Genomic DNA, 140750 nt, shown 5'->3' with positions numbered 1-140750 from the left:
CGTGAGCTCGGGATGACAGCTTCTGGGTAGCTCCTGCCTCTTCCTTCTCAGTCCACATTCTGGGTAGGAAGCATTGCTGGCTACAGGTTCCATCCCCGGGGTTAGCTTTCCCTTTGCACGGCTCCTGCGTCCGTTCGTGTGGTTCGTGTTCTGGGCATCTGGCTGTGGGCTCTCTGCTGGGGGTGGGGTGGCTCTCCTGGGCCTGGTGTGTTTTTATAGCAGTCTGAGTAAACGGCACAATTACACCACGCTTCGGCTGCATGTGAGAAAAGCATTCCATTTCAATGTTTAAATCACGCTTTTTTTTTTTTCCTTCTAATGCTGTTTTGACATTTTTTTCTTTGGTAACATCTTAAGTCCCCTAAGATGTGGCTGTGGCCTCAATGACTCATGTCATCTGAAACACTGTGTTCCAGCATCTCCTGTTTGTGATTCAAAGGTCACCTTGTCCTGCAGCTCAAATCTTGTAAAGAGCCCATTCAAAGTCTCTAAGAGTCTAGGCTGCCTCTGTATGATAGGATTTTGTTGGTTTGTTTAAGACAGGGTCGGAGTATATAGTCTTACCTAACCCGAAACTCACTAACTAGACCAGGCTGATCTTAAAGTCACAGAGATCTGCCTGCCTCTGCCTCTAAAGCGCTGAAATTAATACCGTATACGGTATTAATACCGTGATACCATATCAGGCAAATGTTGATTATTTCACACTGACAGCCAGCAAAAGTAATACCTTCTAAACACACAAACTTGGCTTTTCTTCCAGACAGGAGTCAGATGGGCTAGCTCGTGATAAGAGCTAGCACAATGGAGTGGGGAGGAGGTGGGCCCTTGCCAGTGGTTCCCGCTACTCAGGAAGCAGAAGCAGGAGGACCAAAAGTTCAAGGTCACCTGGGCAACTTAGTGAGTGCCAGTCTCAAATTAATACAAAAGAAGTGTAAAGGACCGGGCACATAACTCAGCGAGACAGTCCTTGGCTCGCCTGTGGGAGGTCTTCGTTTAGTCTCCAGGGGAAGACAAAATAGGAATTGTGAAGAGGGTGGAGCCTGTCTGTGATGCTCCTGCCATCCTTGACCAACCAGCCACCCAGGCCACCCAACAGGTTCAAAAAGGAGCCTGGCTGATCTTACTGGGCAGGTCTGCTCAGCCTAGTGTCCCGAGAGCCACACCGTGCCACCTCTGAAGCACCTCTCTGTTCTCAAAAGTTAATGCTTCTGCTGGGAACATATGCATTCCTACGTCGTTGCTAAGGTGCAGGGTTCTACAGAGGTGGTCCAAGACTGCAGCCCCCTAACTGAAGGAGGAAGAGCCCTCCTCCTGGGGCGGGAAGGCGGAGAGGTATGTTCTTAGGAGCCCTGACAGTCACCATGATGCGCACCTGGCCTTGGAACTGTTACACCTTCCTAACAGCATTGCCCCTTTGCTTCTTCAGGTCCCAGTGGCCCAAAGTGGCTTCTGTTCCAACATGTTCCTTTAGAGTGACAGAGACGAAGCTTCAGCCAGAAGCCGGGTAAGTGTTCATAACAATTCCAGTCAGGAGTCCTGATGCTTTTAAAGTGCAGTTTTCTGACAGCCGCCTTGAGCATTCTTCCTGCTTGTAGAAGAGGGGATGGGGCTAAGCCTCCAGCTTCCTGCGCCCCGGAACTCTGTGGCTGCTGTCTGTTCACCGACAGGCAGGACAAAGGGACCTGAGAGTTGTGAGCGGCTTCCCTGAGGGTCTCATGTAGGAAGTATTTCCATCTTGGGAGCTAGTGCTGTTATTTCTGGCTCGTTCTTTGGGCCTCTGCTAGATTCACCTTGGGTGGGAAACCTTTAGCTGAGCTCTATTTCATGACTAGCCTATTTCCATCCTTAGCCCTCCTACATCTCTTTCCCTCCCTCTCCCCTCTCCAGAGCCTCAAAGCCAGGGTTTCCTCTCTGTCCCCCGGGCAAGGCCCCCTTCCACTTCCTGACTAACGAATGGAGTCCTATGGGTACGCATGAGAGATCAGGTGTCTGCACTGATGTTGTTTAAATTAGAAGAAAACTATGTCTTTTTGGCGAAATGTGTACTGGGTGGAGGCACGGGTGGGGGGCTTGGGATACAGCTCAGTTGACAGCGCTTACCCAGCCTTTGTGGCACCCGGGCTCCACCCCCTGCACAGAATAAATCAGCACAGTGGCCCCCAGGAAGCTGAGCCAGGAGGATTAAAAGTTTAACGTCAGCCTCTATTACACAGTGAACTCATGGCCAGGCACAAGCCTTTAATCCCAACACTTGGGAGGCAGAGGCAGAAGGATCTCAGTGAGTTCAGGCCAGCCTGGTCTACATTTCCAAGCTACAGGGTAGTCAGGACTGAAAAAAGAAATGCAGCCCCCAACGCCCCCCCCCAAAAAAAAAGAAAAAGAAAACGAAAAGGGAAAGGGAAAGGGAAGCCTGAGACCAGCAGGGTGATTCAGTCTGGAGATACTTGGCACCAAGCATGATGGCCTTCGAGCAGTTCCCAAAAGCCACCGTCAACCCAGTGACAGAGCGGCCTTCTGCAGGTTGACCTCTGACCCCACAGGTGGGCTTTATCAATAAGCACATATGTGGGCAGCCTCACCGCACTCTCTGCCCATCACTGCCTCTCCAATAAGGAGCGCCTGGGAGGTGAGCAAGAAGTCAGGCTTGCCCCTGTGTGGCCAGCGGGGCATGCCTCCCATCTGGAGAAAGCTAGATGCTGTAGAGCGAGAGGCTGAGAGATTCCGTTGCTCATATCACAAATGAGGAAGTTGAGGCTCAGGAGCGTTAAATAAATGTCTCAAAGGTCACCGTGAAGCAGCTGAGCGGGCAGAAGGGGATGACTAACTCCCAAAAGTTGTCCTTTGATTGACACACACTTCCAAGTTGTGCCCTGACCATACTCACTGCATAAGTGGATAGATCGATGGATATATGTAAAGAGAAAGGAAGAGAGAAAGAAAAACAGGTATAGGCGGTGCAAGTCTGAAATCCCAGCTCTTGGGTGGTGGAGGCAGGAAGATCAGGAGTTCAAGGCTGTCCTCAGCTACATAGAGCATTTGAGGCCATTTGACATTTGAGACTATGTGGGCAAAAACTTTCTTTTCTTTTCTTTTCTTTTCTTTTTTTAAAGAAACTAAGAAAGAAAGAAGGCTTAGAGTTAGTTAAGGGAAAGTTCATTTGGGCTTTGACTCTCGGTGAGACGAGGATGCACAGGAAGGTTTCTCACAGAGGAATGGTGTGTGTTTTTCTCCTTCCATATAAGTCTCTCCCAGACACTGTGTTGAGCATAGGCTCTGGTGAGCAAGGGTTGAGTGAAACCAGGTATAGGATACCATGATAGTCAGCACTGGAGTGATGGTGATGGAGATTAAAAACAATGTTTGTGTCGGAAGGGAGAGTCCTGAGGGTGGGCGATCTGGGTGGGAGCAGCACAATTGCTTAGTAAACTGATAGCCTGTGGTATGTGTGTGTCTGGGAAGGAGGGGGTTGCTGTCTTCCGAGCCGGATGACCCCAGAGGAGTGTGTGTGGGCGGGATGCAGGTGGGACCTTAGCTTTTCCTGTGATATTCCTCTGCACACCCTGGGACTTTGCACTGATAATTGTTAGATTGGGAGGAGAGGGTCTGATTTCAGGGCCGGTGGGTGAATGTCACTGAAAGTCCAGAGCGGACAGGATCATCAGGGAGGAGAATAATGGTATACAGGCCAAGCCCTGGCATCCTCCAGCTGGGAGAGGGAGAGACCAGAGGAGGAGCCCACAGAAGAGAGAGTGAGCCACAGGTGACACTTCCAGGAGCCAGGAGAGCGGTAGCTGCCATGCAAAGATCGGGAGGAAACAGCTCCAAAGAGCAGGAAACAGAAGCCACTCATGGGGTCAAACGTCCCATCAGCCCTCCAGACCAGGGACTTGAAATCAATGGTTGGGTTAATGGATTGGGGGATCCCTGGAGACCTTGACAAGATATAAATAGAATAGACAGGGATTTTGTTTGTTTTTTTCACACTCTCTCTCTGTGTCTCTGCCTCCCTTTTCATATGTGAGTGTATGCACATTTACATGAGTTTGGGGTATACTTGTGCATGTGGGGACCAGAGGTTGATGCTGGGAATCATTCTCAAAGGCTCTTCCACCTTATTCAACGAGGCAAGGCCTCTCAATCAAACCCAGAGCTCATCAGCATGGCCGGTCTAGCTCCTCAGATTACTCTGTAGATTTCTTGTCTCTGCCTTCCAAGGCTGGAAGTACTGGTAAGCCAACATGCCCACCCAGTATTTAGGTGAGTTCTGGGGATTTGAACTCTGGTCCTCATATTTGGGCCACAAGTACTTAATTGCCAAGCCATCTCCTCAGCCCATGAGTTGTGGGTTTTTTTGTTTGTTGGTTTGGTTTGGTTTGGTTTTGGTTTTTAAGACAGAGTTATTTTATATAATCCAGGCTGGCCTGACAATGACAGTCCTTCTGCCTCAGAGCCTCATGTTCTGGGATCATAGGAACATGCCACCATACCAGGATTTGATTCTTGCTTTTTTTTTTTAAAGATTTATTTATTCACATATTTTATGTATATGACAGCTCTGTCTTCATGCACAGTGGACATAGAAATCAGATCCTGTTACAGATGGTTGTGAGCCACCATGTGGTTGCTGAAATTGAACTCAGAAGCTTTGGAGGTGCTCATCAGTGCTCTTAACCATTAAGCCATCTCTCCAGCCCATTGTTTTTGTTTTTTGAGAGAGGGTTTCTCAGTCCTGGCTGTCCTGGAGCTTTCTCTGTAGACCAGGCTGGCCTTGAACTCACAGAGATCCTCTATGTCTCTGCCTCCCAAGTGCTGGGATTAAAGGCTTGTGCCACCACTGCCGGGCTCCACACCAGGATTTGAAGCAGGCTTTAATGTTACCTACCTCCCTAGACCCACCAGACATGAAAGTAAGGGTCTCTTAGACTCGGAGGCAGGGGCAGAATCAGGAGAGCAGAATGGGTCCTGGTCAGTGGGCTATGCAATCTGTAGACACTGCTTGCTGGTGTGGTGTGGCTGGGCTGGCCTCTGCCAGGAACTCCTTGCAGAAAGGACTTTCAGTCCCTGGTCTGTGCAGCCGCTGAATCCTCTGAATCCTGCTGGGATCAACAGACCCTGATGGCTGCCAGGCACAAAATCCATCAGGGCAGTAGAAATCACCTGCTAGGAGAATTAAGGATGGTTCAGTGGATAAGAGTGCTTGGCACATAAGTGTGAGGATCTGAGTTCAAACCTCAGAACCCATGGGAAAGCAAGACATGTGGCCAAGTATCTGTGATCTCTGAGTTGCCATTCAGAGATGGGAAACAGATACAGGAGAATCCCAAAAGCTCGGGGACCAGCTGGGCAGGCATACACAGGGGCAAACAACAAGAGACCTTACCTCAGACAGGGTGGAAGGCTGATACTTCAGTCAGGATCTCTGACTTGCCTCCTGAGATCCTCCAGATTCACACACAAGAATGTTTACACACACACACACACACACACACACACACACACACACACACACGAAGTTTTATAAAAATGATAATCTGCTAGGGCTGAGAATATGGCTTGGCTGGTAGAATGCTTTCCTAGTGTTTACGACGTCCTTCATTCAACCCCCAGCACTGCAGAAACTAGCATGGTGGACTGCAGAGGCAGCTCAGTGGTTAGAGCGCTGGCTGTGCTTACAGAGAACCTGGGTTTGGTTCCCAGCACCCACGGAATGGCTCACAACTATCTGTAACTCCAGTCCCAGGGGATCCGGTGCCCTCTTCCGACTTCTACAAGCACTGTCCAAATAAGGTACATGTCTAATATATAGGCCAAATACTCACACACATAAACCAAAATAAACCAGATATGGTGGCCCATGCCTACAGTCTGAAAACGCAGAGGGCAGAGAGAGGCTGGTGCGTCAGAGGTTCAAGGACATCCGTCTGATTCATAGGGCGTTCAGAGCCAGCCTGGGCTAAAGAATCCATGTCTTCATTCTAAGCATCCCCTTATGGTAGACTTCAGTGTCTGGGTTGTAGTCAAAGTACACGGGGTTGGGGTTTGTTTCTGGTTTTGTTTTTTGTTTTTTGTTTTTTGTTTTTTTTTTCTGACTGCTTCTTTGATGGATTCTTTATCCAAATAAGCTGTCCAAAATTACTTGAAGAAAATGGTTTTCTTGCTTGCTTGCTTGCTTCCTTCCTTCCTTCCTTCTTTTTTAAAAAATATTTTACTATGTACACAATGTTCTGTCTGCAAGTACATCTGCAGGGCAGAAGAGGGCACCAGATCTCATTATAGACGGTTGTGAGACACCATGTGGTTTCTGGGAATTGAACTCAGGACCTTTGGAAGGGCAGGCAGTGCTCTTAACCTCTGAGCCATCTCTCCAGCCCCTCTTTTTGTTGTTGTTGCTGTTTGTTTTTAGTTTTTAGAGACAAGACAAGGTCTTTCTATGGAGCACAGGTAGCCTCAAACTCACAGTGATCCTCCTGCCTCAGCCCCCTGCCATGCCTGCAAGTAGCACAGGACCTCATAGGAAACTGTGGCAAGACCAAAGGCAACTTAGACAAGATAATCCACTCCTGCGCTGGCAGGATCTGGGGATCAGCTCGGTTCATCAGGCTCTGCAGCCAGCATCTGCCCCTCTGAGACAGCATGTCAGCCCAAATCTAGCGGTCTCTTAGAGCTGCACGTGGAGCAGCCTCCACAGTCTGTCGGACACAGCACAGTCTTGAGAACGGTGTTTATGTATCTGCGTGCTTGCCGATGAAATAACTGCCCGTCTATCTGCTGCTCATAACCAATCCTGTCTCAGAACAGGGCGCTCCTTGCGTCTTGCTCAGAGAAAGGTTGATTTGGCTCCCACTGCAGCCTTGGGAGCTGGCAGGCTGGCAGGGCCTTCAGGCTGCTGGAGTTCAGCTGTTCTGTGGCCAGTGCTGGGAGCACAATGAAAGCCTGGAGCTGGCTCAGTGTTCCAGCTGGAGCACCCATCCCCGTGCCACACATACACATGCGTGCACACATATGCACACACAAGTATGTATACCGGCCTGTGTGTGGCCTCATCAGACAAGTCTTTGATGTCAGGCAGTGGTGAGGAAAGGCCCTCCCCCAAGTCACCTTTCTACCGAAGGGTCAGTTTGGAACAGTATCCCTGGGGCCCTTTCTGGGGGTTGTGGGGGAAGAGACAGGCTGTCTGGGCCTCTTAACCCAGGGCCCCAGCAGAGATCAGCTGCAGCCATTGGATGCCTGATTTCCTGTCACCTACCACAAAACGAGAACTTTTAGGTTTGAAGAACTTCCACCTTGTTTGAAGCAGGGGCTCTTGTTTTCGCTACTGGCTCAAGAACTTGCAAGGGTCCTCCTGTCTCTGCCCCCACCTCACCATTGGAACACGGGGATTACAAATGTATGCAACTATGCTGGTTTTATGTGGGCGCTGAGGAGTCAGGCTCAGGTCCTCACACCTGCACACAGGTGCCTTTCTCCACTGAGCCCTCTCCTGAGACCTCTTTCCCTTCCAACTGAGGTCAGCTTGCCATAACCTCAACAGTGACTCTGTGCAAGGATGGTCACGGAGTCTAATGTCTCAGTCTAGCTTTGCATTGCTGTGATAAAACACCAAGACAAAGGGCAACTTATAGAAGGAAGGGCTTGTTTGGGGTTAGGGTTCCAGCAGGAGGAGAATTATCCGTCACTGTCACAGCCGTCCAGGATAGGTGTGGCAACAGGAACAGCCAAGAGCTCACATCTCAAAGGCAAGCAGGAAGCAGAGGAAGGGAACTAAAAATGACATGAACGCTCAAAGCTCATCTCAAAGCTCACCAAGGCCACATCTCCTAATCCTTCCCAAACAGCGCTGCCAACTGGGGACCAAGCCTTCAAATGCCCTGGACTATGGGGAATATCACATTTCAACCATCACATTATACAAACATCACTGTTTTTTAAATTCTAGAACATTTTCAACCTCCTTTGAAAATCTTCCTGTTCATACAATACCTATTCACCGGACATCAGTACTCCCGGGGTCCCTGGCTGGGCATCCTGGATGACTTAGATCTAGAAACACCTGGAGCTCTTTATAGGTCATGTTAGAAAGGGAAGCCAGCAGGAGCATGGCCGCCTCTGGGAGTCAGAGGCCATATTGGAGATACCAAGGTTTCCTTGGGCACCATATAACAGCTGTGTCTGGGGACATGGGCTGGTGCTTCTGGGGGCTCTGCTGACATTGTTCTTGCTTCTCCAGTATTCCCTCTCTCCAGAGACCTCCTACATACCCTGGAGGCCAGGTGTGGGGCTCCAAGTGTGGCTTGATTGTTGTGAGGTTCTAAAACCAAAGCAGGGAGATGCAGGACTGAGCTTGTGGAACAGAGAGGCCTTTCGAAAATGGTCCCTCGCCAGGCATCATAGCACATCCCTGTTGTCCCAGCGTGCAGGGAGCTGAGGCAGGGGGACCATGAGTTCATGGCTAGCCTGTGCTATACAGCCTCAAAAATAAAACAAGACAGAGAGCTGGGGACATGCTTCTTAGCAGTGACAAGGCCCTGGGTTTGTTTCCAACCATAGGAGAAACAAGTCATTTATATAGTGATGTTATAAAGAAGAGGATGAGGAGGAGGAGGAGGAGGAGGAGGAGGAGGAAGCTTAGACTGACACAGCCTCTGAGGATGTAAAAGTAAGAATTAGGTAAGAACTGGGCTTTTTAGTGTTCTGGTGGGTGGAGTCCAGTGTCGACACAGTGTATCTCTCTGACTGCTAGTGCCCACATCCAGGCATTTTGGTGGTTCTCAGAGAAAAGTGGGGTGCAGGGGAGCCAGTGGGGAGGAGCACCCAGGTGTGATGTCCCCTGAGTCTGTCCCTATGGAACAGAGAATGAAGGTCCTTCATGCCTGTGGTGCTCCCCGGAGGCTCACTAGAGGAGCAGGAGACTGCTTGGGGATGTCTGCTGCACTACTGCAGTCCTTGTGACCCCCACACACACCATGCACGTGGAGCTCCTATATTCATTCATGTTCTCCCCTCTGTGGCAAGGCCCAACTTCTACTTTTCTGGTCCTCACCTGTGAATTAGAGACAACTTGGTGTCATCTCAGATGTGTACTCTGAAAAGCTGACTAAAATCTCCAGGGGAGAGTTAAGATGATGCCTAGTGCCACAAGAGCCTGCACGGGGGAAAGGTGTGAGTGAGTGTGTGTGAGTGAGTGAGTGTGTGTGAGTGAGTGTGTGTGAGTGAGTGTGTGTGTGAGTGTGTGTGTGTAAGTGAGTGTGTGTGTGTGTGCGAGTGTGTGTGAGTGAGTGTGTGTGTGTGAGTGTGTGTGTGTGAGTGAGTGTGTGTGAGTGTGTGTGTGTGAGTGAGTGTGTGTGAGTGAGTGTGTGTGTGTGAGTGAGTGAGTGTGTGTGTGTAAGTGAGTGTGTGTGTGAGTGAGTGTGTGTGTGTGTGTGTGTGAGTGAGTGTGTGTGAGTGAGTGAGTGTGTGTGAGTGAGTGAGTGTGTGTGAGTGAGTGTGTGTGAGTGAGTGAGTGTGTGTGAGTGAGTGAGTGTGTGTGAGTGAGTGAGTGTGTGTGAGTGAGTGTGTGTGAGTGAGTGTGTGTGTGTAAGTGAGTGTGTGTGTGTGAGTGTGTGTGAGTGTGTGTGTGTGAGTGAGTGTGTGTGTGTGAGTGAGTGTGTGTGTGTGAGTGAGTGAGTGTGTGTGTGTAAGTGAGTGTGTATGTGAGTGAGTGTGTGTGTGAGTGAGTGTGTGTGTGTGAGTGAGTGTGTGTGTGAGTGAGTGTGTGTGAGTGAGTGAGTGTGTGTGAGTGAGTGTGTGTGAGTGAGTGTGTGTGAGTGAGTGTGTGTGTGTGAGTGAGTGAGTGTGTGTGTGTAAGTGAGTGTGTGTGTGAGTGAGTGTGTGTGTGTGTGTGTGTGAGTGAGTGTGTGTGAGTGAGTGTGTGTGAGTGAGTGAGTGTGAGTGTGTGTGAGTGTGTGTGTGAATGAGTGAGTGTGTGAGTGTGTGTGTGTGAGTGTGTGTGAGTGAGTGTGTGTGTGAGTGTGTGTGTGTGAGTGTGTGTGAGTGAGTGTGTGTGTGTGAGTGTGTGTGTGAGTGAGTGTGTGTGTGTGTTTCAACTCCTTAGTGCCTAAGGTCACACAGTGAGTCAGAAAGGAAGCCCACTTTGGCTGTTCACAGAACCTCGCCCTGGCTGCCTGGGGTGACACACCCCTTTGGTCTCAGCACTCAGGAGGCAGAGGCAGGCAGATCTCTGTGTATCTGAAGGCAGCCTGGTCTACACAGTGAGTTCCAGGCCAGCCTGGGCTCCATAGTGAGACCCATGTTGAATAACAAATACCTTGCTGAGAGCAGCCTCCAGGGGACACTGAGGACCATCACAGGTCAGGTACCTGGGGTGAGAATGGGAGTATGGAACCTGCCTCCCTTGAAATGGTTGGGCCTGCCTGACAGCCACTCACCTGCGCCTAGCAATTGCAGAGAGTTCCTCAGCGCATTCTGGGCCTCTTGAGATCTCCCAGATACTAGACATTTGGGGAAATGGAATACATGGCCTCATCTCCATGAGCATCTTCTGCAAAATGGGGACAGTTCATATGGGCACCTCCACGTGTCCTGCATGCCTGGGCCTCACTTTTCCTCACTTTTCTCAGAAGAACCCCCTTTGCCTCCCATGTAGGAAGAATGGGGTCTCCCTCTCTCTTCAGACAGCCTTTCTCTACCAGGGGTAGCTGCTGTCTCAAGTGTTGTGCTTTCTGCTCACAGAGCCAGGAGGAAGTGTGAATTTCAAGCGTGTGAGAGGGTTAGAGGTAGTGTGTATGGGTGTGAGTCTACAAAAAGGATCTGCTGCTGCGGAAGGGATTTCTGTCATGTGACCGACAACTCAACTCTGAGATTTTTATAACAGGAGTTACTGTGAGCCTGTGGCTTAGTACCTGGACACAATGGACCCAAGGGCAATTTGCTCTGGAGCATCCTGGCTGAGTCTAGAATCCATAATTCCTGGGCCAGGATGGTAGGTTGAGTTCCCCTTCCCACAGGGCAGGGCAGTCTCGGGGCTGTCTTGCACTACGCCTCTCTATCTCTCTCAAGGGGGTCCAGAAGCAAGCGTGAGAAATGGGAGGCGTGTGCCTGGCCCGCTTCCCAGACTCCTCCCTGCGGCTCTGGGCTCCCTACTGAAGTACAAAAGCCCTGCCCCACTCGTGGTCTCCTGCCCTGCGCTCCCAGCTCGAGAGCGCCATGCGCCCGCATGTGTCCTTTACTCCTGGGACCGGCTCGCAGACTTTCAAGTCCTACGGAACTGGTCGCCACAGGGTCTGGCAGCGCCAGAACTTGGGGGCACGGTGAGTGGGGACAGGACACAGGGCCAATGGGCGGTGGCCACGGCAGGGTGCTTGTTCCTGGCGTTAGACTATGGGGCTGCATGGGACACCCGAACCCGCTGAGCTGGCAGTGTCGCAGTGGAGGGTCTTCCGGACTTCAGTGACCTGGTGGGACTCTTCTGATCGCTTCCCCGGGCGCTATCCCGCAGGCTGAGTGTTGTGGAGAGTGTCTCCGTGGTTTCTGTTTGCTTATCATAGGCCCGCTCGGGCTTCGGTCTCATCCTGGAGAGGCCCAGGGGTCCCCGGAAGGACCGTGATGGCCCGGAGTGCACGCGACCTCGGCCCTAGGGTGGTGCGCCCTGGAACTGGGCAGGCAGCGAGGCAGGGCGCGCCGCGCAAACTCTGAGCTCTCGGAAGAGCCAACCTGGGCAGAGCACCGGCGGAGGCGCGGGCCCGGTGCCTGCAGTCCGCGCTCTAGGACCCCAGCCTGGTTGCTTGGGCCCCTTGCGGCGACTCGGCTACCTCTCCCCCGGCCTGGCTAACGCTTAGACCAGCGTGACCCCGGCGCCCGCCGCGCTCTCTGGCACCGCCCTCGCGCGCCCTGCCTTTCGCCCAGCTCGGTCCCCCTTTCCTTCCAGGTGACGGAGACGCGTCTCCGACCATCTAGAGTGACCCCGTCCCTGGTGATGTTCGGCTGGGAAGACGCGGCTCCCGCCCGGAGCCTCGCGGTGCCTGGGGCTATGCCTGGGCTTGCCTGGACTTGTTCAGAGCACGGCTGCGCCCCTCGGTAACTGCACAGACTGGGGGCTTTTGGACACGTTGCCAGAGTCCGGAAGCCAAGGCCGGGGGCCACAAGGGCCCAGCGTCTGCGCACCGGCTCGCCGCCGTGGAGCTCAGGTAAAACATTGAGCCCGTGTTTCTGTCTGTGTGAAAGTGTGCGAAGGAGGCAGGAACTAGGCCGAATACTTTAGTGATAATTACAGAAAACTGCTGGGTTGTGCAGGCTTGGAAGGCGAGGAATTTCCAAGAAGTAACAAAATGTCCTTTGATATCATCATCTCTGGAGAGAAAAGATAGCATTGGGGGAGTTTTGCTTGGGCCGATCTTTTTTTTCTTCCTTGATCTGTCTTGGGCATGAGGAAGGCTCTGCCGCCCCCTGGGCTGCTCAGCCTGGGAGTTGAGCTAAATCTGATGACTCCTGATGACTCCCAGGTCCTCTTTCCCAGCTATAAGCGGGGCACTATCCCTGTCACACAGAGTTGTCCTGAGAATTTTAGTAGCCAGGAAAAAAAATGCTTGGGTCACTAGAGTTTTGCTCTGTTTGAAGGGGGTGTGTGTGACAAAATATTACAATGAAGCCCAGGTTAGTCTTGAGCTCAAGGCGTGTTCCTGCCTCAGCTCCCTGCATGGAGATTGTTATTCTAATGTTGGTGCAGAGCGGTTTCAGCCTCCACCCCTAGCCCCCATGGTGTGAGCGCCCCTGATGGCCAGAGCGCTGTCTAGCTCCCCCCCCTCCCGTGCCTCGTCTTCCTTCAGAGCTCTCTGCCCCTTCCCAAAGCAGCAGGGCAAAGTCCCAGGCGCCCCCTTCCCAGGCTAGTGTGAAAGGTTTCTCTTCTGGGTTCTTGGTGTCGTTAACCAGAGAATTGAATGAACTCAGAAGGCAGCTGAAGGACAATTTTATTAGAATGTGAGAGGAAAACGACATGGCGGGCACGCTCTTCAGTGTTGCCAGGAGGAGGGAGATGGAAGAGAAGAGAAAGCCAGGCCTTTTGCAATGGAGGCAGGCAAGCAGCTGCATGGCAGGAGTGGAGGGCTTCAGAGAGGGCGAGAAAGCCCCGGGTGCCAGAGAAAGCAGCCTTGGGCCTTAGCCAGCATCCAGAAGAAAAGGAAGAGAGGAAGAGGTCTGCCTCTCCAGGTTAGGACTCAGAACTCCGAGCAGGCCGGCTCTGAAGTGTGTGTGTGTGTGTGTGTGTGTGTGTGTGTGTCCCCGCTCAGAAGCTTCGTAAGATGGAGGGAAGCTAATGGCTGCTTGGAGGGACAAGTGCATCTTTTCATTAAGGGGATAATTATTTCTCCCATCTCCTTGGCCTGTCTTCTGGAGAATCCGGTTTCCTGGATGTGAGAGGGGGAGGGGCAGGCTTCTGGCCAGGTGATTGACAGGCCCCGCTGGATTAACTCTTAAGAGGAGACAATCATATGAAATGTTTGGGGGCAGTTTAGGGTGTCAATGTTAGGGTGTCAGATCTCCACCCCGGCCAGCCGAACGAACTTCTGTTCTAGTCTTTAGACCAGGAGGAATTTTAAATCTTAAGGAAGCAATTTGAATGTTTACATTTGTAGCATTACCAGGGAAATAGGGAGGGGTTCATCCTCTGCAGCCTCTAAACCCCCTCATATCAAGCTACCTAACCATCTAGGTGACGGTCGGTCTAGCAGCACCCATAGGCTGTATGGTGCCATAACACCCCCGGCTCCACAGCAGGCAAACTACAGGAGCAGGGCGCTATAGAGACCCAGGTCCTGTGGCCTCTTGACAGTCTGTGCTTGGGCTCAGGAATCTAGACGTGACTGGGCCTCTTGTATAAAATGTCACATCCAGGGACAAAGTGGCACAGTGTTAGGTTTTGTGTGACCAGTGCTACCTCTGCCTGACTGAGTTCTCTGAGAGAACTCCGGGACAAATGGCTGCTCCCTGAGCCACGGTGCTAGCCGTAGTGGCCAGCATGGCTTTGCTAGGAAAGAGAGGAAAGTGTATGCATTTGAATATTAACCTTGAAGGTTCATCTGAACTGTTTGGGACAGGATCAGCTGGTACCCCAGGACATATTAGCATAAGAGACTGTCTCTTAGTAACTGGCTACTCTCCTGAGCAATGCCAGCCTTCAAACCAGTGGGCGCTGCCTTGCTCTGTCAATCTAGCTTTCTTCCAAGTCTCCAGGATCCCTGACTGACAGGTTTTGAGGGTAGAGGACATTTTTGCTTCTCACCCTGAATGGGTGAAAAATATCACCAGCTAATAATGCTAACCTAGACAACCCCCTGGATTGTCTGCTCATAGCATCCAGGAAGTACCTCCCAGTAATATGCTACCTTGTTGTTATATTGGACTACCCTTGTGACTGGAAATTGGCCTAAAAGGCGTAACAAGATGCCAGGGTTAAAAAAAAGGCCACTGTGCTTATAGGACACGTGACCTCTGACTTCAGGAGATCGGGTAGATGAACAAGAAAATTGTCAGGCAGGACTCATGTACTCCTTCACCGGACAGTTGCTGTGTGCAGGGAAGCACTGAGGATGAAGCTGACGGGAAGGTAGGAGCTTGGTAGGCAGAAAGGCCAGCACATACCGATGCCTGCATTTGGTGCATTTGAGAAATGGGAAGGAAGCTGTGAGGCGGCAGATGCCTTTGCGTGATACCTGGAACAAACATCAGAAGGAAAAGACAGGAGAGATTAGACTCAAGACCTCCTCTTCCCAGAGAGCACAGCTCAGCCCCGCAGGTTCGAGGCTCCTCGGGAGACCGAGGCACAGTGGGAGGGGTCTCTGTGCAGGTAACTGTGCCTGCTGTAGCCTCATCTTTCTCCTCCCACAGGGAGCCCCAGGACCTCTTACGAGCTTTGGCATTCAAATCTAGACATGACCTAAGGCTCAAGGACCTGTCTTGTCTTCCCATCTCTGTCATTAGCTTGGTGAATCTAGAAGTAGAAATTGACCCTCTTGGCTTTGGTTCTGTGAAACTGGGCTCGTGAGCTAGCTGTCATAGTACACGCCCAAATCCCAGCACTCAGGAGGCAGAGACTGGTGGATCTCTGTGAGTTCAAGGCCAGCCTGGTCTGCTGGGTGTGGTCCAGGACAAGCCAAGACTACAGACAAGGGAAACCCTGTCTCGAAAAAACAAAACAAAAAGAACGAGTAGCCCAGCAGGATGTCCCTGCAATGTGGGCAGAGCTTCTGTGGTAAGCTCTTGGCTTGTGACCATGGTCAGTGTACCCATTAAGACAGAAGGAACATCCTCACCGATAGAATCTAGGGAGTTTGGGTGTTTTTTGTTTGATTTAAAAAAAAATTTTTTCTTTTTTTTCATTGCATATATTTCTCTCGTTCCCTATCTAAAAGTTATTGCTTTAATTTTTTTTTTTTTAGACCTAGTACTGCAAATACTTCAGTGAAGTAAAATGCCCTGAGTTGGCGTTAAAAAAAAAAAAAGACAAAGAAAGGTCTCTACAGAGATCTTGTGCGTGTGTGTGTGTGTGTGTGTGTGTGTGTATGTATGTGTGTGTTAGGAGCCCAGTGTTAGTTGACTTTCTGGAGCATGTTTGTCCCTAGTCCTGGCTTTGTTTTTTTTAAAGTTAGTTGGCTTTGGTTTTATTTCTTGTGGGTGTATGTGTCATGTTTTGAACATGTGTGCACACATGACTGTGTGAGCTCATAGTGGCCAGAGAAGGTCCTTGGGTGTCCTCTGTTGTCACTCTCTCTTGAACCTGGAGCTAGGCTGTCAGCCAGCAAAACCCAGAAACTCAGAGAACTTCCTGTCTCCATCCCTGACAAGGCTGGGATTGGGAGTGTGGCTCGCTTTTTTATTTTTATTTTTTTCCTGTCTGTGTGTGTGTGTGTGTGTGTGTGTGTGTGTGTGTGTTTCATGACAGGGTATCTCTGTGTAGCCCTGGCTGTCCTAGAAATAGACCAGCCTGGCCTCAAACTCACAGGAATCTGTCTGCTTCTGCCTCCCAAATGCTGGGATTAAAGACACATGCCACCCCTGGCTTGGTCCTTAATCCTAGTGTTAAGCTTCCTTAACACTCCTCTTTCAACATTATTAATTAAGATGGACTAGGGATGATATGGAGTAAGACAGCTTCACCCACTCTGCTGTGTAAGGGCAACTGTGCTCACCATCTCACCAACACAATCGTCCCATTTATTTTGAAATCTACCACCAGTAAGGGAATAAAGCAAGCTAAGGTCATGAATCATGAGGGCCCAGTGGTCCCCATAGTCCCAGTGAAGCTTCTGCTGCAGAAGCTTCTACTCCAACCTCCAGCAAACACATTCCTTATGTCCCATCCCAGGAGTCAAGGCCCCAAACATGCTGAGGAAGCACTCTATCACTGAGCTACACCCACACCCTCTTTGCCTTTTTATAATTAATTTTTATTTTCAGTTTTTATGTGCATGCATGAATGCATATGTGGATACATGTTTACATGTGCATGAGCACGTATGTGTGTGTGCACCTATGCATGTGGAAGCCATCCTCAATCTCTCTTCTATCTTATCAGTGGGCAGGGTCTCTCAATCACTCTCAGAGCTCACTGATATATATGGCTACTCTTGTGAGCCAGCTCTCTCTGGAATGAGATTCCCTATCTATGCTTTCCAAACTGGAACTGCAGGTGTCCACTGGGCCCACCTGGCATTCATATGGGTTCTGGGGGTCCAAACTCCAGCACCAGGCTTTCTCTGTATATGCTCTGACCACCAACATCCTCTAATTTTTATTCTGAGTCAGGGTCTCCCTAAGTCATCCATGCCGGCGTTGCGCTTTCCGTCCTCTGACTGGATTACAGACAGGTCCATACTATCTTCCTGGCCAGACGGTTGGTTCTTGAGAACTTGCTGGGGACAGCAGCAGGTTCCAGGATGTGCTGAAAGTACAGTTCCTGGTGCTCTCTCTGCTCCGGTACAAAAGGACCCTGCAGAGGTAGAAGACAGGTGCAGTGGCCTTTCAGGGCTCATGTGTTGTCTCGACTTGGTCCTGTCTCTTTTTTCAGGTGTAAGCCCCAGATATTCTTTGGGGCAGTGGCTGTACAGGAGCCCCCGCTTTGGCATCAGCTGAGGACTTTGCTAGGTCCTCAAGAACCATTTAGGGGCTGGGGACGTGATCCAGTGACAGGTAGACTCCTTGCCTGGCAGGCACAAAGCCTTGGGCTCGGTCGACCCCTACCACCGAATAAATTGGCACATACCTATAACCCCACAACTCAGAGGGTGGGGGCAGAAGGGTCAGGACTTCAAGGTCATTTTTTAACTTACTTTAATTACTATTATTATGATCATCATCATCATTATTCTGAGACAAGGTCTCACTCTGTAGCCCTGGCCAGCCTAGAACTCTCTATGTAGACAAGGCTGGTCTAAACTCACAGAGATACACCCACCTCAGCCTCTCCAGTGTCCACGAAAGCTGCCATGCCCATCATTCAAGGTCATTTTTTTAAAGATTTATTTATTTATTTATTTATTTATAAATAAATTCTATAGTATAAATAGTGTAGTATATAAATAAATAAATAAATAAATAAATAAATACCAGAAACGGGCACCAGATCTCACTATAGATGGTTGTGAGCCACCACGTTGCTCGGAATTGAATTCAGGACCTTTGGAAGAACAGCCAGTTCTTAACCTCTGAACAGCTCTTAACCTCTGAGCCATCTCTCCAGCCCTCAAGGTCATTCTTGAGTGTGTAACAAATTCCAGGCCATCCAGAGCTAGAGACTATATCCAAATGAGTTGTAGCTCAGGGATAGGGCGCTTACCTGGCATGTCCAAGACCCAGTTCAACCCCCTGGGACTATAGAGGACCCCAGCACAGCAACATTTTTATCCCTTTGAAGCTACTCATAAGCTACAACAACAGCGCACACTGAATTGGGGTGGGGATAGGGGCAAGGCTTCCCTAACACCATCATTCTCTCTCTCTCTCTCTCTCTCTCTGTCTTCTCAGACGCTTCCAGTAATTCACTTCCAGTAATTCACACTTGGACAGCATACTTGCACTGCTAATTATTTTCACTTAGTGAATTGTTTTCGCAGAAGTCTGATGATCATACTGGGGCTAACACTTCCGTTTCTCCCTAAATCTATGACACTATCTAAAAGCACCTAGTCTGGGTGAGAGAGTCCCCATCGTGCCCCTCATTTCCTGCATGATCCCGGGCCAGGGTTCAGTGTGTCTCAGCTTCGTGAGTCAGTGCTTTCTGGTCTCCTTCTCAGAGCTGCTGGTAGGTTCCAGTGAGAAGGTTCCTTATCCCTAAAGCCTCGTCAAGGCTGTGTGCAGGTTCACCAAAGGCATGGCATTGTTTGCGTGCCCGAGGGAGCTTTAGAGCATGGTCAGCTTGCCAGAAGGTGAAGTAACGCGTGAAGAGCAAGCACTTACTGAGCTGCCCAGCACAGGCACTGCCAAGCATGGCAGGTATTGCCTTAGTTAACGGGGGCATCGATGCCCTGGAGCCCCTGATGTGCCCCTTTCGTGAGTGTGGGAGGACACCGAGACGTCTGATCCGGAATGAGTGTCATCGTGGTAGAGCTGGCTTGGCTTCGTGTCATGTGACTCAGTGTGGCTCAGTGAAGGAACCTCAGGCCACAAGGTTGGTGGGGGCCATCATCACCGCCATTGTTGTCGTCATGATGGGCTTGTTTTGAGATAGGGACTTGCTACCACTGAATGAGACTCCTGAATGTTGAAAATCACAGACATCTTCCACCACGCCAAGTGAGAGGCTGTCATTGTTTTGTCTCGGCAGCGCTGGGGGGCCAAACCCAAGGCCTTGCACGTGCTAGGCAAGCACTCTATCACAGAGCTGTATTTCCAGCCCCAAAGAGAGAGTCATGTATGCTGTGGCAATGTGGGGTAGCACCTACCGAGTGTGCCATGTTCTGTGGGTTAGAAGGAAATCATCTAGTATATTATGATGTGTGTGTGTGTGTGTGTGTGTGTGTGTGTCAGTATTGTGCTGGGGCTCACAGAATGGCCATGTCCCTATGGCATCCAGGGCAGAATAATCAAGGACGAAGATGGAGTACCCCTGCCAGATGTCATGGTGGTTTTACTCCTGGTAGAGGATACGCTGGAGAATACTTCAGGAGCCGACAGGCAAAGAGAACAGTATTCGTGAATACAGACGTGGTGGCAACCCTGAGGTCCCTGTAATGCGTCTGGCAGGGAGAGCTTGGAGTGGCCACTGTTACTGAACCGTCCCTTTGTCTCAAAGCAGATGAAATGGTGTGGGTGTGAGGGCGCATGCCTATAAGCTGAGCAATTAATTGGGCAGGAGAATTGCTGCAAGTTCAAGGCCAGCCTAGACTACATAATGACTTCAGGCTGGCCTGGGCTGCAGACTATAAAGACTGTCTCCTAAACGGAGCCGAGAGGTGGAGCTGGGGCTGTGGCTAAGTTTGTAGAGTGCTCACCTAAGTGCACTCAGGTTTGAGCTCCAACCCCACGTAAGCCAGGTGTGGTGGCACACACGTGTAATCCCAGGACGAGGACAGGGAAATGGGAGGTCATCCTTGTCTAGATATTGAGTTTGAGGCCGGCCTGGGCTATTTGAGACTCTATTTCCAAAAGACAAACAAAAACAAAACAAAAAAATTCTAGCAGGCTAAACACAAAATTCCCTTTCCCCCTGAGCCAGACTGAGCATGAGTCAGTGGACTATGCTGTGGTAAACAGCCTGAAGGCCTGGCCTTGGGCCACAGAGCTTTTCGCACATGCCCACGTGTGTTCTGAAGTATCTTCATTGCTTCCGCTGATCTCACCTTCTCACTTGTCTCCTTTCTGGGTCTCAGAAGTGAAGGTGATTCCAGCAGCCCTCCTCCCCTCCTGTGTGGCCGGCGGAGCCACTGAGGGTCAGCACTTCTATCCCTGGTTGGGTTGGCACTGAGTGTGAGCACAGGCCACGCAGTGGAGTTCACCTACAGGATCAGGAGAAGAGGGGGCCAGCCGAAAACAAGGCTTGCTTTCACTCCCGGGGGTGTTGAGTGTGAATTGTGCTATTCACTTACTATTGCATTTCAGCTAACTGCAGAGTTGGGAAGAGCCATGTGTGTTTGTCTAAGAGTGCTGACTGACAGAACCCCACGTGGGGGGAGACAGTGTTCTGAGGAGCAGGAGTTTGGGCCGGCCAGAGACTCTTACCCTCCCTTACACAAATGATCTGCACCACTGCAGTTGTTGAATGAGCTTGTTCTTGGCTTCAGGGGTGTGCTCAGACAAATAACCTCAAACCCGACAGATTGGAGCGAAAGCGGTGTATTTTCCCGCAGTTCTGAAATGCGGCAGAGTCCACCCCTCTGTAGTTTCCGGGGAAGGAGCTTGCCTCAGCTTCTGAAGACAGCCTGGGTGTGTAGGTGCATCCCTCCAACTTGTGCTGTGTGTCCACCTTAGATCTGTCTCAGTCTGCCTGTCCACAAGGACGCTTGTGCCTGGATGGGCTCCCATTGGTCCACGACAGCCATCCCAAGAGCCTAGCTTTACGACCTTAAAGATTCACCTATGCAGGCTCCAGGGTCTTTGAGGATGGTTCTTTCTGTTGGCGGTGAGGGGTTTATTTATTTTTTTATGTGTATGGGTGTTTTACCTGTATGTGTGGCTGAGTACCATGTGCATGCAGTTCCTATGGGAGCTGGAAGAGGGTGTCAGATCTCCTGGGACTAGAGTAACCGATGGTTGGGGGCCGCCGTGTGGGTGGTGGGAATCAAACGCAGGTCCTCTGCTCTTTCAGCCAGTAGGCTTAACTGCACTCCATCTCTCTAGCCTCCTATACTGTATGATTTTAATGTGACACTTTTATGCCCACACCATTGTTCTTGATTTACCATTGATGTTGGGAGTCATAAAAGCCCTTCATAATCACAGAGCACACACAGAGCTGTCCCCTGGATCCCCTGTTTCTGACCCTGCCTCTGAGTGCCTGGACAGGTGGACAACTATGAGAATATGAATGTATTTACCCCACTGCTTATGGACAGCTGAGCAGAAGAGGGGTTCCTGAACTGGGGCCTCCCTGAAGCAGCAGAATCACTGGAAAGCATGAGGCCTGAAATCGGGGTGAGAGCATAGATAGAAAGACAGATGTTGGGTTTGGAACATGGCAGCAAGTGTGACAGTTATCAACAAGGGTGGGGCAGGGAGGCCATCTTCCTGTGTTGTCAGAGCAGAGTGGGTGGTAAGGAGGCCCCGAGTTCACAAGGGCCTTGTCAGCCAAGCATGACAACGGGGTGTCACTCTCCTTGTCATCAACCTGGGAGGGGAGCAGGGGTTCCAGGTGGATCTCTGAAGCCTTTCTGTGTGCTGGTAGCTCAGCATTTAAGCCATTAGGAAGTGGCTCATTTCATTCCTGAGCCCCAAATCCTGCCTGCCTGCCTGCCTGCCTGGGGGGACCACAGCCTCTCTAATTTGCCTGCACCCCAAAAGGGAACTTCAGGGCCTGATGCCAGGGCTTGGTGGAGAGCTGGGGTTTCCCCACTCAGACCTTCTCCTGCTGGAAGTTCTTGATTTGAGGGGACAGGCAGTGGTGGCAGGCCTCCTGCTTGCAGCAGCTGTGGGGATGCTGTGGCCAGCTCCCCATCTCCCAGGGGCCTCCGGGGAGAGCTTATACTCCTGCAGTAAGCACCTAAGCCTCGCTAGAGATGAGAGACTGCTCTGCTCTGGGTGCTCTCTCTCCCCCCTTCAGTCCTTTGGTCCTCTCAAAGTCCCATTTTGGGGCAGTTTTCTGCCATCCGATGACCAGGATCAACAATGTCTGTTTTCAGCTAAAGCAACCGTGGGGAGTTTCCTAGGCAAGTGAAGCCCTATTTCCCAGGATGGCGGGAGCAGCTACCCGACGGCCTACCCTTGTTATTTTATTTTATTTTTAATGTGTGGGTTGGCGGCGGGAGGTGTTTTGTCTGTATATCCATCTGCATGCAGTGTCCATGGAGGCCGGAAAAGGACATTGGATCCACTGGAACTAGTGTTATAGACAGTTGTGAGTCACCATGTGGGTACTGGGAATCAAACCCAAGTCGTCTGGAAGAGCATCCGGTGTGCCTAACCCCCGAGCCATCGCTCCAGCCTCCCCCATCCCACCTTCTGACGTCTTGTTAAGATGATAGAATAAATGGTATAATAAAATAATAGCTTTTATAATAAAATAACCATTGATAAAAATAATTATGAATAGAAAATCAGCCGAGGCTGGAGGTGTAGCTTAGTTGGTAGACTGCTTACCTAGCATGCACAGACCCCAAGTTTGATTCCCAGCACTGCGTAAAACGGGGCATGGTGGTGCACACTTGTAATCCCGACAGGTGGAGGCAGGAGGATGAGAGAAGTTCAGGGTCTTTTTTGCCAGCCTGAGCTTCATGAGGCATCAAAGCAAAACAAAAGCCAAGTAACTCAGTTGTAAACGAAGGTTGCGGATTGGGCCTGTTTCTGCCCCTCGGGCCCCAAGCATCCAAGAACACTGTCTATCCTGAGTGTCCGTCCTTCCTACCCATAGGCCTACTTTCTGTGTATCTTTGCTGGGCCTTTGGTAGCCCTCCAGGGAGCACGATAAAGGTCTCGGTCTAAGCCTCAGCCTCAGTAGGACTTTTGTATCACAGCTGAGAGATAGGTCCCCCCCATTACAGGGCCCTACCACAGACACTTGGGAGTTCTGTCTATCCCAGGTGCCCAAGACAGACGACTGCCACCGTCTCTGCCCAGTTCTGTGCTTTGAGATTTCTCTAGGCCGGTGTGACTCTCAGCACCAGCATCTCCCGCAGCCCCTGCAGGTCCTGAAAGTCCTCAACTCCGTTTTCTTCCATGCCTTGTCTGTAACTGCTGTGAAAGCAGGCACAGCTTCCTACCCTTGGCAGGGCAGCCACTGTGTGGTCAGAAGCGCAGAAAGATTGATGGCGTGAGATGAAAAGAGCAAGCCTCTTCCATAAGACAAAGAGTTTGAGTTCTCCTTGTCACCTGGGAAGCACCTGTCAGCTGTGAGGTCACTGGTGTGATAGTATGAGAACCAGCCGTGAGGTCACTAGTGTAACGGTGCTGAGAGCCATGGGATCCTCAGAGTTGGGTGGCAGGAGGTAACTTGGCATGGCAGATCACTCCAGCCTGGCGTCTGTTCCCTTCCAGAGACACTGAGCCCATAGGCCCAGCCTTGCTACAAGGAGGAGCTCTTAACACCCAGGATTTTCTGAGCTGAGGGTCACATGGGTGGCTGTAGGTGAATTCCGAGGTAGGAAAGGGGCTTCCAGGGGACCAGGGCAGTTTCTCTACCACAGGGGTGTTGGCATTTAGCTCTTAGGCCTTGTTTGGGGGGAACTATCCGTGGGCTTGGATGCTGAGCATCTCCAGCCCCACCCAGTGCAGCAAGCCCAGATGCCTTCAGACCTTGCCAGAGCCCCTGGGAGGCGAACTGTGCCCTGCTGCTCGGCTCTGGGTCGTGGCTTCAGCAATGGGCTTTCTGGAACCACTGCCCAGTGCCCCAAGTGGCCGCTCACTCGGTGCAGCTTCCTCTCTTCTTCCCAAGAAGCTGACCTCACTGGCTCGGTGGGCGCTTCATTGACTCAGCAGCTGTGACCAAGCAGCCTTCCTACTTGGGGGATCCCAGAAAACTTATAACGGACTCGGTATGTAAATGCAGAATTCTTTCTTCCTTTCTTTTTCTTTCTAAATTGAAGCTAGTAAATACACCCCCAACACACACACACACACACACACACACACACACACACACACACTTCTTTAGCTAAGCCTGGTAAACATTTCCTTAGCCCATTTAAGGGCATGCTACTCCACACCTTTGCCTTGAGCTGGTTTGGGCCCTAGGGGATGGTGGATGATGTAAGAGCCAAGGAAGTCTGAAGTTGGTCATGATTGTGGGTTTTTTCAGGGCTTTGATCCAGGGTCTGGTGTGGGAGGAAGGGCAGAGTTCTGACTATGAGAAGAGAGGGGTCAGGATCCTATGTGGATGACCGGAACCTGCCCAGGATACTGACAGTGCCAGCATGGAGCACTGGCTCCTTGAACGAGGCCTGGTGTGTCTGCCAGTTCCTCTTGAGGTGGAGAATGAAGGTGCTGGCTTTGAGTTGAGGCTTCCTTGGAGACAGGCACCCCCTGAGTGAGGTCTGAGACCTGCTGGACCACACCTAGCAGCAGGCAGCTACCTCCTGTGGCCGGGGCTGAGTGAATTTCACCATGCAGCTTGCCTCTGCCCCTTTGCCACCATGGGAAAAATGGGGTCTGCTTTTCTGGCTTGAGTCTTGCAGTTTGGAGCCGATCCTGCGTCTGGTGGAAAACTCTGCTTGTGTCTCCTGTTTCCCATTGGGCTCTCACTGTTTCTCTTCTGCTGTGACTCTTGAAGACTCCCCTTCTTTGGACAGCTCAGAAGCACATGGTCAGAACCCGAGTCAGATGTCCAGCTGGCTCTATTGCTGACATTGTGTCTGTGACCTTCCACCCAGACAGGGCTGTGTGCTCATGCTCCCGTTGACTTAGGCTAGCCAGGCACACAGGCCAGAGGGCAAAAGGGAAGAGAAGCGAAATCTGCCTGCTCAGGGAAGTTGATCCTGGGTAACAAGGAAATTGCCAATGATGCCACCAGGCCCAGTGCCCCTGACCCTAGCTATGCTCATTGGCTCCCTGGTGAATCCATGAAACCAAGCCAAACCCCCTAACAAACAGCAGCCCAGGGATCCATTTTGAAGTCTAGGAGCAAAAGGCATAGGTGGGCCCCGTGTGCTCAGGCAGAGTTTAGGGGAGGAACCTGGCACAGCTGTTGGTAGCCTCTGTGCTCTGAGCACCTGCCCCTCCCTTTCCATGACCATGGGCAGCTCCAAGTCCTGTGGCCTCTGCTGTCTGGGGCTGAAGAAGCCAGCCCACGGATGGACAGTGAAACTGCTTTCTCCAGATACCTGCCCACAGAGATAGAGCAACCCTGAGATTTGGCCCTGACCATGACCAAGCACAGCTCCAAGCCCCACCCAGCCTCGCCCCCGTGACCGACTGGATGGGCAGGCATGCTCCGGTGTGGAGACTGGGGATTTTCCTCCCTCTCCCTCCTTCTCCCTTTCCCTTTGTCCTGTTCTCCACTAGCTTCTGGGTTAGCATCCGAGGGAGGCAGCAGGCCGCATTTCCAGTGCCTGCTTCCCTGGGCACAGGAGCAGCGGGGGAAGGGGCAAGGGACAGGTGAGTGCACACCTCTGGAGGGGCCCAGGTAGCTGCTGGCAGCTAGCCCAGCTCCTAGCAGCTGTGCCACGCCTGAGGGGCCAGTGAGCTGAGCAGGTCAGACAGGTGGAGCCAGCCGGCCCGGCTGCCATCCCCAGCCACACGGGGCCTCTCCTGGCATACTGAACAGGGAGCCACCCTTTCCTTTCTCCCCAGCCTCTAGGGACCATTTCCAAGGTCTGAAAAGGACATGAGGCGTGGGGGATGGATCAAGAATTTGCTTGGAGAGACATCAGTTGAGTTCAAGTGTGGAAACACGGTCTTAGCCGTGGAGAAGCACTTCTGGTTTTCAGCCCTTGTTTCTGAGAGGCAGATCTCACGAGGAGCCCAAATGCCTAGTGGCAGATTAAGGAGACGGGTCCAGGAACCTTGGGGAGCCTGTCAATGGAGGAGCATTTGTAGAAGCTTTATTGGGTAATGTGGGCTTCTCCCTCCTCAGGGTGGGCGTGGGGAGGGCTCAGCGCCACCCCTGGATTTATCGACCTTTTTTGGTTCCTGTGGAGGGAAAGGCTAGACTTCCTCAAATGTAACCGTAACCTACAGACACCGTGGGGGGTGGGGGAGTGGACTCTCCAGGGTGTGGTGTCTCCTCTCCGCACTCATGGTGGACTCTCAGCCGGTCTCTGCTTCTCCAGACAGTCTCTGGCGACCTCAGGCCTGAGGAGGGAGGGTGGCAGCGGGGTGGGTAGTTCCAGCAGAGAACCAGCTCACAGTGTCTCCCCTGAAAGCACACGGCTCCTCCCAGTGGGTCACGCCCTCTTTGCCACTTTCGTAGAGGTCTCCCCGCACAGGCCAGGTTGTGAGGGAGAATAGCCTCTCGGTGGTGTGTTGGGTTTCTTGTTGCTGTTTGGTGAGTTTTGGTTGTTGTTTGTTTCGTTGAGGACAGGGTCCTCCTTTGTAGCTCAGATTGGTTCGGAGCGCACTTCACAGCCTAGGCTAGCCTTGAACCTGTGACAGCCTTCCTGCCTCAGTCTCCCAGGAGCTGGAATTACAGGTGTACACAGCTATGTCAGCTAGAGCAGACATGATCAAAAACATGCCTTTCAAAGTTCTGCTGCAGACAGGGACAGCAGCAAGAAAAGCTTTGCTGAGTAAATGATCTGTCTCATTTGGTTTTGGTTTCTTGAGATTGGTTTCACAGTTGATCCTCCTGCCTTTTAGCCTCCAAAGTAGATACACGGTAAGTAGGCAGGTAGACACCATTGTGCCTAACGAAAGCTAATCTCTCTCTTTCTCTCTCCCTCCCTCCTCTACCATCCCATCCCACCAAACCTAAGGCCTCAGGCTTGCTAGCTCAAATACTGAGCTACACTGTCAGGCCAACACATTGATTTCATAAAGCAGGAAGTCCAGAAGTAAGGCAGCTTTGGGACGACTCTTTGAGACATCTCCACATTCTGACCTTCATCTCCTGCCAGAGCCTCCTCACCCAGGGCTGGTTCTGTCCGCTCGCTCTCTGTAGGTTGGTGGGAACCTTTCCCAAGAGTCCAGAGGTTTTTCTGTACATCTCATTGGCTAGAATTATACTTCACGCCCAGCCCGTAGCCTGACGGTGTGGAGGGAAGGTGTCACCAACAGTTTTGTGACTAGTGTGAGCGCAGGCACCAAGGAGGCTCGGAGGGGCTGTCTGCATCTGCTGGAGGTTCAGTTACAGGTGGTGTCAGAACCATTTGGTGTCAGAGCTGGGAACAGAACTTGGGTCCTTAACCGCTGAGCCCTGGAGTTTCTGTTTTTCAGTTTTTTTTTTTAGGTTAGCATACAAGGTGATGCTTCCTCACTGAGTCCTCTCCATACCTGTGTGTCATTCTTTGTTCTCTCTTCCCTCCCCCGCTTCCAGCACCTCCTTTTTGTTTCCCTTCTGCCTTCTTACATCATGTACACCATGACTACCTTGTTTCTCCCTTAAGATCTCTTCCTCTCCTCTTATGATCCCCTTTCTAGTTTCGTGGACCCCACCTACCCACATACAGACATGTATTTTAAGCATTGGTTCTACATGTAAGAAACATGCATTGTTTGTCTGAGTCTGGCTGATATTGCTTAATGTAATACATCCATTTCTCTGACCTTGTCACAGTTGTATTTTTCTTGACAGATGCACAAAATTCCATCCTGTAAAGCCAAGTATGGTGGTACAAGCCTTTAATCCTGGCACTTGGAAGGCAGGCAGAAGAATCTCTGTGAGTTCGAGGCCTGTCTGGTCTACATAGAATGCTGGGACACTCAGGGTTATGTAGTCAGGCCCTGTGTCCAATATATGTATCCATCATGTAGGCATTCCACATTTTCTTTATCCATTTATTCCTCTATCCACGTACAATTATGCTGGTGTCACTGTCTGGCTCTAGTGACTAGGGCAGCAGTGACCACAGATGTGTAAGCATCTCCATGATAGGGTAGAAAGTCCTTTGGGTAATACCCTTAGGGTATGTATCTGGGTCATATGGTGCCTCTATTTTTAGTTTTTGAGGAACCTCCATACTGATTTCCATAGTGTCAGCTCTCTTTTCATATGATACCCTTAATGCAAACGCAGTTTCAAACAGCATCTTCTATTCTTAATCTTTCACTGCCCAGAGAGACAGCTTCCAGTAAGTAAGTAAGTACTTACTCCAAAAGTAAGTGCTTTTTCTCTCTTCCTTCCCTTCTCCTCCTCCCTTCTCCTTTTGCTTCTGCTTTTCCTTTGATTAACCATCCACTGTTGGCTGCTTAATAACCCATCTTTAAGACCCAGGGAGGACTGAGGCTAGAGAGCTGGCTCAGTGGTTAAGAGCACTTGCTGCTCTTGCAGAGGACCTGGTCTTGGTTCCCAGCACTCTGTGGCAGCTCACAGCCATCTGGAAGTCCAGTTCCAGAGGATCCAAGTCCTCTCCTGGCCTCCGGAGCACTGCACACACATGGTGCACATGTACTCACTCGGACAAAACACTCACTACACAAAATGCTTTGAAAAGACCCAATAAAGGAAAACATGAAATTCTAAATGGGAAATGTTGGAGGAGGTTCTTGTGCACTGATTTCAGGGCCCTGAGATCTGGTTACCGCCCTGCCTTGGGCATTGTTGCTAATGTTGAACCATCTCCTCTACCCAAGTGATAAGAAGAAATGTTCCGCAATTATCCCCGATTGGTTAATAAAGATGCTGAAGCCTGTGACTGGGCAGAAGAGAAGTAGCAGGGCTTAGGTTCCCTGGCTTAGGATCTTAGAGAGGAAGGAGGGGAGAAAGAAGTCACCGTGGGAGGATGGATGATGAGCACATGGCCATGAAGACAGACTGATGGAACAGAAGCAGACAGGATGACTTATTGGCAGGTGACCTGGTATGTATAGCTTGTTATGTGTAGCTTAGAGGGTTGGCATCTGCCCAGCTCCTATGTTTTAGGCTTATAAAATAAATCATAGTCTTTCTGTGTCAATTCTTTTGGGAGATAACCCAAAAGATAAGGACAAACCATTGCTTTTTTATGTGTTACACTAAGGAGGTTGTCAGTTGAGCGTCCAGCTCCACCAGAGCAGAGGCCACAGGTTGCTGGCCAGCAGCCCCAGAAGCCAGGTAGAAGTCATCTGCCATTTACCAGGACCTACTGTGGGGCGGAGGGGACCAGTAGATGACAGACATTGATTGCTTTACTTTGCTCTTTTCTCCCAGAAAGTAAAGGTAGCTCCTGGAGTGCCTGGGCTGGGCAGCAAGGATTGGTAGTGTCTCCTGAGAGTCTTCCATTGTTTCTGTATGGGTCTCCTGGCTCGCCTGGAGTTCCCTATGTACTCCAAGGTGGCCTTAAGCTTGCCTTGCTCTTCCTGCCTCTCCCTTCTGAGTGCTGGCATTAGAGACAGGCACTGTCACACTTTGATCTTACCCTGACTTTTTTTATATATATATTTTTTAATTTATTTATATTTTTATTATTTATATATATTTTTTATTTTCTGCCTGTGCCTGTGCACCATATGCAAACCTTGTCCCTGTGGAGGTCAGAAGAGGATATCAGATCCCCCTAGAACAGGAGTTAAAGATGGTTTTGAGCCACCATGTGGGTACTGGGAACTGCCTGGGTTCCTTCACCCTCAGCCACGATCACCTTTCCGATTACCAGCCTTTCCAATGACATCTGTGCAAGGACCGAGAAACCAATGTCTTTGAGCTCTGTGGTGGCAAAGCCCAGGAGGATTTGGGAAGTGCGGGCAGAGCCATGATGATCGTCCTCAGTGCTGTCCTCCCTCCAAGTTGGATGCTTCAAGCTCTTGTCCTTGTGCTTCCCAGAGCAAGGGAAAAGAACACTGCTTCCTAGAGACACTTAGAGAGGGCCGCAATTCAGCCTCAGCGGGTCTCTCTCACGAACGTGGCTTTTCTTCTTGGGAACACCTCTGTGAGGACATTGATGTGGTCTTTGGCTTCCCTCCACTCAGGGGAGTTGGGGAGGGCTCATAGATTTTTGGTTTCTCACAGAGATTGTGCCGAAGGGGCTGTCTTGGTGAGTCCACTGACTGCCTCAAGGCTCCTCCCACAAAGTTTTTGTTTTACTTTGTCTTTCTTTTTTAAGGCAGTCTGATGTAACCCAGGCTCTCCTCCTGCCTCTGCCTCCCAAGTACTAGGATGACAAGTATTCAGACAGTATGCTAAGCTCTTTTTAAAAAGTCTTTCTTTCTTTCTTTCTTTCTTTCTTTCTTTCTTTCTTCTTTTATGTGTGTGGAGGCATGCATGTATAGATCAGAGGACAACTTCTGGGATTTTTTTTCCTTCTATTCATCATGTTGATTCCAGGGAACAAATTTGGGTTTTCAGGCTTGGTGGCAGATGCCCTTACTTCAGCAGCTGTTGAGATGCTGCCCCCTGCCCCGTTTTCCCTGGGACAGAGTCCTGGTGTATAACCTAGGCTGGCCTCAGGCTCCAGCTTCTCTTGCCTCGTGGGATATAATCATGTACTGAGCTCTGCTCTATGTCTGGCATTAGGTTAAGAGCTGTTGTGGGGATGGAAATGATGCCACATCCTCCGAGCCTGATCCTTTCTGTTTGGGTGGTAGCACGGGGGTCAACACAAGTGACAGTCGGTGACAAGTCAGGGGACAATGAGAGGACAGAGCCACAGGCAGGGCAGCCAAGCGTGCTGAGCCCAAGCTGCAGAGGCTCTCTCTCATAGTCTCCTCCCACCATTTAATGCTGCCTACATGTGCATGGGTGCAGCTCTGTTCACTGAAGGCAACCCCCAAGGACTGCAGAACCTGACAGCCCCCTCCCCAGCAGCCACCGGTTGCCAGTGGCTCCTCAGCTAGGGCTGGACCCCAAGAACCCGCCCCAGTCCATGCTGGGCTTTCGGCCGCCTTGACCTTGTGCGGGTCTTGTGAATGCAGTGACAGCCCCCAAGTTCCTGTGTGCAGTGGCCCCCGTCATGTGTGGGGAGCTCTGTGTCTCTGCAGACAATCACTATATCCAACTCCTACAGTCTTCCTGCTCCGCCCCCTTCCGAGGTGATCCCTGAGACCAGAGGAGTGTGACTGATGCCACATCTCGGGCTGGACACCCCCATGGCCTGGTTCTCTGCCCATGGTCCAGCTGTAGGTCTCTGTTAACTACCATCCATCACAAAAAGCAACTTCTTTGATGGGCTTGAGGGATGTATTAATCTGAATCCTTGTTTGTTTGTTTGTTTGTTTACAGGGCTGGGGATGAAACCCAAGGCCTGGGACCTGCCAAGCAACGGCTCTATCAACTGAACTACTGGCCCGGCCCAGCCCAGCTGCTGCATATTAAGGCAGACTACAGGTAATGGGCAGATTTCTGTGTAACTGCAGGCTGGAGTCCACAGCCATCCAAACACTGGCCTCGGTGCTGGTGCGGAGGACTGCGGCTTCCTGAGTCAAGGGTATCCCCCACCCGCGAAGGGGTGGGCTTCATCTAATCATTTGAAGGACTATATGAGGTGTCCCGGAAGAGACGCTTCCCGTTGAGCCCAGTCTCAGATCTTCAGGCCTGACCAGCCCCACTGGTTACTTGGGTCTGATGGAGGGAAGGTTGTTGTTTGACATCACTTTGTTTGATTATTGGGGGTGCGGGGTGCATGTGCATGGCCTAGCATGTGTGTGGAGGTCAGAGGACAACTTGCAGGAGTCCGTTCCCCTCTCACCACGTGGTTCCTGGGATCTACCGCAGGCTGCCTTGCTTGACAGGAAGTGCCTTTACCCGCTGCCCCATCTCGCTGGCCATTTTTATTTTAATAGGTTTTTTTGTTTTGTTTTGTTGTTTTTGTTGTTTTGTTTTTTGAGACGGGGTTTCTCTGTGTAGCCTTGGCTATCCTGGACTTGCTTTGTAGACCAGGCTGGCCTCGAACTCACAGAGATCCGCTTGCCTCTGCCTTCCTGAGTGCCACTGTGACCAGCTCTTTTTAATGTATTTAAGTTTTTAATGTATTAAGTTTTGCCTGATGTGTGTACGCTGTGTGTGTGCCTGGTTCCCCCAGAGGTCAGAAGAGGGCATCACACTCCCATAACTGTTTTTTCAGGTGGTTGTGAGCTGCCATGTGGGTGCTCAGACCTGAACCTGGGTCCTCTACAAGAGCAGCAAGTGCGTTTAACCACTGAGCCATCGCTCCAGCCTCTTGGTTTGTTTGTTGTTTTTTGTTTGTTTGTTTGTTTGTTTGTTTGTTGTTGATGCTGTTGTTGTTTTTCAGTCTTGCTGTATTGCCCAGACTGGCCTTGAACTCCTGAACTCAAAGGAACCTCCTGACTCAGCCTCTGAGTGGAAGCGGTAGGTATTCCTGAAGCTCTCCTGGTGGGGCTAGCCCTCCAGCTGAAGTCTGACTCTCGTCCTCTGTGGGTGTTGGGTCAGGGAGGTGCCGATGCACCCTGCTTCCCCCCTGTGTCGGCATGCTGGCATCAGGGGGCTGGAGAAGTCTGTACTGCCTTGGTAGGTCTGTTACACACCTCAGCTTCCTCCGCGCTCTCCGTCCTCCAGCAGCTCCGCGCCTGTCCGCAGACCCTCAGCCTGGGCCGGCCGGCTGTGAGTGCTTCTTTGGCAGTGTCTTAGCTGGTTGTTGTGAGTAATAGCGAAGGAAGCAATCAGCAAGTATACTGCCCTAGAAGTGCTGCACGTTGTTGGGCCGAGAGGGAAGAAAATGCAGAGAGATGCACAGACCTTCGAGAGTGGCCAGGACTTTGGAAGCTTTTCCACCATGCTGGTCGGTAAGGGACGCTTGCGGAGGCGGCCGTCAGCATCCCAGGAGGAGCATGTTTGGCGGTGTTGGGGTGGGGAGGCGGTGCACAGGGACTGGCGTGTGAGCCACTTCCGGCTGAGAGAAGCTTGCATGTAGGGGCAATAATTACAGCATTTATGGAGAGTGTGTGTTGTATGTTGATCCTCCTAGCCAAGCAGCTGCCATCTTGGGGCATTCGGCTACGCCCCCTTGCAAAAGGATTATCCCAGCTGGGCTTGTTGACTGTTTATACTTCCTCTTGGAGGGCTGAGGAGGGTCACAAGACCCTCACCTAGGCCCAGCTGCTCCCTTCCACCTGCTCTATGCAGCTCTGCTTTAAAGGCAGGTGGCCTCTGGGAGGGACTGCAGAGGACCAGGGGAGACAGCTCACAGACAGCTGCCATTTGTGCAGCTACGGGAAGTCCTCATCCCTGCTGGGTACATGTCGCCTGTTAAGGAGGCACACCCACACCCCTGTAAATAACCCTCATCTATGTGCCCAATAAACTCATTGGTTCCCCAGAGTCAACGTTGGCACAGACATGCCTCAGTTTGTCTGTGTGGTCTTAGGAGGAGGGCTGGATGTTGCTTCCATCTTCTCCCGGGAAGGAACGGTACGCTAGCTGGGAAGTCCCACACTAAATGCCCCCAGCATGTGCCATCAAGAGTCTGCATTGTGCAGACAGACACACGGCCCCAAACACAAAGGTAGCCAAACATGCAAGTCACAGTGAGGGACTGAGTGCACAAGTCTTGGGCTGCTGTCCCTGGAGATGGGCCCAGGCTCAGATCTGTTGCTGAGCGAACCCTTGTTGTCTGCTCTCACGATGTATTTCAAAGGCATCTCAGAAAACCTGGATGAGGCCTGGTGGCTTAGGCCTGCAATCCCAGCATTCAAGAAGATAACTAATTCAGTGGTCTGAGCTACAGTGTGAAACCCTCAAGGGGGTCAAGGGAGAAGTACCTCATGCAAGCTTTCCTTTTTAGCCAAAGCCAGACCCAGGATGCCTTGAGGACCCTGGGGGAACCTCTGCCATTTGGGGTCTAACCTTAGAATGAAGATAGACACCTTTCTTCTTTCTCCGGTGTTTTTTCAGTAATTATTTCTTTGCATTGTGTGTGTGTATGTGTGTGTGTGTGTGTGTGTGTGTGTGTGTGTGTGTGTGTGTGTTGGCGGAGGGAGGTGTGTATGTGTGGAGGTCAGAGGACAGCTGTGTGAAGTTTTCTCCTTTCACCTTTATGTGGATTCCAGACCAGGTCGGCAGTCCGGTCACGCCTGTGTGGCAAGCTCTTTTACCCACTGAACCATCTTGGTGGCTCTCTGGTCTCCAGAGACAGAGTCTCAATGTGTAGCCCTGGGTAGCGTGCAGCTTATCACGAAGACAGACTTGAAGCAATCCTCCTGTCTCAGCCTCCCAAGTGCTGGGATTATGGGCATCTGTCATGAGACCCATCCCCCTCCCTTTCTCCTGGTGTCAAGGGGAGGTGTGCAGCCACCCTCTTCAGCAAGCTCCTTCCCGCAGGAATTGTTCTTCCCATGTGTAGACCTTTGCACTGAGCGCTGCCCTTAGAGAGGGCCCCTTTGTAATGAGGCCTGGTGGACGGACCGTGCCCTGCACCCACTCAACCACACACGCCCTCAGCTCTCCAGCCCTGGGGAAGCGGGCGTGGGCTGAGTGGGGCTGAAGAAATGTCAGGAATGCCGAGCAGAGAGGGGAGAAGTCAGTCTCCCAGAAGGTTTGCCCGCAGCGCATATGAGGGCCTGCTATCACAGTCTTCACATATTCTTTTCAGCTTTCCACCAGAAGTCAAGAATGTCTGACCCTCCTTCCCCCAGTAATTGACTACCCCTGGACTTTAAATTAAAGGGGCCACGCTCTGGCTTCTGCTGTGTATTAGCTTGAATTCAAGTGAAGTCATTTTTTTATTTCATATATATATATATATAATTTTTGTTTTGTGTTCATTAATGTTTTACGTACAGGGATGTCTGTATGAGGGTGTCAGAAGCCCTGGAACTGGAGTTACAGACAGGGGTGAGCTGCATGTGGGTGCTGGCACTGAGCCCAGGTCTTCTTGAAGAGCAGACAGTACTCTTAACCCTGAACCATCTCTCCAGCTCCAAATAAAGACATTTTTTAAAAAAACCTTATTTTCCAGACCAGCTTGGCTTTTATTTGTGCCAGTAGAAGCACAAGAAAAATGTTCTTTTTAGAGATAATACACCTGCAAAAATGCCTGGATTTCTGGGTGTGGTGGCATTAGCCTTCAATCATAGCCTCTGGAGGCAGAAGCAGGTGGATCTCTGCAAGTTCAATGCCCATCTGAACTGTGTTTAGGGAACTTCAGACCTGCCCAAGCTACATGGTGAGACCTTATCTAAATACATACACATACACACACACACACACACACACATAAATACATAAGAAAGAATGAAAAATCTAGATAATAAGGATTCAGAAATGGCAGCTGGGTGGGATGGCTCATACCTGTAATTCCGACACTTGAGGGGTTGAAGGCAGGAGGATCAGTTCAAAGCTGATCCTTATACAAGATCCTATCTCAAGAAACAGAAAAGTGGAGCTGGAGAGGTTGCTCAGTTACTGCTTTTCCAGAGGACCTGAGTTGAGTTCCCAGCACCCATCAGCTCAGCCATCTGAAACTTTCAGTTCCAGGGGATCCGATGCCCTCTTCTGACCTCCGTGGACATTGTGTGCATGCGGTGCACAGACACACATGCAGAGAAAACACGTAGGCATATAAGAACATAACGTGATCGTTAAAAAGTAACAGAAAAGTAATATGCTAGCGTTGGTTTGTCTAGTGCTGGGGGTCAGTGCACTGGGTCAGGGACTCCGTGTGCTGAGCAGCCCGGGACCCTGGGTTGGCCACTGCGACTGCATTGGTCCTGGTGTAGGAAGGTCCCACCGCAAGATGCTAGGTGTCCGGCAGGTGTGGAAGCTCTGTAATGTTCCATCTGACTACGATTTTTTCCAAAATAAAACGATTAAAAACAGCAATCAGAAGCTGTGTATGTGTATGCACACATGTTTACACTTGAATACAGCCAGGCCCCTGGGGCCTTTAAAGAATGCTCTGTCCTCGGATCTGAGTCTGAGTCTAGCCTGGTCTACATAGTGAGTTCCAGGACAGCCAGTGTTACAAGGTGAGACACTGTCTCAAAACAAGCAAGAAAAGAACTTCCTTTGGTGCTGGAGGGATGACTCAGGGGTTAAGAGCACTGGCTGCTCCCCCAGAGGACCAGGGTTCAATTCCCATCACCCACAGCTCACAGCTGTCTGTTAAGTCCAGTTCCCAGGGATCCAACAGACATATATGCAGGCAAAGCATAGAATAAAAACGTGTCATTTAAACAAACTTACTCCTTTAAAAAGGAGTTGTTTAGATAAATTAAAATTAAGGCAAAAAATCAAAACAGGACATCAGTTAAATGGGGGCCTGCCCAATGACCTCACTTTAATCCGATCATCTTTGAAAAGCTCTGTCTCCACTCACCGCATGAGGCAGGAGCCAGCATCAGTAATTAGAGAGCAGGCATGCGGAGGAGGCCCCATGTCCCCACGGCATCTTCTGGGTACTTCATAACCCAGTTGTAATATCTCAACAGTATGCTTCCGTCGAGGTATAGACAACAGCCCAGGACTCGTGTCCATCCCCAGGAAGAGGCCTTGGCAGAGTCTGTGACACAGTCATGGTGGTTGCCAAGGCTGTGAGGCTGTCGGAACTCTTCCTGGCTCTCGATTGCCGCCACCGGCAGAGAGCCTGGGGAGTGCCAGTCAGCTGCTCTGTAATTCCTGATCGGCAGGGCAGGAGGAAGTGAGTGGGCACTGGAGGGTTTCATCAGACACATCAGCAGTGTGCAGGCTTGAGAGGAGAGGGAGGCTTGGGATCCTGCTGGGTGGCTTTCGTGGAGGTCTGGGAGGCAGGGTCAGGGATGGAGCAGTCAAGCCTGATGAACTTGAAGACTCCGAGGCCGGATCCTGGGTGTGTGGGGCCCTCACACTCCGGTTGGCTGGCATGCTCAACAGACAGGGTGTAGATTGGCTCTCGGCTCCCTGGGGCTCATATGCCTTGCACATGCTTGAAATTTCCATATTTTTACAAAATAGGAAAATGGTCCAGTAGCCCAGCTCTCCTCTCCAGGACAAAGGAGTGGGGCAGGAAGCCCCAAACCTCTGACATGGGGGGAGCGTCGCCACCTGGTGGCAAGCAGAGGGCATTGCCAGCACAAAAGCGTCAACGAGTAGGCACCCAGCGAGGGAAGGGAAGCCAGACCTTCGTAGCAAGATCGCTTTTTCTTTTTTCCTCTCTCCTCTCTCCCCCTCTTTTAATTTTTTATTATATTTATGTACAGAAAACCCAGCAGTGTACATTTACCCCAGTTTAGTGGTGAGTTCTTCTTTCTTTGCTTTTTCCAGCTTGGCAGTGCGAGCCACGGATTTCGGACCCAGCACCCCAGTGGCGGCGGATCTCATTGTAAGTGGTCCTCATAGCTTCCCGCAGTTTAGCCAGAGCACCCTGTCTTCCGAGTTAACCTGTGTGAAGGCGACAGTGGTGCAGGTCTTCCTGTGAACCAGCCGCCCCCGCCTGGCCTCTCCCTTGATGATGCAGTAGAGGACCCCCCTCTTGTGACCCTGGGCAGGCAGGAAGAGCACCAGCTCAATGGGGTCTCTGTCGTGGGCAATCACTACCGGCTGAGGCTCCTTTCTCTCCACTGCGGTGGGGGCTGTACTGTACTTCCCCTGTGCGAAGGACAGGTGCTCTCTTGGCTGACGACCCCTTTGCCGGCAGCTTTCTTCTCAGTGAGGGCCAGCAGTCCCTGCTTCTCTCCTGCTTTGTCTCTGGCCTGTACTTGTGGGCCAGCTCAAGCAGCCTGTAGCTATTTGCCGGCGCAGGACCTGGGTGAACTGGTTAACGCAGGAGGTACTCGGAGCCGCTAGGTCCTTTGCCGCTGCAGCCCGATGTCATGGGGCCATTTGAGAAGTGTGTGAAATCTCTTTTGGGCTGGATGTCCTGTCCGGTGCCAGAGTTCTTAGGTCTTTCCTCAAACAGAGGATCCACCATTTCTTCAGCCTCTTGTTTCTTTACAGTGGCTGCGGCCACTTCTTCCCCCCTGGCATTCTTCTCAGCTGGAAGGAGAAGGAAACCCTCCCCCGTCTCTTAGACAGGGTCTCACTATGTATCTTTAGTTAGCCTAGAACTATAGACCAGGCTGGCCTTGAAATCACAGAGCTCCACATGCCTCTACCTTCCAAGTGCTGCTGAACCTTCCTCCTCCTCCTCCTCCTCCCACTCTTCCTCTTCCTTCTTTGTTCCAGGTTCTCACAATGTAGCCCATACTAGCCTTGATGTCATGATCCTCCTGCCTCAGCCTCCTGAGTCCTGGGGTTACAGGCACCCACTATCATGCCAAACTTCAGAATAATACTCGTATTCCCGCCCTCTCCAATTTTTGAGATGGGATCTCAGTATGTAGGCTTGGCTGACGCCTTGCGCTCCTGATCTTCCTCCCTTTACCTTCCCAAGTTCTAGGACCAAAGCCCTTTGCCGTCACACATCACACCTTTTACCTTGCTTTTACTTCATGCCCCTCTAGCCTATGTGGCTTTGAAACAAAAGTTGTCAGTCAGAGGAAGCTATGTACGGTGGTGCCTTCTTGTGGGAGGCTGAGGCCACAGGAATGCAAGTTTAGGCCCAGCCCAAGCTACTTATTGAGACCCTATTTCAAATTTTAAAAGTATGTCCTAGAGTCTTGTGAGATGGTGCTGTGGCAAAGGGGTTCTGCTGATGAGGCCATGATGACCCAAGTTTGATGCCCAGGACCCATGTAGTGGAAGGGCAAAACAGACTCCCAAAAGATGTTCTCTGACCTCCATGTGCAGACACAATACACACAAATTAATAAATTCATGGTGGTGCATGACTTTAATCCCAGCACTCAAAAGGCAGAAAGGCAGGCAGGTCTGAGCTCCGGGCTGGCTACACAATGAGACCTTTTCTCAAAAAAAGAAAAAGTGCAAAACAAAAACTCAAGATAATAGATTAGTGTAAAAAAGAAGTATATTGTATGCCTTGGGCTTTCAGCTAAGGTCGAATGTAAAATAAAAGGAACTCTTGTTTAACACAGGTGAGGCTCTGGGTTCAATCCCCAGAACAAAAGGGAAATACTTGGTTCACAGGAGTATTCAAATACATGATGAAATCAGTCTGGTGTAGAGTGGTACCTGCTTCTTGTTGACACACTACGTGCCAGAAAGCAGCCTAAGACAGTGATGAGTCAGCCATGGTGGCACTCGACAGGTGAGGGGGCAGGAGGATCAGGAGTTCCAGGCCAGCCTGGACCCTATTTCAAAAACCCCAACACTCAGAAGACAGAGGCAGGTGGATCTCTGTGAGTTTGAGGCTGGCCTGGTCTACACAGCAAGTTTCAGGACAGCCAGGGCTATACAGTGAGACTATTTCAAAAAATAATAATTTGTAATGATTATAAATTTTATCTGAACATTGGTGACTTTTATTGATTATATATAGAGTGTTCTGCCTGCATGTACACCTGCATGCCAGAAGAGGGCATCAGATCTCACTATAGATGGTTGTGAGCCACCATGTGGTTGCTGGGAATTGAACTCAGGACCTCTGGAAGAGTAGCCAGTGTCTTAACCTCTGAGCCATCTCTCCAGCCCTATTGGTGACATTTTGAGAATTTGAAACATAATAGAAAACATGTAGTATCGATTGCTCTTTTTAAATTTGTGTCTTTATTTTTAAGGAAATACTTCCCTGAGTTGCCCAGGTTAACCCCAACTTTACCCTTAGATCAGACTATGCTCCTGGCTCAGCCTCCCGAGGAGCTGGGATTATGGGCATGCACCATTGTGCCCACTTTAGGGTTTCTGTTGCTAACATAACTAAGTATTGTAAAAAAGAAAAAAAAAAGTGTTGCTAAGGGCAGGAAATTATTGGTGGTGTGAGCCTTGGTGTGTGGCTGCCCTCCTGATTGCTGGACTGCAGGCCAGGCCCTTAGAATAGGCAGCCAGGCCAGCTGTACTTCACTGGCAGCCAGCTGCCAGAACTGGCCATTTATCCCATAGGTACTGGTGCAGGGCCAACTGCTAGGTCCCTGCCCCTACCCAGCAGTCAGCACCGGCAACAACAGAAACACATGGAACCAGATCTACAAGCTGAACAAGAAGGGGAGGAAATCCTACTGAATATATTATGTGCTACAAAACAGGGTTCAGAGCATGATTAACTAGAATTCTTATAACTGAAGGTTTTCTTTCAATCCCCTTTGCTTTGAAGCCAGGGATTTGGACCCAGCTTCGTCCATTTGGGAGGCTGAGGAAAGGGAAGCAGGAGTTGAAAGCCAGCTTGGGCTGCAAGAGATCCATCCTCAAGCAACAGCAGGGCCAGGCACTTCTTCACAGCATCATTCACCGTGCCAGGAAGCAAAACAGCCCGGTCCACCAGTGCCTGAAAGGATGGAGAAAACATGGTCTCATTTCACAGTGGCATGTCCTGGAACCCCAGCTACTTAGGAGGATAGGGCAGGAATTAATCCCTGAAGTTCAAGGCCAGCCTGGGCCACGTAGAAAGACGACATCTTAAAACCAACCAGCCAAACATAAACTCCCACATGCACACATGATCTGCTCATCCATTATAACAGTGTTTGGCCCTGAGAAGGCATGGGATACTAACCAATGGCACAGCAGGGGTGAACCTTGAAGACAGTGCATGGAAGTAAGTGGGTGCCAGGGGCAAATGTCGTGGAGACAGAAAGCCGAGCAGGAGGAAGGATAAGGGGGAGCTATTGCTTAAGGCATATAAAGCTTCTGTTGAGAGTGATGAAAGTGTTTTGGAAAGAGATGGTGGCGATCATTGCACAACACTGATGGCCACGGCACAAAGGCTGCTTCGTTGTGTGCTTAAGAAACATTAAAAGGCTAGGTGGGGGAGACGGTGCACAGACGAATCCCGGAGCTTGGGAGGCAGAGGCAGGAGGATCAAGGTCATCATCGGCTACATAGCCAGTATGAGGGTCATAGCCTGGGATGCATGAGACCCTGCCTCCAAATGAGTCAGAACAGTACATCATCTGTCCTCTTTCATTTCTCCTTATAGATTTATTCATTTTATGTGTGTGACTGTGTGGATACCATGGGTGTGCCTGGTACCCACAGAGGTCAGAAGAGGGCATTGGATCCCCTGGCACTGGAGTTACAGATGGTTGTGAATTGCCATATGGGTGCTGGGAACTGAACCGTGGTCCTCTGCAAGAGCAAGTGCTCTTAACCGCCGAGACTTAGCCTCATCTTGATACTGGCTGTTCACTGCCGAGCTTCTACCACCCCGATAGAGCTCCAGACATGTCCCCTTGGCTTTTCTACTAGAAATCTAATGTTCCTGAGCTGAGAAAACTCAAGGGCCTCTTGTTAAACCTGCTCTCTGGAATTCGGCATGGTCAAACACACCTGTAATCTCAGCATTGTAATCCTAGAAGTCTAGAATCTTCTCCCTTTGTGCATGCTTTACTTACTCTTCACAAATGACCCTTATAAATCTTATCAACCTCCTGATCACAGCCTCCCACATTTATATTTGATTGAATAATCAGGGGATTGCAATCGTGGCTTGGTGGAGCAGGGTGCATCTCTACAGTCCTGCCCAGAAACATGGACAGGACAGACAGACAGACAGTGCTAGACCTGGAGTCTTCCTCTGTACCCTTAAACCTTTTTCCTGCTACCACCTAGATCGTAAGGCAGTTTTGCCTGCAGAAAGACCCTGGATAGAGGAGCCATCTTCCCCTTTGGTGGCTTGGCTAGTCTTTAATTTGGCCAGTCCTCTTTGACCCACACATTGAGGAACATAGAGGCATTGGTCATGCCCAAGAGCTACCTCGATGGCTAGGCCTGAGAGAACCAGGGTCAATGTACAGGTACCCAGCAAGTTGGAAGCAAGGATAGTACCAGGTGTGGGGGGGGGGGAGTGGAGTTTAAAATCCTTGACCTCTTATCAGCCACTGGGTGGTGTCCCTTGAAGACGAGGGCCCTAATTCCAGAAATGTACTGGCTAGGTTTGGCTGAGTCACGGTCTTCTTTGGGGATCCTGGAGCCAGGGGAGAAGTAGGGGAAGGGGCCCCACAGGTCCTGTTTCCTCTTCCTGAGGTAAAGCTGTGGGTGGAGAAAGAGCCAGCTGGTTCAGGTCCTGACCAGGGTAGGGTCTTTCCCCTTCAAATGGGGAAATGGGACCAGGTGGCCATGGCAGCATCTCCCAGGAGCACAAGGAAAGTCCCTCTCTGCTTCAGAACCACATATGTGGCCTGCTACTTATGTCAAAATCAAACTCAGAAAGTCACTTGGTGCTCCTCCAATTTAGAGGGCCTGACATGTCAACCCTGCACACACACACCCACCTCTACCCCCAACCCCGACTTCACCGGAGGCAGAGACTATTAAGCCTCTTCTTGTGGTGAGATTTGTAGGGAAGTGCAAAGGAAGCTGACCTCCTTCCGGGGCAGCTAGCCTGGGTGATAGGGCTACAAGGAAGGAAGGAGCTGGTGATGTCGAGGGACGTTGGCTGTGGCTCCCGAGGACTCTGCATGCAGTGCAGTCAGCAGCTGTCAGCTGGCTCGGTACAGCCCCTGGAGAAACACCTCAGGGTCACCTCCTCTGAGTACACAGGCAGGGGGCCAGAACACTGAGGGTTGGGACTGCAGAGGCAGCCCTGGGCCTGGGGCTTCCCTTGGTCTGTTCTTGTTCGGCCCCTGCACAGGAGAAGCAGAACCTCAGGAGCCTGGGTCCTTAGTTTTTGGCTTTCTTGGGTAGAGCCTACTCTGCACGGCAAGCTGGGAACCAGGATCCTCTGAGATGTGAGCATTAGTGAGCCTCAAGCGTGGAGATCTGGCTTCAAGCTTAAAGCCAATTACACACATCTCAGGGGTTTCCCTAGGAGGAAAGTTGTTGGCCAGCTGCTTCCTCAAGGTATCAGTGGAGGGGCTGGCAGCTCCATAATGCAGGAAAGGTGCAGCCAGTACTGATCGGACAAGCCAGGCACACCTGTGATCCCAGCCCTGGGAAGGCTACCAGTCCAAGGCCAGCCTGGGCTATGTTGGGAGACTGTCTCAAGCAAAGGACAACAGGAAAACACAGACATCTTACTTTGTCAGACCTCTCCTGACTCCCTTCTCCCCCGCCTCGTCCCACTGCACTCCAGCATGCTCTAGGGGTGAAATGAGCGTGATCTGAGCATAGGAAACATCCCAGGCCCCTGCCCTTTCAACCGCCAAGGCACAGGGCTGGTTGCAAACCTATTCACACCAGTAGAGAAGCATCTAAGGGGATTCAATGACAACTCTGAGCCAGGCTTAATCTGTGGAAAGGGAACTTCAAGGGGATGTTAGAGGACTTTTGAACAATTCAGAGTGGCTGGGAAAAACAGCAACTGTTCTTGGACTCTCTGCAAAGCAAGCTCCAGAGATAGGCTTGCTGACACTATGAAAAGTTGCTTTTAGTAACTTTTCTATGTGAAAGAATACACACTTTTTCTTTCTTACAAGCAACTAAAACTTGGAAACAACCCCAATGTCCCAAACCAACTGATATCATTGTAAATTGTGTATATAATGTGCTACCACATGGCGATGAGAATGAATAGCTACGGTTGTAAGAATGTTGGCAAGTCTCATTAAAAAAAAAAAAAAAGAATGTAACTGTGAATATAGCTCCATGGTAGAACACTTGCCTAGCACGCACAGGGCTCTAGGTTCAGTCTCCAATATAGCAAAGAAAAAATAGTTTCGTGTTTAAAAAAATATAAACTGGCTATGGTGGCACACATCTGTAATTCCAGCCCCTGGGAAACTGAGACAGAAAGATTGAGAGTTTGATGTCGACACACACATACACAAAACAATTGTGTTCACAAAGGGGGCAGAGACTGAGATTTATTGGCTGCCAGCCAGCTCCAGGGAGAGACCCTGCCAGAGGAAATCAGGCAGAGTGTGGTAGAAGGGCAGTTGCCACCCTCCTCTGGCCTCACCACAGGCACACAGGCAAATGTACTCACAACCTTCATACACACAAAACCCTAAGTGTCCGAGTTAGAGTTGCTATTGCTGTAATGAAACCATGACCAAACCAACTTGAGAGGAAAGGGTTTTATGTCAGTTTACACAGTCCATCTCTAAAGGAAGTCAGGACAGGAACCAGGAGGCAGGAACTGATGCAGAGCCATGAAAATGCTGCTCACTGGCTTGCTCCCCATGGCTTGCTCAGCCTGCTTGCTTACAGAACCAGGACCACAGCCCAGATATGGCTCCACCCACAATGGGCTGGGTCCTCTCCTGGTAATCTGTAATTACTGAAATGTTCTACAGACTTGCCTATAGTCCTGTCCTATGTAGACACTTTTTCAATTGGGGTTCCCTTCTCTGTTGTTTGAAAATAAATGGTATCCAGCTAAATATGTTTATTATTAGCCCCATGATTATCACGGTGGCATTATTTAACCCGCTATCATAATCAATAAGACACAGACACCTGTTAGATTTTATAATGGCCTTATAAGACCTTGGGCTGGGCAAATAATTCCACCTACGCTATCTCAACAACCTCACCATCTACCTCCCAGCCCCCATCCAATGCCATCTGCCTTAAGAATTCTCATCTGGCCTATCTCCCATCTGTAATTCCATGAATACTTGCTCATCCTTCATCTGGATCGATCCTCTCTGTGACACCATCGGAGTCCATCCTCCGGGCCCATGTGATTCTCCCCCCTCCCCCGAAGATGACTCCAGCCTGTTTCAGTTTGACGTAAAATTAGTCAGCACAACTGACCCCTTGTCAATCTGACACACAAACACTTTGTTTACTAAGATATAGCCTTTTCTTTTTTTTTTGATTCAAGATCTCAGATTAATAATATCAGAAATATAAAACATATTACCAATGTAAAAGTCCCGCAACTTTTACCAACATAAACGCCTTAAAAGGCTCCAGCCAGGCAGTGGTGGTGCACACCTTTAATCCCAGCACTCGGGAGGCAGAGGCAAGTGGATCTCTATGAGTTCGAGGCCAGCCTGGCTTAGTTCCAGGACTCACTCACGATCTTCTGGGCTCCTCCACAGGGCTTGAGCCACTTCTCCAGCTTGTCTTCTAGGCTCTGGCTGCCTCGACTCCACCACTGCCATTGCCTCTGGTGGTCAGCCCTTGGTACTGGCATCTCCAAAATAGCAGGTCTCCTGCTGCAACTGGGCTGCACTTTCAGCGATGGCCTCACACAGGCTCTCGCAGTGCCAAGCCTCAGCTGCTCTCCATGACCCCTTCATGTCCTCCAAACCAGTACAACCTGGGTGACTCTTACACTACCAAGGTTGGCTGCGGGCTCCGGTGACAGCCTGAACCAGCTCCTGAACAGGTTCTATGTGCTGACCTGAGGAAACACCTTCCAGAAGATTCCATCTTAGTGATGCTGGTCTCTTCTTAAATTACCAACTGATTTCCCAGCTCCAGCTGACCAGCATCAATTGTCCCAGCAAAGCGAAGGTTTCACTTTAGTAGTTGATTCCTGTTAACCACAGCTGACTCTTCAGCCCCAGCTGACCAGAACCACAGTCCTCTCACAAATGGCCCCGTAGAGTCTTTGCTTCCCTCTGAAGCTTCACAAGCCAGACCTCCATCTTCTGCACTGCCCTCAACATTCTTATCTTCCAAGCTCCTGCAGAGCAGCTCACTGAGCTCTCAACACTCAGTGGCTTTTCTAACCCAAAGTTCCAGAGTCCTTCCACAATCCTCCCCCAAATATGGCCGGGTCTGTCAGCCATCCCCACTATCCTCATACCGGTTTATCTTAGCTAGGGTTATTATTGCTGTGAGGAAACACCATAACCAAAGCAAGATGAGAGGAGAGGGTTAATTTCAGTTTACACGTCCAGGTAAACAGTCCATCACTGAGGAAAATCAGAAGGAACTCGGCTCTCAGAAACCTGGAGGCAGGAGCTGATGCAGAGGCATGGAGGGTGCTGCTTACTGGCTTGCTTCCCTCAGCCTGCTTTCTTATAGAACTCAGGACCACCAGCCTAGGGGTGACCCCACCCACAATCGGCTGGGCCTGTGCCAGTCAATAGCTAATTAAGAAAATGCTCTACAAGCTTGCCTACAGCCTGATCTTATGGAGGCATTTCGTCAGTTGGGGGCTTCCTTCCCTCTAGCCTGTGTCAAGCTGACATAAAACTAGCCAGCATTCTAGCTAAATAAATATGGTTGATTTTCTTTTTCTTTTTATTTTAAAGAAAGGGCTTGATGATGCAAATCTGTAATCTTAGCACCTGGGAGAGGGACAAGAAACTCAAGGTCATGTTGTCAACAAGATAAGCCAGAGCCACATAAGACCTCATCCAAAAAAATGTATTGCGAGAAATTAAAACCGTCCCTCCTACGCTGCTGGTGAAGAGGACCTGCAGACACTTTGGACTGAGGTCATGCATTCCTCACAAAGGCGAATATAGCTCTTTACCTCATGACCCAGCAATTCCACCCCCAAGTACATGCCCAGGAGACCTGAAAGCATGCCCACATAGCATCTCTACCTGGGTTTTTACAGCAGCATTATTCATCACAGCCAGAAGGAGAGAAGGAGTTTCCATAGGCTGATGAGTGGATCCACACAGTAGAATATGGTCATGTATAGGAAGGAAAGCAATACAGACACATTACAGCAAGGGAGTCTTGAATGTTCTCCAAGTGAAAGAAGCCAGACGCTAAAGGCCACACACTATATACTCCCATCATAGGAAAAACCTGGAGTAGACAAATCCATAGACACACTAAGAAAAAAGATTAGTGGTTACCAGGTTTGGGGGAAAACTGGGGTTAACAGCTAAGGGACATATATACATAAGAAATGTAAAAATCCAAGTAAAATGTAAAGAAATGTAAAAATTTTTAATTTCTTGGCTTTCCAAATATTTAATATAAAATTCTTTTTCCTTTTTATTGAAAATAGATTCTCTCATACATTCTATTCTGACTTCATTTTTCTCTCCCTCTTTTTCTCCTGATTCCACTCCATTTCCCCTCCTGTCCAGATCCACTTACTTTCTGTCTCTCATTAGAAAAGAATGGGATTTTTTACTCATATTTTGTGTGTATGAGAGTGTGTCTGCACGCATGCGTGTGCACCCTGTGTGCAGTGCTGGAAGAGCCCAGAAGAGGGCTTCCAGTCCCTGGGAACTAGAGCTACCGGTGGACGTTAGCGCTTGTCCTGGATCCTAACCGCAAGCCCTCTGCAGGAGCAGCAAGGGCTCTTACTTGCTGACCAGTCTTTCCAGCACAGTGACTTGGTGAACAAACACTGTAGAATTAAATACTAGGGTTACACAAACTTGCAAATGTCCTGAACCCCAGTGACTTGTTGGGCTAAAAGGACCGATGTTATGATAATAAAAATACAAACATTTAAAAATTATTTTGTGGCTATTAATTATGTGTGTGTCACCATGAGGGCTCTTGTGCGTGTGCACAGGCCACTGCAGTGCCCTCAGAGACAGGGGCACGGACGCGCCGCAGCTGGCGTAGTAAGTGGCGTCGTAAGAGAGCTGGTAATGAAAGCTGGGTCTTCTGCACAAGTATCCCCATGCCTAAAGACTCAAAATGCTCAAACAAGACGAAGACTCCGTAAGTTGAGAACTAATGTTTCATTTTTTTTTCTTTTCATTTTACATTTTTAAAATTACATTGTTTATTTTATGTGTGTGGGGCGGGGATGGGGGTGGGGAGAAGTGTGCCAAGCAGAGGTGTGGAGGTCAGAGGACAATTTACGGGAGTCACCCTCTCTTCCCACCACGTGGGTGGGTCCTGGGAATCGAACTCAGATTGTCAGGTTTGTTCTGCCCTGGCCATTACTCAAAATCGTCTCATGGGCACTAACATTTCATTCCTTAAAGTCGCACGTCGGGACTGGGAAGGTGGCTCAGCGGTTAAGAGCGATGCTCTTCCGGAGGACTGGATTGGATTCCTGCACCCACACGGGTCCGACGCCCTCTTCTGGCCTCTGTGGGCAGTGCGCGCACATCGTGCAGGGCCGTCCAGGCACGTAAAATAATAACATGTACTTTAAAAATCGCGCCCAATAAGCTAGGAAGAATAAATTAGGAAGTATACATACATACATTATATCTACATTATATATGCATATATGTTCAGTAGGCGAACACTTTCCTGAGCTATGTGAGACTCTTGATTTCCACTCTCAGCTCCACAAAAACAAAACGTCCATTATCACAGAAGTTAGAAACTTCCCCAAATCACCACCACAGGCCTTTTGTAGGTCATGCTCCGGACCTGTCTTTGCCACCATGGGAAGGAATGTCTCCAACAACTGCCCCTCCCCGCCCCAACACACTCGTAAGCAGCTGACCAGGGGGAAAGTAACACTAGCCTTAAGAATGTCCCGGCCCGGCCAGGACGGGACGTCCTAGTCGTTCGCTAACCTCATAGGGTAGCTCTGGGAGGCGGAAGGCAACGACTCGGACAGGACTGGAGCTACCGGCTAGGAGGCACCGAGGCGTGGGGAGGCACGTGAGCGCGGTGCTGAGCGAGCATCGGGGGCGGAGCCCTGAGCGAGTGGGGACCGTGGGAGGAGCTCGGAAGGGCTGGGCGGGGCCCTGGAGCCCGGAGCCGGACGTTTCAGCGCGCGGTGGCGGGGCGCAGGGGCGGAGCGCGAGGAGAGCGCGCCGGGTTACAGAGACGGGGCGTGGCGTGGCGTGCTCCGGAGAGGGGGGGAGGGACGTGAGTGGGCTGGATTGTGGGCAAGGAGAGGGGAGCCCGCCGAGGCGGGGCTCCGGGGTCAGACACCGGGCTACGGAGCCTGTAGAGCTCAGGGGCGGGGCGTGCAGAGCTCAGGGGCGGGGGCTAGGGAGCTCCCGGGAGGGAGGTGGAGGGCGCAGCCTGGAATTAGAGAGCTCAGGGGCAGGGCGTGGAGGGCGCCGGGTGAGGCGGCCCGCTGCATAGTCGATAGGCTGGGCGGGGCTGGACGCTGGCGGTTACCGGCGGGGACGCGAGCCCCGGGCGCCCAGATGCCCAGACTGGGGCGACCGCGGGCTCGGCTTGGCCGCGACCTCTCGGCACTCTTGGACCTGTGCACCCTGGCCGCCTGCCCTTGGTCCCCAGCCGGCCATGCCCTCACCCGCGCCTCCCACCGAGCTGCTGCCGTGGGAGCGCGCGGTGGTCCTGCTGTCGTGCGCGCTGTCAGCGCTGGGCTCGGGCCTCCTGGTGGCCACGCACGCCCTGTGGCCTGACCTGCGTAGCCGGGCGCGGCGCCTGCTACTCTTCCTGTCGCTAGCGGACCTGCTCTCGGCTGCCTCGTACTTCTACGGAGTGCTGCAGGACTTCACGGGCACTTCGTGGGATTGCGTCCTTCAGGGCGCGCTCTCTACTTTCGCCAACACCAGCTCCTTCTTCTGGACGGTGGCCATCGCCTTCTACCTGTACCTCAGCATCGTCCGAGCTGCGCGCGGGCCCAGCACGGACCACCTAGTCTGGGCTTTTCACCTCATCAGGTGAGTAGGAGACGCTGCTCTGCCTCCAGGCCCCAAATCTAGGCTTATAGGTCCCTAGTCTTGCCTGCTGCACTGTGGCACTCTTGCGTCCCCCATATAGGTGGCATAGTGGTATGCTGGCAGCTATACCCCCAGGCATCCCTGAACCATGGAAGGATGAAGACATTGGAGCCAAACCTGTCTGAGCATCTCTGAAGAGGGTAGTCTCTGTTGTCTGCCTCAGCCAGAACCTTCCAGCAGGGTGGGGGTTAGGTGCGGAGCTTGCTCAGTGGAGAGAGAGCCCCGCCATTTAGAAAGGAGCTGGGACACCCTGTGCCTTTGGCCTCCTCCTGCTTCACCGTGATCTGGCAGTCTCTGCTCCCCATGGAGATAAGCCCCAGTCTGCAGGAGATCAGTTAGGGGGCTGCCCTGGTGAAGAGCCCACAACTTTCAATTTGCATCCCACCACCCAGACCACAGTTGTCTCAACTATGAAGTACACAAAGGTATGCTTTTTAAGCTTTTCGTGCCATCTGTAGACCTGAGGCCCCTATCACATACATGACTGCATGTATGTATGTGTATCACATGTGTGTGTACTTGGCGCCTTCTAAGGTCAAAAGAGGAAATCACATCCCCCAAAACTGGAGTTGCAGATGGTTGTGAACCATCATGTGGGTGCTGGGAATTGAACGCAAGTCCTCTGGTGGTCTTGACTGGCTAGAATTCAGCATTTTTAAAACGGATGTCAGTGGCAAAGGGCTGGTCAGGATCAGGGCAGTCAGTTACCTGGAGTCTCTGACAGTGGGAAAACGCAAGGCCCTGCCCTGCCCTGCCCTGCTTTCAAGTTGTCAGCAAGAAAGCTGCACTAGAGGCCAGCCTCACTCGTGTCTTTTCAGGGTCTGAAGTTTCAGGGTCTGTGCGCAGCTCAAGGCAGGAATCCTAAGGCTGTTTCCTGTTTCCTTGCCTCAGCTCAAGGCACCCGAGTCTACCCTAATTATAGGTCCTGTCTATTAAAAACTTGAGTGCTTTCCAAGGGCTAAGAGGATAGTCAGCACTTTGGTAGAGACGAGTCACCCAAGTGTCACACGCCGAGGCAACAAGCTGGGAAGAGTCACTTGACCTCCTGTTCTTGTAGTTGTTGAAAGCTGTTCTTGTGGCCGGTCCCAAAGAAATGAAAGAACACACTTCTCTTCTGGTCGGTGAAGTCTTTGTGCCATGGCACTCACAGTGCAGGGACCTGCTGAAAAGAGGGCTGCGGCTTCTCTCCAACCTGCACCACACTCCAGCCCTGTTGGAGAACAGAAGTCTTCCTTGGCAGGGCTGGAATGTGAACACGGGTGTGAAAAGGAGCCCAAGGCTGAATCTCTCCTCTTTGCTGCACTTCCTTAAAAACTAATGAATAAAGTCCATTTTCAAGTAAAGAAATGGAGCCTTCTGTGTAGCCCCTACCGAAGATGAACTCCCTAGCCCTTCTGAGTTCGTCAAAGATCCTCTATGACGGTTCTCTGTGATGCTCGGACAAGTCTTTCTAGGTAAGGCTGTGTTCAAAGGATTTGCTGAAACCTGCCCGACCGGTTCGTTTATGACCCAGATCCTCCCACGCTGGCTGCTAAGGGCCCCCGTACTCTATTGCCTTGGAATATTAGGTTATTGTTGCTGAAAGCTCTGTTCCTGTAAGAAAGCTCATCTCTGGACACAGCCTACCTGATTACCCTCCATGTGTTTATATATTAGACAAGGTCTCCCTGTCAGCCCTGGCTGGCCTGGAACTTCCTGCCTCTGCCTGCTCAGATTAAAGGCGTGTGCTACCACACCCATTGATTATCCCTTTTTCAGACTACTAAAAATCAAGCCTCTTTAAACTTTACAGCCTTGGAAAGGAAATTTAAAAATCCACAGCACAGCCAGATGTGGTGATGCAGACCTCCAGAGGGGAGGCAGAGGCTGGTGGATCTCTGTGAGTTCCAGGCCAGCCTGGTCTACAGAGTGAGTTCTAGGACAGCCTGGGTTCTGTTACACAGAGAAACCAAAACAAACAAACAAAACAAAACAAAAACAACAAAAGACACCACAAACACCTAAAACCATCAACAGCACAAATGGTGGATATCCTGATGGTACTCCCCTGTAATCCCAGGGGAGGTAGAGGCAAGAGAATCAGGAGTTCAAAATCAGCTTTAGCTTCATATAAACTTCAAGGCCAGCTCCATGGGGCCCTGTCTCCTCCACCCGCCCACCCCCAAAGTTACTGGGTATTGACAGAGTAATGGAGTAGCGTTTTCTCATTAAATTAGAAGAAAAATTGCGAGAACACTAACGTGGAAACGCTGGGGACGCCGAAATGCCCTGCTTTATTGGTTTTGTAAACTGCCGTAATCCTTGTAGGAAGCTCTTGGTTCATGCCTCTCAATCTCTTAATCCTATTGACCAGAGCCTTGCCTAAGAGGATACTACAAAGTTCACACAAAGCTGTAGGTACTCAGGACCTGCCGAGGTGCCGCTGCCATGGTGAGAATTAGAGCTAATTCCACTGCCCAACAATATGGGAACAGTAAGTTAAGAGACTTCTTAACTTCCCCTCCAACATGTCATAATAGAATGTGACACGAAAAGGAAATCTTTCTTGCTTGTTTTCTGGAAGTGCTGGGGATTGAAGCTAGAGCTACACTCCCAGCCTGGAGAAAACCCATCTCTAAAACCAATTACAGGAATGAAACAAGCATTCCAGGGACTCCGTGCGTGCATGCGTGCGTGCTCTCCCCCCCCCCCAGGGAAGCAACCATGTGGCCCTGGAACCTTTCTCTTAATATCACAGTCCCATACCCAGTGACCTTTCTCTCTCATTGGAGGAGGACGTCGGGCTCCTGAAGTTTTTGTAAATTTGCTGCCCCTTTATTAGCTCATTGATCACCAGCGGCCCAACCAGGTGGACCGGGCAGTCACTCACCACGTACAGAAGATAGACGGCCCGAGACCACTGCTAGGAAGTGGAAGGCTCAGGGGTAGACACTAATTGTGACCACACCAGAGTCTGTGCCAAACATGGTTCTACTTGGCTGGAATGACAGTTACTTGAACAAAACTTATTTCTAGCTTTGCAGATTTCCCAAATGTTAGTCCTTTATCCTCTCCTGTTATTTTTCCTGAACAGACACAATGCCTCTTCGTCTCTAAATGCTATTGTGTGTGAGTGTGTGTGTGGCGCTGGCTGGTGGCCTTTGGTGAACCTCTGTCTCTGTCACAGTGTCTCTAAGGAAAAGTCTGGCTTGTGGGTTGACCTATTTTTCATGTCTTTTAATTCCCCCTCAATTCTTCCCTTTGCCCCATCAGTCTTAGTTTATAACACTGACCTTAGATTTTATTTTTACTTATTATTGCTGAGGGGCACGTGTGTCGTGGCACCTGTGTGTGGCGTCAGCAGACAGCTTTGTGGCGTCAGTTCCCTCCCTCCACCTTGACGTGAATTCAAGTGGTTGGATCACCAGGCTTGGGCGGCAGGCACTTCTAACCCTGTGGCATTTTGCTAGCCCAGCATTGACTGTTTTGTTCACTTCCTTTTATTTTTGTTTCTGAGTCTGATCCTCCCGCCCCCACTGCACTGAGGCTTCAGCTGTGTGTGCCACTAACTGGTTGTGTGCTCTGCTAAGGATCAGGCTCAAACCCAGGCGAGCACTCCATCGACGGGGCTGTATCTGCAGCTCCTAGTTATACTTCATTCAGACACGGTTTTAGTCTGTAGTCCAGGCTGGTCTGGCTTTCCACATGTGGCCCAGGCTAGCTTCAGACTCCTGCGAGCTGAGGTTGCAGACCTGTGCCACCACGCTGGACGGTGGCTGTGGCCTTGTGAAGAGTGCAGCGCGGTGGTCTATAGCCCCTGGTTTGGGTTGTTTGTCGGATGCTTCCGCACAGGGCTTTCTAGTTCTGCACTTTGGTGGGTTTCAGAACTGCTTTGGAGTTGACGTGGCAAAGTGACATTGGGCAGGCTTGGTGTAGTTATTGCTCTCTCTCTCCCCCTCTCTCCTCTGTATGGATGTTTTGCCTGCATGTATGTCTTTGTCACATGTGTGCAGTGTCTAAGGAGACCAGAAGAGGGTGTTGGGTCCCCTGGGACCGGAGTTACAGCTGGCTGTGAGCTACGATGTGGGAGCTGGGTATTGAGCCCTGGCCCTCTGTTGGAGCAGCCAGTGCGCTTAGCTGAGCCATCTCTGCACTTCCTGCTTCTTCATCCCTGGGAATGTGCTCTGTGGTCATTGGTTTGCAGTGCCCACCTGAGGCGGGGGCTGGGTCATTTCCCATTCTTTCTTTATGGTAACAAAGATAATGATGACGCCGCTATCTCCACCCTCTCTGTGGCAAGGGCTCCAGAGTCTACAGCTACCCACCCCCACCCCACCCCATTCTGCCAGATCACTCCTAGAGTCCTGTGGATGGGTGGGATGAGGACTATTATCTCCAAGGGTCAGAGGTGAGGGTCCTGACTGAGCTGGCCTCCAGCAGTGTGAACTGGAGCGGGAGTGAGTGTGACTATGGTTGTTTAGCCCTCTCTCACCTACCTCTGATGCTCTCTTGGGTTATGGAGAAGAGTCTTGGGCCCCAAGGTGATCGTAAAGTCTGTGCTCTGTGGAGAGTGGGAAGTCCCAGCATAGTGAAAAGGGGAACAAAGGTAGGGTCCAGCCAAGCATAGTAGTATATGCCTGTAATCCCAGCACTTAGGACGCTGAAGCAGGGGGATTGCCATTAACTCAAGGGCAGAGCTGGATTTCAGGGGTTCTACTTGCTGTGTCCCAGTATTCTCTCTAAGACGAGAGAGAAATATGTTTTTGTGTTTTCTGAGATAGGGTCTTGGCCAGCCTGGCCTCAGGCTTGCCATGTAGCCCTGTGTGCTGTCAAAGTCTTGATCCTCCTGCCCTACTTCCCAAGGGCAAGGGTTAAGGAGGGGTCCTCCATGCCCAGCTTGGCATTTGTCTTAGATAAAGTCTCACACTGTAGCCCAGGCTGGCTACTGTGTAGCCCAGTAGACTGGCTTTGAATTAAGGTCAGACTTCTCTCCCTTGCCTCCCAGGTTCCATGCCCACCTCTTATTGAGTTGCTGCTGTAGGGGTCTGTAGACTGGGGGCTTTTAGAGTGCAGACAAGGGAGGGGTAGGCTCCACAAAATGATGTTTGATCTCCACTCTTTCTTTTTCTTTCTTTCTTTTTTTTCGAGACAGGTCTTACTATGTAGTCTTGGCTGGCCTGAGGCTCAATAAATAGACCAAGCTGGCCTTGAATTCATAGAGACCTGTCTGCTTCTTGCCTAGGAAGTGCTAGGATTGAAGTCACATCCACTATGTCCTGCTCATCCCTAAGTATTTGAAACATCAAAGATTCTTTCCAGATTTAGTACAGAGATGCGGAGGTGGATTGCAGGCAAAATGTCCTTTACACTAGCCATTCACAGTGGGGGCCAGAGGGCAGAGACAGGCTGAGATAGGAGGTCCAATAGCAATCCACAGACAAAGGAAATTCCTTACTCTTTAGACTTCAGAGTGGGGAGGTCTCCGTGCTGAGAGGGAGCGTCTCTGTGGTTAGCCATTACGTGAAAAGTACTAGAGAGGGTGTGACTCAGGAAGCTAATCCTGTGTCCCCACCCTACCTTGGGTTCCGCATGCTAGGGTTTGGCTGCCCTGGGAAGAAGGTACTGGATAGGAAGTAAGGTATCTGTGATCTCCTCTTCAGGGGCGGCCTCTGCTCTAAATGAAGAGGCGGCCTCTTGAACAGTACTCCAGGGTGTCAGTAACCCCCAAATTGGAGCTGGTTTTTGTTTATTCTACCCAAGATAATACATAAAAATCTTGGTAGTGGGGAACCCAGGACAAGGGCCCCAGGGGTGGCACCGGAGGCTACCCTTGATCTCTCCACGAGTAGAGTCAGACTGTTTGTGTCTGTCCAGGCCAATGTGGCCAGGACCCACGTGTCTGCTAGGGACTACACGGTGTCCAGGTGTGTGTACAAGACAAACACCTCCCCTCTCACAGCCGAAGCCACAGAATGACCTCATGGTGGCCTTCCTTCAGAGACTGACCCCCTGAACCTCTCCCACGTCCTAGCTCTGCCCCATGAGACGGACAATAGGAGGCCATTGTCCCCGGGGGGAGCCACCTCTTTGCAGCCTGGCTCTGTTCCCCTGGGCTTCCCTCTGGCCCCTCCCACAGCTTTTCTCCACAAGAGCTTTGCTCTGTCCACACCCCCAATTCTGTTAACAAGTAAGGCTTTCCATAGCCACAGGGCCCTTAAACCAGAATTGGACATTTGACTAATAGAGGGGGTGAAGGAAGACACACACACACAGACACACACCGTTTTCTATCCAGCACTTGCCAGCCTCCAAAGACCAGGAGGAACTGAGAAATACAGGAGTCCAGTCCTGGGAGTAGCTTACTGCACAGATGATGTCTGGAGCCGCTTTCAACCTGGGCCCTTGGGGGATGGGCTGGGGCCTGAGCAGGGCTTTGGAGGCTCTTTGGGAAGCAGTGGGCAGCTCTCCCACTGAACTCTGTGAGGCGGAGGAGGGGTGTCCCCACTCTGTAACAGCGGTTCCCTGTGGGCAGAGCTGGGGTGCTGCCGGAACCTGGTTCCCGCGGGCAGCAGCACATTGGCATACCGAGTACTGTCCTCTGAGCCTGCTTACGGAGGGTTACCTATCCCAGTTGGACCTGTTGCCAGTTCACATTCCCTCACGAGGAGGTGCTGAAGTGACAGGACCCTCACCTGAGTGTCAGCCATCTCCTGCCACCTGTTGTATGCACCGCTGCCTCAACTTGCACATAGCCTTGGGGCGGGACTAGAGCATATAGACCCAGGAAGTCCTCATTCCCACCAGCTTTGGGAAAGACTTGGTAGGAGCAGCCTTTGAGAGAGGGAACACCCACCCCTCACCCCTGGTTGCCCTCGGTGCTTGTCAGAGTCAAATCTGTTCCTCCAGGAGGCAGTGCTCTTGGAAGTTTGAATGTAGTTAACTCTTGAAGGTCCTTATCTCCACACACAGTCTCAGGTTCTGAGAGTTGGGGCACAGCTCAGTCCTTAGCTGCCTCAGTAGAGGGGAAACCCGTGCAGAGCCTGACAGACACAAACCGGGGCACCCGTACTCCTGGGGGGCCCTGTTGGTACCACTCCACCTGAGAGAGCTGCTCGGGGGCGGGGTGCTTGGCTTGTTCCAGCTAGACAGACCCTTTGAGTCCTTCTGCATCAGAATCAGAGGTCTGGAGAGGAGAGGCCTTGACCAGGCTAATACGTGACACCCTGTCTCAACAAATTGAAGTGATGGAGGCAACTTTAACAAAGCAGAACGGTGGGGCGGAGGCAGCCTGGGGAGACGGCTCTGCTGCTCTTGCAGAGGGCCTGGCTTTGGTGCCTGGCACCCACATGGGAGCCTACAGCTGCCTGAACCCAGTTCTGGGGGATCTGACACTCTCTTCTGGCCTCCATGAGGTGTGCATACATACATGCAGGCAAAATGCCTGAATCCTTGAAATAAATTAATCTTTGAAACGTAAAGTTTAAAGTGTTATTAGCCCTGAATTGAGGCAGAGATGGTGCCGTGTGGGGGCAGACAGGAAGCTGAGTATTTGGGGGTGGGGGAGGAGGTGGAGGTGAGGAGGCAGTCATGCAGCCCGGGAACACTGGTGCCTGCATCAAAGAGGCCCCTTAGTCACTTCTGGGCTGTGTCTCGTTTTCAGTTTCTTCAGTTAAGGGTCTCACTATGCAGCTCAGACTGGCTTTAGACTCCTGGCAATCCCCCTGCTTCAGCCTCCCCAGTGCTGGGGTTGCACTGGGCCTGCCTTTCATTTTCATCTTAGATGCTAAAGAAAGTGAAAGTTATGAGGCTGCTTTGTGTGATGGGATCCTCTCAGTTCCTGATCACGGCAGGCTGAGGAGAGCAGGCCCGGCAGCAGCGTCCCTGGAGAGCCCATCGGCTGCACGGGCTAGGCCGTGGGAGTACTTGATCGATGTAAGGATGTGTGTGTTTTTAAGTTCCATTTATTTATTTGTAAGGGGCAGGCACGGGCGCGCCGTGTGGCCGTCAGAGGACAGCGGTGGGACTCAGTCTGTCCTTCTGCCTCTTCACTGGTTCCCCATAGTGAACTCTGGTGGAATCGGCTCTGAGTTTGGGACCTTAGGAAAAGGACTACACTTTGCTTATGTACCCCACCCAAGTAATTTGAGCCAGGGCTGTGTTTTCACGTCCTTCCTCAGTGGCCTGTGTGATGTATACTATAGATTTCCATCTGCGTTCTTCTGATGGGGATTGAAACATTACAGCAAGAGGAGGTGTCCGCACGTCGCCCGGGCTGGCCTCCAGAGCGCCTGCTCTCCATGCGCTGTGATTGCAGGCATGCCTTGGCTCTAATCACAGTCTTGATGGCCGGCGGCACGAGCGTGGCTGCCTGGGCCTGTATGAGCTGTGTGGGTGCTCACCTGGGTTTCCGCAGATGGTGCCGTCATCACCCCCACCCTGTGAGAACGCTGGCGTGCAAGCAGAGTAATAATCTGGACTCAGCCCATTACATCCGAGTCAGACCTCTCAACCCATGGGTCGTCTCCGTAAAAGGCATCCCTCTGATAAGCCCTTTTGGAAGGAGTCGGGGCAGGGGTTATTGGAAAGGGGACTTGGGACTTGGGCCTCATTCCCGTAGTGTCGCTGTGGGGTCAGTGCCCTCCGCGGTGTGCCGGGTGCTCTAGGGTGTCACTTTGGCCCTTGCCATATAAGAAAGGAGACCTCAGGAAGGAGGGATTTGCCCGTGATTCCAGACTCCTGCAACCTCAGGCTCCCCCAGGTGGCCAGGGGGCTGACGGGCGTGTTTAAGCCTAGACAGGCACGCTGATGTCTGCAGACTGGCGCCCGCACCCCTCTGGGGGCAGGGCAGGTGCTGGGCATGTAGGAGCTGGACCGTTCTAGCCTCACCCTCCTCGGAGAAGCACTGGGTTTTTATTTTTAGGTCATTATAGTTTTCAACAGGAGTGTTTTGCCAGCATGTATGTCTTTCCACTGTGTGTGTGCCAGAAGAGGGCACTGGATCCCCTGAAACTGGAGTTAGCAGTTTGTACCAGTCTGCAAATACCAGATTTGTGTCAGGCTTAAACTCTTCACCCCCCGTCAGTCCCCTGGCGGAATCCAGGGTCTGGATGGGAGATTGTAGGCTTTGGGTAGGCAAATCCCCTTGGCGCCAGAAGGTTGTGAGTTACCGTGTAGTGCTTGGAATCAAACCTGGGTTTCCCGGAAGAGCAGCTGGTGAGTGATCTTGACCACTGAGCTGCATCATTCAGGAGGTTGTTTTGAGAGTCTCGTTCTGTAGCCCAGGCTAGCATCTCACTGTGTAGTCCAGGCTGCCCAGTTTCTGTGGTGCTTAGAGAGGAAGCCATTCACGGGAGCTTCATTCACACTAGCCCACTGTCCTCCCGACCAAGCCACATCCCCAGCCCCGAAGTCCTGGCATTCTAAATTAGAGCAGGCTTCCCTGTGTCCTTCCTGCCTCCCTTGTTCTACAGGAACGCTGATGCTGGTCCAGGGAGCATTGTCCTCTTCAGGGAGGTCATTTTTGCCCATGCCGACACTGCAGCAGGCTATGGACTAACCTTGGCACCTCTCTTTTTCTCATTCTCTTTCAGCTGGGGTGTCCCACTGGCCATCACAGTGGCAGCGGTCTCTCTAAAGAAGATAGGCTACGATGCTTCCGATGTGTCCGTGGGCTGGTGCTGGATCAACCTGGAGGCTGAGGACCGCGTCCTCTGGATGCTGCTGACCGGGAAGCTGTGGGAGATGCTGGCTTATGTCCTGCTGCCTCTGCTGTACCTTCTGGTCAGGAAGCACATCAACAGGGCGGTAGGTGCCACTGTGCTGGCCCTGAGGGGACAGGCTGTATGTCTGAGGGACCAAACCCGTGCTGGGCCATAAGGGACTGTGTGCATGGGCTGAGTGCTATGACATGGATAGACCTGTTAGCTAAGCCAGACCCCGTGTAGGTGAGATTTAGAAGCTGAGCGGCCTCAGAGGGGTAAAGAAGCAGGACCCTAGGCAGCATTCTGCACGCAATCCTGTACTGCCCCCGTGTGGCCATCTCTGATATTACACTAAGGAGTTTAGATGACAGGGATGCTGCCAAATAGAGGTGGCCTCAAATAACTCAGTGCTCAGAAATGTGGAGGTCATAGGTCAGTAGGGCTGTCCAGAGAGGGAGGCTGGTCTTCAGAGAGGTGGAAGCCGGTAAGCTGATGAGCCGAGCAGTGGCTGAAGCAGTGACTGCTTCCAAAAAGGCATCCTGAATTCAGTCAGACTCCAGCCGGCGACAACCCCATTTCCTTCATGTATTTATGTACTATTTTTTTGAGACAGGGTCTTGTTTTGTTGAGATGGGGTAGCATGCAGTCACTATACAGTCAAGGATGGCCTTGAACTTCTGATCCTGCTGCTTCCACCTCCCAAGTGCTAGGATTACAGGCATGCACCAGCCTACCATTTTCTGCAGTGCCGGGGCTTGAACCCAGGGCTTCATACATGTTAGGTGAAGGCACTACCAAATGTGCGGTATCCCTTAGCCCCAGAGCCAGGCTGTGATGTAGCTCGGACTGCACTGGACTGTGCGGCTGAGGACAACTTAAGCGCCTGATCCTCCTGCCTCTGTCTCCCAACTACTGAAGTTTTCAAAGGTGGGAACTGTCAGGGACGCTTTCCCAAGGACCGGCTAAGACATGGGTCGGAAGAGAGTGATGTGGCTGGGAGAGAATGGGACTGAGGTCAGACCTGGGCCAGGGCTCTCCCTAACAGGATATTGGAAGGAAGGGTTGAAATGGAGCTGCCGAGAGCTTTGAGTAGAGGGCTGGCCAAGCCGGCCTCAGACCTTCTATTGGTGGGTCAAAGTGTCCAGACTTGGAGTCTGTTTTGAAGGTGGGGCCCACAGGGGAAGAAAGGACTGAAAGATGATGCCCACGTCACATGGGTGACAGGAAGGACGATGTGTCATTCAGCTGAGGTGACTGTGCTGTGGGGCCTGAGGGCTGAGGAAAGCTGTTCCCCAGACAGTCCTGTGGAGATGTGGAGTAGGCAGGGCATGTGGCCTGGGAGGTGGAGGTTGGAGAGAACCCTCCTGGTCTGACAGGCCTCCTCAGTGTCCAAGCGGAAAAGGCAGCAGCGCCTGCTCTTGCCTTCCCCGGCTGGTGTGGGCACGGCGGTTGTGGTAAGAGGCCCATCGAGCTCACGCCTTTGCTGCCGGTCCTCCACACAGCACCAGGCACTCTCCGAGTACCGGCCCATCTGTGAGGGGCGCCAGCTGCAGCGAGGCTCCTCCACCTCCATGGCCGACAAGAAGCTGATCCTCATTCCGCTCATATTCATCGGCCTCCGGGTTTGGAGCACCGTGCGCTTCGTCCTGACGCTCTGTGGCTCCCCAGCCGTGCAGGCACCCGTGCTGGTCGTTCTGCACGTACGTCTGTCCCCGTGGGCCCTGCAGGGGCACGGTCGGATCGCTCTCCTACAGCGCACCTCCGGTCCAGTGTGTTAGCCAGGGTGGGCGTGTGGGCGGCGGGGTGCTCACTGTTCTCTCCCCGTCCCAAGCAGGCGTGGCTTAGAGCGGCCGCGTGTTCTCAGCAACCCAGAGCAGCTCTGGCAGAGTTGACTGATCCTGTGTCCTTCTCTCTGCAGAGGCTTAAATATAGGTCTGGGCTGGGTAGTCAGTTCAGACCTGTCCAGAACTCTGCTTAAAGCCACATGTCTGAGCTCAGGGCAGGGGCAGGAGAGGGCAGGGGATTCACCGAGCTTGAGGGCAGGGGCAGGAGAGGTCGTGGGATTCACGGCAGTCCACTGGATGCCCATGGCTGCGTTGCTAAGCCGCCGCCCGTGTTTCTGCCTCTTCCCCACCCCCACAGGGCATTGGGAACACCTTCCAGGGAGGGGCCAACTGCATCATGTTCGTCCTCTGCACCCAGGCAGTCCGCACCAGGCTCTTCTCCCTCTGCTGCTGCGGCCGCTATCCTCGGCCCTCCACCCAGACCCCTCCTGGGGCTCCTCCTCCCCACAAGACAGGAGGCTCTCAGGAATCCAGGCGGACCCCAGAACTGCCCAGCACTTGAGTGGCTGGCTTTCCTCATCGTTCTCACCGGCGCTGCCTTCCAGCACCCTGGAAGCCCCAGTAGTGAAGCTGGGACCCCGGTGAAGGAGCGGCCATCGGTGTAGCCTTGTCTACCTCCCAGACTCTCAGGCAGGGAGTGCGGCCCTTGCACACCGCGTCCTGGTTCAGTGGGGTTTCAGCCATGCAGGGTGCTGCCAGGGCACTGGGTCTCAGTGGACTGGGGCCACCAACGCCGTTTACAGTTTGAGGGACCCATACCTGTGGACCCATCCCGGGCATGACGGACAAATGTGTCGTGAGTCCCAGACATCACAGCATGGAGTCCAGGCTTGCCAGGGCATTGAGATTCCTAGAGAGCCTGGGGCTGCCAGCATTGCTCGTCAGCGGAGGCTAATAGCCTCAAACCAGGTCCCAGGTCCACTGAAGTCATGGGAAACTCTCTTCATTGAGCAAAACCACCCAGGCACATGCTCACGGGTATCTCACGGAGTCTCTGCGTGGATCATCAGCCCTCACTGTTTATTACATTTGAATTTCAGCACAGGCCAGAGTCCAGAGTCCTCCCATTAGTCACTCAGAGCCTTTGGGCCCCCTCCCAGCACCAGCACAGGGGTCAGCTCAGCTCAGGCCCTGTGGTGGTGTCCTATCCCGCCTGCTGTTCCACACCCAGGGCTCTCACAGCCTGTCCTCACAGGGGTTCACACACGGCAAGGTGGGAGGGGTCTGCCTTTGCACTTTGTTTAGATTTGTGTGTGTGTGTAGGAAAGGTGATGGGAGAGTTAGTGAATCGTCCAAATCCTGATTCCTCCCTGAAGGTAAATGTTTTGAGATTCAGCCTTGGGCTGGGATGTAGCTCTTCATAGTTTCCAGGTTGGGCATAGCACCAAAACCATTTTTTTTAAATTATTTGTGGATTATAGGAACTTGATTCTGAGATGATTCCATTTTATTTTACTATTTTTTGAGACAGGGTCTCCTTATGTGGACATGCTAGCCTGGAACTTGATATGTAGATCGGGCTGGCTTCTAACTCAGAGATCCACTTACCTCTGCCTCTCCTGATAATCAAAATTTTAAAAAAGGTTTTGTTTTGTTTTGTGTTTTCTGTAGTAGGGCCTTGGGCCTGTTGGGCAACTTTTCTGCCACAGGGTTCTATCCCTAGTCCTTTTGTTTTCTGTTTTGAGATCTCACTTAGTTGCCTAGACTGGCCTTGAACTCTGTCAGCCAGGCTGGACTTGAACCTGCGATTTTCCTACCTCAACCTCCCAGGAAGCTAGAACTGCAGCCTTGGACCACCGGGTAGGGGCTTAAATGAGCACCTGTGTCCCTTGCTACTCAGTGGCTCTTCTGCCAACACTTTCCTCATTTCACAAGGCGGTGTGTGCCGAGTCGCAGGCTTGCCACACAATGGGAAGTGTGCCCGCCACCTTGCAGGCGAGGTGAGGTAGCACCCTTGGATTCTGTCAGTACCCCACAAAGCTCAGAGGCTATGCAGAGCCTGGTAAAATGGTTCTGGATGAAAGCAAAGCCACACCGGATTCCCACCTCTATCAGGAGAGCAAGAGTCACTATGTCCATACCCTCCTTTTCTGGTTTCCTTGGAAAGCATTTCTTTAGGAAAGCTCTACAAGGGGTGGGCTCCCTTTTGGGAGTCAAAGAAAGCACCTTGGCAGTGGGCTGTCTGCTTACAGAAACAGCCTACACAAGGCGTCCGTAGGTCCAGTGAAGATGTTACAGCCGATATGTGCACTGTCAGCATGCTGCTAATGATGATCTCCTTGCTTCTAAAATGGAACAGAAATTCTAGGAATTTGTTTCCTGTTGAGGAGAAAATGATCTACAAAGTACAACAGAGGAAATGATGTTGGAATAAACTCAGCTGGGCACTGTGGAGCCCCGGCTGTTTGGGGCTTTGCTCAAGAAAAGGCCTGCAGAGGGAGGGGCCTTCAGAAAGCTCTGTGCTGGAGTTCCGGGCTCACCCAAGCTGTCTGTTGGTTGATGCCATTGGCCCGGACTGCTACCTGTTGAAAAACCCTCTTCAGGGTCTACCCTCGGCTCTTTCCATCTGTTCCCCACCCCTGCCCTGTCACTGCAGGCGGCTGGTGGTAATCCATGACTCGGTGCCTTGCCTCTAGCCCTGTGAACTCACAGACATCCACCTTAGCTCAGAGCTGGTGACCAAATAGGCCTGCTGGGCACTCAGACTGCAGAACTGCAGAGGGAAAAAGGAGAATCCTCAGGGCCCAGAGGCTGCCAGCTCCTGTTGTGCTTTGCTCAGTGCTATTAATATTTATCTGTCTGTCCCCTCAGTCACTCAAATGTGACGTCAGCCTTAACGGGTGCTACAGCCCTTGCCATGTTTCCCCCATCACCCTTCGTAAGCACTTTGTGACTCTTGTTCTCCAAATCAGTTGCCAGCTGCTTCCTGCCTCTGTCCTTCTGAGGCTGTGTGTGTGTGTGTGTGTGTGTGTGTGTGTGTGTGTTTCAGTTTTAGATACTGGGGGATTGAACCTGGGCCTTTGTGCGTTCCAGACAGGTATTCTAACATTTAGCTATTTTCCTTCCCCCTCCCCCCATGTGTGTCTGAAACAGGGATTCTCTGTGTGGCCTTGGCTGTCCTGGATCCACTTTGTAGACCAGGCCTTGAACTCACAGCGAGCGGCCTGCCTCTGGGATTACAGGTGTGCACCACCACACCAGGCCCCAGCCAGCTTTCTAAAGCATTTCAGTTTGTTCTGTCTCTCTCTCTTTTGAAAAAAATAAAGATTATTATGTATTGGAAGCTCAGAGCACAAAGGAAACCCAATGTCATTGTTTTCACGTGTGTGAATGTTTTGTGTGTGAATGTTTTGGGTATGTAAATGTACCATGTGTGTGCAGGAGCCAGAGGAGACACCTCTGAGACTGGGGTTACAGAGAGTTGTGAGCAGTGGGTGCTGGGAACTAAACCCGGTTCCCTACAAGAACAGCAAATGCTCTTAACTGCTGAACTAGCTCTCCAGCCTCCTCTTCAAATGCTTTTGTGGCATAATTAAGCCTAGCTTGAGATTTATTTATTTATTTTTTGAAGTGTGATGTTATCCCTGGCTGAGCGAAAGCACAAACTCTCTCGCTGTTTTAAATTAAAGGAGTCAATAATTTTTCTCCTATGTGTTTGCTAAACTGACTCACACTGATGTGGGGAGGGATGAGGCAAATCCGATTGGCCTGAGGGCTGCGGAGACCCGGGGGACCTTCTGGCCATGTGCTTGTACTTAAGGAAGTGCAGGTACCCCCCTTGATTGGCTGTGCCCCGCTCTGTCTAGCTCCTGTCCATAAGTCCTAGGTAAGTTACACTCTGTAATCCCGGATTCCCCCACCCTTCCATCCCCTTTCCATCAGAACCTTTCACCTTTGGTGGTTGGTTCCCATGTACTGTGTTTCCCACCCTCCATGACCCTCTATAACCCCCATGACCTTGCATGACCCTCTATGACCCTCCCTGGCCCTGACTGCGATGCCTCTCCCTTTCCATACCTCCCTCCCGCCTAACCTGACTGCCAACCTCATTCTGAAAGCCACTTCCCATCTTTGTTTTCTGCTCAGGGGGTTCTCTGCAGCACCCCAACTCCACCTAGACAGATAATTTGAACCTCGGCTTCTCATTGCTGGGATCACAGGCCTGCACATGCGTGTCCTGGTTGATTGGGGTTTGTGTGAACACAAAGAGGTGGAGATTCAGGAAAGTCTGCTGTGTAGGAGCCAGGCTTCCAGTCCCCAGGGCCAGCATCCCAGGCCTCCCTGACCTAGTACTTTCCCCTTCCTCCCAAGCTGCCTCCAACCATCTGCCTGCAGGAAATGCAGCTTGCTGCTCCTCACTGCCCCAGACTGACACTGTGCTTAGTGGCGCCTTTCTGCCCTTACCCAGTGGACACACAACAGGACGACTTCTGGTTCCCACAGTCCCCAGTGGCGCTCTAAATGCTATATTTTTCTCCTGGGACCATGAGTTCCAGGAGCCAGCCATGCACACACCTGTGTCATAGTTTCATCCCTCTTGCTGGAGGAAAATATCCTGACAAGGAGCAGCTTGGGGGCGGAGCCTGTGCTCGGGCAGGCAGATCTCTGGGAGTTCAAGACCAATCTAGTCTACATAGAAAGTTCCAGGCAAGCCAGGGCTACGCAGTATCTCAAAGACAAAAAAGCAACTTAGGATAAAGGTTTGTTTTAACTTGTAAATTCAGGTCACATCATTTTGGGAAACTCACAGCTGCAGAAGGTCAAAGCAGCTGGTCATAGGACATTTACAGTCAAGAGCGGACAGTCATGAACATACATGCTTAATAATCTCAAGCAAGGGCTGGAGAGATAGCTCAGCGGTTAAGAGCACTGTCTGCTCTTCCAAAGGTCCTGAGTTCAATTCCCAGCAACCACATGGTGGCTCACAACCATCTATAGTAAAATCTGTTGTCCTCTGCTGCCCTGAGGCACACATGCAGGCAGAATACTATATAAATAATAAATAAATCTAAAAAATAAAAATAAAAAAAAGGAAAAATAAATAATCTCAAGCAATACGGGGCTCAGAGCAGACAATGATACCGCTCACTTCCAGGCTGCATCCTCCTACATCTTTTAAGGCAAGAAAGATAATTTCCCACAGACATGCTGTCTCAGTGGGTAAAGGACTTGCTGAGTGATCATGAGGACCAGAGTTCAAGTCCCAACACCCACTGAAAAAGTAAAGCATGATGACGTGCACCTGTCATCCCAGCACTAGGGAGGCAGAGATGGGAGGACCCCGGCCCTTACTGGATGCCAGTCTAATCAGTGAGCCTCAGGTCCCAGCGAGAGACCCTTTCTCGAAAGTACAAGGCAGATGGCACCAGAGGAACGGCACCTGCTGCTGTCCTCTGCCTTCACTGATGGACGTGAGATGCAGGCAAAGAAGGGCAAGAGATGTGGCCCAGCAGAGAGTGCATGTTCACAGGGCCCAGGCCACTAAAAATGAAGAGGAAAGAGTGTCTGGCCCTGCTACCACAGCGGTTCTCACCCTTCCTCATGCCGTGACTCTAATTCAGTTCCTCATGTGGTGACCCCAACCATAAAATTATTTTCATTACTTTTTCATAACTCATTTTGCTGCTGTTATGAATTGTAAATATCCCTGCTGTCATGGGCATTCCCTGTGAGAAGGTCATTTGACTCTGAGGTGATCGTGACCCACAGGTTGAGAACTGTGGCACCACCAACTCTGTAAGCCATGAGGCTCTGGAAAAGGACTAGATTCCAGCCACAGCCCTCTCCCATTAATAATTATATCACTGGGTGAGGATGCCAGCTTCCCAAGCTCGGTTCTCTATTAACTAGGTAATCATGAGACCAAGATGACCCCAGCGCATCACACAAAGACAACTGGAGAAAGCTTTGTGACCCAGAAGGTCATGTCCACCACTAGTTAGCCTGTCTTGGGTCATGAAGCCAATCTGAAGATTCCAGTTGCTGCGCCGCCCTTGGGCATTACAGCCTTGGGGATCAGTGGAAACCCTAAAGACTTAAATTATAATTTTTTTTTTTTTTTTTTGAGACAGGGTCTCATCATGTAGCTCTGACTGGCCTGGGACTCACTGTGTAGACCCATCCCCATGCTGGCCTCGAACTTGAAGAGATATGCTCTTCCTGCCTCTGCCTCCTGAATGCTGGGATTGGAGGCTGGTGCCACCGCACCCGGATAATTTAACTTTGTTTCTGCATGAGTGTTTTGCCCGCTTGCTTGTGCTCTGAGCACATGCTCCTGGAGATCAGAAGGGGGCTGTATCCCTGGAATTGGAGTTACAGGAAGTTGTGAGCCACATGTGTGTGTTCGGACAGAGCCTGGGTGCGCAGAAAATCCTCCGGAGCGCTAACCTCTGAGCAGCCTTCCCAGCCCTGACAGAGACTTACTCTCTAAATTTAATTAATTAATTATTGTGTGTACAGGTGTTTTGCCTACGTGTATATCTGTGCACCGTTGCACACTTGATGTCCTCGGAGGCCAGAAGGGCATCAGGTTCTGGGGGAATGGAGTTATAAAAGAGGTTGTGAGCTGCCACGTAGGAATTGAACCCAGGTCCTCTGGAAAAGCAACCAGTGCTCTTAGCCACAGAGCCATCCCTCCAGCCAATAATTGCTCCTGTTGGTGCTCTGTTTATACATGCATTCCTGGCAATCTCTTATACTCATGCTCCAGAGAAGGAGGCAGGCCCTCCCAGCCTCTGGTCCTCCCTGGCAAAGCCATGCGCTTGCCTGGACTCATTGTGACAGGGTTTAGTCACCAGATCAGAAGATTCCATGGTTTGCTCGAGCAAACTGACAAACACAGATTAGTTACAGAATGTACAAACTCACTAAATCAGGGAGGCAGTCAGGGTCATGGGCTAGCATGCCCAGGTCTGGTGTTGTGGATGGAATCCAGGGCCTCACCTGCTGGGTGGGTGGTCTCTGAGCCACACCCCCAGGCTCAGGGCCACTTGTTCAGTTGGCTTGGGTTTGGTTTTTGGTAATTTAACAGGCTCCCAGACCTTAATGACCCCAGACCTTAGTGACCTCAGACCTTAGTGTCCTCAGATCTTAGTGACCCCAGACCTTAGTAGCCCCAGACCTTAGTGATCCCACACCTTAGTGACCTCATACTGTAGTGGCCTCGGATCTCAGTGACTCCACATCTTAGTGGCCCCAGATCTTAGTCACCCCAGACCTTAGTGGCCTCCACCTCCTCAGAGCTGATATTACAGCATGCACCACTATAACCAGACGACTTCATTTTCATTGTGTTTCCTGGACTTCAGTCAAGCTCCAGAATCAAGTATCCTCCTGCCCCTGCTGGGGTTTCAGGAATGTATGTACCATCACACCCCAGCCTCCGGCAGTCTTCCTTTGAAAAGGTCTGGAGTATCGGGTAGAGGTACAAGGCAGTTATGTTTTCTTTCTCAGGTCTGCCTTTATGCAGATAAGATACCAGAGAGTGCCATTCACTGGCTCCAGGGGGGTAAACCTGTTCCTTCCCTTCATCACCCCCTTGGCCACCATCCCAGGAGGAAGCACAGACAGGCAAGAGAGTCCTCACACGATCGCTGGAGGAGCAGCGAAGAGAGCTTTGAGGGTGAGTCGGCTGCGGGCTGACCACAGGTCTGGGAGAGACTGTTTTTGATTTTGGTTCTTTTACTGTGTAGTTAAGGTGGGCCTGGACCTCCTGCTCGACTTCCTGCCTGGGCCTTCTGCTGTTGGAATCACCAGCTTGCATCTCCATACCCAACTTGGAATTATTGACAGGTGACATTCAGGAGAAGCAGAAAACACTGCTTCTCGGACGCTTGGGTCAGCCTTACCTGACTGAGATCTGCTGTAGGTCTGTGTGTCTCGCAGCTGGGATTTACGGCTTTGGAGGATCGGACCCAGGTTCTTACAGAGCTGCAGCCCCACTTGGTCGCACCCACCCCTCAGCCCTACTATATAATCGAGGCTGGTCTCAAATTCTCTTCAGCTTTCCTAGAGGTGGGGTTACAGGCATATTTGCAGTACTGGGGAGAGAGCAAAGATTCTCACGAGCACGCGCGCTAGCAAGTGCCCCTGCTGAGCTACACTCCCAGCCCTTCACTGTTTGAGGTGGGGTGTAGCAAGTCAGCTAAAGGCTTAGTTCAGTTTGGATTGCAGTGATTACTGTGGCCGATGTGACTATGCACGGGTGCCTACTGTGAACGAGTGCTGATGTGCTGGCCTCATACAATAAACCCGAAGAAGTCATTAGATATCACAGCTCAGACCTGAGACGGTCTCACAAAGTTCCCCGGGCTGGCCCGAAATTCATTCTAAGCACATCCAGGCAATATGGGAACCTTCTTGATCCTCCTGCCTCGGCCTCCCAGGTTAAAGGCATGCATCTCTGTGCTTATCCCCAAGACTATCTTTCCCATGAGCTCCCGGGAGAAATGGCCCACAGACTGTGTCGCCTAGAGGCTCTTCCACTTCCAGGAGCCCTGAGGGTGTGGGCTGTTGCTCATCGTTTGGTGCCGGGGGGCGCTATGTGGCCTGCATAACACACTCCCCAGGCTGTGGAGGTAGGAAATGGAAGGTAGCTTATCTGGACTTGGTTCTGTCCTGTGCTGATGAATGACTGACAATGTAGCAAGGGGGTGGAGCCGTAGCGCTTGCTGACGTGTGGGCTGATGTGAAGATTTCAACATCCTGTGGGGAAGCCTGTGATCACTGCCCTCCTGTGGCCTTGAAGCACACAGTGCCACATAGGAACAGACAGGCCGGGAGACAGGCTGCTGATTGGCCGTACTTATCTGGAGCATGGCCTGTGGATTCACGTGGATCTCCTGAAGCTTACAAGAATCTTTTTAAGTTTATAAAAAGAGACAAATTGGCTGGGGAGGCAATTTAAAATCTGATTAACATTAAAGCTCTGAACAGTCTTAGTACAACAATAGCAGAGTGGGGGGAAGAGTTTTTATATGCCTTAAATCATTTTCTTATTTCCAGCCTTAAAATACCTTCTCAGACCTTACATAAACTTTACGATTTTCTGAGAAGGTGGCTGAAGCCTTGGTTTCTGCTGTTAAACTGATTCTCAAACCCATCAGAGACCTGAGAAGGATAGATTGCTTCAGGAAGCATAATCCAGGTGGCCTGTGTATTGATTAACATGACAGAGGCTTACCCCGTTACCTAGCCCGACTTCAAACGAGGCTCCTGTGGTGTTGGTAGCTTTGTTCTGAGCATAGGTCCTAGGGCAGCATCGCAGTCGTTGGGGTGTCGGGCCCAGCAAAGCTGAGAGGCCTTTCTGTGGAGGAGGACCTTGGGAGATTGACTGACCTTATTTTGTCTAGGCAAAACGGGGTAGTCAACTCTCTGGGTGTCGTGTTTGTCCAATTTGGGCAGGGCCTTAGCAGCAGGCTAGTTGGAGCAGGCCTGCCCAGTAGCACAATCATGGTGGAGTCATCTGTCACTAGGCCCAGATCTTCCTGGAGGCCTTGGGTCACCACTAAAAGGTGGGGTCTGTGGCATAGTAGGCTTTTTTATTAAGCATTTAAAGGTACTTATTCTACAGATTATCTGATCATGGTTTGAGGACCATGGTCTATTACGTAGAGCTGAGCTAAACAAACTTTGTTTTTAGTTATCCATCTTAGCCTTAAGCTTGAAACCGTAAAACAAGAGACCAGGTAATCTTGTAATTCACTGCATCAGTTCTTAGCATGGCTTCAAAGATGTTTCTGAACTAGTGTCAAAGCAAAACTTTCAATCATAGGTACAGTTCACAGAGAGACTGGCAATCCTGCTCATCCTATCACACTGCATCATTACGACTGAACAGCAAACGCTTAAAAAACAGAAGGGGTACGTGGGGGTCAGCACGGTACTGAACGCAGTTGGCAACCCTCAATAAAGATGGCGGCCAAGCCACGATCTCGCATAACCAAAATGGCTGCCAGTCATGTGACTGCCCTTAGTCAAGATGTCGATGAAGCCATGGCTCCATCCCTTTTATCCCAAGGCAGAGGGTGGTTTAAAACTGCCATGGGTGGCGGTGCTGGTGGCGGTGCTGCTGCTGCTGCTGAGAGCATGCATGGATGGGGGAGGTAGAATAGAGCGGGGAGAGGGTGGGTGGGGCCTGGCGCTGTGCGTGTAGAAAGCAGCTGTAGAAAGTGGAGGAGGGGAGGAGCGAGAGCGCATGTTCCCCCAAACCTGGACACATGCAGTTTGGAACAATTACCGCAGACACCCAGGAGCACCTACCTTCCCAGCCTTTGTCAGAATCCCAAGACAATGGAAGTGGCATCCCAATTCAATATTCTGGGACCAGTCTGGTGAGGTTAACCTACAACCAGACGTCTCCAAAACATAAGGTTACCTCAAAACAAAAGCCGGGCCTTTGTTCGGACAGACTAACTCTGGCGTGGCCATGGCTTCACAGAGCGAGTCTGAGGGGTCCTGGAAGAAGCAGTTGGTACCTCTTGACATCGGCTGACAGGCAGGTCACTCACCAAGTACAGAGCTGCGTCAGGCAGAGAGGGAGGTAGGAGGGGAGAAGCAGCCCCCACGTGGCAGGCTGGGAACTCAACTTCTCCCGGGTTTAAAGATGACCAGATCAGAGCGGGCGGAGAACGATGAGGTGTGAGAGAAATGAAATGGAATGAGCTAATGGCGAGATGAAGTTCTATCATAAAATTCAGGTTTATTGGAAGCGGCGAGAGAGGGGAGAGAGAAGAGGGAGGAGTGTGTACAGGGGGAGAGACAGAAGAGGAGGAGAGACACAGAGAGAGAGGAGAGGGACAGGAGAGGAGTGGGAGAGGAAAGGGGAGAGAGGGAAGGGGAGGAGGAACCAAAATGTCTGGATTATGTAGTGAAGGGCCTCCGGGAGAGGGGGAGCCCTGCCCCTAGGAAGAGGGCAGGGTGTGCCAGCCATGCCCGGTGGCAGGTAGGGACCTAGCATGTCTGAAACCAGTTTTTTGGCACAGAGTTTTTCTGTGTAGCACTGGATATCCTGGACTCACTTTGTAGACCAGACTGGCCTTGAACCCACAGAGATCCCCCTGCTTCTGCCTCCTCAAGTGCTGGGATTACAAGTGTGTGCCACCATGCCTGGCCCTCCTGTATTTTTTTTAGCCACAAATTTAAAAGTGATGGCATTGTGGGGTGGAGAGGGACAGCTAGAGAGATGGCACCATGAGTAAAGTATTTCCTGAATTCTAGAGGACAGAGCTGGCTTCCTAACACACCTCACAACACTTGTAAATCCAGCTCCAAGGGACACTGGTACACATGACGTGTGCGCACACACACACAAATAACACAAAAAACAATATGTCTTTTTTTTAAAAAAAAAAAAAAAAATGAAAGGAACACTTGTTTAAAACAGAGCAGCCGTGCTTAGTCGTCAGAAGCTGTGCAGGTTCCTGAGGCGCTGGGACAGCCTGGGCTCTCATGCTTTGGGCCCGTGATTCTGAGGAATGAACCCTGCTTACCTCTGCACCCTATGATAGACAAGGTCAAGCTCTGTTCTTGGTAGGATAAGAACACAGCAAGCTGGTCATGCCTCTGGAACTTGCACAGCAGGTGTTGAGTCAGTGTGGACAGCAGCCTCCCTTCTTCAGACACAGTGGTTCGAGGCGTGGGCAGGTGTTAAAGTGATGACAGAGCACAAACTCCCCCTGTTTTCACTAGTCATCATTTTGGACTTGGGTTTCCTGGTTAGTGGACACGCCCCTGTGAAGTATAGCTAGGGAGAGGGCACAGGTGACAGGAGACATGTTGGGCAAGCTTTGGACTTTCGACCTCCTGTGCCAATCCCCCCCACCTCAAGACAAGGTGCAAACCAACAGCAGCTGAAGAATAGGTGTGCTTGGACCTTGTTATGACCCTTTCCTTATCAAAGCCTGGAATAGAAATGACAGCTGCCTGACCGCCGCCAGGCCCTACCTCAAAGCAACCTCCAGCACACGCCCGTTTCATTCCCTGCCTTCAGCATCCAGGGTTTTCCACTCTGCTGTGCGCGCATGCTGCCGAATGACCTGACATGCTGCCCTATGGCGTAGACAGATACCCGCTGAAGGAGAGACTGCTGGGGCTGGCTGGAATGCTGTCATTTGAGTGCAAACAAAAGCGACTGTGATGGTGAGGAGGCAAAAGCGGGGAGACAACTGGTTCCAGCATCCCACCCGGGTTCTGGCATCCCACCCGGGTTCCGGCATCCCACCAGGGTTCCGGCTACTCCCTGCCGGAATACTGTTTCCATGGCTTTGAGATCTGAAGGCGTGGCTGGCCCTGTGGCTCAGGGATAGAAGCTGTGAGTGCCTCACACTACACTAGTATGAAAAACTAAACAAACCCCATTAGGGCAGAGCTAGAACAAAGCCTGTGTGGAAGTGTCCCAAATCTCTTCATACCCTCACCAGCTAGATGAGACATATAATCCCGGCTCTCTGAGCTGCTGGCAGAAGGATCAAGGTCATCCTCACTACATCTGGCCAGCCTGGGTTACATGAGACAGCCACTAAGGGCCTGGAGACGTGGCTCAGTGTTGAATTCACTCCTTCGTTATGGGGTGTGATATCTTCTTCTCGGCTTCTTCAGGCACCAGGTATGTACATGGTGAACATACATGCACCCAGGCAAACACTTACAGACATGAAAATGAATGTTAAAAAAAAAAAACTCCACCCAAATCACACATTGTATCATCCTATCAAACGTGTTCTTCCGAATTTGCAGTGCAGCAGACAGACGAACCCAGGGCCTCATTCATGCTGGGCATCTGAATTTCACTCCCAGTTCCCCTCCCGAACGTTTTTACTTTGAGACCAAGTCTCAGTATATAGTCCAGACACAGCTGCCACTCAAAATCTTCCTGCCGTAGCATTCCTGATATCGGAAGCACACGCACACACACCCCCACCACCACCACCACAACCACCACCACCACCAGGCCCAGTGTGATGGCTAGTTTTAAATGTCACCTTTGACAAACTAGAATTACCTAAGAGAAGAGCCTCAGGTGAAGAAGTGCCCAGGTTGGGCCTGTGGGCACATCCTCTTGTTTGCTGGTTGACAGGGGAGGTCCCAGTCCACTGTGGGCAGTGCCATTCCCTAGGCGGGAGATGCTACACTATACAAAACAAGGAGAAGCTACACGAGAGTAGCAGGCAACTTGGGGGTGCATTTGTTTCTCTCTGCTCTTGACTGTGGCTATGATGTGACTACTGAGTTCCTGCCTTGATTTCTCCTCAGTGATGGGCTGTAACCTGGAACTATAAACCACATAAACCCACTTCCCCTAAATTGCTTTTGGTCATCATTTTTTTTTAATTTTATTTTATCACAGCAACAGAAAAGAAACCAGGACACCCTGCTTTTCTCAAATTCTAAAAAAAAAAAAAGCAAGCTCCTGAACTCAGGAAGCAGAGGCAGACGGATTTCTGTGAACTTGAGGCCGGCCTTATCCTCATAGTGAGTTTCTGGACAGCTAGGGCTCTGTAGAGAGACCCTGACTTAAAAACAACAAAAACAAACAAACAAAAAAAAAAAAGAGAGAGAAAAGAAAGCAAGGGTACAAGCACTGACAGTCGTCTGCTGTCCATTTCACCGTCTCCTCTCACTATCCCTCCCATTTCCCTTATGCTCCGCAGACAACCTCGTTTTGCAATCCCTTCATTGCAAAGCACATACTGTTAGCACACACTGTCCGGTCTGGCGCTCCCCACCACCAGAGCACTCTAGCTTCCCCCTTCCCTGCTCGCTCTCACCCCAACTCCCCTACCCCTGCCAAGAGCCAGTAATAGCCCTGACTTGCTCAATGTGTTCACTTGACTAAATTCTGCGCGCTGCTTAGGTTTTCTTCTCTCTTTTTTTTCCATCACTGGGCTTGGGAAGAGAGACCTCAACAGAGAAAATGCCTGCATCTGATTGGCTTGTGCACACGTGGGTGGGGCACTTTCTTGAATAATGATGCTGGGGGGGGGGCCCCGGCGGTCGTGGGCGGTGCCACCTTTGGGCAGGTGGTCCTGAGATGTACAACAAAAGCAGACCACAGAGACAAGCCAGTCAACACTTCCTACAGTCGCCCCTTCAGTTCCTGTTCTAGCTTTCACCTTGACGTTCTGCCTCGGCTTCCCTCAAGGATGGACTGTGATCAGGAGCTGTAAGCTGAAACAAACCCTTTCCTTCTAGGTTGATTTTGGTTATAGTCTTTATCACACCAATAGGAAGAAAGTAGGGCATTCTGTTTCCCCAACCAGAGTCTGAGCCCCAAGTGACTAAGGCTATTTTTGTACCCATCATCTCTCCTCTCTGTTATAGCAAAAGGCTTAGAAAATAAAAACACAGACTCAAAGGAAAATCATACATAAACTCACATCCTAGAAAAAAACAGCTTCCAGATTTTAAATTTTCCTCCCCTCCTCTGTCTCCTCCATTTTCTAATGTTTTGTTTTGTTTTAGATATGGCCTCACCTAACCCAGGCTGTCTATCCAAGTATGATCTTCTGATAGCCTGCCTTACCTCCCATGTGCTGGAGGGAGTATACTCTGCCATCACACTGGGCAAGACTTAAGAAAAAAAAAAAAAGATTTCTTTTTTTTATGTATATGAGTGTTCTGTGTTCCTGCACATCTGCAGGACAGAGGAGGGCATTAGATCCTATTATCGATGGTGTGAGTCACCATGTGGTTGCTGGGAACTGAACTCAGGGCCTCTGGAAGAGCAGACAATGTTCATAACCCTGAGCCATCTCTCCAGCCCCACTGGGCACGACTCCTACTCTAAAATTGTATGCTGACAAAGGTTCTGTGTTGTTTTACTAACCGTTATTTTGGAATTGAGATCTGAGACCTAAATCTTCGTCCCAGGATTGTTGGCAGTTATTTCCCCGTTTAGAAGCGACTTAAGGGTTGGAGAGATGTCGGTAACCAACAAGGGAGTCTACCTCCAGAGGATCCACCACCCTCTTCTGAGCTTAGTGGGAACCGGGTAGCCACACGGGGCACACGCACACACGAAAGCATAAAATGAAATAAAGGAATGTTTAAAAACATTCTGAAAGCATCTTAATCTGAAAGGGCTGAGACGGGGCTGGAGAGACGGCTCAGCAGTTGAGAGCGCTCGCTGCTCTTCCAGGGGACCCCGGTTCAATTCCCTGCACCCACGTGGCAGCTCACAACTGCAACTCACACCCTCACGCAGACACACATGCAGGCAAAACCCAACGCGCATGAAATAAAAATGAATCCTGAAGAGGGGGGTATCAAAGAAGGTCCCACTAGAGTCCGGCCTCCAGGTACTGCTTGGCTGACTCCACAGACCCAGGACAGCCTCTTCAGGAGACACCGACAACATAGAATAGCCTCCAAGCGTGCCCTGAAGGTGGCCGTGGGACGAGGGCCCTGATTACCGTGGGCAGGACCGTTCGGGATGAGGCGGACCAGACAGAGGCGCCGGCTTGCTCTCGGGTTCCCAGGGTCCCGTGAAGCTGCGTCCCCACTCCAGACCCCTCCCTGGCTCAGCTCAGCCGCGCACGTGCGCCCTTGGGACTGAGGATGAGCGTTGGTCACGCTGGGCTGCGACTGCGCGGGAACCAGATGCCACCGGTTGGATAATTCTCTCAGGGTCTGACCGCAGACCTGCACTGTTGGGGGAAGTCTGGGCAGCCATTGAACCCTTAGCTTTCAGGTCCTATCCTACCGCAGAACAGGCAGAGAGAAGGGAGCCAGCTGGCAGCCAGGAAGCCCGTCTCTGGTCTCTGCATGCCCGAGACTGCAAACTCGGCTTTTCGGTTCTGTACCGCCCCCCTCAACCCCGAGTAAGCGACACCGCCAGCCACCCTCAATATCCGTGCTCTTTCTTTGGAGGCCCCCCAACCCTTCAAAAACCATGAAAGGCTCTGGTTCTGTCACGCCTTAGCTGGAGACCCTTGTGTCGGAGCTGAGAAGGTTTTCCGGAGGGAGATGCTCCCACTGTCCGCTGCCATCTGAGCGGACCTGCGTTTCTGGACTCCGAGTGGGCTGAAGGGTGAAGGCGACGAAGAAAGATGTCGGCTAACTGGACATGAATCACAGCAAATAGATCACAGGAGCATGTCTAACGAGGACGAAAATCTGCGGGCCTGGGGGGACTTTGCTCTGGATTTTGACCACTTGGCCTGGTCAGCCCCGTAGCAGGTGGACACGTGCTGAGCACAGAAGCCCGCAGAGCCCGCTGTGGGCAAATTGCTGGACCCAGACTCACTCCAGCGACCTATCCTGCCCTGCAAGGTATTTACTGCTTTCCCGGTACTGAAAGGTGTGTCTCTCCGGACCACTCAGGGTTTCCTAAAAAGATAAAATAATTTTCCCCCCTCTAAAAGTGGTACTTGAGGCTAGGGCGTAGCTCAGGCTACAGCATACGCACCCACGTTCAGTCTCCAGTAATAACAGCAGTAATGATAATAGTCTCAGCACGGTTGGTTGGGCGAGAACCGACTCTCCGCTAGGCTTGGCTGTAGACCTCTCGGCGGGGACCACTCTCCTAAGCCGTAACAGCCCATCTGTTGCCTCATTAGCTAATGTGGTATGGAGCCAGCTACAGCTGTGGGCTTCTGTGTGTTCCAGACAAAAATTAACTTTCCAGTCACTCTTCCACAACGTGACTGGTGAAGACTTGGGCGCTGGAGAAACGCTGGGGACTGTTTCCTCTGGGTGCCACGCTGAGCCTGCAATTTCAGGGCACCCGCTGGCTTAGCCAAACTCTAGATGTTTAACTTAAAAGCAGAAGTGAAAGAAAGGGCAATTTTCCGGTGCTTGAAAGGGTTATTCTGATTTAAACTGGCAATAAAAATGCAATTGGCTGGGAGTTGGCACGGCCAAAGTACAACCTAAATGTCTTCCCTCTCCACACAGCACAGCTGGCACTTTGAGGAGGAGGAGAGCCACAGGCAGAGCAATGATGGATGAAAAGAATCGAGAGAAGAAGGGGGTGAGTGTGCGACTGAGCACAGCGGGGTGCTGTGGGCCTGCTCAGCTTTCCTTGGGACTCCCCAGGGCCGCCCTCAGCTGGGTGTTCCGTCTGGAAGAGCGAGGTTTGCTCACAAGGACAGCCTCACTTTTATAGGAGTCGGTGTGATTTTTATAGACAGATGCCCGTTAGGAGTCCTGCCTCGGGAACAGCTGTTGAGGAAGGGCTGTAACCAGGCTGGGGGCTACACTTCAGCTTGTGGAATGCTTTCCTGGGATGTATGAAGTCCAGGTGAACCAGGTGTGGTGATGCATGTCTGTGTCTTAACAAGTGGGAGGCAGAGGTAGGAGTAAAGGCGTATGAGGCTAACCTTAGCTATAAAGGGAATTCAAAGATAGTTCTGTTCCAAACCCACAGTGGAACTGGAGGTTACTTGTAGCTTTCCTTGATTGAGAAAAACTCCAAGAAGGTAACACGGCAATAAACACTTTTCAAGGAATCTTCATTTTAATCCCTCCGGTAGTATTTGCTCGTAAATGGATAGGGAGAAGCATGCATTCATGCAAAATATTATTTACTGAGGTCCATAAGACACGGGCTGGAAGCATGGCCCAAGACATGTATCGTGGGAGCTGGTTTGGGAGGGAAGAGCAGCTATCATTGGTGCCAGCTCCTTCTCAATTTAGCTGTGGCTAAGGCTTTTTCATTCTGACTCATTCATGTGCAACTGAGGCCAGCCTCAAATTCCTGATCCTCCTGCCTCTACCTCCCATGTGCTAGGATTACAGGCGTGTGCCATTGCACCTAGGCGTTTAACTCTTTCAGTGCCTTCTCATCTATCACATGGACTGAGAGCCACTCCCTCTTCTGGATGCCAGAACAGTTAGACAGTGCACCAGAAGCGTCTGGCCAGGGGTGAATCCTCCTGGCAACATTGCTGCTTGGTTTGTCCTATGGAGCAGACTGACCTCGCTATTGACACTGGATATCTCTGGGGTGATCAGGAACATCTGAGCCTCTACTCGCTTTATTTCTGGTACAACAAACAAATGTCCCCTATGAAGCACAATCCGTTCCTCCCAGAGGACTTCACTTGGATTATCTTGTTTTGTTTGTTCTGGTTTTGTTGCTTACTATTTTCCATTGCTGGGGACCGAACCCAGGGCCTCATGCATGCTGGACAACTGCTCTACCACTGAACTATACTCCCCAGCCATTTTCTCCTTCTCAATTTAAAACAGGGCTCTCTAAATTGTCCAAACTGGCCTTGAGTTCATGATCCGCCTCCCTCAGCCACCCCGGTTGCTGAGATGACATTGCTGCACTACCACCCAGCCTATCCGAGACTGCTCTCCCTGAGGAAGTACTTGACAGGACAAGTGTTGTCACCTGTGTTAGACAGGAAGGCGTCTGGGGCCAAGGACTTGAATGTTCAGGGTCACAAGAGATCCTGTGCCCGCTGCTCAAAAAGTAACAGGAATGGAGATGTCCCCCACACGGTGTGGTCTGCAGATGAGCCCTCTGGAGGAAACAACCCAGACGGCCACTAGCCCAGGGCATGGGTTGGTTGACCTCGGCTGCCTGCCCCTCAGCTGTCCGGGCGTGAAGCCAGGCGTGCAGCCTGTGGGGTTAGGAGATGCCAGGGAGGCACAGGGCTGCGCGGTCGTCTGGAAAGATTCTGGACAGCAGTTGGGCCCAACTTTCCCTCAGTAGCTGTGCAGCTCAGGCCTCAAAACTGCTTAAGGACTGTTGGATGAAATTTTCTTTTTCCTACAGAGTAGTGTTTTGGGCAATGAAAACATGTTTTGTGGGGTGTCCCAGCCACAGCTACTTTAGTGTCCTAGAGTGAATCACCTTCACTCTGTCCTCCCTAGGTCCTCACTGTTGTTCTGTATTAACTGACTAATTAACTGGACACTCACTATAGATCAGGCCGGGAGGCCTCCTTCCCTGGATCCTTGACTCACACCCAACACGGGGTCAGCCTCGGTCATGGGTGTTTTTACTGAAGCCTCAAGATATTTCCCTAGTAATTTGGGAAGAGTGGGGTGCTGTGGATGGAATCCAGGGCCTTGTCCATGCTCAGCAAGTGTTCTGTCACTGAGCTGTGTCCAACCCCCATTTTTTGTTCCTCCCGATCCTTGAAAGAAAGGGGTGGGGGATGAGAAAGAAAGCTGGCAAGAGACTGTAACCCAGGTGTCAGCTGAGGGCTCTCAGGAAATGAAGGCTGTCCTATTGTTTGCAGCAGGAGTGATTTGTGGAGGAGTGAGGCCCAGAAGGGCACGAGCTGCAGCCTCAGACTCGGCTGCAGCCCACTAGCGCAGTTGCCAGGAGCTTGGGGAAGAGGGTAACGGGTGACGCTGGTGAGGAGTGCAAAGTTTCTGTTATGTGGGGCGAGCAAGCCCTGGAACTGCAGGTCAAGGCCTGATGACGGCAGTTAATGACACAGAGATGTGCAGCATGCTGCCCATGTTGACTGTCACTAACCCTGATTCAGGACACACACACACACACACACACACATACACACACACACACACACACAGGACACACACACACATACACACAGGACACACACACACACATACACACACACACACATACACACACACACAGGACACACACACACACACAGGACACACACACACACACAGGACACACACACGACACACACACACACAGGACACACACACACACACAGGACACACACACACACACACACAGGACACACACACGACACACACACACACAGGACACACACACACACACACAGGACACACACACACACGAAAGCACACATGCATGCACATACTCTCACACACACACAAAGATAACTATGTGTGGTGGTGAATGTATTGATGAGCTAAATTGTGCTGATCATTTTACAAAGTGTATACATACACACATGTATATATGCGTATGTTAAAACACCATAAAGAAAAGCCAGGCCCTGCCTGCTGCTTGGAAGGCTGGGACACTAGAAACGCAAGCTCAGTGGAAGCCCGGGCTATAGAGAATTCGAGACCAGCCTGAAGCCCCCACCTCAAAATAAAACACAAAGGGGGGTGTTAACTTGTAAATCTTCCTCCCACTTCTATTTCTGACCAAGAACAGAAGCCCTTTTCACTGCTGCGTGGTGGTGCTCAGTCTTGTTAGCCCTATAGTTCCAAAAGGGAAAAGGACCCAGCTTGGGGGCAAAATGGTCAGTTTTGGCACCACAGGTGGGATGTGGCCTCATGAGCTACACTCCTCATCAGAGAATAAAAAAGCTGCCGAAGGGCTGAAGAGATGGCTCAGCGCTGAGGGCTGGCTGCCCTTCCAGAGGGCCAAATTCAATTCCCAGCACCTACACGGGGCAGCTTACAGCTGTCTGTAACTCCAGTTCCAGGGGACACTTCTGGCCTCTTTGGGCACTCACGTTTACATGCACATGACTACATACATACATACACACACACACACACACACACACACACACACACACGCACGCATCATCATAATAAACCTATCTTTTAAAGCTACCAGTGAACACGGAAGGACTGCTCACAGGGTTGATCCAGTGGCTGCTTCTCTTGGGTAGTGGTATCCGCTGCGCCCTGATCTAAGAAGGCGGGGACTGTTGGGGATGTGCCTCAGAGAAACTGAGGGCCGCCTCTGCTGTGATGGTCTCCAGCCCACCCAGCTCACTTCTTAGAGGCGGAGAGAGAGAGGTGAAGGCCTCGAACTCTCTAAGAACTTTCTCAGCACCAAAACCTGTTCTTGGGTGTGGTGGCTCACACCTTTAACGCCAGCACTGCAGAGGCAGAGACAGGCAGACTTCTGTGAGTCTACAGTTGTGAGCAGGACGGCCAACACTATGCAGAGCGACTCTGTCTCAAGAAGAAAGAGGTGGGGGGAGAGATGGAGGGAGGGAAGGAAGGAGGGAGGGAAGGAAGGAAGGAAGGAAGGAAGGAAGGAAGGAAGGAAGGAAGGAAGGAAGGAAGGTGGGAAGGAAGGAAGAAAACCCAGCATGGTAACTCACACCTACAATGCCAGAACTCAGGGAGGCTGAGGCAGGAGGATCAAAAGTTCAAGTCTAGCCTGTCTCAAACCAAACCAACAAATCAACAACACACCTAAGTGGTGGAAAGCTGGATTAGCATGTACAAGATCCAGGCAATATCCAGTTCTCACATATACACATCCACCCACCCACCAATCCATCCCCCCGGCAGCCAATGTCTAGTTCTCACATATCTGCACATCCACCCAGCCACCAATCCATCTCCCCAGCAGCCAATGTCCTGTTCTCATATATCTGCACATCCACCCACCCACCAATCCATCTCCCCGGCAGCCGGTCAAACTAGGGACCTGTCTAAGTGTTGGCGATACACTGGTCAGCAACACTGACAGAAGCCCCTCCCTGCGGCTTGGTTAGATCTGTAAAGAAGGAAGGGCCCAAGCTCTCCAGATGGCTCAGCAGGTAAAAGCTCTTCAGTGGCTTAGCCTTCAGCCTGAACCTGTGTAAAGGTGGAAAAAGAGAGCCAACCCCTCACAAGCTGTCCACACATCGCCCTGGTGCATGCACACGCAGAGACCCCCGCATGGGTGCTCCTGGTATTTGAGGAGTTGCTGGAAAAGCACCACAGAACAGCGCCAAGCTGCGGTAAGCCAGCTGCAGAGGCGCTTGCTGGAGTCCCAGCGGCTCAGGAGGTTTGAGCTGAGGAGCTGCAGAACAGTCTGGAGAAGGCAGGAGGTTGGAGGAAGATCTAAGCTCGGCAGATCAGTCTTCGGATACAGAGTAGCTGGAAGACCATGGTGACTTAATGGCGGGGACACACTTGCATGTACACCGGGGGACCTCTCTTGGCTCCTCCCTGGCATCCACTCTACCTCTCTCTCACAGGCGCTGACCCTGGTCCTTGCCCTGGCAACGCTGATAGCTGCCTTTGGTTCATCCTTCCAATATGGGTACAACGTGGCTGCTGTCAACTCGCCATCAGAGGTAGGTCACTGTGGTAAGTGAGCCCCAACAGGGGAGGGCCTCGGAGGTGCACGTGGCCCCTAGAACAAACACAGCCTTTAAGGGAAAAGAGAGGAAAGTCCCTTCTCCCCAGACCCCAGATTCCCACGAACCTTCGGTGGCCTGGTAGCGTGTGGAGTTGTCTGGAGGGCCATGGCTGCGGCAGCCGGAAGGCGGCAGCCATTCCAGGGCATGAGACACCCCCCCCCGCAGGTGGTGTCCTGCCTGAGCTCTTCCCCCGTCACAGCCCACGGCTGCCCCGGCAGCTGTCTCTACCTCCAGTAGGGCCGTCCCATCTACTAACTCTTTCTGCAAAATGAGCTCAGCTGGCTCTGCTGGTCTGTCCCCTCTGTCCCCCAGATCATGAAGCAATTTTACAATGACACCTACCACAAAAGGACGGATGATAAGCTCGATTCCTTCACCTTGACGCTCATGTGGTCCCTGACGGTGTCCATGTTCCCCTTCGGAGGCTTCTTAGGTTCTCTCATGGTTGGAACCTTGGTGAATAAGATGGGCAGGTAAGAGAAGAGTAGGTTGGCGTTTGTGTGTGTGTGTGTGTGCTCGTGTTGGTATGTGAATGGAAGATCCTGGTGCAGGTGTGCGAGTGTGAACATGAAAGCTGAGGGTAAACGTTCAGTGGCTTTCCTTTATTGCTTTTCACCTTCTTTTCTTTTAAAAAGATTGCTTTATTATTTTTACTCACACGTATATGAGTGCTCTGCCTGGATGTATGTGCTCTGCCTTTATGCCCGGTGCCTGGTGAGGTCACAAGAGGGCGCTAGACCCCCGGAACTGGAATTAAGGACTGTTGTGAGCTGCTGTGTGAGTGGGAACCAAACCCAGGCCCTCTGCAAGAACAGCAAGGATTCTTAACCTCTAGGCCATCTCTCCATCCCCCTCTTCATCTTTTTTTTTCCCAACATAATATTTTTATTGATTCTTTGAGAATTTTACATCTCGTATCCCAACCCCACTCACTTCCCAGTCCTTCTATGTCTGTCCCCTGACCCTTGTGGCCTCTCCCCACCCCATAAAATAAAAATAAAATTCTTTAAAGTAAAAGCTGAAATTAAGAAAATAGATTTTTTTTTTCTTAAAAAAGTCCAATTTGTGTTATTTCTTATGCTCTCTGGAGCACGGTGAGTAGCCTGCTCCTTTAAACAGATCCGAGTCCTTTCCCTCCTGAACCCCCGCCCAAAGCCATCAGCTGTGGAAAGCTACCCTTCAGCCTCCGTGTCACACTTTTTAAGAGTTCTCTTCAATGTCTTCCTGTTTGGGCTGCTCCTAGCTAAGACCAGAAAGCTCTTGCTCAGGCCGGGCCAAGCCTTGCTCACGGAGCTGACCACTTAGGACTCAGTCAGCATGGGTTCACTTGTTTGCAAGCTGCCTTAAATATTTGCAGACATTAAAAAAAAAAAAAAAAACCAACCACAGCAGTTTAATTTACGGATATTTTCTCGGTGCCAAACACGCCTCAAGGCACTCTCAGACGTACATTCATAGCTGAGCAGCGTGGCACACTCAAGATCCCAGCTCCTCAGAGGCAGCAGGGTCTAAAGTTTTAGGTCAGCGTATGTGGCATAGCGAAATAGTGTTTTTTGTTTTTAATCTCTTACATACTCGCGAACACACTGCATACACGAGCTTGCGCACACAGATGAGAGTTTTGCACTCTGCCACTGAGCTGAGCCTTCATCACAAGGCGGGAAGTGTCTATGTATCTTGAAGCGGTGTTGAAACCTCTGTGGACAGGGTGCTTCTATCTTCCTTTGATTTTCTTTTTTAAGATTTATTTACTTATTACATATACAGTATTCTGCCTGCAAGTACAGCTGCATGCCAGAGGGGGGCACCAGATGGTGCTGAGCCACCATGTGGTTGCTGGGACTTGAACTCAGGACCTCTGGAAGAGCAGCCAGTGCTCTTAACCTCTGAGCCATCTCTCCGGCCCCCACTAGCTTTCTTTGTTCATTCTTGTGTTTTTGTTTTTTTCTTTGGTGTGTTTTGCCTTTTTTCCCAAATGTGTCTTTATGTGCGTAGGTGTTTTGTCTGCGTGTCTGTGCCTGTGCCTTGTGCATGCCAACTGCCACAGGCCCACATCTCTCCAGGCCCCCTTTGCTTTTTTGCTTTTTATCATTTATTTATTTGTTTGTTTTTCTATTATTTTGAATCTTGTGTTTTCCAGCTCCCTTTTCCTTCACTTTGAGCATCTTTCTCTCCTGCGTTGTGCTTTGGTGCTGTGTCTAAAAATGCATCTCAGCACCACCTAGACTTCACACCTCTAGAATACTTTGGTTTCACGCTTTTGTCTATTATCTTACTGAATTTTGTTAAGGGTACAAAAATCCGTGTTTGGGTTCATTTTTATTTGTTTGATTGTTTTGTATTTTCTCCGTTTTATTTTGTGTATGATTATATTGCCTACATGTGCGTCTGAGGCCCCGGGAGACCAGAAGAGGGTGTCAGATCTCCTGGAACCGGAGTTAGAAATGGTTGTGAGCTGCCATGTGGGTGCTGGGAACTGAACCCGGGTCCTCTACAAGAGAGGAGTGGTCTTAACCACTGAAGCATCCCTCTAACACGCACACGCACACACGCATTATAATTGACACCTACTACCACCAAGCCACATAACGCGTCCACACTGGGCCACCAGGCTTGGCCTGACCTGCTGGGCTCCCGTGATCCACACACTGCAGCCTAGTGCTAGGACCACAGGCCAGGCACAGCACACCAGATTTACTTTACTGTATCTTATCCCATGTCCCTCTGCTCGCCCCCCCCATCTCTGTCCTTTGCTCTGCAGCAGGAGGCACAGTTGACCCTGCCAGCCTCAGTCCCAGGGAAGCTCCCTGCCGCCACTAGGGGGCGCTGCTCAGAGTGGCCATAAGGAGTGCTTGCTGATGAATGCGAGATGAAGGGAATGAACGAACCTTTAAGCTAACCTGGCTTTTACCATAACCCTCTGCAGAAAAGGGGCCTTACTCTTCAACAACATATTCTCCATCGTGCCAGCCATCTTAATGGGGTGCAGCAAAACTCTTGAATCATACGAGCTGATAATTATTTCCAGACTCCTGGTCGGGATCTGTGCAGGTAAGGAACCCTTCCCTGTGACTCCCAGGGACCTGCGGTAGCCTGGGGCCGCAGAAGCGCAGGGACCGGAGCTGACGCTCCACAGGCACTTGGGCTTGTGCCTCGACCTCGCGGATGCACAGCAGGCAGACCTTCGCAACAGTGCTTCCTGCAGGGGAAGCTGTCTTCCGAGCACTTTCCAAGGCTGGGATTGAACCCAGGACCCCGTGAAAGCCAGACAAGTGCTCTTGTCTGGGCCACAATTCCCAGCCCAAGAAAGCTGTTCTCTCTAGAGTAAACTATACAACCCCGAGTTTAGAAGGGTTGTTCCGGCCTAATTCTTTTTCTCAGGATCTCAGCATTGGCTAAAATAATGGCGGCCTGGAGGGTAGTGGCATCTATTTAGTGAGCAGTGCCTTCGTTTGATAGACTGTCCTACGTCATGAGAACAAAAAGGTCTCATGAAATTTTGTTTTAGTCGTTGTTGTCCATCTGTGCATGTGTGGGAGAACAAAGGTAAACAATAGACTTCACCTTTCTTTAAAGATTTATATATTTTTGTGTGCAGTGGTGTTTTGCCTGCACATACGTTTGTGTGAAGATGCCAGATCCTCTGGAGTTGCAGTCACAGACAGTTGTGAGCCGCCATGTGGGTGCTGGGAATTGTGCCTGGTTCCTCTGGAAGAGCAGCCAGTGCTCTTAACCACTGAGCCAGCTCCAATTTCTTTCCTTCTTCTTCTTCTTTTTTTTTAAACTCTGGTCTTAAAAAGGTCGTGGAACTGGCTTGTCAACCTCAGCTGCTGGCTTCTCGGCCTTGGCTGTCTGGGATGTGCTGCACCGGTTTTAGAAAGCTCTCCCTTTAAAGCCGCACTGTGGCTCCCCCAACAGTCAGCCTTTGGCAAGGCCCAGTCAGGAGGGCCCTTCGGAAGCAGGGCGTGCACCTGAACTCTGCCCTCCTTTCAGTTGGCGTCAGGTGACCTGCTGACCTTCCAGATGCCAGGGAGGGATGGAGGGCGATTTGGCTGAATGTGAGCAAATCCCTAGTTTCATGAGCAGGCAGGGAAGTGTGGAAGCTGCTGCTGCCAGAGGTGGTGCACAGCTTTGGTTCCAGCACTCAGAAAGTGGGGACAGATGGATCTCTGGGAGTTTGAGGCCAACCTGATCCAGCCAGGCTGAAGAACTGCAAGGCAGCACGGTGGAGAGAAGCAGCCGCATCAGGGAAAAACTATAGCCCTCGGGCCAACTTCACTCAACACTGAGCTCTCGATCCCCACCCCCACCCCCAACTCCTCCCACCCCACCACACAAAACACACACACACACACACACACACGATTTAAAAATCTTAACCTAGGCTGGAGAAATGACTCAGCAGTTAAGAGCACCTGCTGCCCATTCAGAGGTCCTGGGTTCTCAGCAACCACATGGTGGCTCACAACCACCTTTAATGAGGTCTAATACCCTCTTCTGTCTGTTGTTCTCTTCTGTCATGCAGGCACACATGCAAATAGAGCATTCATATACATAAATAAATAAATCTTTTAAAAAACAGAACTTAACCTAAGCTGGGCCTGGTGGCACACACCTATGATATCAGTTACTTGATAAGCAAAGGCAAGAGGATTGTAAGTTCAAGGTCTCCTTGGAGTACAGAATGAGTTCTCAATTGCTTGGACTTAACCCTGTTTCAAAACAAAACATAAAAAAGAGAGAGAGGAATACAGCTCAGTGGTAGAGCACTTGCCTGCCAAGATCAAGGCTCTGGGTTCGTTCGCAGCACAAACAGCCATGCAAGGCAGCGGGTAGGGACTGGGGAACACTGGGAGAACCTGGAGCTGCTTGTCCTGGTCTTGAAGCACACCACTTCAGCCTTTTGTTAACAACAAGTGAATAACGGGCGTAGAGTCTCTTCTGGCTACTTCCTGCTGACACTGGGGGCGCTGTAGGGAGGTCTAAAGGCTGAAATGTTGGCCAAGTCCAGGAAGAATAGGCTGCTTTGATGCTTTCCAGGGTCTGTGAGAACATCCATGGCTGGGAGGGAAGGTGCAGTTCCAGCTTGTTGAAAGTCCGTGAGGTCAGAGTTGAACACCTGTAGCTGCTTTGGCGCTGTTGTGGCTATAGGAAACATCTGTGTCTGGTAGGACACTGAAACACATATATAGGCAAAAGATAAAGTTGAGTATAGAGAAAACCCTGTAGGTATACATTGAAAGGTTTGGATTGATGAGGCTTGTACATGAGAACCTCTGTCTACCTGGAGGGACCTTTATTTACCCCTCACTGGCAATATTTAAAGGCTTTGTTTTTGATCTGTCATTGAGGTGAGGTTTGGTTACAGAAGCATGTAAACTTAGAGGCCCTAGTGCCAGCTGGCACTAAGTGTAGAAACCTGAATTCTCCAGCCTGTCTGGAGGAACGGGCATCTGGGCGTCTTCCATTGGGGGCAGAGAAGTAGAGGAACCATATGCGAGGGGGGACCTTCCCATGAGTGAGCGAGCAAGTGTGTGCTCGAGTGAGGGGGAGGAAAGAACCCATAGAGGGGGTGTACTGCCCAAGGGAGAGTGTGGCCCGAAAATGAAAGTCAGCATAGAGGGTCAAACCTAGACAATTAAGGCTACGGCTGAGGGGGGGTCCCTCCGTCTCAAAAGATAGTAGGAAGTTGCCAGAGTTTTGTGGTCAAGCTTCCCCTACCAAGAGAGGCGTGTATGCTGAGAAAATGGAGTGAACTCACCAATCTAGCCAGTGGTTGCATGCAGTAAACAGCAGTCTGGTAGCCAGGAAAGGAAGTCCCAAAACCAGGGAAAGGGGAGGAGTCCCATCTTTTGAGATCCTGTAGGTATACATTGAAAGGTTTGGATCGATGAGGTTTGTACATGGGAACCTCTGTCTACCTGAGGGACCTTTATTTACCCAGTTACTGGCAATATTTAAAGAAGGCTTTGTTCCAACGCACCAATGTTACGACCAATGCACCAATGTTGGGAAACGTAGGAATGTTGGGAAGCATGCGCCTGTGCAGGTTACACGCAGGTTACACCACGAAATCAGTTCCCCGTAGGAGGTTTATTAAGGGAAGGGGGAGAGAGAGAAAGAGAAAAAGAGAGAGGAGGAGAGCAAGAGAGTAAGGAAGAGAGAGAGGGGGAGGGCTCCAGTTCTCTTATAGGGTGACCCAGGGCATGCACAGGTAATTCCAGGTGGTCAGGGTGTCTTCACAAATGCCTGATAACTGGTCTGTCAGGTCCCTTGGGGCTGCCTGTAGAAGTGCCTGCTTACGGATCCCAACAATCACTTCAATGTCTGTCTTAAGAGCAGACAGTTGGATATTTTTTTGTTCTCATGATACAAATGATAAATTATATTTATACAGTAAGTATAAACAGCCAACACAATTATAAAACCAACCACCAGCCCTGCGACTGAGAAACATCTGGGTGACTTCCCCATCGAGTTAGCAGGAAGGGTGTGGTGGCACGCGTGAAGCGCACGTGACTGTGGCTGTGGCCGTGGCTTCACAATCAGCACAGCAGGTAGCAGGGCCGGTGTGTGTGCTGGCTGGCCCATGGGAGGGAGGAGCCCAGCAGCTCCTGGGGTGAGCCCCGTTCCCCCCATCAGCCGGCTCTCCCAGCCTGCCCCTGTGTTCGGTTAGCTGTGACAGCAGGTGGCCGACAGCATCTGGAAACCTCCTTCCACCACCTGCACCAACCACATAGCTCACCTGAGAATTCAGTCAACATCACAGCTTGGGGGATGGGGGGAGGGCAAAGGTGACTGGGCCTTGCTTTCTGGAGGCTCACAGTTGTGAGTTTGTTGTTGATCAACTCCTTGGCAAGAAGCCTGAAGGCAGAAGGCATGCACACATCACACCACCTAGGGTCTTGCCAGGTTGATCTGTCCCAGTAGAGCTGGGACATCCCAGGGACACCCTGTAATTTTAGCCCTGGCGGCCTGAGGCAGGGGGACCTCCAGTTTGAGGCTAGCATGGGCTACCATAGCAAGACCCCTTCCCCCAAGATATAAAAAGTAGAGCTTGCTTCCCGACATGTAAATGTCGTTAATCAAGACACACCAACCAGGCTTTTGCATTTGTTTTCATTTTGTCATTGTCTTTATTTGTGGCCAGTATGAGCCACTCCTTCCCCCACACGGGAAGGTGCTATTTCTAGAAGGTGAGCTGGCTGGCGTGGCGTTCAGCCTCTCAGTGACAGGCTCTTTTCTCCCTGAGGCAAAGTGGAGGAGCATGTCTTCCTTTCTTAGACCTGGGCCAGTCAGGAGTGAGGACATAGGGTCTGACCAGACTGCATGACCAGGTGACACAATCAAGGAGCAAATAACTTTGTCAGGGGCTTCTCCAATGTGATGTCTTTCCTTGAAGCTTAAGGGACTGAGAACTAGAAGAGATGTTTGCCAGGGCTACCATCCGTCCATCCATCTATCCATCCATCCATCCATCCATCCATCCATCCATCCATCTGTCCATCCATCCATCCAACCATCCATCCATCCATCCATCCATCCATCCATCCAACCATCCATCCATCCGTCTATCCATTCACCCATCCATCTGTCCATCCGTCCATCCGTCTATCCATCCAACCATCCATCCATCCGTCCATCCGTCTATCCATTCATCCATCCATCTGTCCATCCATCCATCCAACCATCCATCCATCCATCCATCCGTCCATCCGTCCATCCGTCCATCCGTCCATCCATCCATTGTTTTCTGGAATGTTGTGAAAGGTGGGGTGCACAGGTGCGCACAGGTGTGTGTGGACGCGGGTGCCACGTGTGTGGAGGCTAGAGGTCCACCTCAGGTGTTGTTTTTCAGGAGCTCTACATATTATTGAGACAGGGTCTCTCCCTGGTTAGGCCGGGCTGGCTGGCCTGCAGGCTCCAGAGATCTGCCTGGCTCCCCACCCCTGCACTGAGATCACCACTGTGGACTCCCACGCCCAGCATTATGCTGGGATTCTGGGAGTTGAACTCAGGTCCTCATTAGCTGACTGAGTTGCCCCCATTTTAAGGGAGGGCTGAGCCAGATGCCGCCCTTGACCGGCACGGTAAGTCTTTGAAGACACGGCTCTCTGTCTTTGTTCCTCCCAGGCTGTCTCCTGGTTGTCTGCTTACCTCCACTCTCCTTCCAGGCATATCTTCCAATGTGGTCCCTATGTACTTAGGGGAACTGGCCCCTAAAAACCTGCGAGGGGCTCTCGGGGTGGTCCCCCAGCTCTTCATCACGATCGGCATCCTTGTGGCCCAGCTGTTTGGCTTCCGTAATCTCTTGGCCAACGAGAAAGGTGAGAACAGAGCCCTGTCCCTGCCTTGTCTCCCCAAAGCCCCTGTTGCCATTTCTGGAAGCTTCTGCCCGCCGACTTCCCTGCTGCGTCCAGTGAAGACCGCCCTCGGTGGCACACTCCATCTGGACCTCACAGTGCGCATCATAGGTCCGTAACAAGTCTAGGAGACCACAGTGTCCCCACTGAACAGGAGGGGCCTATTTCCGTTGGACTGCTCAGTGACTACCCGCAGCTCAGAGGACGCAGGGTCACCGAAGAGCGGCAGTGTTTCTTCCTCTTTCTGTCTCAAGTCTTGAGCTACCTTTTTCACTTTTTTTTTTGCAACCACAGTCTCATATAAGCCAGTCTGGCCCCAAACTCACATTGTAGTCAGAGCTGACCTTGAGTTCCTGATCCTCCTGCCTCCAGCCCACAAGGACCGAGATTGCAGGCAAGCAAGACCACAACTGTCTTATGCAGTGCTGGAGGCCAAAGCCAGAGATCTGTGCACACCCTGCGCCCGAGCCCTGCCCTGTCCCCAAACACCCCCTCTCTCTCTTTCCTCCCTCTTTCTTTCTTCATGAGCCTTGAGCTCATGGGAGGGAGACCAGGCCCAACGATGGCCTGCCGTGGCCTGGGCTCCATGTCTTCCGTAATAGGTCGCTTGTTCCTCCCAGCAGCCTCACGAGATCACGTATGCAAAACACACCCATTTTACAGATACAGAACCCGAGCACAACGGAAACTCGTCCGAAGTCCTGTTAAGATTCAGACCCTGCAGCCTGGACCTGGTTCCATGTTGCACTGCCACACTGTCCCCAGCCTCCCCCCCCATCTTCCCATTGTTCCTGCACATGTCCATCAGGGATGCCACATTATCCCCAGGGGCTGGGACCCCAAATCAACCAGCAGGCATGACGTCGGGGGGCAGGGGGGCAGGAAGGAGGCACCCAGTGTCAAGGCTGTAGAGAGGTCATGGTTGAGAAGCGGGATCCGGGTTATTGTTGCGGCATCTTTGGTGACTCAGTGAGAAGAGCATAGGGGACCAGAAGGAGGGGCCCAGGGGCTGGTGACTATGGTGCTCACGGGAGAAGGAAGAGCAGCAGCACTAGCCACAGACAGGGCATCGGGAGGTAGGCACAGGGTTCCAGGATGATCTTGGGCCCCAATTCTGCTCAAGGGGCAGCAAAAGGATGGTGGGGGATGATGCTCCCATCTAGAAAGTGGTGGGCCAGAAGCTGAGCGTGGCTCTGGACACTCATATTCTAGGTGAAACAAGCCACTTTCTTGGCTGGAAGCTGTAGCTTACCAGTGAAGGTGCAGAGGTCCACTCGTGCCTTGAGGAAGATGACAGCTAGTGAGGCCTGCCTCTCATTTATCGAAGGTGTGGGAAGTTAGACAGAGTGGCCCGCACCTGTCATCCCGGCGCTCAGAAGGTGGAGGAAGGAGACTGAAGAATTTAAGGTCATCCTGAAACACATAGCAAGTCTGAAGCCAGCCCGAGTCACATTCCATTAAAAAAAAAAAAAAAAAAAGCCAGTGGGACGGTTCAGTATGTAGAGGCACTCAGTGCCAAATGGGATAACCCGAGGACCCACATGGTAGAGGGAGGAAAGCGACGCCACAGACCGTCTCTGATCTGTACGTGATCTCTGTGACATTTCTCTATCTCCCTCCCCGGCTCTCTCCTTCCCCTTCTCCCTCCCTTTCTCCCCTCTCTTTCTCCCTCTTCTACACACATACCCACATACCATTAAAAAAACAAATGTGATAAAAACGTAAAAACTGGGATCCCCAGAGATCCCCAGACAATAACCCGGATCCCGCTTCTCAACCATGACCACTGTACAGCCTTGACACTGGGTGCCTTCTTCCTGCCCCCTCTGACGTCATGCCTGCTGGCCAGCCCCGGCCAAAAATGGGCTTACATTGGGCGTCGTGGTGCACGTCTGCAGTCCCAGCCCCCAGGAGGCTGAGGCAGGAGGACAGAGTCCAGGCCAGCCTACTACATGAGACCTATCACGAAGGGAGACTGGTGATTGGTGGGCCACCAGCTGCCAGCTGATAACCTCCTCCCTTTGGATGAGATGGGTCAGCCATGTGCCCACAAGCAGCCAGATTGAGCCAGTGTCCATACAGCTCTGCTCTCAAATAACGAGATTTCGGTAAAGGGCCCGGACTCTGCCAGCCTCAGTGTCTGTGTGTGTAAAGCGGGGCTGTCTGGCTCCTACCCCCTAAGGGTGCGTCAGCAGGGCATGATGTGACAGGCAGTTAGGTCCGCTCCTGGAACACAGACATCTATGGTGTCACTGGCCCAGAGCACAGGAGAAGAGAGAGAGAGAGAGAGCCAGAGATGACTGCAGCAGGGGGCAGAATGTTTGCTTGCCTTTCTAGCCATTTATTCTTGTATTTTTATGCAAATGGGTGTTTTGGCTGCGTGTATGTCTGTCTGTGCACCAAGTGCCTGCCTGGTGCCTGTGGAGGCCGGAAGAGGCTGTGGGGTCCCCCGGAACTGGAGCCACAGGTGGCTGTGGGCCACCGTGTGGGTGCTAGAAACCAAATCTGGATCTTCTACAAGAGCAGCAAATGCTCTTAGGCACTGAGGCATCTCTCCAGCCCTTTCTGTAGCTATTTTTATTGTGAACACATCACGTATGATTCCCAGTAAATCTAAGGAAAAAGGAGCCGGAGGCCTTGTGACCATTCCCCAGGTCAAGAGAGAGCTGCGCCAGCTCCCCCAGAGCACCCTCCCGTCCCTGAAAGGAGCCCCTGGGCCGACCTAAGCTCGTGTCATTTGCTCTCTTCGGGTCCAGCTCAGCACCTTTGGAGATGGGAGGGTGGACTCCGGTTCTGAACCTGATGTAAGGACATTCATTGGGCATTGAGTTGGTACACTCCATGTCACGCTGGGCAGATCTGTCCGGGTCATTGCTGTCTTCACTGCAGTTTTAAACTGCATCCTAGGCCCTCAGAATGGCTACTGTGCCCATTCTGCGTGGACAGTAGTGGACGTTTGCATTACTGCTGGTTGGTTTTGTTTCTTAGTTGATCAGTGCTGCCCTGACCACTCCAGTGTGGGTGTCCTCGTGTTCCCCCCCACGCCTCCCCAGACACAAACCCGGGCTGGGATGGCAAGGTCAGACTCAGAATGCTCCAGCCAGCTGGTCCCCGAAGGACAACTCAGGTCTGTGTAATGGCGCTCAGAGGCCTCCTGTTTGCCTGTGGTCTTGCCCACTTTTGGCATCGCCAGATGTCTGTGTTTGCCGCCTCGTAGATGCGCAAGGTCAGTCATGCCATAGCCACCGTGTAAAGAGCTGGCACACACCCACCGAAAAAGTCGAGCTTTGTCCCCAGACAGCCACGTCGTGCCTCGGGGTGACGGCGCAGAGCACAGAGTGGAGGGACAGGACACTGTGACCATAGACCCTTGCTTGCAGGCTGGCCCATCCTCCTGGGACTAACTGGAGTCCCCGCAGCTCTGCAGCTTGTTTTCCTGCCCTTCTTCCCCGAGAGTCCCCGCTACCTGCTGATTGAGAAAAAAAATGAATTGGCTGCTGAGAAAGGTGAGCTTTTGCGGTGGGTTTCTCCGGACACCGGGCTCACTCCTGGCCCAGGCTCATCCACCAGCCCTGCGTTCAAGCCCTTGGCTCGGCTCTCCCTCAGCCCTGCAGACACTTCGAGGTTGGAAAGATGTGACTGACGAGATGGAGGAGATCCGGAGGGAGGATGAGGCTGAGAAGGCCGAGGGCTTCATCTCTGTGTGGAAGCTCTTCAAGATGCAGTCACTGCGCTGGCAGCTCATCTCTGTCATCGTCCTCATGGCTGGGCAGCAGCTGTCAGGAGTGAACGCGGTATGGACCACCTGTGAGCTTGGGGGCAGGAGGCAGTGCGTGGCCAAGTGCCGGGAATGACCCCTGCATACATCTCTGAGGGGCTGGGGGCAGTGGGCTGCAGGCCTCCTACACATGAGGTGCTCCTCCTCGCCCCATGGCTCTCTTCCAGATTTACTACTATGCTGACGAGATCTACCTCAGCGCAGGTGTGAAAAAAGGCGATGTCCAGTATGTGACGGCTGGGACAGGGGCGGTCAACGTGTTCATGACCGTTGTCACAGTGAGTATCCACAAGCCACCAAGGACAGAGTGATACCTGGACAGGGAGCTGGGCCTGGAGGATGAGACCCTTGGGCTTTGACGTTCCCACCTCAAAGCTCTGCTCTAAGGGTATCCCTGACTCTAGTGGGGAGCAGCCACAGACCCCTAAAAGTAGAGGCTCAAACCCCCGCTCAGATGCTCCCACTCGAGGCCTAGAGCCATGGGACTGAGGCTTTTAATGTGGGCTCTCGCTGAAGAGTGAACATTTGGGCCTAGCCCGACCTCCCCACTGGCCACAAGGACACTCGGATGTACTTGCTTGTACGATTATGTACACACCCGGGGCTGGGCCCGCACCCCTCCTGGCTCTTTGAAAGTTGGTTGAGGGGCAGCAAGGGCATCCCCGTGATGGCAGCCCCAGGTAGGGTGCACTGTCCCCACAGGAAGCCTAGGCGCTGGCTCTAGAAGCTCACCTCCTGCCTCCCACACCTCCAGATCTTTGTGGTAGAGTGTTGGGGAAGACGGCTTCTCCTCCTCCTTGGCTTCTCCACCTGCCTCATCTCCTGTATCGTGCTGACGGCTGCCCTGGCACTGCAGGTAAGGAACTCTGTGACAGTGACCCAGTAAAGAAAGCTCAGAGAAGGTACCAAAATGCATCGGTGCCACAGGAAGAAATGAGAGGCAGGCTTCCTCCTGGCACTGTAAACCAAGAGGGAGCATCTTTCCCCTGCGTCTCCACCTGTCCGCAGTTCGTGGTCTGTGTTCTCTGTTGTGTAGGTGCAGTGTCTGTGTCCCTGACGCCTGTCCCTAAGAAAGGGCTTTGTCCTGCATTTACTGAACAGCATAGTAAATAAATACTATGAGATGGAAAAGGAATGAAGGATACTTATTTATTTATTTATTTTTGGTGGTTTGTTTTGTTTTGTTTTGATACAGGGCTTCTCTGTGTAGCCCTGGCTGCCCTGGACTCGCTTGTAGAGCAGGCTGGCCTTAAATTCAGAGATCCACCTGCCTGTGCTTCCAGAGTGAGGGGTACTCTTTTTAAACAGATTTTTTTGTTGTTGTTGAGATAAGGTCTCCTATGTAGTTCTGTCTGTCCTGGAACTCACCGTGTAGACCAGGCTGTACTCAAACTATTTTACTGAGATTTTAAACAGTTTTACAAGGGAAGGCACCATTCCCTCACCCCAGCTGAACCCACAATAGTGTACACGACCACACACAGATGCTGCAACCTATGTCCACATGTTACTTCCAACATATATGGGAGAGTTGTTCAGATTTGCTTTCAACACACACACACACACACACACAAGTACAGGTGTGGAGGGACAGAATGGAAGAGGACATGGCTCTCCACACAGGTGAGAGCTGCGCTAGTGACCCTGCTCGGGACCGGCACCCTGCTGCTCCCAACCTGTGTGTTCACAATAGTAAGGGGTCAGGCACCAAAATGAGTTTGTTTTAGCAAGTCTAGTCAGATGTCTCAGGGCCATGATTTCACCTCCCCCCACCCCATCGAATCAGCTTCCTCTCAGCTGACATCTAAGGTCTCATCGAGTGGTGAAGCAGTCACTGCTGGCTCCTTCCAGATCCAGGTAGCATCTCTGTTCTGAAGTCCCCAGAGTTCCTGTCCCAGCTGGTCTTAGCACTGCCAAGGACTGACTTCCTGTTTTCCTGCCCCCACAGAACACCATCGCCTGGATGCCCTACATCAGCATCATCTGTGTCATTGCCTATGTCATAGGACACGCCCTGGGACCCAGTATGTATCCCCATGCCGGCCTCATGGTTTCAGGGCCCACATCCTGCTCCTGCATGATCTTCTCTGAGAATCCCCAGGGAGGGTAGAGGTGTCTCCAAGTGATGTCTCCTTTAAGCATAGGATAGAAGGGGCTGCAGCTGGCACTATGGGTCAACAGTACTGCCGTGTGTGACTGGCAGAGTGAGCGCCACAGGCAGCCTCTGCCATCCATCATGCCCCCCATCCTCATGAACTGCATTTGCCTTAGAGATATTCACCGTCCTCATGGCCAGGTGGCCAGGGTGCCAAGACACCTATTGTCTCAAGGACCCTTTGGGAGCCACTGTGCTTTCCGAGGTGTCTCCCCAGCCTACCTGCCTTCTGATCTTCTCCGCTTTGCCCCTCCTTGAGGCTCTCTCTCACCCCTCTGTCCTTTCTCTCCCAGGCCCCATCCCTGCACTGTTAATCACGGAGATCTTCCTGCAGTCCTCCAGGCCCTCTGCCTACATGATTGGAGGCAGTGTCCACTGGCTCTCCAACTTCGCCGTGGGGCTCATCTTCCCATTCATTCAAGTGAGTCCCAGCAAGCCCCCAAGCCACTAAGCCAGAACCTCCTAGCATACCCCGAAAACATAACATCTCTCACTGATCCCTCTCCCCACAGGTGGGCCTTGGTGCCTACAGCTTCATCATCTTTGCAATCATATGTCTGCTCACCACCATCTACATCTTCTTGGTTATCCCAGAGACCAAAGGCAGGTCGTTCATTGAGATCAACCAAATTTTTGCCAAGAAGAACAAAGTGTCAGACATATACCCGGAGAAGGAGGAACTCAAAGACCTCCCACCTGGCACCCCTCTGGAGTAGCAGAGCCAGGCCATGACCCAGGGTGGGCGGTCTGCATGGACCTCCTGTCTAGACTTCAGCTCTGGATTCTTATTGTCTGACATTGGAAGGGAGGCTAGCCTGGTGGGGAAATCCAGCCCGTCACCAGCCTCCCTCCACTGGGGGCATCTGACCTGCTTTTCCTGTGGCCTTTCTGCTGCCTCCAACCATAGAGGCGAGCCACAGGCTCTCACTCACATGCAAAGCTGTCCCTTGCCTTTGCTGGGTTGACTCTGGAGGGATCCTGTAACATCTCTTTTCTGGCAAAAAACAGTTATTGCGGGACCAGACCAGAGGATCATCTTTCACCAGCAAAAGTGCTTCTTCTGTGGCTCCCGTAGGCCTCCGGGGCTACTGGCATCTGCCCAGGATTGAAGTCATCCTCTCTCCTGACCCAGCCGTGTCACGACGCTGGGGAACAGACCGTAGGAGGACACTCTGGGCATGAAATAGTAACCGTAAATGATAGTTTTCTGTATAGCCAATAAAACAGATCTGATCACTTTTCACTAAGACATACCAGTTCTGTGCAAGCAGAGGAGGCCACAGGGGTCTCCCCGCTGCCGAGCCGCCTCCCGAGGGCAGGACCTGGTGTGGAGATGCTGGGACACTCCCTGCTGAAGGAAGTGGCTGGCTGAGAGCTGCCAAGCCTGGAAGTTGTAAAGTTGGGGGCAGGGTGCACTCCTGTCTGCAGTTACACACTGAACCACCAAGGGGTCCTGGGAGGAGGTTGCAGGAAGGGGGTCTGGGTGCAAGGGGTGGGGACAGGATGCTCCTTACACCAGCAAGGCAGAGACAGAGTCTCAGAGGCATGAGTGTGCGTGTTGGCGTGTGAGTGCAATTAGAAATGTATAGAGAAAGCTTTGAGGTGTGGCTGCTGCGGGAATTAAATGGCTTCGTGTTTGTAGGGTCTGGCTCAGCTGGACAGAGTGCAGGTTCGGCACTCTCTGCGGTGTTGGCGTGCTTGGGAATGAGCATTCGTCCCGAGCCCGGAGGTGAAACACAGTGGGAGAGAACACTTACAGGACTGGACGGGAGGTGGACAGTGGGAGAGCACAGATGCCGTGGTAGCCTGGGGCACTCCGCGAGCAAACGATTCGAGTTGGAGACCTAGGTGTGAACGCATGTACGGCTGAAGAGTCACACAGACACTTACACATAGAAACATCCAGAATTTTGCCTATGTGCGTGGGTTATCTAGCAGGAGGTATGAGGCACGGGAGTAGGGCGGAGACTTTGGAAATATGAAGGGTCTCCAGTTAGTGAACATGAGGTAGGAGGAGGGCATTCTGCTCAGGGGAGCCCTCAATATATTGATCTGGAAGGAAACCCAGGAAGTCGGGGGTGACTATATGAGGCCTATAAGTCTTTGCGAGGGTGGGGTGATACAGGGCCTCACTCTGTATCTCTGTGTGGCCTGGAGCTTGCTTTGTAGACCAGAATGACCGTGAACTCACAGAGATCTGCCGCCTCTGCCTCCTCAGCGCTGGGACTGAATGATGCTCTACTATGCTCTGTGACCCCTGTAAGTCTTGAGAGCCAGACTGATCAGTGGTAGACGCTAGCATAAACAAGGCCTGGGGTTCCATCCCCAGTACTGAAAAACAACCAACATAATCCTGGCGTTAGATGACTGAATTTCTATCAGTTCCAGATGGGACTGGAAAAGGGCAAGACCAGCTGGCATCTACAAAGACAGGGAGTGAATAAAATGGGACAGAAAGGGAGACAGGGAAGAGCAAAGAGATGCTATCGAACGCTTAGGCCATGGGAAGGATCTGAGCGATGGACAGACTGAAGGCTCAGAAGACCAAGAGCCCCAGGCGTAGTCCCACATACATTCCATACAATCATCCCGTCTACCCTGCAGAGGTGTTAGGGGAGCCCCGGAGGAGGCTAGGACCCGTCCCCCGATCCCAGACTTCCCTGAGATGCAGTCCAGACTTTGTGGGAATGTGTCTTTGGTGTTTACAAAAGTTAGGGTTGCATGGTAGCCACAAGGAAGGGGCCAGAGGAAGAGGCTCATTGGATTTGGTGGCCAGTGACCCCACAGTTAGGTGGGGATGAGGGCAGAGGTTAGGAACTTAGGCCAAAGACCACACCAGAGGCAGGGATGGTCAGATAGTTACCTCTCCCTGCTTTCCAACAGGCATCACACCCGCATGGTCAGAGATAGCCACAAATAAATATCTAGATTGCAGAGGTTTGAAGTCAAGATGTTGGGAAGCTGAAGCCAGCAGCGGCACATGTCTGTAATCCTGGCACTAGCTAGGAAGGAACGATTAGGGGTACAAGGTCATCCTTGGCTACATGGTGAGTTCCAGGCTAGCCTGGGATACATAAGAATCTCTCCAAACTCCAAAACCAACCTCCTTCCCTAGAAATGACACTTTGGGTGAATCAAAATGTAAATGTGTCAGGGCAGGTGAGTCTTGACAGGGAGGGTTTTAAGAGGTGACAACAGAGGCAGACAGGACAGGGCTGTGCAGGGTTTCTTCTTGCCCCCGTGGTCAGACACATTCAGAGCCCAAATCAGGCCCAGAGCCTTCTCTGGTTGGAAATTTCCACACTGTATTTCATGGACCAAAATATGGACTAACCTTGGTTACCTGCTTTTTACCTTGGAAATGAGAACATGAAAAAAATATCTGACTCTCATGCACAATCAAAACAAAGAAAAGGGCTGGAGAGATGGCTCATCAGTTAAGAATGCTGGCTGTTCTTCTAGAGGTCAAGGGTTCAATTCCCAGCACCCACATACAAACATCTAGAGCTCCAGGGTAACGATATCTCTTTTGGCCTCTGTGATGCACAGACATATGTGCAGGTAAAGCACACACACACATAAAATAGAATACTATTTTGAATGAGGGAAAGGCGTTTTAGAGAGCAGAGGAAGTACATACCTGTCTAGGCAGATGCGTGTGCCTCCATGAACACCTCCCAACGTCACCCTGAGTCTCCGGGAGGAAGACGTCAGGAAAGGCAGGCGGCGAGGAAAGGCACATCCAGAAGAGCTTTGAGATGAAGTCTGAAGATGAGGACTGAAGGCTGCTGAGGTAAGGCCGCACTGTTTCCAGGCCGCTTCCCAAGGCTGTTCTTGGTGCCTGGAGGGAAAGGGGGAAGAGTAGCTGGCTGGCCACCCTCTGCTCCTTTAGCTTATGAGACTTGGTTCTCTGCTTTGTTTACGAGGCGTGTAGACTTAGACAACCACAGACTGACTGTGTAGGAACCAGTGAGGCAGCTCACACATGGCTTTATCCTATGGCACCTGCCACCAAGCCTGAAGACCTGAGTTCAATCCTTGTGACTCACACAATGGAAGAAGACAACAAACCTTTACACACTAATTTTTAAAAAAAATTGAGGGGGTTGATATGTAGACCAGGCTAGTCTGGTCCTCCTGGTCCTCCTGCCTCTAACACGGAAGTGCTGGGGTTACAAGATCCAGTGCTTTGATCATTGACTCCTCCCGGTTCTTTCGGCTGTTGTCAAGAAAAACATTTACAAAAATAGAGAAAAAGATTACAAGTAGTTAAATAGTACTGTGTATGCCAAGCAGTGTGTCTAATGCCAGAGCGATTGCTCTGTGGTTAGGAGCACACACTGCTCTTGTGGAGAAGCTGAGTTCAGGTCTCAGCACTCACATCACATAGCTCACAACCACCCGTAACTCCAGGTTCCGCAGGCACCTGCACTCATGTGAAAATACCTGCACACGAACACACACACACACACACAATTAAAATAATGAAAACTGAATCTTTTGTTTTGCTTTTTTATGAGACAGGGTCTTTTCATATGGTCCTGACTGTACTGGAACCTGCTAGGTAGACCAGGCTGGCCTCAAACTCACAGAGATCTGCCTGCCTCTGCCTCCTAAATGCTGGGATCAAAGGCGTGCGCCATGGTGTCTGGATCTAAATAAACAAAACAAAGCAAAAACACGAAGAACAAGTCAGAGCATTGCTTATTCTTTCGGCTAAAATGGAGCGAAGTACAACTGCAAGTGAAGGCTGGGGCAGTAGGTCAGAGCCAGAGCATTGCCTGGCGTGTGTGAGGTCCTGGGTTCAGACACCACCACTGTGAGGAGGAGAGGTTGGGAGAGTGAACCAATGGGAATGATAGTAAAGGATGGCAATCTGACAAGTGTGTGGGGGGGGCTTTCAAAGACCTATTATCTTTAGTGTGTGTGTGTGTGTGTGTGTGTGTGTGTGTGTGTGTGTGCCCCATGTGCATGCAGTGCCCCTGGGGGCCAGAAGAGGGCGTCAGATTCCTAAAGCTGGAGTTACAGAAAACGGTGAGCCACCCTGTGGGTGCTGGGACCCAAACCTGGGTCCCTCTTCAGAACAGCCAGTGCTCTTAACTGCTGTGTCACTCCAGGTCCCTAAATGTCTTTAAATGACCACTGTGATGGTTTTAAGTGGGTGGATAAAAGTGTGTTTGGAGAACGTGGCTGAGAAGTGTGCTCATGGGGCTATTTTCCAGGAGTTTGTGGGGAAGGTCCACCCTCACCGTGAGCACGCACCACCCAATCAGAAAAAGTGAAGGGTCACTCCTTCAGTCCTCTCGTCCTTTCTTCCACCCCCTCCTGGCTGGGGTTGGATCTTGTTCTTTGTGGGCATCATAACTCCAAGCTCTCTGGCCTTGAGACACTAGGATTCACACCTGTGGTTCTGTGCCTCTAGCCTCTCACTGAGAGTTAGAAGTATATGCCAGGATTCCTGATTCCTTTCCTTTCTTCGCTTGTTCCGCTCTGGTTGGTTGGTTAGTGAGGTCTTATTGTGTGGACCTAAATGGCTGAAATATGCACAAAGAGACAAACCTAGACTTGAATTTGTGATGACTCTCATGGATGCCGAAACCACAGGTGTGTGCCACCACACTCTACAGATAATTTTTTTAAAATATCTAGTATTTTTATTCATTCTTTGAGAATTCCACATATATATATTCAATGCATTTTAATCAGACTCACTGCCATTCCCCACTTCTAACTCCTTCTGTGGCCCCCAACATAATCCCGTCTCTTTTCTTCTAAATAACGCATTGAGTCCTGCAGGATACAAATGAGTGTGTTACTATTCACTTGGAGCCAACCTACCAGTGACCTCTTGCCCCAAAGAAAAATGACTCTAATCCAAGTGCTTTTAATCCCAGGGCTCAGGAGGCAAAGGCAAGCAGATCTCTGAATTTACAGCCAGCCTGGTCTAGAGAGTGAGTTCCAAGACAGCCAGGACTACACAGAAAAAAACCTGTCTAGGAAAATAAAAAAGGAGCCATTCGTTAATTGCCAATGAGTCCTTGGCTGAGGGCAGAGCCTTGTGACCCCTCCACCCTCTATGCTGGAAGATTGCCCAGTTTGTCTTGTGCTGGTCTCACAGCCTCGAGTTCACGAGTGGAATAGCCATGTCGTGTCCAGGGGACAGCATTCACAGCACTCACCACCATCCCCAGCTCTCACATCCCTTCCTGCCCTTCTTCCATGATGTTCCTGAGCCTTGGGGGTGCTGACCACGATGTCCCCTTTCAGGTGGAACACTCACAGACACTATTCTCGGGATTACTATTCTCAGAGTCTGATAGTGTGAGAATACGAATTATTTGACCAATTATATGAGTCTCTGCCCTGATCCATGTGCTCACCGCAAAAAGAAGCTTTTCTGACTAAAATTGAGAGCAGCACAGTATATGAGTATAAACACACACACACATTTAGAAGGCACTTTGACAATGACCTTTTAGCAAAACAATAAGTTTTTCCCTAGGCCTATGACCTCTGTGGTGGTTTCAATACGAATGTCCTCATAGACTCATGTATTTGAATGTTCATTCACCAGAGAATGGAATTGTTTGAAAGGATTAGGACAAGGAAGTGTGGAGTTGTTGGAGGAAGTGTGTCACTGGGGGTGGGCTTTGCGGTTTTAAAAGTTTAGGCCAGTCCCAATGTCTGTCTGTCTGTCTGTCTGTCTGTCTGTCTCTCTCTCTCTCTCTCTCTGCCTAAGGATCAAGACATAGCTCTCAGCTACTGCTCCAGCACCTGCCAGAATGCCACCAGGCTCCCTGCCATGATGATAAAGGACTATACCTCTGAAACTGTAAGCAATCCCCAATTAAATGCCTTCTCTTAGAAGAATTGCCGGGGGCTGATGAGATGGCTCAGAGGTTAAGAGCACTGGCTGCTCTTCCAGAGGTCCTGAGTTCAATTCCAGCAACCACATGGTGGCTCATAACCATCTATAATGAGATCTGGTGCCCTCTTCTGGGGTGCAGGCATAGAAGCAGGCATAATACTGTATAAATAATAAACTAATTAAAAAAAAAAAAAAGAATTGCCTTGGTCATGGTATCTCTGGTAGAACACTAAGACAAACTCACTAGCCTTAGACTTTTTGACCAGATTTACAGAACCAACTCTCTCTCTCTCTCTCTCTCTCTCTCTCTCTCTCTCTCTCTCACACACACACACACACACACACACACACACCATGGTGGTTTGGAAGAGAAATGTCCCCTATGGCTCTGGTACTTGAACACTTGGTTCCCAGTTGGTGACACACTTTGGGAAGGTCTAGGCGGTGCAGCGGTCACTGGAGTGGGCTGTGAGATTGCATATTCTTGCCCTGCTTCTAATTTACTCTTTCTGCTTTGTGCCTGCTGTTAAATAGGTGAGCTCCTGGCTTCCTGTTCCCACTGCCTGCCACTTGCTGCCATGCTCCTTGGCATTGATGGACTCTTTTCTCTCTTGAACCATACACCAAAATCAACTCTCTCTTCTTTAAGTTGCCTCTGGTTACTGCGTTTTATCATAGTGGAAGAAAAGTAACAAACACAGAGAGAAAACAAAACACAGAAGGCCCAAAAGATACTTGCCACCAACCCTGATGACCTGAGTTCAATCCCAAGACCCACATGGTAGAAGAGAGTTAACTCCTGAAAGTTGTCCTCTGACCTCTGTATGTGCACTATGACACATGCACACCCCTACACATACACAACAATAATTATAGTAACAATTAATTAAAAATATAAAATTATTAAGGCTGCCTTTTTGTCTGGTCTTGTGTTTGAAGTGCTAAGAATGGAATCCAGAGTCTTAAACACACTAACCAGCTGACTGCCATGAAGCCGCCTCCTCAGCCCTAGGATATTTGTTGCTGCTGTTTTGGTTTTTGATACAAGGCCTTACTGTGTTCCCTGGTCTGACCTCAAACCCATGGTGCTTTGTCCCTGGGCCCCAAGTGCTGAGTGTTAACGTTAGGCAGCCTGCTTCTTGTTTGCCTAGTAACCTATGATATCATCATTGGTCGCTGCCCACAGGGGCCTGGGATAAAAGGACCCCTGCTTCTTCCTCTCTCTCTCTCTCTTGCTCTTGCTCTCTTGTTTCTCTCCCTCCCTCCTGCTCTCTCCCCTTTCTCTGTTGGGGCACTCTCTTCCCTCTATCATGTCTCTTTCTCTTCTTTCCTCTCTCTCTCCATCTCCATGCAATAAACCTCTTCCATATAATATCTGTTGTGCACGTCATTAAAAAAAAAAAAAAAAAAAAAGCATTGGTGCATTGGAAGGGCTCTCCTGGTAGCCTCTGGTCTAGTCACGTCAGAACCCCTTACAAGAACCATGATACCCACAACAGATTTGTCTTCTGTTCCACCTATCACTGAGCACCACTCAACCACTTATGCCTGAAACCTACACTTTCTCTCAACTTCTCTGCCTTGCCTTTTACGATGCGCACCTGTCCCTCTGATGCAGCTGCGCAGCTGCTCAGACTCAGTGACCTGCCCTGTGCTCTGAGCACCAAGGACAAGGTGGACACTGGGTTACATCCTCACCCACAACCCACGCTGCACTAGAACCGGCTTGGGGAAACTGGAACGCTTGCGCCGGATGTAACTTTTAGCCACTGGAGCTGCCACTGTGGACTCAGACACAACCTGTTTCTAAACCGTCCCTGTTAGGTAAGCGAATTTCCTCACACTTATGCGCAGAGAATCATTTTCAGTTGCGCAGATGTCCGCTCAGCTGGGCTGAGCTGGGACGACCCACCAGCCAGCAAACACCCTGGGGCGCATGAGCCAGGTCTCACTGCGCGAGGCACAGGGCAAGCTGCCATGTTGATTTTGGAATAGAGAAGGGTTGCCATGCCCCTCCCCCGCTCCTGCAGACCTCCAACCGTGCATTCTATTTTGTCTTTTTTTTTTTTCCAGAGCTGAGGACCGAACCCAGGGCCTTGCGCTTGCTAGGCAAGTGCTCTACCACTGAGCTAAATCCCCAACCCCCAACCGTGCATTCTAAACAATGCTTCTAAAAACTCTTCCTGATTTCTGTACACTCTACTCTTAAAAAAAACTTTTTAGTGCTATAAATTCTTATCTAACCATTTATATAATTTGCTCATTGGGTTTACATTTATAAGACTTCCTTAGTCATAATTAAGTCTCTTTATTTTATCTTGTTTTAGACTAAGCGCAACAAGTTCATTTTAAATTGGTATGGATTTTTATATAAACCTAAAGTTATGTTTTTACAACATGCTGTATATATGATTCAACCCTGGTTCAAAATAATTGTTTTGAATTTTTTAAAGATTTGTTTATGTATTTATTATGTATACAAGGTTCTGTCTACGTGTGTGCCTGCAGGTAGAAGAGGGCACCAGATCATTACAGATGGCTGTGAGCCACCATGTGGTTGCTGGGAATTGAACTCAGGTCCTCTGGAAGAGCAGCCAGTGCTCTTAACCTCTGAGCCATCACTCCAGCATCAAAATAATTTTTATAAAAAAATGCTAAAATTTCAAGGTTATAAAGGTCTATCAAGATTAACAAGCTAATTTAAAATGTTTGTCGAACTGCCTATGTCTTTATCACTTCCTAAATTAATAAATAAATGCTGTTTCTCCCACCATGAGCTGCCTGTGATCTGGATTTACCACTAGGCTTTCTGGTTAATAGGTTTGACATAATAAACTCAAATGTAATTTTAAATTTCCTTATACTGTTCTACTATATTGTTGGTTTTAAAACTCATAACTTGGGCGTTACTACATAGAAGTTTTTACTTATACTCTAAATTGAGATCTATTAATTTTAGGGGCATTTATTTCTTTATGTTAAAACTTGGTCCTTGTGCTATATCTTCACTCTGAAAAGGTTAAAATATGCTTGGTCTTGTTTTCCAAAAATGATAATGTTATTAATCTATAGTAAAGCCTTAGACTTTTATAAACTATGGACTTTTTATATACTAAATCCTAAAGTCCTAGTATTTAATGCAAGTTAATAGTCAGTCATATCAAGTCCTCTAACATGTCCAAAATATATTTATAGTCCTAAAGATGCAGACATGGTCTCACTGCTATCTTAACTAAACAGCTGAGGATGGTCCCTGAGTCACCATACAGGAGTTAGTAAAAATAATATTTTTGCCTGAGAGGAGTCTTCCCGATAGGCTCAGCTACAACACAAAACTATATTCCAGACCTTGGCTGCTGCCCTGAGGCTGTTGGCATTCCTGCAGAAAAAAACAAAAACAAAAACAAAAACAAAAACAAGAGGTCTGCAATTCCCCATCCTGTGGGGGTTTAGCCAAAGTCAACTCTGCTAGGTAATTGTTTCAAATGCAGCTAAAGGGGTCCCATGGCTGTCTCAACAAGCCATGCCCTGCCTGCCGACAGATTGGCCTTTGAAAGTCAAAATGCTCCCTATGTGCAGAGACATGTAGGCTTAATCAACACAAGCCTTCCGGCCTTCCGCTCCTTGACCTGGTGGAAGACAGGCAGCTCCTAGATTCAGCGACGTCCACCACCTTACCCAGCCCAGGGTGGCATTGCAGGCCTGTTATAACCTCACACTCTGGTCCCACCGTCATACTGCCAAGTTTCCTCTTGGGAGACTTCAGATGCCTTCTCAGTCCTCATCATAGGCAGCAGACCAGGCTTTAAGCCTCACTCCTAGAGCTGCTACTGTCAGGTCTAGACACAGTCTGCTTTGTTGCCAGACTCAAAAAACAGGTCTCAGATGTAACCTTTTACCATCACTTCAGCTAAAGAATAATGAATGTTCACAGCAGTCTCACCTATGTCTCCTGGTACAAGGCCTAAGGATACACAAGTTTAAATTATGAGCTTCTAAAAAACTGTTTGAGGATCCAAAAAGTGTTAATGGCAGTTATAGATGTTTGAGGGTCTAAGAAGATGTTTTGATGTTCATAGATGCAAGTTATAAAGGTTAAAAGGTCTAAAATTATTTAAGGTGTCCTAAATAGATTTTTAAAAAAAGGCTTCATATTTCTTCCTGTTGATATTCTACTGTTGTATTGACTGTCCAGAGCTTTGGCATTTATCACTAGAGCTCTAATTTATTAATCTAACTCTAATTTAAAAAAAAAAAAAAACATTCCACTATCATGGGTCCAAGTGCAGGATTTTAAATCTTCTTTGGTTTGTCTTTTAGGTATAGGCTTAAATTTTTTCCCCCATTGTGCTTCTATACATCCAGTCTTCTGGACAGAGGGGAAAAAGGCCTCTCCTCCACAACATGTAATCATACTACAAGTTAAGATCAAGTGAGCTTTTACCCCTTCTGCTTTACGGAAGGCCTCTGCCTTTCCAGAGGCCACCTTTGAGAGTGTTTGTGCTGTTAACCCAAAGGTGTCTGTCTACTGCCTTTTCTACAATGAAGATTTCAGTACATACTACAATTGTGATGCTAGCATGTCTAAAGGTTTATCTCCTTTATAAAACTTAAAAGGAATTCTTGTAAGCTGCAGGAAATCCACCTCTCAGGTCATTCGGGCTACTGCATTTATTGCCTATTTCAGAGGGTGGGATTCCTCCCCGTTCCCTGGTTTTGGGACTTCCCTTTCCTGGCTCCTCGAATGCTCCGTTCCTCCCTCCAACCCTGGCTAACTGGTGAGTCTTCACTTCTGGTTGGCACAAATGTTTCCTACTGCTCCTCCAACCTATATCCAAAACCTTCATCTAGGACCTCTTTCCCTTTGGGTGAGATTTTCTCTCTACTAGCACAGTTTCTCTCCCTCCCCTTCTAGTACACCTACAAAATCCTAGCTCAGTAAACCATGTCTGCTATGGGCTTGGTCTCTGGCCAATGCTGATGAGCTGTTGAAACAGATTGTACTATACTAGTCTACTTACTGAGTCAAACCTTGCTCTAGGGATGCCTTGACAGGTCACTGGCTCCTACCTTCCCAGGGGGAATAGTCCATTCATCCATTCCTCCAGATTCTCCTCTGGGGTGTCTTCTGGAGAATTTCAGATTTCTACACCTAGTGCCTGCTTTAAGCTTACACACCTCAGCTACCAAATTTGGCCTCAGTATTCTTTAAATGACAGATCCAAAATAAAACCCTTTTAATTACTGCCAGTGATTGGGTAAATGGAGGTTCTCATGTTCAAGTCTCCTCTTTGATCCAAACCTTCCACCTCTGTTCACTCTCCCAAAAGTTTTACTTGTACACCTAAAGGATTTTCTCTATAACCTACTTAACTTTGTCTTCTGCCTGTATATATGTTCCAGTATCCTGCCAGACCCAGGTATTTCCTACAGGTGCTCTGACCTCACAGACTTCCGTGAAGCTGGACCTGTGCTTTTCCCTCCCAGCCATGGATGTTCTCACAAACCCTGGGCAGCATCAAAACAGCCTGTTCTTCCTGGACTTGGCCAGCATTTCAGCCCTTTGACCTCCCTACAGTGGCTCCAGTGTGAGCAGGAAGTAGCTAAAGATAATCGATATCTTTACCTGATACCAAATTATCAACAAAAGGCTGGAATGGTGTGCTTCAGGCCCTGAACAAGCAACTCCAGGTTCTCCCAGCATTCCTCAGTCCCTGTCTGCTGCAGTGCATGTCTGGCAAACTCCACCCACTACCCTGAACTTTCCAGGGCAGGGCCTTCCCCTTCCTCACCATGTAATCTGGACATTTTGGTCCTCTTACTTTTTTTCTCTCTCTCTCTTGTACCCGCTTGTATGGTGAGCAAGAGCTGCTTCCAATGAACCTACATTTATATACTTTTAACTTTCCTTACATGAGAAGTAGTCCAAAGCCCTCATTTTTTTTTTTAATTATAGAAAAAGGGAGGAATATTAGCCTTTAGGTAGCCTGTTTCTCGGTTGCCTAGTAACCTATGATGTCATCACTGGTCACCACCCACAGGGGCCTGGGATAAAAGGACCCCTGCTTCTTCCTCTCTCCCTTGCTCTTGTTTTCTCCCTCTCTCCTGCTCTCTCTCCTTTCTCTGTTGGGGCACACTCTCCCTCTTATCATGTCTCTTTCTCTCCTTCCCTCTCTCTCTCCATCGCCATCCAAGAAATCTCTTCCATATAATATCTGTTGTGCATATCATTTTTAAAAATAATAATAATACTGAGACTATAGGTGTTTGCCACCATGGCCAGCAAAGTTGCACCAGAAAACAGTTGGGGTGCTCTCCCCCAAATAGACAGTCAGTCAGTGCGTGAAGGAGGCACCGCTGTGGAAAGAACACAAGAGAAGCCTCTGAGGTTGAAGCACAGCTTCAGGGGACCAACCAGTCAGTGCCTTTTCCCTCCTTGGGGCAACAGGAAACAGGCTCCTGGTTGAGGGTTGTAGGATGCAGACTACCTACTCCACACGTAGCTCTCCTGGCAGAGCATCAACACCTATCTTATCAATTGTCAAGGAGAGTGGTCTCCTGCAGAGAGTCATCAAGGTCCAGAGGGCAAGATCATGTGGGAGGTTAGCCTTCCAACAGGCAGCCGCCGGCACAGCAGGCAGCTGGCACAGCAGGCAGCCGGCACAGCAGGCAGCCACCGGCACAGCAGGGCCAGGAAGCATCCAAGAGGCAGAGCACACCTGTTTGCCTACCAGAATGAGGAAGGAGAACAAAGGCACAGGGACATCTCTGCCCATGCCGAACACAGAAGGGGTAAGTGCCAATTTTGGAAACTGCCTATCTCCCAGCAAGCTTTTGTATGCAGATGAGAGCCCTGGAGTCAGTCTATCAAGAAGGTCCTGGGGGAGTGCCTACCCAGATGGTCACAGAAGGACTCCCACATCCAAGGCCCCTGAAGCTTGGGGAAGCCAGATAGATGTCCCTGCTTCACAGACTTCACCTACCTGTCCCTTAAGGTCAAATGTAGGAATACCTACAAACATGAAAGGAGGCCTCAGAGCTCTGACAACATCTGCTTGGATCGCCTTCCTAAAAAGCCCGCTCTTCCCCCTTCCAGGACCATAGGCTGCTCCCAGACAGACCTCCCCCCTCCATCTAAGGAGGAAGTGGAGGCCTAAACACCATCACCCCACCCCAATCCTAGAAGCCATAGGAACCAACCCTCCTGAGTCCCTGACCTTGGAACTCTCTCCTGCAGCGCCTCCAGCCCACCCTGGTCCTGGCTACCCTAAGTGCATCCTTTGGCTCTGTCTTCCAGTATGGCTACAACATTACCGTGATCAACACGCCACACAAGGTGGGCACAAGGTGGGTCCTGTGGGTAGAAGCCAGCTGCTGTCCTGCTTCTGAATGCCTCCGTCTTCTTGACCTCCCCTGAAGAACGGGGCAGCTGGAGGCATTTTTCCCCAGCAATGTCATCTTTTCCAGGAGCATCAGAGCTATGTGGCCTGGACTCTCTGCCTAGGAACCTTGGGCTTTGGCCCCACTTTGCTCACCTGGGAGGGCCGTTTGTAGATTATGGAGACATATCAAGAACTGAACTCTGCTGGCATTTAGGGATTGCGTTTGGGGCAAGGAGAAGCAACAGAGAAAAAGGTTGGCTGGAGTGAGTTCAAGAGGAGACAGGTGCTGTGTAGCAGAAGGGTGGGCAGGGCAGACATACTTATCATTTGGCTACATGTGAGTATCTAAGAAGGAGGTTTAGCAGGGAGATGATGAGGGACATTGTTTGGGTTTCACACAGTAGGAGCCATGTGTATACTGATAGGAGATTTGAGGTACAGAGGGAGAGACCAGTGAGGCAGAGCTCACAAGGACAGGTGCAGAAAGGATGTTCCTGAAGGGACAAAGGGGACAAGCTCCTAAGGTGGCACCGTCTGCTCACTTGAGTGTGTAAGTTCAGCAGTATCTGTTGTTTTGTTTTGTTTTTTGAGACAGGGTGTCTCTGTGTAGCCTTGGCTGTCCTGGACTCACTTTGTAGACCAGGCTGGCCTCGAACTCCCAGAGATCCACCTGCCTCTGCCTTCTGGAGTGCTAGGATTATAGGCATGTACCGCTGTGCCCAATATTCAGCAGTATTTTTAAAAAGTCGATGTCACTAGGAGCCAGGCACAGTGATGCTCACTTAAAGTCTCAGAAGCTGAGAAAGTGAAGGAGGAGGATTAAGAGTTTGAGGTCAGCTCGGGTCACACAGTGTGACCCTGCATCAAAGGTAGATAAATAAATGTCATTACCTTACAGCTATCATTTGTAGGAGGGAAAGCAAGTAGTTACCCATGGTATATACACACATGTGAATATGTATACATATGAATTGCATATGTGTACATTATATATACATATATTAGTCTTATTATCATTGATAGAACATCTTAGCTCTTAAGAGGGTTTCGGTGGTGGTATATTTTGAAACTCTAAGACTCAAACCCTAGGGCCCCTGCATGCCAGAAAAGTGTTCTACAATAGAGCAATATCACCAGCCCAGGTGATTTTATTGCACCAGGCATGGAGATTAAAGTGCTTTAATCTCAGCACTTGGGAGGCAGAGGCAGGGGGATCTCTTGTGAGTTCAAGGCCAGCCTGTTCTAGACAGCAAGCTCCAGAATAACTAGGACTACATAGAGTGACCAAGAAGGAGGAGGAGGAGGAGGAGGAGGAGGAGGAGGAGGAGGCGCAAAAGAAGAAGAAGAAGAAGAAGAAGAAGAAGAAGAAGAAGAAGAAGAAGAAGAAGAAGGAGAAGGAGAAGAAAAAGAAGAAGAAGGAGGAGGAGGAGGAGGAGGAAGAGAAGAAGAAGGAGAAGAAGAAAAAGGAGAAGAAGACTTGTGTTATTGCATTTATTTGTTTAATCTATCAGTGTGTGTTGAGTGTGCCTGCATATGTGTGGGGCATGTACTTGCCACAGTGAGAGTGTGTAAAGGTCAGAAGACAATGTACAGGAATTATCTCTCTGCTTCTACCTTAGGGTATGGCTCAGGTCATCATCAGCCTTGGCAGTGAGCACCTCCATCCACGGATCGATCTTACTGCCTCCAGTCCCATTTTTATTGAGACATTATGTACATCAAGGTGGCAAGCTGGCCCTGAGCCATCCTCCTGCCTCAGCCTTTCCAGTGTTGGGATTACAGGCATAAGCCACTTTGCCCAGCACTGAGGTTTATTGGTTTTTTTTTATTTTTGTGGTGTCAAGAATTAAACCCAGGGCCCAGGATGATAGGGAAGCCCAGGGATGGTATGACTCACAGCAAGCTGGGTTCTCTCTTATCAACCAATAGTCAAGAAAATGTCCCACAGGCTAGCTTATAAGCCAGTCTGCTAGCAGTATTTTCTCGAATTAGGCTCCCTCTCCCAACATGACTGTAGTTCATGTCATGCTGACATAAAACTAGCCAGCACATTAATTATAATGGCGAAGGAACATCGCCTCTGTCTTACTTAGAAGAGATGCCCAGGGCTGTGCAGGCAGTTCAGATGGAGGAACACTTGCCCAGGATGCCTGGAGCCCTGGGTTCCATCCCCAGCCCTGAATAAGATTGGGTATGGTGGTGCAGCCTTGTAACCTCAGCACCAGGGTGCTTTAAGAAAGCAGGCTGAGCAAGCCAGTAAGCACAGGTCCTCCATGCCCTCTGCCTCAGCTCCTGCCTCCAGTTTCCTTCTTTGGGTTCCTGCGCTGACTTCCCTCATTGGGGAGGTGTGACCCGAGAGCTGCGAGATGAAATGAAGCCATTGGGTCCCCAGTTGCTTTAGGTGCTTTACCATGGCAACTCAAGCCTGGTGTGTACAGAAGCAGATGCTTTCTACACCTGGTGAGGAAACTGAGGCTCTGAAGGCTGACTCACTGCCCCGTGTCTCCCAAGTAGTGTGACTCTTTACTGCACTGCCTCTGACAGAATAATGCTGTTAGAGTGAATTTTAATTCAGGCTGGCTTCCCATCTCTTCCCCTCACACACAATATTATTTGGCTCTGAGGGACCAACAGAAAACCCCTGGGTTCTATTGTGCCCTGAGGGCAGTACCAGGAATGTTCCTCTGAGATAACAAGGGGCAGCTAAGAGCTCTTACATCACTATTCTTGTGAGTTGCATAGTATCTTGTGAGTTGGATGGATGGGCCCTGTCTTTCAGGTCATGAAGTCGTTTTACAATGACACATACTTTGAGCGTCATGGAACCTTCATGGATGAGAATACCCTGCTGCTCCTGTGGTCCTGCACTGTCTCCATGTTCCCTCTGGGAGGCTTGTTGGGGTCCCTCATTGTTGGCCTGATGGTCAATAAGTGGGGCAGGTAAATAGAGGACTTCTTTCCCAAACTTGAAATTTATCTCAGCAAGCCACAGGCTCTTCTGATGATGGAGCCCTGGTGGGTAGCTGAGACCACCTGAAAATCGGATCTGAAAGCCAGCTGCCATGTTGCCACAGACCCTTTGGACCCTCTTTCCGGGCAGCTGCGTTGGAACAGCCTCATTCCCACCACCTGCCCTGGGGTGCTGTCCTCATGGTCCTTAGCTCAGTGCCTCATGAGCACTTCTGACAAGTGTTCAAAAATGCCATTCAAGGGAGTTCATTCGGGTTCCAGCAGTAGTTCTCATGTGGGCTCAGCACCACGTGGTCCTGAAGTTGGGCACTCGGCTGTCACCACACGTGCCTTGGTCTCATATCTCTGTTGGAAGTGAAGCCCAGCCTCTGTGCACTTTGCTTGGCCCAGAGATGAAGAGGGTTGTGCAGGTCAAGGTCCCCAGGAGGGGAGGCTGAGTTAAGCTCACAGGGTGAGGCTGCATTCTGCACTAGCAGGCTTGCTCACTTGAGCTTAGTCTGTGTGAGGATGGGGAGGAAAACCCCTAGTGAAAAATAACTACAAACATGGCAGTCTCCTTTTCATTCGTTAAAGAAAATATTATCAGTTGGAAATTAATTGTCAATTCATGAAAACTGAACCCAGAAGCCTCTCCTTAAAAATAACTGCTGTACAACGAACCTGCCTTTTCTTGTGCACTTGAGTGGAGAAAGAATTCAATAGTCTAATTGTGCTGTAGCTTAGGCTATATACTGTTACCATCTGGCAAACATTGGTTAGACTGCCAATGTCTAGATGCCCAGGATCTTCTTCCTTCTTCCATAGAGGCAGCTTCAAGACCTCACTGTGTAGATCGGGCTGATCGATCTGAGTCACAGAGATCCATCTGCCTCTACCTCCCAAGAGCTAGGATCAAAGGTGTGTGCCCTCACCTCCAGGCTCTTAAAGACAGACTGTGCCCTGTGTCATACTGCAGATAAGGAGCCAGGGGATAAGGTGGAGCCAGCCTGCCTCGGGAGATCCCACCAGCCTGAGTGTCTCTGAGCCTATCGGGTGTCTTAGGGCAAGGGGTATCAGCAGTACAGGAAAACTATATGGTATTTATCCCCCTGGCTCTTCAGGGGCTTGTTCTGGGGCTACGGCAGCCTGAGGGGGAGAAAAAAGACCAGAAAAATCCAGAGGGCACACCTGTGGATCTTGGCAATCCTGGAATGTTGAGCAGCAGAGGACATTTTTATAAGGACCCTATCAGCCCTGCTTCACCTGGAGCAGTCAGGGGCTAGGTCCCCTGCAACTGATACTCCAGCAGTTAGCAGGCCCTGGAGTGGCTGCCATAGAACACAGCCGTAAACTAGCACTCTGGGGTGGAGGCAGGAGGATGGCTACAAAGCAAACCTAAGGTCAGCCTGGGATGCATGAGATCTTACTTCATAAACCAAAACAATCTGACGACAAAGATGGCTGACAGGCCTGGAGGGACCCAGCTTGAGGATAGTTTTCAGCCCTCCCTTCCCTCCCCTCCGTCCCCTCCACAGACCACTGGGTTTCAGCCTGTGGGCTGTAGCGGTCCCTAGTCCCGGGTGAGGGCGCTGGGGATGCCAGGAATATGGAGGCTTTTCTCAAAGTGGGCAGGGCTGGGGAGAGAGAAAGTGGTGTTTACTGGATGATGTGGTGAGGAGGGCAACGGGAGATGCCAACTGAACACGAATCACACTGAGGGTCAGGAACAGCCACACCTCCATGACTCCGGGGGCACTCCAGCACCAGCCCTTCTCAGTCATGCTCTAGCTCCTCTGCAGGGAACAGCCTGGAGTTACTGGGTTTGGTGTGAAAAGCCGCTGGGCACCCCTGGGCTCTGCTGTCTTGCAGAAAAGGAACACTGCTGATCAACAATGTCTTCGCTATAACCTCTGCCATCCTGATGGGAACCAGCAAAGTGGCCCGGTCTTTTGAGCTGATCATCTTGTCTCGAGTGCTGGTGGGAATCTGCGCAGGTACCTGGGGGTGGCCACTGAAGATTCAGGTCATTCTCACTGGTCAGGGGACAGCTCTGAGACATGGTGCCCAGCACCAGGGGCCAACACTGGACACAGGGGTCTGGCTATCTGCTTTTTCCTCCTTGGGTCTTATTCAGTTTCCTGTCCCAGGCCCTAGCAAGCCCCATGCTTTCTGGCCCCTCCCCTTAAAGTAATGAGTCTTCCACCGTGCCGGAATTCCCAGCTCTCAGAAGGCAGAGGCAAGTGGATCGCTGTAGCTTCAAATCTAACTCTGTCTATATAGTGAGATCCAGGCCAGCCAAGTCTATATCAATGAAGGGGGCAGGAAATAAAAGGGGGGCATGATAGCTCTTAGGTATGGTGGAGGTTTATTGTGGCCATGAGGGAGAGCATAGCCACAGACAAGGGTCCAGGAAGGGTCCAGACTGAGCTGGACCATGTGAGGGTGGAGGGGAGGAGAGAGCCAGGAGACCAGGAGGGTAAAAGGTAAAAGGAGCAGCAGAACTAAAATGGCTGGATGGATTATATAGGGAGGAGCCACTGGGGAAACTCAGTCCCTGGGCTGGAGAACCACAGGTTAGGGGGATGACGGGCAGGAGGACTCTGCAGCAGATAGGGACTGAGGGATGCTGGGAGAACCTGGCAGCCAGGGTCTACTCTGGCATGTTAACTAGGCACCCTGCCTTTAGTCAGGGGTTTGAGACCTAACACTCAGGAGACCTGACCTCAAAAGAAGGAAGGAAGAGAAAGGACAGGAAAGGGGAGAGGGGGAGGAGAACACATACCCAGCCCAGTTTTGCATCTATCTTCCAAGGAAGGTATTTAGGGTTGCTATTGCTGTGAAGAGACAGCACGAACACAGCAACTCTTATAAAGGAAACATTTAATCGGGGCTGGGTCACAGTTCAGGGGTTCATGGTGGGAAGCTGGCAGGCAAGGTTCTGGAGAGGAAGCTGAGAGGTCTAGGCCTGGTCCACAGGCAGCAGGTTTGAGCTCCCGAAACCTCAGAGCCCATGCCCCAGTGACACACCTTCTCCAAGAAGGCCACACCCCCAACAAGGCCGAGTCTAAGGGAGCCACTTTCATTCTATCACCAGAGGGCTAACAGTTTAAACTGAGAAGCAGTGGCTTCGAGGGAAAAGAATGGAGACTCTGGACTCTGTCTCTAGCAGCAGTTAAGGTTAACCATAATATTTTCTTTTCTTTTTTAGGGCTAGGAATGTGGCTCAGTGGTACAGTGGAACCCTAGATTCCATCCCCAGACCCCCACACACTGAAAATAATAAACGAAAGGTCTGGTCCCAGCTCAGTGTAGAGTACTTGCCTAGCATGCATGAGTACCACATCAAAACAAAACAAAAAAAGGCCATGTAAGTGATGTGTGCTTACAAAATAACAGAAAATTACCAGGTCATGGTGGCACACACCTTTAATCCTAGAACTCAGGAGGCAGAGACAGACAGATCTCTGAGGTTTCGAGGCCAGCCTGATCAATAGAACGAATTCCAGGATAGCCTGGGATATACAGAGAAACCCTGTTTCAAAACAACAAAAAGAAAGAAAGATTGGAAGAAAGGAAAAACGAAAGAGAAAATTAACCAAAATAAGACAGATATTTAAGTCCACATAAAGAGTTACCATACACGGTGGTGCACATCTGTAATCCCAGCATTTGGGAGTCAGGCAGATCTCTGACAAGGCCAGCCTGGTCTACAACGCAAGTCCAGGACAGCCAAAGCTACCCAGAGAAACCCTGTCTCAAAACACAAAAACAAAACAAAACAACAACAAAAAGTTACCACACAGCCTAGACTCTCCTAGAGGCCAGGAAGGACAAAGTATCATTTTTTTTTTTATTTTTTTTTTTAATGAAATCGGAGCACAGTGAAGAAACCAAAAAAAGCTGTTCTGTGGGTGAAAAGCAAGTTTGTTCCAAGCTGCCAAGGCTGTCTTTTTGGAAAGCAGAGAGAAGACACAGGGAGCTAGGGTTAGTGGTGGTGGAGAGATCTCTCGGGTTTTAAGGGATCAGGAGACCGTGGAGGAGGGACCTTGTAAGCTAGGGTAAGCTAGGTGGAGGGCTTGAAGTATGTAACAGGTTCTTGTGAGTAGCGGGTTGATGGGGGCAGAAGGCTGGCATCGACCTTGATATACTAACAGATACCACAGCATATATTAACAGAAAAGCCAGAGATAAGATAGCTTTTGGCAGAAAGGGACTATTTTCTCAAGTCACTGAGCGAATGCTGTTTGTTTGTTTGTTTGTTTTGTCTAAATGCCAGATTTTAGTAAAAGGAATTCCTTGGAACCGTTTTCCCAGTCTAGCATGTCTCCAGCTGAAAGGGACAGGTTGGGGGAGGCTGGGGTTGCAGATTCAAACTAAGCATTCAAGATCAGCCTCTTCCATCACAACAGCAGCCTCCCTGCGAGAGACCCAAGGGTTAGGTCAAGGGTTAGGAGGCGGGGGTGGAGCAACCTTGGGCTGGTTCTGAGAGGCGGAGCAGTCTTCTTAGTGGACCTGATTCCCGTTTTGTCTGAGCCAGGCATCGCCTACAGTGCTCTTCCCATGTACCTGGGAGAACTGGCCCCCCGGAACCTGAGGGGTACGTTAGGGACGATGACCGAGGTGTTTTGCGTCGTTGGAATCCTCCTGGGACAGATCTTCAGCCTGCAGGACATCCTGGGCAATGCCACAGGTAACTAGCATCGTGTAGGAGCGAGGGAGCTGGAGGTAGTAAGCCGTGGGCAAGCATGGTACAGCCAGTGGCACAGCTGAGCCCAAAGTTTCCAGTGGCCCAAACAGGAAGGTGTTTTGGTGACCTTTAGGTCAGCTTGTGGATGTAGAGGACCTTGGCCAGGGCAGGGGCCCTGAGTCTTAGAGATGGGAGAACACTCGGAAATAAGCCAGGCTAGGCTGGCCAGCCAAGGAGTGCCCTGGAGCTGCTTGCCACTGCTTCTCCGACTCTCCCCAATAGCCCACCCGAACGCTGGGGTCCTGGGCATGCATAACAAACAGATTTGTAGGTGGGTGTTCGTACCCACCAAGACCTTTCCCCTGTCTCTTTGTGGACAGCCACATCTTGGCAAGGACTAGGTGACCACCACCCTCGCTTATCACATGGTTGGGCCACGGTGGGAGTGGGAAAGAGGACCGGAAGCACCTCAGGTCCCCTGCAGCGGATTCAAGTCTCAAGCCGCCATTTGTGTTCGTCTAGGCTGGCCAATCCTCTTGGCTCTCACGGGAGTCCCTGCACTGATTCAGCTCTTCTCGCTGCCCTTCTTCCCCGAGAGCCCGCGCTACACTCTGATTGAGAAAGGAGACGAGGACGCGGCCAGACAAGGTACTGGGACGCAGGCTGCTCCCCACAGGGTCACAGAGGACAGGGTTTGAGAGCAGAGAGCTTGCGCTGGGTGAGCAGTGGTGATTAGAGTGAGGCCTGTGTCCTGGTGGCGGGCCTGGTTGGAACAGGAAGACAGAGGTTGAGAATGTTGTGCTGTGCTGCCTCTCTGCTCTGTAGCTCTAAGGAGGCTGCGAGGTCACAGCTACGACGTGGAGGCCGAGATAGAAGAAATGCGCACAGAGGAACGCACTGAGCAAGCGGAGGGTCGCCTGTCCGTGTTCAACCTCTTCACCTTTCGGCCCCTGCGCTGGCAGCTGATCTCTATCATCGTGCTCATGGCCGGCCAGCAGCTTTCTGGGATCAATGTGGTGCGTGGTGCCACCGCACCCCTGATTTTTGGTTCCCTGGAGTCTTTTTGAACGAATTCACGGAAGGCTAAGGAGTAGCATTTTGCATTTTGACTCCTGTAAAGCTCAGCCTGGCCTCCGGGAGGGATGAGCAGCAAAGCTGGTGCTGGGAGGAGGGGTGCTGGGAGGAGGGGTGCTGGGAGGAGGGGTGCTGGGAGCATACGGGTATTCCCTTTGCAACAAACAGGACCTGGGCCTGCCAGATGGTTCGGTGTTAAGGCGTGCTTGATGTCAAGCATGAAAACCCTGGTTTGATTCCTGGGGCCCACAGCATGGAATGAGAGACCCAACTCCTCTGACTTCCACTCAAGGGCTGTAGAATGTGAGCATTGCGCAGAGACAGACAGAGGGAGGGACAGAGAGAGAGAGACTAAATAAATGCAGTAAAAATAAAAAGATGTATAAATAGATAGACGGAGATAGCTCATCAGTGAGAGGAAGGAAGAAAAAGAAAGAGTCTGGCATTGTGGTGCACACCTGTAACTCCAGCACTCAGGGAGGCAGAGGCATGCGAATCTCTGTGAGTTTGAGGCCAGCCTGGTCTACATAGTGAGCCCAGGACAGTCAAGGCTACACAGAAAAGCCCTGTCTCTAAAAACAAAACAAAACAAAAAGCAAGAGAGAGAGAGATAGGTAGCTGGATGGATAGATAGATAGATAGATAGATTGATTGATCATGGGTTAAGAACACTGGTTACTCCTGCCTAGGATCTAGGTTTGATTCCCAGCACCCACATAGTTGCTCACAACAATTTGTGACTCTAGTTCCAGGGAACCCAATACTCTCTTCTGGACTCCATGGGTCCTATATGTTACACACACAGGCTAAACACCTGCAAACAAGTTAAAAATAAGCACATCTTTAAGAAAAAAGAAAGGAAGGAAGGAAGGAAGATATGAGGCCGCCAGTGGAAACAGAGAGCAAAACCAGGCCTTATTTACAGAAACTGCTGGCTGCTCCAATGCAGGCCCGCCACGGGGTCCTGGGGGGCTAGGACAGGATGTCCAGGGGAAAGAGGCGGCTCAGACTCTCTGCCTTTCCATACCTTTATCTTTCTCTTGCTACATGCCTTTGTTCTTGGTTTCCTGGTCCCCCAAGGAACATCTGCAGGTGTTTTTTGTTTGTTTGCCTCTCCATAAGAAGCCTGTGGGGAAAGTGGCTGAGCTCTGGTCCCAATCACAGGCTTTAGAGAAGGGCCATTGGTGTATCCCTCCCGAGTCGGGAGGCCCTGGTAGACTCATTTGCTGTGAAAAGTGATGTCATGTTCTCTGGTGGGTATTTTCACTCTATCTGTGGATGGGCAAATAGCTAGAAAATCTCAAATGTCCATTCTGAAGCCACTGGAGAAAGGACAGGTGACCCTGTTGGCCTCTAAGAGAATAGGAAGAGGTGATACCCTATCTTCGGGAGTTGAATTGTTTAGCAAGTGACCTTGGGACTGGCTTCTGTGGCTTTCTGTGACTATCCCAGGACCGGAATAGAGTTGGCCCCGAACAAATGAAAGCCTGAGTTTTCAGGCTTGTAACGTCACACAGGAAAAGATGCTTGGTGGTCCTGTGGCCTGGCATTCATTTGATGAGCACGGAAGCCAAGACCAGGGCCAGCAGAGCCTCGAACACCAGGACAGAGTCAGATCTACCAGGTGCCCAGCCTCACCATGACCTGCCATGTCCATCCTGTCCCAGGGTCGCCCAACAAGCCTCCCAAAACTGTCTTTTGCTCAAAGTGAGAAAGGGACGCCAGTGACATGTCTTGGACATCTGTTCACAGCCCTCCCTGTTTGTGCTTTAGGTCCACTACTATGCAGACATCATTTATACGTCGGCTGGCGTGGACCCCACCAAGTCCCAGTACGTGACCGTGGGTGATGGTGTGATCTGCTTGGTGATGACTCTCATCTCCGTGAGTTACTGGGAAGTGGCCTGTCATTGCAGGGTCCCAGAAAAGCCCCTGACTGGAAGATAGAAGTCCCTCAGGCCAGGAGAGTGAGGGTGACCTTGGCCCTGGAGGCACGATACTATTTGAGTAACCTTGGTCAAGGGTTGGGGTGTGGCTCAGTTGGTGGAGTGCTTGCCTGGCACGCACAAGTTCCTGGGTTCAGGCCCCAGTGGCTGCAGTAGCTGCACACCACGCGCATACTTATAATCTCAGCACTTGGGACGCGAAGGCAGGAGGCTCAGAAGTTCAAAGTCATCCTTGATGACAGTGAACTCAAGACCAGCCTGGGATACTTGAGACTCAAGAACAAACAAGCAAACCCAGACATGAGGGCAATTGTTGGTCGTGAACTTGACTACATCTCGAATTAACTAAAGCCCAAGCAGCAGGGCACACGTGCCCTTTCTTTCTTTTCTCTTTCTTTCTTTCTTTCTTTCTTTCTTTCTTTCTTTCTTTCTTTCTTTCTTTCTCTTTCTCTCTTTATCTCCTTCTTCCTTTCTTTTCTCCCTTTCATCCTTCTGTTTTGTGTTTTGAGACAAGGTTTCTCTGTGTAAGCTTGGCTGTCCTGCTCACTCTGTAAACCAAGATGTCCTAGAACTCACGGAGATCCACCTGCCTCACTAGTGCTGGAATAAAGGTGTATGCCACCACTGTCTGGAATGGAAGGCACACACGCACATACACACACACACACACACACACACACACACGTTTACTTTTCGTTCTGTACACTGGTGTTTTGCCTGCATGTATGTATGTGAGGGCGTCAGATCCCCTGGAACTGGAGCTACAGACAGGTGTGAGCTGCCATGTGGGTGCTGGGAATTGAACCAGGGAAGAGCCACTTTTAACCCAGATCTTCTGGGGTGGGCAAGTCTACCTCTAATTTGGGTCACACCTTCTGAGACATCCAAGAAGCACCTGGAAGAAGGAAGCTTTCACTCTTTGCCTGCTCTCACTCTCAGTGGCAAGTCCATTCCTTCGCTGGTGTTAGAACCAACTTCTTCAGATTCCAGTGTATCCTGAGACAGCCAGCCTCGTGGACTGAACAGCTACTGGATTCCAGGACCTTCTGTTGGTAGACAGCCATCATTGGGCTAGTTGAACCACAGCCTGTGAGCCATTTATTATATATATTCATTCTACATATACATGTTCATTCTCTAAATTCTGACCCTCTAAAGGACACTGACTAACACAGGTTTTAATTCCAGGATCATGAGGCATTGCTATGACAGACCTGACATTGTTATTTTGGGGAGGGTTGTGGAAAGACTTTGGAATTTAGGCTAGAAAGGGCATCGAGGTCACAGTGTTCAAAACTTGTAGTGGGAGCTTGGAAGACAAGAATGTTAAGCCAGGCAGTGGTGGCACGTGACTTTAATCCCAGCACTGAGAGGCAGGGGCAGGCAGATCTCTTGAGTTCGAGGCCAGCCTAGTTTACATAGTGAGTTCCAGGACAGCCAGGGCTCCACAGGAAGTCTGAGGGCCACCTGAAGACTCTGTCAGGGGTGCTTGCTGTTTTGAGTTGAGAATCTGTGGTTCTGGTTAGCTGGGACTGAAGACTGTGCTGTTAAGGAGACCAGCATCAGTGAGGTGAAAGTCTTCTGGGAAGTGGTTCCTCAGGGTCAGCTCACGAAGGCTCCGTTACAGAGTCGGTCAAGGTTGCGTCTGCCGTTGGCAGCTGAACTAGATAGTGTAAGAGGCACCCAGGTGGTACTGGTTTTGAAGGCAGGAAGGGTCATGAAGAGCAGCTGAGGCTTGGCACTGTGGAAGGGCAGGAGAGGCCATTGGTGCAGCCTCAGTGGCAGCTGACAGCCCAGGACTGAAGGGATCACGCAGACAAGTTGAGGCTTGGCACCGTGAAGAGAGCCCAGGAGAGGCTGTTGGTGAAGGTGCAGCCCAGTTGCAGCAGAGGACCCCAGCTTTTTGGAGATGCCTGTACCAAGGGATGACCATCAAGGGCAGCAGTGGAGTGGGGCCAGCCTGAGGCCTGGAAGACAAGCTGTGTGTGCCCAGAGGGCAGAGCTGCTCACCACCAGCTCAAGGGAGGCCCCACCCACGATGGGCTGAGGCCTCCCACATCAATCACTAATTAAGAAAATGTCCTACAGGCTTGCCTACAGCCTGATCTCATGGAGGCATTTTCTCAGTGAAGCTCCCTCCCCATGACTCCAGAACAAAGGTGGTCACTGCCAGGCAGAGAAGGCCCGCCCTTCTCTGTGGTGATCTCAGTCTCCTACAGAGGAAGTTAGAGGAGCGGGCAATGTCACCTTGGGTGGGGTCCCAGACTGTGTCTCAGGGACAGACAGACATATTTGGCCGTCTGGGATTTCTCCAAGCAGGGAGTGGGGAAGAAGGCCTGGTGATGGTAGTTCGTGTTTAGGATGATGGATGGATCTTACCCAGAAGGCGAGAGGGGAGGAGCAAAGGATTCGGCCGCCTACACATTGGAGGTAGCATCCTTCCTCCTTTGCTCTCCTTGGAGATGAGAGGTGCATTCTGAGGCTGTAGACTGTGTTGGTCACCTTCGCGCATCAGCTACCTGCAGGAGAAGGCCTTCCAAGTGAGAGACTAGATTATCAGGCTGGAGAGGTGGCTCGGCAGCCAAGAGCGCTCACTGCTCTTGCACGGAACCCAGGAACCCAAGTTCGATCGCCATCACTCACACTGGGCGGCTCACAGCCCGCTGTAGCTCTAGTTCTGGGAAATCCAACGCCCTCTTCGGCCTTCGGGAGCACTGCATGCACCGAGTGTATATTAAGCCAAGAAGGCACACACATCAACATAAAAAAATAATGTGGTTATTGCAGGGACAGGGCGCTGCGGGAAGCAGGAAACGACAAAGTCTGTAGCGTAGAATCCCGGGGCGCATCTTACACCAGATAGGCCACCCGGTGTGGCAGGGGTGAGGGAGCGGCACCGAACGAGGGCCAAGCACGAGAGGAGGCGGTTCCGGTTCCGGGTCAGTCCTCAGTACCAAGAGGGCGCTCACGACCCGTTCCCCTGCAGGCGGTCACCGTGGAGCGTCTGGGGCGGCGCATCCTCCTGCTGTCTGGCTATGCCATCTGCATCTCTGCCTGCCTGGTGCTGACCACGGCGCTCCTCCTTCAGGTCTGTTATCACGCCCTGCCCTGTGTGGGGGAGGCCGGCGTAGAGGGTCCGAGACCCCGACTGCGTGAATGGGTCTCAGTCCTCTCCAGCTGCCTCTTTTCGTGGACAACCACCTCAGAAAAACCCATTCCCAGTGGGAAGCCCATGAGTGAGTTTGCTCCACTGTGCCCATGAAGACAGGCGTGTAACTCAGCGTGATGCTGGAATCACAGGCAGTTGTGAACCACTTGGTGTCCATGCTGGGAATTGAACTTGGGTCCTTTAGAAGAGCAGCAAATTGCCCTAAACAGCTGAGCCATCTCTCTAGCCCCTGGGCTCTGACTTATAAGTGCAATCTTGAAGCAGTCCCCTGCAATGGGGACAGCTGGGCCCAGATCCCCTCTTGGAATCTAGCCGGATGTCAAGAGCTAAGTCACAGTGTTCAAAATATCTTCATGATATTTTGGTCAGCCCGATCCAGATCCAGATCCAGATCTGACTCAACCTGGAAGGGAAACAGTTAAAATAGGTGCTATAAAATACTTGGGGACTGTGTAGTCCCAGGCAGCCAGGAGCTTATCGTGTAAACCAGGAGCAGGTGAGAGAAGGAAGGAAAAGATCATGGCCTTTGGTCAGAGGCTCTGGGGACCCTCCCTGGCATCCCACCTGCCATCCACGGCTCCTTTGCAGCATCCGTCCTGATTATCACTAGCTAGCTGGCACTTAGCTTACAGCCTGCCACCTCGTTCACTTAAAGTCTGTTAACCTGGTTTGGTTTCTGCCATTTTGTTGGCTGTTAGGAGCAGAGAAGTGGTCTGGGGTTCCCTTACCCCTAGGGCACCTAGAAGGATTTTCTGCAGACAATTTTCAGGCGAGTTGAAATCCCCACCAAGTCACCTCAAGTGTGGGATAGTCTGTAATTTTGCTGCTGAGGGGCTGAGGTCCTCCTGGTTTGGGATCTATGGGCTCTGGTCCTCATTTGTGGGATAGAAACAATCCATGCTCGGAGGGCATGACGTGAAAATAAAACGCAAAGCTGCCCGAGTCAGACCTGAGTGGAAGGTGGGCCTCTCACCAGCTCCACCACCATCAGGAAAGGTTGCCACAGTCTTGGTGAATTAGAACGTTGTCTCCATCCTTATCCTCACCTTGTGCAGAGCCCTTGCAGCCTCTGTGGGGCTCAGACTTCATGGGGGAACCCACAGGAGGACTCGCCTCCCCGTGAGGCTTGAGGCCCCTGGAGGGCCCAGGAAGAGGCCCACAGATATGCTTCTCCCACAGAGCACGGTCCCCGAGCTGTCATACCTTGCCATCGTCTGTGTCTTCACCTTCATCATGGGACATGCCATAGGCCCCAGTGAGTTCTTCCCCACCTCCCCTACACAACTAGCCTCCAGAGCCCGACACGCATAAGGTGCTCAACAAACGCATGTTGGCTGGTGGCTGTCCATTTGCCTCCCTCCTCCACTGCCCTTCAAATGTGGCTCCAGCATTCCCCTTTCGCTTTGGGAGTCAGAATCTTACATATAAGATCCTTCTCACCAGGTTGGCTTCCATCTCACAACCGTCCTGCCTTAGCCTGTGTGGAGCTCAGAGACAGCTTTGGGAGGTGATTCTCCCACTCTGTGGTCTCAGGGTCAACCAGGCCATCAGGCTTGGCAGAAAACAGCTTTGCTCACTGAGCCATCTTCCAGGCCCCCTAAACAAGCCTTTTGTCCCCCAAAGAGGTAGCAATTAGGGAGAAACATAGCCGCAGATGTTCGGACAAGACTCCCTATGGGAGCAATAATGAGACAGCGAAGATTTGGACTCAGAGAGAGGTGGAGAACCGTCAGTGCCATCCCTGTACACACACACAGGGCAGCAGTGTCCAAGCGAGGGGTGCACAGGGCACAGAGACTCCCTGACAAGTGAGATTTTCAGAATTTGGCTGATAGAAAGCAAGGGCTGGAGAGGATTTGCAATGTGAGGGTCCTGAGAAGCATCAGCTGGGTTTCTACAATCTCTCTCTCGCAGGCAGTTGCAGAAACGGTGCCGGGGCTACCCCTGGCTTTCCAAGCCTCCGCCATAGTTCTGGGGTAAAGATGGGGCTTCTGTGTAGTCCCAACAGGGGTGGACTCACACAGGGAGGTGAGGTGCTGTAAGGGTGTGAGGTTTGAGGTGAGGTCTTGTCAGATCCCAGCAGCTCCTAGGAGCCTCTGAGCCTCCCTCCCCACCAGGTACTGTCCCCTCGGTGCTGAGGACAGAGATTATCCTGCAATCGTCTCGGACAGCTGCGTTAACAGTGGACGGGGCTGTGCACTGGCTCAGCAACTTCATCATGGGCTTGGCCTTCCCATCCATCCAGGTGAGTGGCCCTCCACGCCCCCTTTCCACCTGGCCTTGCCCCACAGCAGTGAGTAGCTCCCCCCTTATGAAGAACACCCCCCACGGCGAGGGATGTGGTTTGTTTGGTAAGATCGGCCGCCTAGCATGCGCAAAGGTTGGCGTTCGCTCCCCAGCACAGCATAAAGTGAATACGGTGGGACAGGTCTGTAAAAGCAGCACTTCGAAGGTGAGCCTGGAGGATCGGCAGTTCAGAGCTATCCTCAGCCATGCAGAGAGTCTGAGGTCACCCTGGGGTACATGAACTCTTGTCTCAAAACACAACAACAATCCTCCCTAATTCTACCGATTCGAAGGGGCGCAGGTAGCTGTCAGATGTTTTATAGGAGACTTGCTCTGGCCCGCTTCTTTTCATTTACTCACTTTCCAGTGCTGGCGACCCAACCTGGAATCTAACATGCATGGTAGGCAGTGCTGTACCACTGCACTGTATCCCTCGACTGGCACTCTTAAGCCTCCTGCCATGGCACCCAATTTGTGATCCTTTAGTGTGCCATGCCTGGGTTATAGAGGGATGCACCTCTGAGTTGGCTCTGAAGATCAAGAGGGATAGTTAGCACAAGAGGAGCAAACCCCTGCTGCCTTCCTTTTCTGAGTCTGCAGGAACTCCAGATGTCCAGGGCAGGAAAGCAACCAGAGCCGCAGAGTCCCTGTGAGCCAAAGATTGAAGATTCCCTTGGAGGTTAGGGAGGATCCCAGCTTTCCCTGGTTTTCCCTTTAGGAGCGGGATAAATTTGGCCATGAATAAAGTCCCTGTGACCCACAAAGGCACCAAGTGTGCTGTCTGAAAGGTCCCCTCTCACTTTTTAAAACTCTACTTTATTTGGGGTGATTAAGCCTCTACCCCCTTCCAACCTCCCAGCCCTACATAGGAGAAAGAAGGTCCATGGGAAGAGGGGGCTCAGACCCCTTTACTTCTCCTGGCTGTTTGGGGTCCTTGTGTCTTTTGAGGATATATCAATCTCTGTCAACAGCAAATGCAGCCAGCAGTCTCCTCCAAGCAGCTATGTCCCGAAGCCACACAGGCCCGTCCTCTCTCTTTCTCTCCAAACTGCAACAGGCACCAAATGCCACACACCTTTCTGGGCTCTCTTTTATATCCTCCGAGTCCATGCCCCTCTCCATGCCAAATATGGCAGGCCATTACCGCTGGCAAAAGCCACACCCCACACAAGACAGTTAACAGCTGTGAACAAAGTAAAGCTTAAACCAAGAATCTCACACTTGAGATTACACAAAAACAGATTAAAGAAAGCAAAACTTCCATTACACTGCTCTCTTCTAGGTGGCCATCGGGGCCTACAGTTTTGTCATCTTTGCTGCACTCTGTCTCCTCGCGGCTGCTTACATCTATGTGGTAATTCCTGAGACCAAGGGCAGGACATTTGTGGAGATAAACTGTGCTTTTGCCAAGAGAAATGGAGTTGAATTTCCACAAGAGAAAGAAGGAACCACAGCCAAGCCTCACCCGCCTTCTCTGCGTGCCAAGGAAACATCCTTTTGAGGATTCTGAGGGCGCACATACTCCACCGTCCTTCTTTGAGAAGGTCACTCGGGGACCAGGCCTTTGGAGGGGAACAGCTCTGAGACTTTGGTGCTTCCTGTAGCAACTGGAAGACTTTGGAAAACACAGTCCTGATGTACCTGACAAGGGCTGGCTTCTTGGCTCACCGTGAGGGATGATATAGTGATGAGGACGAATGTAAGTGCTGATTGGCAGGGGCCGACTCTCTGATTCTATCTTCATTCCAAAACTTACATGAGGTACGGATGCAGTTTAAGCATTGGAAGTTCAGGGTCTCAGCTTCATGTTATTATAACAAAATAACTGAAGCAATTAACTGATTTAAAAAAAAATATAGGCGGGATGGTTGTTGCACTTGTCTTTAATTCCAGCACTTGGGAGGCAGAGGCAGGCTGATCTCTGAGTTCATGGTCAGCCAGGCAGGACTACACAGAGAAACCCCATTTCAGAAAAACCAAAACAAGGGGCTTGAGAGATGGCTCAGCGGTTAAGAGCACCGGCTGTTCTTCCAAAGGTCCTGAGTTCAGTTCCCACCCACATGGTGGCTCACAACCATCTGTAATGGAATCTGATTCCCTCTTGTGCTGACCGTGAAAACAGTGTTCACATACATAAAAAAAAAAAAGTAAAAAAAAAAGTATAAAAAAAGAAAATGTCAATATTAAAAAACCAAAACAAGTAAATATGTAAGTAAATAAATAAATAAAAGGTGATTTGGGCTCCTATTCCTTGGGCTGCCCAAGACTGGGTGGACCTCGAGACTTTATGCCTCTGGCAAACACAACCCATCACTGTGGAAGTGTGTGGCAGAGATTCAGGAAGTGGAGAGACACACAGCCCCTTTCAGAATGTGCGACAAATAATCCAAGGACCTCCCAGGGGACCCACCTCTTGAGGGTTCTGCCACCTCCCAGCAGTCAGTGCCGTGGGTTGAAGACCAGGTTTCAACATCTGAAACATGGGGGACTCTCATCCAGACCATAATTTCCAGTGGTTGTTGTGGAGGGGTACAAGATAGTTCAATCAGCTGAGTGCCCACCATGCAAACCTGCTGATTAGGGTCCTTGGTTCTTTGGGGATTTACCAGTCTCAGTCAGGATACCAGCAGTTCCAGCCAAACATCGAAGCAGCAAACCGCAGCAGCAGCAGCAGCAGCAGCTACAGCAGGGGATCACTCGGCAAAAGCGGCAAGACCCAAACAGCAGAGCCCAGTGAAGCAACAGAACTCCGCCAAAGCAGCACAGAAAGGTCTTTGGAGCGTTTCTGCCTCTGAAAACCAGAAAAGAGATGCAAGCCATTCGTTGAAGTTAGAGATGCAAAAAGCGTTGTGTCACTGTCTGTGGGCTCCTATTTATCCCTTCTCAGAGTCCACACCAGGATGTTTTCCAGCTAGCAAAACCCACACCCTCGCACGAGGTAGTTTCCGGCTGACAGATATCGTTCGCTTTTTCACAAGGGCTGTTTTCCACAGGGGAGAAAGCATTCCCACACCCCACACTTGGAACCAAAATAAAAACCATAGTCGCCTGACACAACTGAGTTTCCCAAGAACCCAGAAACTTCCGCTTCAGTGCATTTTTATTTCGTGTGTGCGGAGACGTGCACTGGTGCCTGCAGAGGCCAGAGGAGGACTGGGTCCCCCCAGAGCTGGAGTTACCGGTGGAGTTATTGGAGGCAGGCTGCCCGACGTGGGTGCTGGGAGCAAGCGGCATTTTTCTGTTCCTCACGGCTGAGCTTCTCTCCCCGAGACTCACCACACACACACAGACACACATGTACACACACACACGTTACAGAAAATAAAGGGTGTCTCTTACCCTGTAATTATTGCAGCTGCGTCACCTAACCTGCTATCACAATCCATAGAAGACGCAGACACTGACAGAGTTTAGAATAGCCTCATTTCACCTGGGGCAGATATCAAGGTTCTAAACTCTCCGTATCACGTCTAAGCCCTCAACCCCAGGCCATCTGCTTTAATCCTTCCTATCTGGCTACCTCCCGCCCACGATCCCAACGTACTTGCTAACGTTCTTCATTTGGACCAGTTTCCTCCATCCATGCGGATCGGCCAGGGGCTTCTCCTGCTGACCCATGGTGGCAGTCTCTTCCTTCCTCCTCCCTTACTGTCTCCTCCCCAAGATCCTCCTGTCCCCAAAGCCCAGGAACCTTAGCCACACCCACCTCCTGCCCAGCCCCGGCGTAGACCTTTCCATCAGCCATTCAGAGATAAGCGGGGAACATCCCTTCTCATCACAGGGTTACAGGAGATAGTTTAACACTGTAGCAATGCCCACGGCAGGGTGGGAACCAGCTCTCAAGGCACTGAAATCAGCATTTGAATACATAGCACCAGAACAGCCCCCAACACACACACACATATACATACACACATCAGACATGCATACAGACATATACATACACAAACACATACATATGCACATATACAAATTCACACACACATATATATACACAGAGCACACACACATGCATAACTTTTGGTTTCTTTGTAAACTCAGCTATGTTATTTAAATATATTTTTGTTTTAATACCAAGAGTGGGATTTTAGTCGGGCTTTAGTTTGTCCACAGCTGTTAATTGTTCTGTGAGGGACGTGGCTTTTGCCAGCTGGAAGGGCCTACCCATACAGCATGAAGAGAGGTGTGGTGCAGGGCTCTGAGGGTGTAAAGATGAGAGAGAAGGCGTGGCACGGTGCGGGATGGTGGCCTGTGGCATGGAGCAGTTTGGAGAGACCAGAGGCGTGTGGCCGTTTGGAGCAGACAGATAAATAGAAACATTTCGGGGTGCAGCAGCGTGGAGGAGCCTGCTGGCTGGGTCTACTGTTGACAGAGATTGGTACAGAGCCCTAACAGAACCCTAGACCCTAAACAGCCGGTAGAAGTAAAGGGCTCTGTGCCCCCTCTCCCCACTGACCTCTCTCCTACCTAGGGCTGAGAGGTTGGAAGAGAGGTAGAGGCCTAAAGACCCCAATAAGATAGAATTAAAAAACAAGTTATATACATACGAATACACACACAGACACACACCATACACGCACACACTAAACAAAACGTAAAACGCTGTTTTGAAATAAAAAGTATTAAAAAGTAAATGGCAGGAATGGTAGGCGTCTGTAGTCTGCTGAGGAGGCGGACACAAGAAAAGTCTGTGGGGCTTGCTGTCCAAGAAGTCTAGTCTGGTTGTGAACTCACATTTCATTGAGAGACCCTGAGTCAAAAATTACAGTGGACAGTGATTGAAGAAGATGCCAGTGTTGACCGAAGGTGCCTGCATGCATGTGTACAAACATACGTGTGTGTGTGTGTGTGTGTGTATGTGAGAAATGCTACTCTCAGTGATGGGCCTTTAAGGGAAAATGTCTTTTAAATGTTGTTGGATTCCTTTTTCTCCTTCTCCATTTCCTTAGGTGATTTGTATGTATGAGAGAGAGAGACGGTGCCATGTAGTCCAGGCTAGCCTAGACTCACTATGGAGACAAGGATGACCTCGGGCTCCAATGCTCAAAGCCTCTTGTCTCCAAAGTGCCGGCCTTACAGGCATGTATCACCTCACCAGGATTTGCTGAAGAATTTAAGCAACAGACATCATGGCTCATCTTTTAAAACAAAAACATGTTTGTATATTAATAGTATCTTACTAAATGTCTCAAATATTTGATTATTTTTAATATTATCTGCCTTATTCAGCGCTCCCCAGTGGCTCCCGAGCAGTGTTGTGATTGCTTCTTCCAGACACCAGGTAGAGCCATTGAGCTGAGATTTTCTTGTCCTGGAGACAGGAGAGAGACAGAGACAGAGATGCAGCTCCAGGAGTCTGAACCCCAAAGCAAAGCAGGGCCAGTTGTTACTTATGACTGTGGGCCACCTTGTCCCTCCTCTGGGGTCTGAATCCTGCGTCAGTCTGTCACAGAGATGGACAGTCCTCAGAGTATATGGCGCTCAACAATAGAATGTGTATTTAACAGGCATGACGCTCTAGATCCCGTCACACACACACACACACACACACACACACACACACACTCAAACCATGCCAAAATAAACAAACCAAACCAAACCAAGAACCTGAGTAAAACAGCTTTTAGCAAGGCAAGGCCTCCACATTATCTCATTCCAAGTCTCTGCTTCAGGGCCCCAGCAGGCAGCAGTTTCTGCAGCGATCTTTCCTCCCATTCCGGCTGAGCCATCCAGCAGAGGGGACACTGGAAGAGGGCGCCTCGGCTCCGATGGCAGGTTGGGGTGCTGGGATCAGCTATCCCGAGGCTTTCCGCTCTGGCTACTGGTGGGTTCGCTGTGCTGGGACACACAGCCTCACATGGTTTGGCTGATCTGTCTTCCTCTGGCGAGTGGGGGGAGATGTTCCTAATGTGGCGCTGGGTTGTGTTGCCAAACCTGAGGGCACCTTATTTTAGTTTACTAGAGACTCACTAGGTGTGGGTCTCCATCTCTATCAGCGGCACCCCTAGCCCCAGCACTCGGGAGGCCGAAGCATGCCCTCAGCGGGCACCGTAACATGGGGCACACAGAACTAAACACCCACACATGAAATAAAAATAAATAAATCTCAAAACAAATGTAACCTCTTGTTGTGGATGTTTTGGTTTATGGGATGTAAACATGTTTTTGTTAAAATTCCAAGTTGGGGGTTTTAGTTTGTCCACACCTGTCAAGTGTCTCGTGCAGACCGTGGTCTTTGCCAGGTGGAATCAGTTGACGTCTGAGGACTTTGAGGGGTGTAAATATGACAGCCCAGAGGAAGAGGGCGCGGCTGCTCGGAGAGGACTGCTGGCTGCCCGGAGGAGGACTGCTGGCTGCTCGGAGGAGGACTGCTGGCTGCCCGGAGGAGGACTGCTGGCTGCTGGCTCGTCCTGCTGCTCCATTTGCTGTTTGCTGATTTGCTGGTCACCTGGACTTCTGGACTTCTTGATGACTGACATTGGTATTGCCCCCAAAAGAATCCTACGACCCTACCCAGAGGGAAGTAGCAGAGGGAACTCGCGCCCTGTCCCCACCAACCTCTTTCTCTCCTATGAGGTGTTGGTGTGTGGGAAGGGAGGTAGAAGTGTTTAAGAACCCTAAATAAAGTAGGTTTGTTAAAAAATCTAGGCCAGCAATGTCTGTTGATAGGAACCCCTGATCAAGGCAGAGGCGTAGCTCGGCGGTGGAGTGTGTGGTGAGCATGAGGCCCTGGGCTCCCGCCTCAGGACCAAACATCAGCAGTATGTATTGGTTTGTCTGACTGGGTGCAATGGTTAACATCAGTGTGATTGTTAGTCACACAATTTTAGTATTCAACTGAACACACCTATTAAGAAGGAGCATCTTTTAAAGAGTGACCTCTCCCCCTCTCCCTTCTCCCTTTCCCCCTTCCTCTCTCCCTTCCTATCCCTCTCTCTCCCTCTGGTCTCCATCTTGTGTTCTCCCCAATCCCCTCATGGGTGGTGCCACCCTGGGCCCTGGCTTGCATAAGACACTAAGCTTTGAGGAAGCAGGAAGAAGCCAGGAAGCGTGTCCTCTGTGCTTCCTGCTTCAGTTCCTACATTGCTTCCTCTCAGTGGTCTATAACTTGTAAACCAAATAAACCTTTTCCTCCCACAGCCAGTTTTGGTCCTAATGTTTAACTCAACAACAGAAAGCTGAGGAGGACAGTTAGTGTTTGTGGGGACAGAGGCAGGAAGCACAGCTGCCCAAGGTCATTTGCAGCACCCTGAGGAGCTCCTGGGCCTTTCCGGAACCTCAACTCAGGCTGACTAGCCATGGTCTCAGCCCAGAAAAGACTTTCTAGGTCTAGTGGAGTTGGGCCTTAATTTTGATATTTTAATAGAAGCTTAGGCACGAGGGTTGAGAAAGAGACAACACACATAGAGAGCATGGGTGTGGGCTCCTCAGGAGCTTCCAGCTGTGGTGTGCATGGGCCACGTGTAGGATTTGGCGGAGTTTGAGGATGCTATCTCCACAGAGTGGCTAAGAAGCCTAAAGGAGGTTGCTGTGTGGTTCTTCAGGGACACCTGGCAGGACTACAGCTGACAGGTATGAGTCTAACCACAGGGACACTGGAAGGATATTTTTTTTTACTGCCAAGAAAGTTAAAAGTTTTGCCTGAGATTCTGAGGCCATGCCTGTGAAATGACGGAGGCCCAAGATCCTAACTGTTGGGCCTTAAACCCAGTCATTGTTTAACATAAAATATCTATCCGAGAGACGAATATTAAGACTTTATAGAAAAGGCTGGTTTGCTTTAAATTTATTTATTTACGGTCTCTGTGTGTGAATGTACCACAGTTCAAGTGTGGAGGTTGGAGGACAATTTGTGGAAGCTAGTTCTCGCTTTTACTATGTACCAGATCCCACTCAAGTCCTCCGGCTGCCAGCAAGGCCTTTATGGGCGGAGTCATCTTGCAGGCCCAGCTGTTGCTGACTGTGCTGGAATCCCAGCTTCTCAGTTGGCAAGAGGCTTCTACCCCAGCTGAGGGGCTGTCCCTTCCCGTGTCCCCACATTTCCGCTGTCTATCCTGCCCCGGTTACTATTGATTGATAACTTGACAGGCACTAGCATCACCCAGGAGACACATCTCTGGGCACACCTGGGAGGACTTCTAAATTGGGGTAATCGATGAGGGAAGAGTCATGAATGTGGGTCACACGATTCCACCAGCTAGAGCCCTGGAATTCATTTAGAAAGCAGGCTGAGCACCAGCATAGGCCATTCTCAGCCCTCTCTGTGTTTCTTGGCCTCCCTGCCCTTCCTGAACATCGATCCTGCTGTGGGCCTCCCCGCCAGGATGGACAGTGGCCCTCAAAGAGAGTCAAAGTCCGCCCTCCCTCCCTCCCTCCCTTCCTTCCTTTCTTTCTTCCTTCCTTCCATTGCTTTGTCGGGTATTTTGTCACAGAACAAGAAGATTACGTTCTGTAGGTACCTCTCCCACCTACTCCATCCTTTCAGCTGAGCGGGTACTCTAGTAAATCTGTGTAGGTGTCCTCCACACGCAGACACCCTCATGGAGATAACACACTGTAGGAGGGGCTGGCTAGTGTGCACAGACCAGGCACGCTTCACAGCGCCACTAGAGGGCAGCATCTTCTTGGCAGAGGCTGCTGCTTCCTGCTGCCTCTCCACTCCAGCCAGAGGCAGTCCTTCCTTGTCTTCTTGTTTTCCACAAACAGCCTTTACACCAAAGGCCCTTAGAAGATTCTGGCATTACTGATTGGGATACCCACTAGGCGTGTCCTGGAAGAGCCCTCCCTGTTTCTGAAGGATGGCCAGTTTCTCAAGGGCTCTATACCCACCATGAGCTTCCTACAGCCAGCTCTGAACACTGACACCTCAGGGCCTGAAACTATGGGGCCTCCTGGCTCCTGTCCCTCAGGCAGTAACCCCCTGGGGGAGACAGTCTGCATGGTGACTTCGCTGCCTCTGACTGAAAATGGTTCCATGAGGCTAAAGACATGACTCCCAGGTGCTCCTGGGAGAACATTTTCCAGAAAACAAAGTTGACCTTAGAAATTCAGTTTAAAGAGTGAATGTTACCCTCAAATTATCACCAGAAGTTTTTCTCCCCATCCTCTAATACTCAGGGCTGGTGTTTTGATTGTTTTGAAACAATTTCTACTCTTGATGTTTGAAACGGGGAAGGCTGGAATCATAAATTAACAGTAATAACACAATTATGGACACAGTCAGTTTACCTAGAAGTCATAAAGATGTTTCTGATGACTATGCTGAGCCATCTCTCCAGCCCCTTAAATTTTTTAACATGTTTTTAGTGTAGGGGTGTGTGTGCCTGACAGTGTGGTGTCATGCTACAGCATGTGTGGTCAGAGGACCTTTGTGGTGTCAAGTTCTCTCCTACCATGTGGGTACTGGGGACTGAATTTAGGTGACCAGGCTTAGCCAAAAGTGCCCTCCTCACTGAGCCATCCAGCTGGATACCAGTGCCTTGGTGTCTATGCGAGTGCTAGCTCGAGCTTCAATTAAAGATCCTCATGTGTTTTGCAATGGACTCGACTCCTGGTGGTCTTTTGGGAGTTCGTGAATCAGGCATAACATTTGGTGCATTGGCCAGAAACCCCAAGACCCCTCAGGACCCACAAGATGGAGGATCGGAACTTGCGTAAACGCTTTTGCCTTGGCCAAGTTCTGTGTCTTTGTTCTGCTGTGTCTTTTTGAGATCTCCTTGCAGTAAGAAGTGGGTAACTGGGGGGAGGGGGAGTCACATCTATAGGACTGTAAGCTGACGAGCTGGAGGGCTATGGTCATGGAATTGTGGCATGGCAGAGGGCCCTATATCACTGCAAGGGATTCTGGGTCCCAAGTCTGTTTGATAGATGAGGACAGAGGACCTCACCAGAGGAACACCGAGTCCCAAGTCTGTTTGCTAGGCCTAGAAGAGAGTGGGTTGCTCCCATGGAGACAGGAAGTGTTGCCAACATACTGGTTTGGGGTTCTTACCCGCTGAACTGGCGGGATCTGTTGTTTGTATTTGTCTGTCTTGCTGCCTGCAATTACTGTTCTCGTTTCTTTGGACAAGACAAGATGATGTGCGATATGGGACAGACTCCTTCCACTCCCCTGGACTTGCTCCTGGCCCACTTCAGAGAAGTTAGGGCCAGGGGATGGGACCATTCCCTCTCTCTCAACAGTGACAAACTCACCATCTTCTGCAGCTCTGAATGGCCCTCCTTCGATGTCTGGTGGCCACGGGAGGAATCTTTCAACTTAAAAGTGATCCTAGCAGTCAAATCAGTGATCCTCAAACACAGGTCACCCAGACCAGGTTCCCTACATCACGGTTTGGGAGGACCTGGTGTTTAACCTCCCCATGGCTCAAGCCTTTCAAACCTTTCCCCTATGGTAAACCAATTTATTTAGGTCCGGGAGCGAAAAAAGCATTGACTATGGCAGAGTGACACAGAGCGGGAAGAGCCAACTGCTTCGTCCAACTGCCACTGCACCTCCCCTGGATCCAGCATTACAGGTGAGAACAGAGGAGGCCCTAATCTTTCCCCTCCTCCTTACCCTATCCCTTTACGGGCTAGGTCGCCTGGAAACATAGAGGCTCAGGCCGAAGATGAAGCTGCAGCTGCAGCAGATGCCATTCCCACAGCAGGGTAGGCAAGCCACCATGACACAGGCAGGCCCAGGCTGAAGGACCTGCTCAAGGAACCAGAAGCAGGTGGGCAGCCACACCCAAGGTGGATTCCACAATGGCCCCGCCTCTCTAAGTGGCAAGGCTGGCTGATGACCACAGCAATCAGCCTCATCATTACTGGCCTTTTGCTACTCGTGATCTTTACAACTGGAAGGAAAGGAAGTTTTCAGAAGATCCAAAGGATCTCATACAATTGCTTGATACTGTTCTTACCCATCAGCCCACTTGGGATGATTGTCAGCAGCTATTGCAGATCCTGTTCACCAAGGAAGAAAAGGAACATATCCAGGTGGAAGCTAGGAAATTGATTGCTGGCACAAATAGGGAGCCAACCACCAGCCAGGCTGATGTAGATACCAGCTTCCCCTTGCAGAGAGCTACCTGGGACTACAACATAGCAGCAGGTAAGGAGAGGCTCCTTGTCTGCCGCTGGGCTCTGTTGGCAGGTCTCAAAGTGGCCACCAAGAGTGATTTGACTAAAGTTTATGATGTTAAGCAAGGACCAGATGAAAGCCCCATGGCTTTTCCTGGAAAGGATCATGGAAGCTTTCTGGGGGTGTACACCATGTGATCCAGAAGCAGCTGAACATAAGGCCACAGTAGCAATGTCCTTTGTGGCCCAGGCTGCACCAGATATTAGGAGAAAGCTCCAAGGTCTAGAGAATTTGCAGGAAAAGAGTCTCAGAGAGTAACCATGGTAGCTAAGGTGCATAACAATAGGGGAAGTCCAGAGGACAAGCAAATCAGGATCAACCAACAGAGTAACAAAGATATGGCAAGCTTGATGGCTAAGATCTTGCTAGCAGCCATTGAGTATACAAGTCTATGGGTCACCACAGGAGGATACTGAAGGAAGATAGCTCAAGACACTGAAAGCGAGAGGCGGAACCAGAGGCAAACCAAAGTTGGGACATAACCAGTGTGCTTTTACTGTAAGGAAGAAGGGCATTGGGCAAAGGAATATGCTCTTCTGAGGGTGAGGTGGAAAGTCTCCATGGAAAGAGCATTTGGATGTGGGATTCAAAACACCTAATGATCTGTTGGTATGTGTTGCAAGAACATTAATATATATATGAATACTATTCATATATTTTTTACTGTATATATATATATTAATAGTAAAACTTTTTATCATGGAAAATAATGGAACAAAAAGATCAGTGAATGAGTCTGAACACTCCTTGTTTAGCCTAGGTTCCAACAGCAGTTCTCATGTGGGCTCAGCACCACGTGGTCATGAAGTTGGGCACTGGGCAGTCACTCTTCATGCCTTGGTCTCATATCTCTGTTGGAAGTGAAGCTCAGCTCTGTGCACTTCGCTTGCCTACTCAGAGGCCCACACCGCAGGGACATGACTGTGCTGGTCAATGTCCACAGGAAGGGGGGGCTGAGTTAAGATCATAGGGTGAGGCACAGCAGCATTCTGCACAGGCAGGCTTGCTCACTTGAACTTGCCACACCACATTAGGCTGTGTGAGGATGGGGAGGAAAACCCCTACTGAAAAATAACTACAAACATGGCAGTCTCCTTTGTTTTCCTTAGTTTTTTTTATTATTTTATTTTTAATATAATTTTTATGTATTACAATTTATTCACTTTGTATCCCAGCTGTAGCCCCACCCTCGTCCCCTCCCAACCCAATCCTCCTTCCCTCATCTCCTCCCATGCCCCCTTCCCAGTCCACTGATAGGAGAAGACATCCTCCCCTTCCTGACCCTATCCTATCAGGTCTCATCAGGACTGTCTTTCATAGTCTTCCTCTGTGACCTGGTAAGGCTGATCAAAGAGATGATCAAAGAGACAGCCCTTGCTCCCCTTATTAGGAAGCCCATTTGGAGACTGAGCTGCCATGGGCTACATCTGTGCAGGGCTTCTAGGTTATCTCCATGAATGGTCCTTGATTGGACTGTCAGTCTCAGGAAAGACCCCTGGGCCCAGATTTTCTGGTTCTGTTGCTCTCCTTGTGTAGCTCCAGACACTTCCAGGTCTTTCTATCTCCCCCTTCTTTCATGAGATTCCCTGCACTCTGCCCAGAGTTGGATAAGAATCTCAGCATCTGCTTTAGTATCCTGCTGGGTTGAGTCTTTCAGAGGCCCTCTGTGGTAGGCTCCTGTCTTGTTCCTTGGTTTCACCTTCTTCCAATGTCTATCGCCTTTGCCTTTCTCAATAAGGATTAAGCATCTTACTCAGGGTCCTCCTTCTTGCTTAGTTTCTTTAGATGTACAGATTTTCTATGATGAGCCTATATTATGTGTCTAATATCCACTTATAAGTGAGTATATATCATGCGTGTCTTTCTGCTTCTGGGATACCTCACTCAGGATGATCTTTTCTAGTTCCTACCATTTGCCTGCAAATTCCATGATTTCTTTGTTTTTAATTGCTGAGTAGTATTCCATTGTGTAAATGTACCACAATTTCTGTATCCATTCCTCAACTGAGGGACATCTGGGTTGTTTCCAGCTTCTGGCTATTATGAAGAAAGCTATTATGGTTTCTTCATGGTTGAGCAAATGTCCTTGTTGTATACTTGAGCATATTTTGGATATATGCCTAGGAGTGGTATAGCTGGATCTTGAGGTAGTACTATTCCTAATTGTCTGAGAAAGCACCAGATTGATTTCCAAAGTGGTTGTAAAAGTGACATTCCCACTAGCAATGGAGGATGGTTCCCCTTTCTCCACATCTTCTCAAGCATGTGTTCTCATTTGAGGTTTTTCTTTTTATTATTATTAGTTACATTTTATTAACTCTGTATCCCAGCTGTAGCCC

At 50.7% G+C, this 140750-nt stretch overlaps 4 protein-coding genes across 6 annotated transcripts in view; all 4 read left to right on the top strand.

The window, feature by feature from the left end:
- The window catches only part of LOC132653244 (uncharacterized), a 48576-nt gene extending 7517 nt beyond the window's left edge, over positions 1-41059 (top strand). The window contains exons 2-5 of the mRNA XM_060381250.1: positions 1430-1507; positions 30926-31030; positions 36899-36956; positions 39783-41059. Of these exons, the coding sequence (XP_060237233.1) occupies positions 1430-1507; positions 30926-31030; positions 36899-36956; positions 39783-40088 (547 nt within the window). The 3' untranslated portion in view covers positions 40089-41059. The remainder of the gene's footprint in view (positions 1-1429; positions 1508-30925; positions 31031-36898; positions 36957-39782) is intronic.
- A 7244-nt stretch (positions 41060-48303) lies between these two features.
- On the top strand, positions 48304-63930 carry Gpr157 (G protein-coupled receptor 157). The gene is made up of 4 exons (XM_021648548.2): positions 48304-49044; positions 58674-58887; positions 60287-60484; positions 60927-63930. The coding sequence occupies exons 1-4, from the start codon at positions 48662-48664 to the stop codon at positions 61128-61130; spliced, it is 999 nt and encodes a 332-aa protein (XP_021504223.1). The 5' UTR covers positions 48304-48661; the 3' UTR covers positions 61131-63930.
- Positions 63931-76264: 12334 nt separating this feature from the next.
- Slc2a5 (solute carrier family 2 member 5) lies at positions 76265-98168 on the top strand. Of its 3 annotated transcripts, none has more exons than XM_021648556.2 (13): positions 76265-76897; positions 77522-77597; positions 82465-82563; positions 82942-83102; positions 85556-85680; positions 90804-90956; positions 94373-94498; positions 94599-94786; positions 94938-95048; positions 95525-95626; positions 96719-96794; positions 97219-97346; positions 97438-98168. In XM_021648556.2, the coding sequence occupies exons 2-13, from the start codon at positions 77565-77567 to the stop codon at positions 97639-97641; spliced, it is 1506 nt and encodes a 501-aa protein (XP_021504231.1). In that variant the 5' UTR covers positions 76265-76897; positions 77522-77564; the 3' UTR covers positions 97642-98168. The 3 variants fall into 3 exon arrangements, with proteins under 3 accessions (XP_021504231.1, XP_021504232.1, XP_021504230.1); XM_021648557.2 differs by having other exon boundaries at positions 76782-76925; XM_021648555.2 differs by lacking the exon at positions 76265-76897 and adding an exon at positions 77320-77418.
- A 12224-nt stretch (positions 98169-110392) lies between these two features.
- On the top strand, positions 110393-130582 carry Slc2a7 (solute carrier family 2 member 7). Its single transcript, XM_021648551.2, has 12 exons — positions 110393-110585; positions 111031-111129; positions 113955-114115; positions 115994-116118; positions 118662-118814; positions 119334-119459; positions 119637-119827; positions 121659-121769; positions 124818-124919; positions 126180-126255; positions 127118-127245; positions 128569-130582. Exons 1-12 carry the CDS (start codon positions 110529-110531, stop codon positions 128785-128787), a joined length of 1548 nt encoding a protein of 515 aa, XP_021504226.1. The 5' UTR covers positions 110393-110528; the 3' UTR covers positions 128788-130582.
- The last annotated feature ends 10168 nt before the right edge of the window (positions 130583-140750 follow it).

Source organism: Meriones unguiculatus, chromosome 3, assembly GCF_030254825.1.
Source record: "Meriones unguiculatus strain TT.TT164.6M chromosome 3, Bangor_MerUng_6.1, whole genome shotgun sequence".
In the NCBI taxonomy this organism is placed as follows: domain Eukaryota; kingdom Metazoa; phylum Chordata; class Mammalia; order Rodentia; family Muridae; genus Meriones; species Meriones unguiculatus.
Note: the sequence above shows the minus strand (reverse complement) of the source record. Positions and strands in the feature narration are given on the sequence as shown.

Excerpts from the sequence above, each read along its gene's own strand:
- Gpr157 (XM_021648548.2), top strand. The coding sequence starts at position 48,662 with ATGCCCTCACCCGCGCCTCCCACCGAGCTGCTGCCGTGGGAGCGCGCG. Across the intron at positions 49,045-58,673 it reads TGGGCTTTTCACCTCATCAG|CTGGGGTGTCCCACTGGCCA; the intron begins GTGAGTAGGAGA and ends ATTCTCTTTCAG. Across the intron at positions 60,485-60,926 it reads CCGTGCTGGTCGTTCTGCAC|GGCATTGGGAACACCTTCCA; the intron begins GTACGTCTGTCC and ends CCACCCCCACAG.
- Slc2a5 (XM_021648555.2), top strand. The coding sequence starts at position 77,375 with ATGTTTAACTTAAAAGCAGAAGTGAAAGAAAGGGCAATTTTCCG. Across the intron at positions 90,957-94,372 it reads TCTCTTGGCCAACGAGAAAG|GCTGGCCCATCCTCCTGGGA; the intron begins GTGAGAACAGAG and ends CCTTGCTTGCAG. Across the intron at positions 94,787-94,937 it reads AGCTGTCAGGAGTGAACGCG|ATTTACTACTATGCTGACGA; the intron begins GTATGGACCACC and ends GCTCTCTTCCAG.
- Slc2a7 (XM_021648551.2), top strand. The coding sequence starts at position 110,529 with ATGAGGAAGGAGAACAAAGGCACAGGGACATCTCTGCCCATGCCGAAC. Across the intron at positions 119,460-119,636 it reads CGAGGACGCGGCCAGACAAG|CTCTAAGGAGGCTGCGAGGT; the intron begins GTACTGGGACGC and ends TCTGCTCTGTAG. Across the intron at positions 124,920-126,179 it reads CCACGGCGCTCCTCCTTCAG|AGCACGGTCCCCGAGCTGTC; the intron begins GTCTGTTATCAC and ends CTTCTCCCACAG.